The 109,650-nt window shown below is 41.7% G+C and overlaps 3 protein-coding genes and 1 long non-coding RNA gene across 11 annotated transcripts; 3 read left to right on the top strand and 1 right to left on the bottom strand.

The window, feature by feature from the left end:
- Positions 1–7,340: 7,340 nt before the first annotated feature.
- On the top strand, positions 7,341–18,030 carry NUP50 (nucleoporin 50). 4 transcript variants are annotated; one of them, XM_059471606.1, is made up of 8 exons: positions 7,341–7,568; positions 10,322–10,400; positions 10,721–10,804; positions 12,795–12,987; positions 14,403–15,065; positions 16,317–16,395; positions 16,852–16,970; positions 17,649–18,030. In XM_059471606.1, the coding sequence occupies exons 2-8, from the start codon at positions 10,332–10,334 to the stop codon at positions 17,849–17,851; spliced, it is 1,410 nt and encodes a 469-aa protein (XP_059327589.1). In that variant the 5' UTR covers positions 7,341–7,568; positions 10,322–10,331; the 3' UTR covers positions 17,852–18,030. The 4 variants fall into 4 exon arrangements, with proteins under 4 accessions (XP_059327589.1, XP_059327593.1, XP_059327590.1 ...); XM_059471607.1 differs by lacking the exon at positions 7,341–7,568 and adding an exon at positions 7,892–8,016; XM_059471608.1 differs by lacking the exon at positions 7,341–7,568 and adding an exon at positions 8,176–8,213.
- Positions 18,031–22,991: 4,961 nt separating this feature from the next.
- KIAA0930 (KIAA0930 ortholog) lies at positions 22,992–76,382 on the bottom strand. Of its 2 annotated transcripts, none has more exons than XM_059471922.1 (10): positions 76,079–76,382; positions 51,837–51,985; positions 44,055–44,162; positions 42,685–42,762; positions 37,774–37,875; positions 37,209–37,349; positions 34,971–35,165; positions 32,212–32,374; positions 29,441–29,596; positions 22,992–27,823 (listed from the first exon to the last, which is right to left on the bottom strand). In XM_059471922.1, the coding sequence occupies exons 1-10, from the start codon at positions 76,203–76,205 to the stop codon at positions 27,783–27,785; spliced, it is 1,260 nt and encodes a 419-aa protein (XP_059327905.1). In that variant the 5' UTR covers positions 76,206–76,382; the 3' UTR covers positions 22,992–27,782. The 2 variants fall into 2 exon arrangements, with proteins under 2 accessions (XP_059327905.1, XP_059327906.1); XM_059471923.1 differs by having other exon boundaries at positions 44,055–44,159.
- Positions 76,383–78,830: 2,448 nt separating this feature from the next.
- On the top strand, positions 78,831–87,402 carry LOC132073400 (uncharacterized). Of its 2 annotated transcripts, XR_009418500.1 has the most exons (4): positions 78,831–78,896; positions 79,343–79,546; positions 81,411–83,508; positions 84,228–87,402. It is a non-coding gene; the product is annotated as an uncharacterized LOC132073400 (long non-coding RNA). The 2 variants fall into 2 exon arrangements; XR_009418499.1 differs by having other exon boundaries at positions 81,411–87,402.
- A 10,255-nt stretch (positions 87,403–97,657) lies between these two features.
- Positions 97,658–108,592, top strand: FAM118A (family with sequence similarity 118 member A). Of its 3 annotated transcripts, none has more exons than XM_059472361.1 (8): positions 97,658–97,872; positions 100,683–100,738; positions 101,948–102,200; positions 103,422–103,643; positions 104,182–104,310; positions 105,063–105,348; positions 106,960–106,992; positions 108,346–108,592. In XM_059472361.1, exons 1-8 carry the CDS (start codon positions 97,813–97,815, stop codon positions 108,441–108,443), a joined length of 1,137 nt encoding a protein of 378 aa, XP_059328344.1. In that variant the 5' UTR covers positions 97,658–97,812; the 3' UTR covers positions 108,444–108,592. The 3 variants fall into 3 exon arrangements, with proteins under 3 accessions (XP_059328344.1, XP_059328346.1, XP_059328345.1); XM_059472363.1 differs by lacking the exon at positions 97,658–97,872 and adding an exon at positions 98,334–99,288; XM_059472362.1 differs by lacking the exon at positions 97,658–97,872 and adding an exon at positions 98,335–99,311.
- Positions 108,593–109,650: the final 1,058 nt, after the last annotated feature.

Raw genomic sequence — 109,650 nt, 5'->3', positions numbered from 1 at the left:
TTAATGGTTTCATGTTTTTTGTCCTTGGTTTACCTGTCCTGGCTCTGGAGACATGTCCTGGGTGCTGAGAGGTGCCCAAAGGGACACAGAGTGGCACCTGCCAGTGCACCGGGCTCTGGGGGCAGTGAGGGTTCCCTGGGGGGAGCAGGGCAGGCTGGGCATTGCCAGGGACAGCCTGTCTGGACACAGGGTTAAGACAGGTAGCATAAGCTGCTCCTGCCTGCAATCATGTCATACTGAAATCTGTACTATCTACTGACTTTGCTTGGCTTTTTTCACTGAAATATTTTTGTATGCTTTGTGGATTATTCTACATGATGCATTCCACTAGCTTCTTCCTTCTGTAGCACAAAGAAAACTGGAATAAAAGGATTTTAGTAATGCTGAGGGAATTCCAAAGTACCCATTCCTTAATTCATGAATTTCCATAATCCACTTCCTTAATCCATTTCTCTCCACAAATCAGAATTAAAGACAATTTCTGAAATAATGCACACTAACATTACATGTGTTGTGGACAGAATCCAGGTCCATAATTAATTTACATGTACCCTCTGTTACTTGTCCAGCTGAAATCTGTGGATTCATAATTCACATTCTTATATTACTAACCAGGGTGGTCTAAACAAAAATAGCTTAAATTTAGAGCTCTATCCCAGGCTTTGTGATGCCACCCCCCAGAATTGTTTATGCAGCCAGATCAGGAAACTCACCTGAGCAGTAACCATCCTGGCAAAGAAATAAACAGGTTAGTATTAATCCAAACCAGTTCTGCAATGCCAGCTGCAAAAAACATCTCCCAGCACAGAGGAAACAACACTTGAACTGGGAATAGGCAGTAGGACTACCATTTCTCTTCTGGCAGCAGTTGAAGTGTTTATAAAACTCAGCTTTTTTTATTCAAGAAGGCTTACAATGTTAGCTGCACACAGACAAGTGGTTGAATGTCTTCTTGAAGAAGCCCACAGAAAAGAACGCCATCAGAGGAAAATCAGATAAATTATCTTATCTTTTCTCATTAATTTATGATCAAAATTTTGTATTTCTTTTGTTTTGGCTGTTTGGGGATTTTTTAAATAGAAGTTTTTAACTGCTTCCCAGTGATCTATGTGATGCAACATGAGGCTAAACCATGACTTGGCTGAAGGGACTGAAAGGAAAACTGTGTTACAGGGGATACAGCTGACAATAGTAACTTCTGCTAGAAACCTCCTTTCTGAACTCCTCCTTGCCTCCTCAGCCTGAAAGAAGCATGCAAAGAAAAGGACCCTAGCTGTGGAGAGATAAACAGTGAAACCCCACTATTGAGTCATTGAACAAACCTCACAAATACCTACACTTGTTTTAATTTTAAAATGTTCTAAGTTTTCACCAATTTAGAAATACCTCAATACCTCCTTAATGCTCCTTTCAACTTTTCCCCATCCCATCTTAACTACATCTCCTTAAAATCACACCTCTCAGCTAGGTTTGACAACAATCCATAATGCTTAAACAAAACTGTTAAGGGTATTTTGCAGAATTTTTGGAGATTCAGTTCAACTCAGAGTGATACCAGGAAGATCTGTCAGTTTTATCAGTGATTTCTTTTAAAGGAGGATTGTGTGAAACTGCAAGATCCTCAAGTGTAAATGAGGAGCACTTAGAACAATGAGTACTGCAGGGGTGAAGAACAGTCTCTCATCAATATAAAGTAAGATTTGCCCCTAAATGTGTGTAAAGTTGCTCTCCAGGAAGTGCAACAATTTAAACACAAAATGATTGATTTACTTTATGACTAAAGAGGCACATTTTCTCTTGCTCTCTCAGGGAAAAAATAAACAAGTATTTTTCAAAAATTGGCACTTCCAGTTCCACAGCTGAAAGTTTTTTCCACTATTTATTAGGGGGAAATAGTACAGAAATCATATGGGTATCCCAAACACACACAGGGATTTAACAAACACCCAGCACATATCTTCAGTACCATGACACTCTCAGAGAGCTGTAAAACTTTAATATCTTCCTAGGTTGAAGTACATTAAAAGTCCTCTTCCTTTATTAATCTGTTGCTCTGCTCTTCTGCCCTATTCACTGATCTCATAGTATATCATATTATAAATAAGCTACAAAACAGGACTGTATCTCAATAATGATGCTAGAGGTGCAAGCTTCCCAAGCATGGATAAAAATATTTTAAAACATTTTCTGTCCTTTTGAAAATTATTAGAAAGTATTTCCATTACAAACTTATGAATAAAATTAATTTACTCTAAAATGACCCAACAAACAACATATAAAATCTCCCCCAATTGGTAAATGAGATTTCTTCCTCTGAGTTTCCTTCCTAAAAGATGACAAAGCCAAAAAGACATTATTCATTGAAACTAAATCCAGGAAAGTTGTATGTAGTGTGATGCATTTAGATGTACTGAAATTCCTGCCTTTATATAGGTACATCATAAAACAAGTTAATAGCACAAACTTACCTTTTTCAAATGTGACATGTTCTGCCTGGACCTCCCCATCAGTGAATATTCGTACAGCCCCACAATCCAAAGTGCTTTTGAGGAAATCTACTCTGTTTGCTGAGGAAGTTCAACATCTTCCACCTGCCTTTGATCTTCATTAACACCAGCCTGTGCCAGGAACACAGAAGTAATACAGGCTCTGTGATTCACCAGGAATCTTGCTAGGGAAAGCCAAGTTGGTGGCAAGGAACAATGGTGCAGAAGATGAGAGAGCTGAAAAAGAAAACAGGTTGTTGGACTGTTAACTATGCTAAAGGTTTAGAGTTCTTGGAAATAATGGAGAGGAGACAAGATCTGCCAAACCTGTTTATTTTCTTGGGGTGTGAGACTAGCAGTGGTCAGACCTGGAGATTGCTGCGGCCAAAGGACGTTGGGAAAGGAGTGGCTAAGGAAAAGCTGGGTTAGGAACAGGACTAGCTAGGATACATAAAATTCCATTATGATGGATATTCATGGGGAACTGGACTGACAAAAGGAATCCTTGTCCTTCTTCCATCTCAGAGTTTTATGAATATGTCCAAACATGCAGCAATGTTTAATAAAAGACATAATAGTTCAACAACTTTTACTCAACCGATTGCAAAGTATTTGATGCTTCTGGAAGTTTGGACCATGAGAGCCAAGATATTTTTGTGTATTGAGAAGTCTACACTTGATTTACTAAGCATGTCTTCACCTTAATGACTATATAAAGTCTGCTTAATGTAATTTCAAAAAAACCCTTCATGAGTTCTGTGGCTAGTAACTAGGGCACAATAAAAATCACAGAAACAAATGAAGATTCCTAATTAAATGTTCATCTGCCTTGGCCAGCAGGTTAAATCACCAGCTATCCAGAGCACTTAATGCACAGTGGCATGAGTTTTTTGGCTCAGAACTGGCAGCAAACGCTGCCTAGAAAATGGAGGTTTCTGTTGATTTCCCCCCAGCTTCCTTCAGTCAACAGCAGATAGAATTTCAGTTTTCTCAAAAGACTATAGGCTTAGAATAACAACTTTTACATTTCCAAAAGAGATGATAGAAAACAAGAAAAACAATAAAAAAGCCCACACAAACATTCTGGCCATCTGGCCACTGAAAAGCAGAAATGAAGCTCTACTTCACAGAGGCTCTTGTAATGTGCTCACAGTTGTACTGTGGGAGAATCAGGTGCTGTATTTCTACCAAATATCAGCTGTAAATTACAACATAACCTGATATGCATGAAGAAATAGTTTTCTAAGAAATGCTAATAAGCCTGATGGCTTCCTAGGAGTTTATGGAGATACGGGCAAAATGATGGCATCTGTTTCTGCAATGAGAAAAAGCTTACGTGCAAAAAACAGTTCAAGTAATTAGTAGTTTTTAAATTTGCTGGAAGGAGCTGAAAACTGGGTACAAACAAATCTTTTGCTTAAAGTGTGGGAGAGGAGAATTTATATTACAGTCAGAGAATGAGAAAATCTGACAGTCCTGGCCTATTTTGGAACTAGAAAATGATTGGAATAGTACCGTAAGCACTTTTGCACTGCTGAGACACGTTACCATGACAAAATATTCCACTCTTTCAGAACAAGATTCACCTTAAAACTGTATTTGTATGTGTATTGGGTGTATTTGTAAATATTAATTAGTATTTGGTGTATTTTTAAATAAGAATTAGGGCTAACGACCCCAATTTGTAATGAGTAATTACTATTACAATGATGATAAAGTAGAATTCTAATAACATACACAAGAATCTTGAAAATGGCATCAAAGAAACCTCTTTTCACAGACATTTTTCCAACTGAGCTAGCAGAAACCAAACTGAACAGATCTATCCCTGACTTGGAATTTTAACTTGGAAAACTGTGGCTTCTTTGGACAAATCTGTGATCTCTATTTAGTGATTATATATTAGTTGAGGAATGTTTTATTTAAATTTTACCCCTTCCTCAGTGTAAGGAAGAATGCAGAAAAATGCTACATCTTCCTTTCCTTTTCCCAATTTTCTGAAAGAATTAAAACATCCCCCCTGATTATATTAGACAGCCACATTTGGTCATTGTTGTGCTGGAGATGAGCACAACACATCAGAAATGGTTTATGGCAAGGACCAACCTATTAAAAACAACAAAAATGACAGTTGTGCTTGTTCCTTCTATGAGTATTAAAAAATGGGAGTTCTGATACATTTTCCAACATCCTCCTCACCGGGGAGAACAGCTCTGTTCAAGGCATCTTGATTTTAGGAGAATTGGAAAAAAGAAATTGAAAATACAGCAAAGAGGTTTCAGGCCTAACTTTACATAAATTAATTGATTAACAACTGGAGTCAACATATTTTATAGACCACTAGGAGGCATTTTCCCCCTTTTTCACCATATTAATAAAAAGTTTATTTTTAATGCAAACTTTAATCCTTTTGTAAGAACTGCATTTACTGTTATTTCCATCAACTATCAAATTTCTAAGTCAGTTGATATTTCAAAGTGCAGCTTGTGTAAAAGATTGCCCACATGACTTCTGACTTTGCAATTGTGATTTTTGATGTTTAGGATATATTTGGTTTTGTTATTTAAGAAAAAGCTCCATTTCATTTCAACTCATGTTCTTTCCCACTGAGGACCAAGAGACAACATGGTATTTTGAGGGGCTAATTAAGAGATTGGTGATGACATTTTAGCAATTCCAATTCCCTGCTGGGAAATAGTAGCTCTCTCTTTTATTCAATTTTTGGGCAAGACCCAAAAAGCCAAGGAAACAAAGCCTTTTAAATATAGTTATTTTGAGGCTTTTAACAGTTGATAGGTAAATACTGCAAACCAGAGACAATGACAAAAGGAAAACTTCTAACAAAACTCTAACCCTAGATCAGCACTGAGTTTATCATCTGGTGTCTGCCAACAGAAATAGGTGCTGATCCCATATTACCATGCAGAGCTAAATATTTAAAATAATCAAGTTATTTTGCTTAGTGTGGACCAGGAATCCTTATACAACAGAACAGCCACGTTTCCAGTTAAAACACTTGGTAGGAATTCTTAAGAAACCTTCCCAGCAACTGCACAAACATAAAAAATATCAATGGGGAAATGCCTGGAATCCTATTAAGTGACCCTGGAAAACTCCTTATTGAAAGAACATTTTACAAATAGCCTTTCCCTTCAGCACTGGAAGTGCCCTACTTAAAATAAATAAGAGTTGACAGATAAAGCAATTTAAAAAGCTACACTTCTGGAATAACAAAATGTGCAAACAACTGAGAAAATGTTTTATTAATTAATAATGTATTTTAAAAAAGAAGACCTCTTTATTTTCCCGCTTCTTACATTTCAGTATCTGTATTTGACTTTCTTTGGTTCTTTTCAGCAAACCACAGTTAAAATGCCTCACCCTGGTGAAATCAGACAACCTGTCACAGCCTCGTAGCTCCAGCGGCCGTGGTGATGCCATCGTGGGCAGTGACCTTTTCAGCTCAAACCGAGTGTGTCTGGGCAGGACAGCGCTGCTTTCCTCCTTCAGCTGCTCTCTGCTGCTCTCTGACCCCCACTGGGACAAAATCAGCATCTTTATTTGCAGCATTCAGGCCAGAGAGAGGTGGATAGAGCCCCCTTGCGAAAAACGCCAAATCCCTTGGTTTTAGAATTTGAAAAGTTTAATAGTAATAAAGCGGTTATAAAAATAGTAATATAATTAGAGTTATAAAAATTTGGACAATAAGGATTTAGGATAATAAGAGACAATAAAAACAAAGAGTTACAGATGTCCAGGTACCTCTTTCTGGGCAAAATAAGCCCAAAAAAGGACACACGTTAACAGAGGATTAACCCTTAAAAACAACAGCCTGTTGCATATTCATACATCTCATACATGATGCATAAATTCCATTCAAACACAGGATTCTGTCTGGTCATCGTCAATTTCTTCCTCTGAATCCTGACGGCGTCTTCAGAGCTGAGCGAGGCAGGACAAAGTTCGTTTCTTCTGATAAGGGAGCAATGAATTCTTTTTTTCTGAAAGATTTAGGTGTCCTGGGGCTGCTACCTCGGTGTGAGTACCTCATTAGTCTCTTTAAAATAAAAGTATCTTACATAGCATAGCTTCTATTTTAACATTATGTTATAACCTAAAACTATATTTAACACACAGCTTAAGAAAATTAATACAGCATAACTTTCTAAGGCAACACATATAATATCCACTTTAATATTTGCGAAAAACCAATTATAAAATACGCATTTTCCACACCCTGTTCCCGAAATTCAAACAAGTTGACTTTCACCTGGCTGCGAAGGTGTTTCCTTTGATCATCGGAACAAGTCACCATTTAGCATAGGGTTCTATGCTTTCCTACGGGCCTAGCACACTGCTTATAATTAATATCCTGATTAGGATTTTGATTAAATATTAATGAAGAAAACTAAGCAGCGGCAGGGAGGACTAAGCAGGATAGCTCGTGGCAATCCAGGGCACGGCCGCCCCCTCAGCCGCCCTGAGGCGCCTCCCGTGCTGAAAATGATGAATTATATAATTCAGAACCAGGGAACATTAACTTGATTACAATGTATAAACACATGAGAAAGCTTTTTTATCAGCTTCTGTGCGGAGGCCCCAATTTTTGCGGGGCAAGGCCAGTGACCGGCTGGCACTGTCAGGGGACGTTCGGGGTTTGTTTTTCCCGACGAGCTCGGGAGAACTCGCTCAGACCGCGGCTCGCGCCGGAAGTCACGTGACCCGCGGCTTGCCTTGGGCCCGCCTTTCCCTCGCAGCGGCCTTTGGGGCGCCCCCCGCGGCCGCCGGCGGTACTGCAGCCCCGGCCCCGCCCCGCCCCGCTGCCCCCGCCGGGCGCACGCGCGGTGCGGGCGGGCGCGGGACGGCGGCGGCGGCGGGCGCGGCGTTCCCGCTCTGGGCCCCACCGAGCCCCGTCTCCCGGCGGACACCGAGGGGGAGGCCGGGCCGGGCGGCATCGGGGGATTGTGAAGGCACAGCGGGGCGCGCTCAGCCTGCGAGAAGACCAGGAGACCCTGCGCGCCGCCCGCCGCAGCGTCGGCCCCGCAGCGCAGCGCGGCAGGAGAGAATCGCCCGCCCGAGCGAGTGAGTGCCGCGGGTGGGGGGCGCGAGGGGCGGCCGGGCACGAGCGGGACCCGAGCAGGGGAGCGCGGGCTGGGCATGGAGGCAGCGGGGCGGCGGCGGCGCTTTGTGGGGCTCGCACCGTTCGCAGGGTTCGCAACGCGCGGATCGGTCTGTGCGGTGCGCAGGCGACGCGCGGCGTCCCCGGGACGGGGCGAGCGCAGCCGGGAGTCCAAAGCGGAACGGCAGCGCCGCGGCCACGGGGGCGCGGGGTGGCCCCGCCGGCATCCGGCTTCCGCTTCCTCCCGCCGGGAGCCGCGGCGACCGCGCTGCGACACCGCCGGGCCCGGCACCGGCCCCGCTGCCGCCAGCACCGCCGGGCTCCGGCCCTCGGTACCCGGGCGATGCCGCCCGCAGCAAACCTCCAGGGCAGCCTCGGCTGCGCTAAATAGGGCAGCGAAGCGCTCTGTAGGTCAGCAAAGCATCTGCGTTGTGTTGTTTTTAAACAAGAAGTGTTTGTTAATCGAACAAGAGTGAGGCTGCGTATCAGGGAAAGGTTCTTCCCCCAGAGGGTGTCGGGCACTGCCCAGGCTCCCCAGGGAATGGCCACGGCCCCAAGGCTGCCAGAGCTGCGGGAGCGTTTGGACACCGCTCTCAGGGATGCACAGGGTGGGGTTGTTGGGGTGTCTGTGCAGGGATTGTTGGGGTGTCTGTGCAGGGATTGTTGGGGTGTCTGTGCAGGGACTGTCGGGGTGTCTGTGCAGGGACTGTCGGGGTGTCTGTGCAGGGATTGTTGGGGTGTCTGTGCAGGGACTGTCGGGGTGTCTGTGCAGGGATTGTCGGGGTGTCTGTGCAGGGACTGTCGGGGTGTCTGTGCAGGGATTGTTGGGGTGTCTGTGCAGGGACTGTCGGGGTGTCTGTGCAGGGACTGTCGGGGTGTCTGTGCAGGGATTGTTGGGGTGTCTGTGCAGGGACTGTCGGGGTGTCTGTGCAGGGATTGTGGGGGGGTCTCTGCAGGGATTGTCGGGGTGTCTGTGCAGGGATTGTCGGGGTGTTTGTGCAGGGATTGTCGGGGTGTTTGTGCAGGGATTGTTGGGGTGTCTGTGCAGGGATTGTCGGGGTGTCTGTGCAGGGATTGTTGGGGTGTCTGTGCAGGGACTGTCGGGGTGTCTGTGCAGGGCAAGGGTTTGGAATCGATGATCCTATATTCTGCGATTCTTTGATGTGTTTCTCAAAATCATTCTCTCTCTCAGGCTGTTCAGAACATGTGCTCCAAAAACTTAGTGAAGTTTGTGAATACCAACCAGATGCAGGCTTGTGTTCGTTCCCAGGACAGAATACACTTCAGGTTCTCTGTTAGATTCATGTTAGATCCTCTACAATGCTTTTAAAGAGAAACTCTGTAAACACAGAGTACAGAGAACCTGGAGCTTAGGTCAACAAGGTTTCCCCTCTTTTGGTGGGGGACAGGCTCTGTAGTTAAGGTGCTATTTCAGTAAATCAAATATCTAATGTAATAATGAAACTAATACATTTAAATAATACTATAGTATAGTATATACTATATTAAATAATGCTATAGTATATTATATAATATATGTTATTGTATAGTATATGCTATTATATAATATTATAGTATATTATATAAAAATACTATATAGATTATATAATATATATAGCATTGTATATATTATATAATATATATTAAATACACATATATATTATTTTATACATTATTATGTATACATGTGTATATTATATCTATAATGAGTATATATATGCAGAATATATATACAGAACACTTTTATTTATTATAAATAAATATTTAAATGTATTACATAATATAATACATATAATTCTATATTAAAATTATGTAATAAAATAATAATAATTTTTATAAAGGTGACTTTAAAATATCTTCTTATTTAGCTTTTCAATGGGTTAGATTGAAATGATCTCCCAGGGATTATCAAGCAAGGATGTCTACTTCCAGGACAGAGTGGATTAGGGCATTTAAATGTGTATACACAGGCCAATATGTGTCCCTCTATTTCCAGAAGCTCTAATAACTTGACCTAGTAATTTGTGATGTGTGTCAGACAAAATTCAGGACTTGGATGTGTGATCTCCAAGTGTGCTGCTGAATGTACTGTTCTAGAATGTTTCAACATATAAACAAAATATCTTGTAAAAATGTATTGTTACAATGTCTGGCTCTGAAATTCAGCTATTTGAGGATTTTTTAATCTTTTTTCTGGGCAGGTCTTAATCATAAACCCAGAGGGGATTTTGGAAGAGTTTTAGTTGTTGGGCTTGCTTGAGATTTTAATTGCAACAAAACTGCATATTTCCTTTGGAAAGTTTTCATATTTAGTGTCAGAAGATATAACCATAGTTAGTAAAATACTCTTTTTTCACATAAAGTTCCAGTAGTGTGATTGCTTGCCAGGTTTTTTAGATTGACTCCAGCTACCATGTTTTCTTTCTTTGGTTTTGTACACAGCTCATAAGTTGTACTTTAGTAAAATGGGACTCAGAACAGTTACAGACATTCCTTGTGCAAAGCTGATTTTGCTCTACATCACAGAGATAACCAGAAAAATGATGATTGTTTTTGCTACAACATTTAGTTTTCAATTGTCATTCCAATCTTGACCTGCTTCTACATGAACTGCAGTTCCTGTTTTTTTGTTCTAAGAATACAAATTGAAGATCACTGACACTTAGAATTTATTTCTGTGCAATTCTTTCTAAGATTTTTTGTTTCTTCCCCACAGGTGGGGAAAAATGGCCAAGAGAATTGCAGAAAAGGAGCTGACTGACCGAAACTGGGACCAGGAGGATGAAGCTGAAGAGGTAAAATACACATTAGTTCCCCAGAGTGCCTCAAACTGTGGATTACTGACAGATTCCCTTCAGCACAGAGATCTTAGAGCTGCGTTTTTAAAAAGCAAAGGAAAACTTACATTATTTGTTGTAGTAAAATGGAGATAGCACAGAGAGAAATGTAGTGCAGTACCAGAGTTTTCAAAGTATCAGCTTACAACCAGTGGGCTGGTTTTTAACTTCTTCCCTTGTTTGCTTGGTAGCAGTGTTAGAGTTGTGTTCAGAACGTGATCTCAGCCATCCCTTCATGTTGAACATTCCACTAATGATTCCATAACTTCCTCTTCAAGGTGGGAACATTCTCTGTGGCAAGTGAGGAGGTCCTGAAGAACAGAGCTATTAAAAAAGCAAAGCGCCGCAACGTGGGGTCAGAGGTAATGTGGTCACTGAACAGGGGTGCTGGAGTTTTTCTCACTTACAAAACACATCAAACTCAGGTTTTTGCTTCCTTGGGTTTGTAGTGATGCTGAATAAAGTTATCTTTTCAGCTCACTAGGTCTTATGTGCACATGAACTTTGGCTTTACTGTTCCATGCTAAGAATAAGGCTAAGGCAAAAAAAGGGTAATACTAGTTTGACTGGTGAGCAGGGTGTTCTTGCATATTTCAGACACAATGTTGTTTGCAAATGGGTAAAACAGCATTTTTACTGCTTTACTTCCATTTTTTGTAGAGATGGAAGTACGGAAATGCAGTTTTTAGTTATCCATACTGGAGGGCTGGGGGATGTCTCAGAAGCTTTATTAGTAAACACCCAAATACTAAACTGCTCTAAGAATGAGAAGCATGTCTTTTCTTAAGAATGCTGCTACTTTTTTTCCTCCCTCCCTGTCAAGAGCTTTAGTGCCATCTACTCTTGGCACTAACAAATTAAAAATTGAAAGGCAGTTGGCCTTTGTTACAGGTTTAGTTCCTGTGAAAGCATTATCCCAGTGCAGCCAAGTTGTTGTCCTTTCAGAAATCCTTGACAATGCTTTGTTGTATATATTTTTCCCAGACATGTTTGAAGAGGCATGCATCATGTTAGAAATAGGCCTGGAACTTAGTGTTACACAGATTGCTTTAGGACTGGATGGGACTAGGCACAGTTAGGAACTAGACAGCCTTCTCCTATGCTTTTGATTTTCCTTCTTCAGCCCAAGCACTATGAATGAGGAAGCTGTCTTAGCCCACTAAAGCCCTGAGTAGTTTTAGCCACAAATGTGGTAGAGAATACAGCTAAATGAAGGATTGTACTGGAAGGAGGTGATGCAAAACACAAACTACAACTTGATCAGGAGAGATTCAGGGACAAATGGGATAGGAAAAATAGAACAGAATGAGAAAGGAAACCAGATGGGTTGTAGAAGTAGTTAGGAGACTGGGAGCAGCTGTTAGAGCTGGTGGAAGGGCTGGTGACAACTAAGGACCATGCAGCCCCTCACTCTTCCTCCTTGTGGGTTGAGGAGGAGAATCAGAAAAAAGGATAAAAGCCTGGGCTGAGATAAGAACAGTTTAATGATTGAAATACAGTGATCATGATGATAAGGGAACCAAAAAAAGAGAAAGAAACAAACCCCAAGAAAAAGCAGGGATGCACAGAAGGTTGCTCACTACCCACAGACCTCGCTCATCCCATGGCCAAGCAGCAATTAGCTGCTTCCAGCCACCCCCTCCCAGTTCCTGTGCTGGCCATGACACTGAAAGTTCACTTTGAGTAGTGAAAGTTCATTACCTCCAAAGGCCTAAAGATTGCAGTGCTTTATTTGCATGTTAATTGTACCTTGTCTTTTAGAAACACTTAAGAAACTATACCATAAAATAATATGGTTGCAAAGACAGTGATCAGAACTGGGTAATGAAAAGGTTGCAGAGATGGATATTTTGTGGTCAGGTACAGTCTGTCTTTGCATCTTCCATCAGTCACATTGGAATATTTTGGGTAAATCACAAGAGGTTTCATAGATGACTCCAGAGTGATGAGTGGATTAAAGTGTTGAGCTCTTTACTGCCATTGTAAATGGTAAAAGTTGTTGAAAATAAACCTGAAATTACATAATCCTGTGTAGTTATTTAAAGAGAAACCAGATTACAGATTACCAAAATGTCTAATAGATAAACACATCCACAGCTCTGAGCAACTTCCATGTATCCACATCCTAGACCCAGTTTGTTTTCATACCAAACATCTGAGTCTTTTAAAAACAGTAGCAGTGTGTGTCATAAGGAAGTTGTTAATTTTGTTTACATAGCTGACACAGAAATGCATGGAATGACACACTGAACTAGGGAAAAACAAACCAAGGATATCAGGAATATTAAGTGAGGATAGGATTTGTGTGGATAAGATGTTTATAACTGGTTGTCTGTTTTTTTTTCTCCCCAGTCTGAAAGTGGAGGAGCTTTTAAAGGGTTTAAAGGCTTTGTATTGCCTTCTGGAAAAGGAGGAGGTGGCTTCAGTGGATTTGGGAATGGTGCAGGAATAAAGCCTTTGGAAGGGCTGTCTAATGGAAGCAGTGTCTCTGGTACTCCTCCTTTCAGCAGTTTGAAGAGCACCTCTGAAACACAATCAGCATTTGGTAAGTTTTAAATAAGCACACATATTTATCAACACCTTCAGTCACAAAAATTTTTGAGTCATTTTAGTAGTGAAAAAAACAAATTTAGACCGTCTTATAGTTGTGTTTTAAGGTTTTGAGACTTTATACCTCTTTGTAAGATTTCTTATTATTTTAGAGTGCTGGAGGGACAAGTTTTCATCTGCTTGCAATTTAAAGAGGTGGCAACTAAATTTATATTTCTAATACGGAGGTAAAAGTTTTCTAGGCACAGATGGAAATGGAAGGCACTGGCATAAGGCAGTCTGTAAAAAGTATAAAGCATCTGGTGACATGTCCCAATTCTTTGAATTTAAATTAAAAATACATGCTGCATAGCTAAAATCTTCATCTTTTTTCCTTGTACATCTGATGTTGCAGACAGTCTTACTAGAATTTATCTGTTACAGTTATACCTACATTTTAGGACATTTGAAATACTTCAGCATGTTGAGCTGTCATGCTTTGGAATTACCTGAGGAATGTTAGTTCTGTCCCTTTGTGCTGGACATGCAGAAATGTTAACCCTTATTTTGGAGTCACCATGCCATAGAATAGAAATGGTGGAATTTGAACTTTGAAGTAATGTGGATTTCAGTGAGCTTGAATAAATTAAGGGAAACTGAAATATTCAATGAGACTATTTCTAGTTTGCTTCTTAGGGTTTTTTATACAGAAGTGCTCAAAAGCTTGTAAAATTATGGGCTAGTGCACTCAGGGTGGTTTAAAGTACATTTAAAGGACAAATGGCAAGAGATAAGTTGAGTTTTTCGATTTAATAAGCATTACAGCTTGCTGAAGTTGTTAGATTTTTGTAAGATTCTGAAGGTTTTGGCAATATATAAAACATGTATTTTTTTTAATGTTCTGTACAAGATGTCTTTGGATTTTTTTTTTGTACACCAGTGTGCTCCGTCTACTTTGTCTATCCCTAACTTACTTGTCTAAATGAAAACATGGGTCAGCTCACTGGCATGGGAGTACCTGGGGCACAGTGTGGTGACTCAAAAGAAGGAGATCAGCTCAGGAAGGATGACTGATTTGATAAGAAATATTGCACATGTTAGGGTTTTAAGAGAGTTGTGCTTTCTGGGTAGGAAAAAGGGTTCTAAGCCACATTTCTCACTAGGTCAGCAAAGCATCTGTGTTATTTTTTAAACCACAGCTTGTTAAGCAAATGAGTTAAGCTGGAGATCAGGGAAAGGTTCTTCCCCCAGAGGGTGCCGGGCACTGCCCAGGCTCCCCAGGGAACGGTCACGGCCCCAAGGCTGCCAGAGCTCTGGGAGTATTTGGACAATGCCCTCAGGGATGCGCAGGGCCAGGAGCTGGACTGGGTGATCCTGCCGTGTCCCTCCCAGCTCAGGCTATCCTGTAACTCTGTGATTTTCCCGTGACAGGATCCCCGATGTCCAACGGCCCCAGTGCCGCTGTGTTTGCTGAGAAGAAGGCTGCCAGCCCCACAGCCAACGGCGGCAGCAGCCAGCCCTGCTCCTCGGGCAGCACCCTGGGCTCAGCAGCCACCTCTGGCTCCTACCACAAACAGCTGGCTGCCCTCAACTGCTCCGTGCGCGACTGGATCGTGAAACACGTCAACAGCAACCCCCTGTGCGACCTCAGCCCCATCTTCAGGGACTACGAGCGCTACTTGGCCAGCATCGAGCAGCAGCACGGGGGCAGCAGTGACAGCAGCTCCGAGAACGAGGGCAGCAAGACCCCTGCCCCCCAGGCTGCTCCTGTGTTTGGGAGTTCAAAGCTCCAGCAAGGCTCCACCTTTTTGTTTAACAGCAAATCTGAGGATACCTCCGACAAAAAAGCTGAAGCTGCATCAGAAAAAAGAGACCCGTTGTTAGGAGCTACATCAACTGTCTCGTTTAATTTTGGCAAGAGTGTTGACAGTTCTGTTTTGGGTTCCCTCGGTTCAGGAACGCTTAGTAGTTTCTCATTTTCTTCTGGGAATTCAGGTTTGTTTGGAAAAGATGCAAACCAGGCCAAATCTGTCACTACAGCACCCACCAGTTCATTGGAAGCTCAAACAGACAGTGGCAATAATGATGACAAAGGTAAATTCTACGTATTTCTATTTATAGTTATTTTAATGGTCAGCTGTGAGTGTATGTGACTTCAGAATACTAAGAAAATGCAATATTAAGTTCACTGAGATAATGGCATGGTGTAGTGTCCAAGGAGGTTCAGGCTGGATATCAGGGAAAGGTTCTTCCCCCAGAGAGGGCTCAGGCACTGCCCAGGCTCCCCAGGGAATGCCAGAGCTCCCAAAGAGCATTTGGAAAACACTCTCAGGCACAGGGTAGGATGGTTGGGGTGTTCTGGGCAGGACCAGGAGCTGCACTCCATGATCCTGGTGGGTCCTTTCCAGCTCAGGAAATTCTGTATTCTGTGATCATCATCATTCTTCAATTTGAAAGTGCAGAATTATATAACATATATATACACACCTCTATAATATAATACAATATGATATACAATATATAATATGAGATTATGATACAATATAATATCCCCCTTATTGGGAGAACCCAGCCCTTATGTAAGCAACACCAAAAGTATGTGCTTATCAAGACTTACATAATTCTGTCAGAGCTGTACTTTATATAATATACAAAATAATCCCATATCTGAGGGCAGGAATTGATGAAATTTAAAGCAGCTAGTATGTTCACCTTTCAGCCTGCTGGACTTCTCAATCCCACTGCTTTTCTTAGTAGGTTTATCAAGAGATCCCTGCAGTAAAAAGCATGAGATACAGAACAGTTCAGTCCATTTTACTTAATAGATTGTAAGGAGGCCAACAAAGTTGCATAGTACCTGACAGTTTTACTCTGGTCTTTGCCTGTGCTGAATACAATAGGCTGATAGAAATCCCAGCAGCTGAGGGGATGGAAAGGCAAAATCTGCCACTATTATCTGTCATTCTGCAATTCCCCAAATTAAACCTGGCTCTTGGAAGTATTTATTGTGCTTTACTTGAACCCATTTATGGAGCATGCTCTGCAATGTGAAACTGTTTCTGTTCAAACAGAAGCTTTTGACTTACTAAGCTTTTTATTGTTGGTGTTTGATTGTTTGGTATGGATTGGGTATTTTCATCCCATTTAAACTGAAGGTGAGGATGAAGTTGTTTAAGAGGTGAATGAAAAGCAAGTAACCCTTTTTTTGTAGCCGAAGCTGCTACAGAGTACACAGGAACTGAAAGGTGTCACTGACCAGCCACATGTCCACGTTAACCATGGTGGGCATAAGGGTGCCAAAATCTGTGCTCCCAACATTCACATATCAAAACTTTCTATTTAAAGGAGGGGAAGAGGAGGAAGAAGAGCCACCAAAAGTCATCGTCAATGAAATAAAAGAAGATGATGCTTTCTACTCAAAGAAGTAAGTGACTTTAACTTGGAAAATAAAATTAATATCTGTGTATTGCTATTCTTCACCACCTAAAATGGCTTAAAGTTTATTAGAGCCTCACTTAAAAATGTTTATAAATTGTACATTGAAGTCCTATTATAACTTCAGAATGATACAACCAGTTCTTATGGCTTTCTGAGTAGGCCCTGAGTACAAGTTGCTGTGCCTTTTACTTTGCCCTGAAAGTAATCCATTTATCATTTCAATACTGAAAGAAATAGTTCACTTTCTCTTTGATCTTCAAGTGCTGTCCATTAGCACATGAAACAAGGTCAAGAATAATAAAGATTTAGGTTACTCACAGCATGTTAAATCCTGATTACTGTTACTGTGAGTCAGATGGATACATGTACCTGGGAGATACCTTTTTATTTCATCTCTACATGGCTGCACAAACAAGGATTTGTGGTTTTTTTTTCTCCACAGGTGCAAACTGTTCTACAAAAAGGATAATGAATTTAAAGAAAAAGGTGTAGGAACATTACATTTAAAACCAGCAGGAAATGAAAAAACTCAACTCTTAGTACGAGCAGATACCAATTTAGGTAAGTACATTTATCCCAGTAACAAGTCTTAATGTCAGAATTCCTTGCTAAGAATTAGGCATTTTTTGGGTTTTTTTACACAGCATTAACAGATACAATTAGTGAAAACCTACTATTTTTTTCCTAAATCATTTAGAATACTGACAAACACTTGGGTGCCTCTAGTGAGTATTACAAAAGACAGCACATGAAGCAGTGCAAGAAGTAAAAGGCTATGGTGTATGTTTGATAAAAAGTACCAGTTTTACCCTGGTTTGTCCAGATTAACATCTGTCCATATCAGAAGATTTTGCTTCTGTATATGAATTGCATCTAGTGGTCAGAATGAGGAACTTGGTATACACTAAGCACTGTGACTGGATTCCTCATTTGCTGCTTCTCCCTTGTCCCCTTTCTCCTGTGTCCCTCTGCTATCATTTGATATTCAGGTTCCTCCATTTAAAAAAGGAGGATGCAGTATTTGCAGAGATTTTCTCATTTCTAGTGAGGAAAGAAATCTGAGACCAATGGCCATGAATGGATGCTTAGGAAAGAAGAAGACAAACATACACTATGTTTGTGAATTGCCTTCCTTCCAAACACCTCCCTAAATTTCTAGTTACTATCTGTACTAACCCTGTAATGCAGTAAAAGCTAGAAAATGGCTAATGGTAATTTTTTCCCCCTCCTCAAATGCAGGAAATATCCTGTTGAATGTTCTAATTCCACCTAAGATGCCATGCACAAGAACCGGAAAAAACAATGTTCTAATAGTTTGTGTTCCTAACCCACCCATCGATGAGAAGAACCCAGCTGTTCCTGTCACTATGCTAATAAGAGTGAAAACAAGTGAGGATGCAGATGAGTTGCACAAAATCTTACTGGAGAAAAAGGAGGCTTAAATAAGTTGCAGTCCATAATTTGAGGATTTATTGCCAAACTGCTGCTGCTCTTTTTTTCTTCCGTAACTTCATTTGAACATTTAATTCTTTGCTCTGATATTAAGAACTGTTATAGGAATTCTGGAAAAATGATGTGAGGAAAAGCTAAACTAGCTAATAAAAGCTTTAATAGAACACAAGTGTTGGACTGTTCTCCCTCATTTTCAGTACTAAATGCAGGACCTCTTCTGGATAAAGCACATGGATATAATTCCAAGCAAATGTTTTTAGCACCAGTCAACCAAATGGACAGAAAGCTGAGTACAAAACCATGGTACCAGAGCTTCCTTACAGACTGTAATACAATGCAAGCACCTCCTGTTTTGGGAAGGGAGGATGTTCAAGCTTACCTGTTGCAACTGTTTCTAGACTGCAGATTTTTAATTGGTCTGTTGTATTCTGGTGAGACTGACTTCTTAGACTCAGTGACAGAACTGCACCCCACCAGTGATGATCTCCATTGTGCTGGGTCTGTACCCTTGCAGACCTGTGTGCTTTCAGGACTCAGAGACTGCAGATATTTAAAAGAGAATTTGTTTGTGTAGCCTTGTTGGCAGCAGTGGTTCCTCCAGAGGAACTGTCAGTTCTGTTCTTACTGTAGCAACAAGAGAATGATGTGCAATATGGTACAAGCAGACAACTGGAAGACAGTTTTATCTTGGACACACTGGCAGCCCCTGGCTTCTGACAGGTCAGAACAAAGGGTTGCACTTCCACATGATCCTTCCAAGGTGTTTGTCCTTAGTCCCAAAACCCAGCTGAGGCAGAGCTGGATGTGCTGCATTGCTCCTGCTGCTGGTACTTTGCTGAAGAAAGCTCTTCCCACAACAAACTTCAGGACTTTTAAAGACCTTTCTGTTGCCTGTTGCCCTTGCCAGGAGACACATGCACAAGGGTGTGTATCAGTATTTCTCCATGTGATAAAAATGCTGTGCTGCAGTGCATTAAAACAAAGCAGCAGAGGGCAGCTTTGCCAGAAGCTTTCTGTTGCATGTGGGGAGCATGGGGTATTTTGTAAACTTAGTTTTCAGCTGTGATAAAATTAACCAGGTGGCAATAATTTGGGGATCAGAGCAGTCATTCTGGTCTTGGTTTCACTCTCAACTTTGTCAGACTGTGTTTGGTGGTTTAATCCTTTTCTTTTTTCAAATGTTGCTGGAAACCTCTTCCCTGGTAACTTTTTCTACTTTGCTTCCAACTCTGGGACTTCTCCAAGAGCTTGATGATAATATGAAACTTGAACTGCTCTCAGATGTGTCACACTGACCAGCTCTGGCAAGATGGAACAAACATGCTGTTTTGCCTCTGGCTAATGTGACACAAGAGGAAAAACCCCTTTCCTTAAAAAACCTCAGTGTGACACAATTCATACAGGGGACCTGGTGGTCCAGCACAGTGGTATCCTGTGGGCAGGGAACAAGGAATTCCTTAACACCATTTGATGAGGTGCAGCACATCTCACCTGTACCCCTGCTCTGGGGGGGAGCAAATGGCTGCCTGTAGGCCTAATTCACTGCACAATTCAGGTTATGGCTTTTTTTCCCCTCTTCATTAAAAGGAGGAAAATCTTGATTTCATCTATAGCCCTGTTGACCAAAGTTCCAAAATAAAGGCCTTTGCTCACATTTCAGCCACGTTTAGGGTACAAGAATTGCATTTTTAACACTGGAGTGTGAAGGGAGCTTAGATGCCATTTGAGATATTTGAAAAATAAACTGGTGCCTTTGAGGATTCTTTTTGCATCTGGCTAAATACTTAAACCATTAAAAGTCAGTGACATTGCTTTCCTCAAAATAAGATATACTTTTTTTTAATAACAAGTCTTGCTGCTACCTAAATTGGAGGCCCAAAGCTGACAGGGTGTGTCTAAATGTGTATGAATGAAAAACAGAATGCTGCCTAAGAGTTTAGTCCAGGCTCTGGTCCAAGGGCTCAGTTAATTTTGCATTTGTCTTTTGACTGTAGTGTCTTAACCCTGTCTCTGTACAGAAAGGTTTATAGACAGAGCTCTGGTTGTACATCCCATCAAGAACAGCTCTGGCTATAAAAGCTTGGCCTTTTCTTTGCTTACTTCCAAAAGCTCATGGATTTGGAACTGTTCTTTATCCTTAGAAACATGGACCAACAAGCTGAAGTTAACACTTCTTTCCTTATGCCTGCCTCTAAAGAGGGGCAGTTGTTAGGTTTTGCACACATGGATGTGGCCCAATTCTGACAGTACACCTCTGGCCTGTTTACAAGCAGAGGGCACAGAGTGAATGGAAAAATAATAGAGGAATAATAAATTGTGTTGGAAAGAATTAAACCTTACCCTAGTCATCATAGCAAGTAACACCTGAATTCTTCTGTGCTTGTATTTAATCAGTAAAGCCAGGAGAAGGTAAAAAATTGAGATGTCACCTTCATTAGAATGTCAAATATATGCATAAACATACAATTTTGAACATTTTACATGGGGAAAATTGCCTCTGAAAGGACAGGGAAGAATTTCCCTGCAAAGCAGATTTCAATCAACATCAATTCATGGTGTCTGTACCATTATGTGAACTATGAAGCAGGAAAAGATAGTCATACACTGACAAACTTGGTGCTCAGGTATAAAGCACAGCCTTTTCCAGCACTTTAGACATTTTTGATGATGCTTCAGTTTCTATTTAAGGAATACTAAAATACAGAAAGGCTGTAAAAGGCCAGAGATTGTTAAATAGAAATAAAGGCCTTAAATAAAAAAGCAAATTTTACAGAGACCACAGACATCAGTGTACTACTGCCTTCATAACAAACTGGCACATGCTATCCAAGGAAAGAATTTTGGTCAGAATTCCAACTCAAAGAGGCATTCCTGTGTCTTAGTAATGTATTTTAACAGCTGGATATCAGATACCTGATATTAAAGATGCAAGCTTCTGCCCCAATCTGCATTGATGCCTTCGTTTTTCCAGGTGTATGTAGATGTTGGAGTGTCTTATCCATTCCTCCTCCTCTGGTTTTGAAGTTTCAGCTGGAAAATAAACATCTCTGCTTCTTTTAATTATCAGAATAATTTCTAAGGGAGATATTACAGTTGGCTTGAAATTTATTTTAAAATATTAAATTGCAGTATGCAAGGTTTAATTTGGGAGGGCAACACTGTGCTCCTCTAAGCCCTTTTGGCTGATGGATGTGAAAGTTTATATTAAATTTACAGTTCAGATGAACACACTGTAGAACATAAACCAATCAAGGAGGTTTGCTGTGCTATTGAAACTGAAGTTCAGCTCCCTTTGCAGCACTGTAACATTTAAACTGTTGTTAAAGATTGACTTTCTGATGCCTTAACTTATTTGCATTTGATAAAATTTTGTAGCTGGTGCCTGTGTGCAGAATTACCTGACATTAAACAATTTAAAGTGGCATGAGCTAGTCTAAATCCAATGAAGATGCTGAATGTGATGATTTGTTAGTTGTTAGTAGATTTCAAAATGCTCTGAATTTTTCAGTGGGTACTTCAGTTTTACATAACATGTATGTTAATGTTTTCATTAGTTCTGATACACTGAGGTCATGTACAAAAATCCATGGAAAATGTGAATAAATGAATGGAAGGTTCATTTGTCTTGTGTGAATCACTTTCATTTTCAGTGTATAACATGGAGTAATAAAATTAATTGTACAATCAGTGGCTTGCAGGTGAATTCCTGCCTGGATAATTCTGCTACTAAAAGAAGGAATGTCCTGCCCTGCCCATTCCTGACTGGGAAACCTGGAGCCAGATCAGCAAAATGCTTCCTCCTTGTGAGGTCAAGGAGCTGGGGCTGCCTTGGAGGACAGAGGGAACACCTGTGCTCACACAGCAGTAGAGTGACTGACCTCTAAACCCTGCACAGGAATATTAAAGGATTTAGAAACCACATCGTCTAGCTCTACCTGATGACCCTCACTGAATTTACTTCTTGCCTAGAGGCATGAACCTAAAGTCAGGCCAAAGTGATTATTTTTTTCATTGGTTTGTGACAGTTTGCAAACACAAGAAAAACCACCATTTGGATTAAAAACTAAATCCAAAACCAGCAAACCTTTTCCTGTCCAAACTTCCTGAATGACTAACCAAGCAGGGGGAGGTTTATTACCAACACTTGTGAGGTTCTAATGCTCTTTACCTTTTGTAATGATTTAAATAATGTTTCTCCCTTATGGCTGCTTCCAAAACCTTTCAACTTGAAGCATTCAAGGAAAAAAAATCACAGTTTGTTTCAAAGCAATATTTTAGTATTTCCCAGCCAGCTAAGATTCCTGCCCAGTTGCATGAGCAGTCACAAAACAGCACTGCCAACAATCTGCTCAAACATCCATGTAAAGAACTGAGACATCCTGTTATTCTTAAGCTCTGTGTTTTATTTCTCCCTAATATCCCACACATCTCTGAGCTTAGGATAAATGTTGTTACCTACCACATGGATTCATAAAACATCCTGGTCTGGAATTCTTGGAAATGAAATCACCAGCACATCAGCTCATGGACATAGTTGGTAACATTTGTTCAAGGAGTATATACAAAAATCCCCTGAAGGTTTCCAAAATATCAGGTGGAGAGAGAGGATTCAGAGCCTTGCATGTCTTTAAACCAAGGCAGATCCCAGCCAGTACACACAATTCAAAGCAGTGCAGATCTAAATGCAATCTCATTTTTGTGACAGTGCACAAATCTGCATTGAAATTCTTCCTGAATTAATCAGGAAGAAACCATAACAGCCATCAGTCCTCACTATTATTCACTGGACAAATATAAATATGAGTACATAACCAAGTTGAAAACAAACCATAGATCACTTTAAAACCAATTCAGGACTCCACTGACTTTTACCTTCTTCCCCCTTACCCAATGTCAAGCAGTCAGGGACTGATCACTCAGAGGTTCTGTAGCAGAAGCAGCTTTGCTCCAAGTGCAGTCAGAATGAAGAGCAATGAGGCCACTCTGCCACATGAGTTTCCATCTGGCAATGCCTACAGGAGTGCCACAAAGCCTGTCCCACCACTGGTGCCTGCCACCAGGAAGGAACACATCCAAACTCCCAACACCAGCAGGCACAGTAGAAAGAAAACACCACTAACAGACTTCATGGTCATTAAAGAGGTCTGTTTATTTGCTGCAGGGTCCAACACTTTCTTCACTGCTGCCATAAGCACAGCCAACTTTATTTTTGGTGCACAACCTTCTCCTTGCTCTTTGATCAAATGGCTCAGTACAGTGCCTGCACAATTTTCAACCCATCACCTTTTAAGCAACACCAATGATCGATGAGGCAAATAAAACCCGAACCATGCAACATGTGTTAGGCTGATAAAATTAGGCTGAGAATATTTATATATTTACATAGAGAACATTCAACATTGGAACCTGCTTGCAGACTTGTATTATCTTGACCAAGTATCCAAACAGCTACATTCTGGTGTAAAATACTCTTTTGTTTAAGGTTTTGTGTAAAAGCTACTTATTTCACAATGCCTTGAACTGGATAACTGTACCTGGTTCTGACACAGAATTTCTACACACCAGCACCACACATACCTTGCAGAATGTGTAAGGCATTTGCAGACATCTGATTGCTGTGACCACAGGAAATCCACTTTCCAGAGCTTTCAGCCATGACCTTTGGAAACCATGAGAGTCTTTCAAATACAAAGAGTGAATTCATATGAGAGACACTGTTCATCCAAGAACTATAAACTTGTCATTTCTTGACACTGCTACATACAACACAGATAGAATTTAAGACTAATAAATTATTTTCCTAAATAAAAATTTGTTCTTAAACCCCACTGAGTAACAACAGGGCTTAGGCACTTCTGAAGATTTTATCTTACATCTGTCTTTAATATGGAAGCTTTAGACTATAAAATACAGGACAAGGAATCATCTCAAAAAGGAACAATTAGTGACTGGCAAGAAACAGGTCAATAGCCTAAGAGTGTAGTCTATTTCCCTGGATTCCACATCCACACAGAATTTCAGTGATCAGATGGGATTCTGTACATGAGGGTCTGCTGGAAGAAATCTGTCTGCAGAGCCAAGGATTCACTGTCTAAATAATGAACATACTTTGGGGAAAACAAATTTCTGTGAAAAGTCACCTGTGCAAAAAATTCTCTTTTCTGGAAAGCACATCCTGCCCAGAAAAAGAAAACTATAAAAATAGTAACAGCAATCCAGAGCCCAACATACCCAAGCCTTGTAAACAATGAAGGCCAGGAGAATAAAAAGAGAAGGAACAGGGACCAACACAAACTGGATTAGCCAAGACAGCTGAAAGACTCATAGAGTTTCTAAAAGCATCTTCTTTTTAAAAGGAGATTTGGAATCCGCCTTGTCCTGGCTGGCAGGACATAAGAGAACATAATTTCACATACATGGTGGTCTCTAAGGCAGAGCAATAATCTGCTAGCACAAAATAATTGATTTAAGAGCTTTCTTAAAAAGAAAAAACAAACAACAACCCAAAAAAAAACCCAACCAACACAAAACAAAACATCCCAAGCTTTTTATACTGGTTAAATCAATAGCAGTGAAAAACTTGTTATGGATTAAAAGATTCACATCCTTGTATTTCACATCTATCAATATACAACATCTATGAGGAGCTCAAGTGGTAATCCTTGATCTCCAGAGGGAGTGAATGGGCAGAAGGATGGAAGGAGTTAACTGAGCAATGAGGTATGGTGGAATTCCAAAAAGAAAGCTGTTCTGCCAAGTTTCCCAAATGTGTTGACTGAGCTGCATCTTCAAACATCAGCATGACTAATGAAACACACTGTGCTCCAACCATCAAGACAATGACAGCCAAAAGCCTTCATGGCACTGCAGGACACACCAGCTCCATCTGCAGCAATTATTTCAATGCTGAATTATTTCAACAGGGGCTGAATCCAGTTCACTGCTTAGGAGCTACAGAATTAAACCCCTCACCCCTCTCAAATACTGTGAGAGGTTCTTAGCAACCTTCATTTTTCTTTTTTGATGTAGTGCAAGAGCATGCGAAGGGTCCAGCTGTGCCATCCTGACCCAAACAGAATTTTTTGATCAAATTCCCTGTCAATCTGTCCACACAAAAGGACAATTTTCAGGGTTTGTTTAAAAGCAGAACAAAATGTGGAATTTGATAACAAAAAGTGGGAACCACTGGCTATACATAAAAAGTCCAAGACAGTTGTTTAAAGAAGGAATAACTGAGAATCTGGAACATTTTTGCTTCCAAAAAACACTATTGACATTCAGTAGACTTTTTGACCTCTTGTTTTCCATGGATGTCCATGAGGGCATACTTGTGGTCCTTTTCTACTAGAAAAGGTGAGTCATCAATGTACCTACAGCATATCCCACTAGCAAGATACAAGAAATTAATTCACTTTTTTTAGGACATTACAGCCCTTCAAACACTAGACATCAAATCCAACCACATACATGTAACAAAGCAGATGATACCTCCTGAAACACAGATGTAGGATCTAAACTGTACCTTCCATAGCACTGCTTTTACACTGATGCACCAGCTTAGAATCATTCCTCATTTGCTTTGAAATCTTACACAGCAAGATTTTCTCAGTCTTTCAAAATCACACAAAGTTAAGCCACCTAAACATAATACACAACACCAAGGGAGCATTACAAATTCTTGTCCACTGAGAAGCGTTCAGGCACCCACAGCTGAGGGTCCTATGTGGATACACTTCCTTTTTACATTGTTCCTCTGGCTGCCTGCCTGAAGGTATCAATTGTCATGATTAGTACAAATGGGAACCCTCTCTCCCTTCCCTCTGCAATGAAGATTTGAAGGAAAACCAAGCACTGATTTGCCCAGTCCAGCAGTATGAAAGTACAGAGTAAGGAGCACATTGAGAGGCTTGTTTTCTAGCTGTGGTTTAACCCTCAGCATGGGCAAAGTGAGAATATTTTACTGACTGATGCCAGGCACAGTACCTGCAGGGGATATCAGACACCCAACCAGGCTGCCTGGCCAGTTCCTTGAGAGGGCACTTCAGCTGCTGTGTGAGGACTCCACCTCTCCCTGGGCTCGGGGGCAACCAGGTTAGATGGTGGAAACACCCTCACAGACCACAGGCAACATTCCAAGGCTGCAGCATGAAAAGTGGGTGTGCTGGTAGTGACAAAGGGAACATTTTCCTAACATTTTCTTGCAACACATTTGAAGCCAACTGAACAGGGTCAGCTGTCCCTGTCATACACTCATGCTGCCAGTGTAAGAAAGGCCACTGTGCTGTACTAAGGTGACAGCCAGCCTCAAATACAGACAGACCTCCTTACCATGCTGGAGTCATCAGGTTGGGCTCAAGGGCAAATTTGGCCTGCCTTTATGCTGAAGTGGAGCTACTTCCACGGAACCTAGCCTGAGGAAAAAAAGCAGTAAGTCCTATTTGAGAGGTTAAGTCATTAGGTGCTACTGTGAGAGTAACAACAAAGCACTTTGGAAAGACCAGGTACGAGGGAGACAAAGGTCCAGGCTCAGAGCACATGCCACAGCATCAGCTTTAGGTGCTCAGAGTCTGAAAAGTGACAAAAATGGCATCTTCTCTCTCCCTTTGTGCATGTACTGGAGTCTCACATGCCCCAAGGGACATGCCACCCCTCCCACTGCTGTGGGGTCCTAAATGGACCCAAGAATGTACTGGCTCTCATCAAAATAGCCAGCCAGAGCACAGTAATCTCAGTATTCTATAATTTTATTTTCAAATTTCAAGGACAGCAGTTTTGCTGTTTAGAGAGAGCTGGACTTTATGTGTAAACATAAGGCTGTTTTCCTGAGAGCTCCTGACACACCATTTTCAGACCTCCCACTATGCAATTTTTAGTCACTTTTCAGAACAGAATTATGTTTCCATCTTTTGTATTTCAAGAAAGCTCTCTGTGCTTCAGCATGTAACAACCAAAGATGGAAAATTCGGGCAGGCTGCCTCATCATAAAGCAGCTCTCACACCCTCCCTGCCTACAAAGGGTATCCCAAGGATGACTACAAACCCCCAAGTCCAGTGCATGCAGGAGGATGGGTTCCTGGTAAAGTTTTAGGCCTTTGGAGAACAATTAGAGTCTCCTGTTATTTCACTTTAGACTCAAAGTGGAATTAACTCAACTGAGAGGAAGATAAGCAGCATTAGTACTGGAGATGAACCTCAGCTTTACTATAGCAGCACATTTTAGCCTTCTTTTCACTGGCTCATTTTCTCAGCCAGCTCTTGAGGATGAAAATGTTGCTGTTCTTTGGTAGATATGGAAATCTGTCAGCAGAGTTCACCTGTCCTAACACTGACACATGAAAAATGGGAACATTTTCAGCCTCTTTGAAGCTCTGACCTGCTGCACATACCAAAACAGCAATGTATCTTTCTCCTTTTCTTCCCTTAGAAGGAAACTGCTCTCTCCCTGCTCTGATCCACACACACACAGAAGCACACACACACTCACAAATGGCTGATCAGACGAGGAGAGGGTATGGCCAGAGTCTATTAAGGGATGTCCAACAGCACATCATTATGAAATTCTTAGAATGTTTCTCCCAAAGAATATAAAGTTTAGCACATTCTGTACATATTGTTGGCTTCTTAGTTATAAAGTAAACATGGTAGCAAACTGTCCATAAAGTGTTGACTCGGTTTAAACGCAGCCCCTTCTTATTTTGTCTTGCTGAAAGTCCTCTTCCAGCCAGAAACACTCCAGTCATGTGGGCATTCGGTGTGTGACAGCAGAGGAAGGAAGAAAGAGGCACTTTTGATCGGCTGGTATTCCTGGAGTTCCCTTTTTCCTGCGGAGGTCTCTGTTCCTGACACTAGGTGGTAGTGTTAGCACGGAACCGCTGGGATAGGCACTTGGCAACAAGGCTCCAAGGCAGTGCCCGCCCTCTGCTATGTCATCAGGATTGGTTTCTGCCGCACTTCCAGGATATCTGGGCAGGGGAGACAAACAGAGAGACACAGCCGACTGAAAAGGCTCCTCAGAGCAGCCACAATACCTGGAAGCATGAAGAACTGGAGACATGAGCATGGACTGTGGCACAGCTCACCAGGAATCTAAAACGTGACAAGTCCACGGCTTTGCCTGTTAAAATCTGAGTTAACCAGGATGCAACTGGGAGGAATTGAAAGATGAAGAACTGCAAATATATCCCATCATATGGAGAGGAGAGCTGATCCACTTTAATTTATACAGGGATGAAGCAAAATACATTATTCCCTGGCGATATTTTCCAGGGAAACAAGTGTAAGTGCCATTAACAAGAGATGCCAAGGGGTTTCCCATTCTTGAAGGGACAAATGCAACATCCCCAAGTCCATTAGGGAGACTTCTCTGGGTACAAAACATTCAACTCTTTCCTTCATGCTATAGCCCAAAGCCTACATTTCTGCACTCAAAAAGCTGCCATTAAAAAAAAACCAACAAAAACATTCATCTTTTTGGCTCCTTAATTCCATATTGTCAAAGTGGGACAGAATATGAACCTTAAAAGTTCTGTTGTAATCATGGGCATCTTTCTAAATATACACGGTAAAACCAACATGGCAGGGCACTACGCAGAAACATCTGGAATCTGGGCTGTGATGTCCTTTTCTAGGCTACACAAAGAACAAGAAACATGGGAAAAGGGAGCACACAATTAAAAGGCTGATCAAATGCCTCTGCACAAAGAAGATGTGAGCAAAAATGATCCCCAGCTCCAGAAGGCTCCAGCCACACCTCTGTGAAGAATTAACACAGCGGAGGGAATGAAGGGCCACAGAGATGACTAAGGAACTGGATCTTCTGACATATGAGAAGGTGACAGAAGTGTGATTATCCAACATGGACAGAAGGGTCAGAGTGACATCTTATCAATAAACTCAAGACATTTTAAAAAGTACTTTGATCACTATCAAAGTGATAGTGGGATTTTAATATCTTAGTACAGGCTTCCTAACTACCCAAGAGAAAAGAGCACCTTTCCTACTTCACCCTGCCCCACATGTAATGCTCCTGCTACCTGGAAAGCCACTGGCACAAATACACTGATTACAAAAAAGGCCTTGGAAACAGGGCCTACACAACATGTCCATGTGAGTAGGGAAAAACTACAGATGAAAATTCTGCCTTACAGTCCAGAAATTTCATGCCCTATTTCTGTGTATCTCAATATATACTCTAAGTATGTTCAACAAATTAGGTCTCAGAAAGGATGTTCAAGCTCAAAGCCAGTATTTGAGCATAGAAGCATTTGTGCCATTTGAGCAGATATTAAATGCCAGCAGAAACAATACATCTTCTGTGAATTCCAAAACGCCTGTGGTGAGAGAGTGAGTAAGCTTGGTAACTCCAGCTAACTTGCTGTAAGACAATGATCATAAGGAATAATTATATTCTTTGCTGAAACATTGTTCAAAATCCATCCTGAATTACAAATGACCCATTTTTAACTGGAATCTAATTTCTTCTAAATTGAAATCAATTCCTATTTACAACAGCATTACAGAGAAATACTTGTACAAATACAAGTATTTGGTGGGCTGTGCACAATGGATGTCAAAATTACCTGTTAAAATTCGATGCAATGGCAAAGTGATGTATGTTAAGTGTGCATAGAGTAGAAAGTTTTCATCAGTTCTGTTCAGCTTGAGCCACGAGCCCACCAGCGAGCGTCCTGTTCCCGACAGGGAGCGCGAGCGCAGATTGGTCGCGTTGTGCAGATCTGCAAAGGCAGGGAGAGACAGCAAGCCTCAGGGGATTGTACTTCACTGGAACACTTCTGAAACTCAAAAAAAAGAGGAAAGCCTCCCATTTGTTGCTTAGAGACAAATCACATGCAGGACACTATCATAACTGCCTTTTAAAAACCAGGCAGACCTTGCCTAGCAGGGTTCACCATTTATACTGAAGCTGAAAACAACAGAGAGGAGAGGGCTTGTGTTACCACACTGCAACAGCAGAACACTGACTCAGCCTTCCCTCATACACAAAATCATAGAATAACCCTAAAATTAAGTACTTACTCATGCAGAAATTCACCTGGGTAACAAAATGGAAATTGTTTCTTTTGAAGAAAATGGCTATCTAGCAGACATGGGGAGATTCAACATGAACACCTCAGTTTCCTGCATACCTCCATGCACACCCTGAGCCACACCTAGGACCCTTCAGGTGAACCATTGTTCTCAGAATTAGTTTAGATGTCCCCAAGCAACTTTAAAAACAAAAAGATACTGAGTCCCCTGTAGGCCAGAGGAGTTTTTTATAAGTGCAGGTCTCTCTCACAGCCACGTGCTGGATTTTTTGAGTGTTTTTAAATCTTTGTTCTATTTCCTTGTACAACTCAGTTCCACAGGGCTAAAATCAGATAGTCAATAGATTGAATCTGAACCAGAGTGATCCAAGCTCTGGGACTGAAAGCAGATTGTGATCCAAAGAGGAAAATATGTGGTGGCAGCTGCTCTAGAAAGATGCGTAGCAATGTGGGAGGAACAAAACTGTGAAAATCTTTCCCTCCTTCCCTATACATGTGTATAGCCAAGCTGTCTATTACCTCTTCCCATACATGACCACTATGCCAGGAGCTCTGTGGTGATCAAGGCAGAAGGATCTGACTCTGGAAGCTGCAATAAGCACAGCTCTCCTGGTGTACCATGGTTGCACACAGCAAAGCCACTGAAGTGGGCCTTGATGGTTTGTTCCTGCTCACCACAGGTCTGTCTGCACTGGGGCAACTCTGCAGCATCACTGGCTGTACCAGGGACACTGCTGATCTTTACACAATCCACATCTTTTCCTCCACCCACAAAGCCAAGATGCACCCAAATCTCTGCTCCTATCTCTGCATCTTCTGCATCTGCACCTGGCTTCTTCATGCCAAAAGAAGAGTTTCACCACTGCAGCTCCCAAGGAGCACTGGTAGGACACTCAGGTTTCTGAAATTTGTAAAAAAATGGCAATTTTACAAAATTTAGCAATTCTTTTTACTATTTCTCGCAGAAAACTAATTTTTGAATAAATCAATCTTCCTTAGCATAAGCTGTTAAAATATTCCTCTTTTCATTTTTCAGATGAGGATCAATAGAGTCAAAACACTTAGAAACCATTTCTTGGTGTTTTATATGAATGCTATAAAATATCTGAAAAACCTAGAATTTGTTTACTTCCATAAATATATTAGAAGGAAAAGGATATTAAAATAAAAAGAATGTCCATCATTATCATTAAAGACTCTGGGATCAGACCCTGCAAGACAACCCTGAGCAGGCACTGCACAATCCATGAGGGCTGCCAGAGAAACACCTCAAACTCTGCTCTATCCTGGGCAAACTCCAAAATAAAGATACCAGAAACAGGACTACATGTGGGGAAAGCTGCCCTTCTCCCCACACCACTCTGTGTCCAGTAAAATATACTAAAACACATCTCATTTGAAATAACATATGTTTTGATTAGGCAAATTAGGGAAAAAGAGATGAGTGAAGGTTTTTTTGATAGAACCCTGAATTAGCTACCATCAGTTTAAGCTGCCACAGAATTTGCATTGAACACTGTCACTTCAGTTTGCTTTTTAATGTGCAATTCTTTATTAGCTAAGGTGGTCCAGTGCTGCTGATAGGCAATTTCTTTGCTACTTTCTTTGCTACTTGTAATCTGGAAATTACCTTTGGGTTTATCTGTTAGAATGCTAACAGACAGATTTGTTGACTGAAATGTTTTTCAACACTAGGAAAGCAATTTGGACATGGATATTTTTGAGTTTCCTGCCTCACAAGACAGTGATATGACTGGGATTTATGTACTATATTCTGAGTCAGGCTCCACCTTGCCAGTTGTTTCCTGCTGAGTAACTAGGATTTAAAGGCAGAGTTTCACAAGGCACTAAACTATGATGCAGACAAATTCATTATGTTTTCTCTATAAAGTTTACAATTTATTCAAAGCCAGCTGAAGTAAATGCCTTTTCACTAGCTTTAACCAACTCTGGATCAAATTAGAATTCAAAGAATGTGTTCCTCAGAACATGTCCAAACCCACTACACCTGGAGAAGTGCCCCCAGAGACTGTGGCATCTGGGAAAGGGAAGGATTTCAGCTGCTCCACTTTCAAATGGATCCACACAAAATAAATTTTAATATATTCAGGACTTGTGGGCTCCAGCCTTCAAAGAGATGCTTAAGCCTATGAAAAATCTCATTTTCAGAGAGGCATTGGCTGTATGCAGAGCTCATGTTTTTCCACCCTGCAAACCTTCTTGAAAACCCTACACTGGGATCCCTTTCCACAGCTCTGTACCCTCTCCAGACAGGTCTGTTTGGCTGTCAGTACTTCTCTCACCTGCACCATCATCATCTCTGAAGAACTCCTCACTGTCATTTGCTGAATGGGACTTTTTCATCTCAGCAATTCGATTTCGGGGCACTTTTCTCTTGAGGGATGGGGAGAAGAAGGAGGGGCGGTTGTTTCTCTCTGGGGTTGGTGGTGTGCTGAAAGAAGTAACCTGAAAGGGAAATAAAAGAAATGCTGGAGAAAGTCTTGGCTTTCACTCCATGTGCCACGAGACAATCACAGGCATAAAAATCAGAATGATGACTGGTATCTAGCTCTATTTCATCACAGTGGCTACAGAATTTCAACTGAAAAATCACCTCAAGTTGCTCATCAAGGGGAAAATATTTTGATATATCACAACCCTCAACTGTTACATGAATAATGAAAAACCTCTCTCCTCAGATGATCACTTTTAACAAGGATCTACAGTCATAACGGCATAAAATTAGTAATTTAGGCACCAAGAATGTCAATCTTATTTTTGCATGTTGAAATACAGAAGACTTAAGAATATACTGTGTTGGACACACTCAAAATGTGCATCTTCATTTTTTGGCATGCACAAGGCAGCAGCTTCTCTACTGGGAAGGCTGTCCCATGGGATCCTTGTGGAAGGTCAATGTTCCTGGGGAGCAGGGCCACAAATTCCTGAGCCCAGCACACTGAGGCAGAAGTTAAGTCAATGTTCTCATTTATGTGTGTCGTGTTTCAATACTGGAAGGAGAAAGTGGAGCTGTGGTGCCTCAGAAGATTTGGTTGGTCCAAGTGATAACAGGGATGGAACTGTCTGTGGTGAAACTCAAGTTAGGGACAAAACTATGGAGACACCCTTCCTTCAGAGCAGTAGTTGCCACTGAGTAAATTACAATTAAAGCCAAGTACACCTGGTTTGGAGAGAACTGAAATGTATGCTGACGTACTGGTTTTGACTATTTTAATAGTTTTAAAATGAAAATATTTTAATAGTTTCATTTAAAAGGGAAGAAAATAGGGATAACTACTTTGTTAATGGACGTGAGTAATTTTGATCTTGTCCTTCTTTCTCACACACAGAATTTAACTATCCCATAACCTCCCTGAGCTGGTAAATGACACTGCTCATATCTGTCCAAAGAAATGAGAGACAGGTGACATGGAGTGATGATGGCAGCCAAACCAGGTTGAGTGCAAAACACAACTCACTCCATGTTGTACCTCTACCATTAATGCTAAAAAAAAAAGGACATTGTAGCATCCAACTGATCCTCTTCCCAGCACATTTCATTTCTAATTTGTGCTTGTCTCTGTATTTAATTTGGGAGTCATTTCATATCAAACTGCAGGGGGAACCAGAAACAGACACATCAGCATTAAAAACATTAGCAAAAAGCAGCGGTAACACATTATCAAATCTAATTTTACATTTTCCAGCTGACACTGAAAGCCTTGGAGACAAAAAAATCATGTTGTTCCTCCAGGCCTGATGTCTTCTGGCTATGTTTCTGTGGTAAAGAGCAAGAACATCCAGTTAATGAGTTCTGTGCTGGTAGCCCATATTGCCTTTTACCAAGTCAGAAACAAAAACTTCACTGCCTGCATGGAGACCTCTAGAAGCTGTTCTGCAGATCTTTAAATGATACAGGTTAGCTGCACTACACAGAAAACCATGCTAGACTCCATCAGGTACTGACCCAGCCAGGTCTGTGCAGTTATTTTGAAGACATGTCACCTAATCCCCATTAACCAGGTAAAATGTCTCAATGGAAAATAAGGCTCAGGATTGAATAAAGGCCAAATCAGCATCTGTGGTGATGGCATCTGATTCTGTTGGCATTTTACTGCACTTGCATTAAAATTAGGCATATGTATGACATATGATACTGGATCTGGATCCATGATCTTTGCTTTAGCATTATATAGGCTTGGTGTTGGCAGCATTCCTCAGTGGCACAACCTAAAAGCACCACTTAATATGAGGTTTAGCAAGCAACCTACGTAATACATAAATTCCACGTTTCTAGGTAAATCCCACTTTGCACAGAAGTGGAATCTACTTTTTTTTTTTCCTAGAAAACAGGCAGAATCATTGGTTTCCCTGGCATCAAGATTGCTGTTGTTTCAACAAAGCACTCCTCCAGAAGTATGAATCATCCAGTCATCTCTGTATTCAACATTTGCTCAGGAGAAACTGTGTTAAATAATCCATTCCACATAGTGAGCACAACCAAATTACACACAGGCAAACCTAAGTGCAGAACCTGGATGAGAGTTAACCCCAGCTCCAGCCTGCTGTGGCATTCACATTCTCTGAAAAACACCTTCACCCAGGGTTTTTTTCCTGGGAAGCTGAAAGGCAGCAAGAAAAGCCTCAGAGAAAAGGAAAACAATTCTTATCTGATTTGTTTGTCCTGTGTTGTGCTTGTGTGGAATGTGTTTGGAGATTGTTTACCCACAGGTAATTGTTTCATTGGACTCTGCTGTGAGTTGTTTTCACTCATTGGCCAATTGGGGCCAAGCTGTGTTGGGACTCTGGAAAGAGTCACAAGTTTCATTATTATCTTTTTAGCTTTCTATAAGTATCCTATCTGTATTCTTTAGTATAGTATAGTATTCTTTAATATGATATAGTATAATAAAGTAATGAATTAGCCTTCTGATAAGATGGGGTCAGATGCATCATTCTCTCCCCTCGTTGGTGGCCCTGCATTTCCAATAGCCTGCCCTCCTGTCTTTGGAACAAAGCATGTTCATGCTTCACCTTAAGAGTGTTTCTGTTTGCTACTTACTCTCTCATGCACTGGGGAGTCTGGATTTGAATCTTCTTCTGTCCCATATGGTGAAGTGTCACCAGTGGAAACTCTGCTCACTGCCATCTCTGCGTGTCCTTTTCCCTGTGGTCCTTTCATTCGGACAAACTCCATGTTGTTGTATTTATAAAAGCCAAAAGACATTCTCTGAGCCATCTTAGCTGCAACACTCACCTACAGTGCATGGAGACAGGAGAGAAAAACATGTAATAACAGCTCTACCACTTGAAAACAACATCCTCTGAAAGCAGCTATCTAAGAAAAAGGCAGAACCACAGTGAATAATAATTCCTAAGAAACATTTTAAGCCACAATCTGAGGCAATCTCCAAAAATAAAGTAATTTTACAGAGACAAAAACAGGTTCTGAGAAGAAACAACTCCTTCAGCAACCCAAAAGGCACAGCAAGCAGTGGCACAATAAGAGAAAAGGTTTTTATTCAGGTCCACACACTGTGGCACATGAGAGCACAGGCAGGTGTGTGCTCAACTCAATGCAGCCTGTGCTGGGGCAATCATATGAGTCCAAAAAGCAATAGACAGACACACAAGATCCCTCAAACCAGCAAAGCACACCCCACAACGGGGTCACTTCTTTGTCCCAAGTAATTTCTGGCATTTTTATGTTCCCACTGTCACGGCCAAAAAATAAGGAACCAGCCCCATGCACAACTAAGCTGCACTGCATGGCTCACCAGGACACCCTGACAGCTTTAAATCCCTTCAACAGACACAGGGGCTCAATTTCCAGTCGGCACAACTGAACTGAAAATTGAACTGAGAACTGAAAAAAGGAACAGACCAATAAGAAAACAGTCGAGGTTTTGCTAAGTGAAAATGATGCTTTAAGTTTTCAGCTTTTATCCATAAGTGTAAGTGATTTATTGCAATTTTCATTAGTTTATGAAAAGGCCAAGATGCTCATCAGCTTGCAATGTAGTGAGAATTACAGAATCCTAGAATAATTTAGGTTAGGTCATTTAATATCTTCAAGTTCAGTCATCACTGCCAAGCCCACCACTAAATCATGTCCTTAAGTGTCACATCTACACATCTGTTAAATATCTCAGGGGCTGAGACTCCCCCACTTCCCTGGACAGCCTGTTCCAGTGTTTTACAACTCTTCTAGCAAAGGACTTTTTCCTAGTATTCAATCTAAGCCTTCCCTGAAACAACTAATATCAAATAATCTTCAAAAGCATAGAGATTACTCCTGTTCCGTAAAAAAAAAGTAAAATTTCAAGTTTTGCCTCTGCCATGATGAAATATTTGAAGAGTTAACAATTTTACTTCATCTAACAAAATAATGTCAAGTAGCTGTGTGGTCAGTCAGGACATTCCTAGGCTATGGGGTGACTTTACCACATCAAATCTTATCTTTCCACTGCAGGGCTTTCTTTTTATGTTGTCTTCAGTGATTCTGCATTCCCACCTATTTTAATAACCCAGCTGCTGATGGTGTAAGGCCACAAGATGATGAAACAACTTTTGTTCCATGTTCTCTCAGAAACCTGCTGGAAGAGTGTAATGGCTCACATTTAAAACAGGGAGATGGGAAATTATTCAGGAATTCTCCTGACAAGGGTAGAAACAACGAGATTTAGAGACACAGTAGATATTGTGAGCATTTCTTTTGTTTGTTTCTAAAAACCTCTAAGGATTGTCTTCATAATAAACCATTTGAGAAGTTTATTTGCTCTTGATTTCAGCACTAAGTACTGAATTTGAAGGTGAAAAAGTGCTGGTATTTCATGTCAGTAAAAAGGCAAAGAAAGTTTCTCTCAGTGGCAATGAGACTACAGGTTTTTTTTTTTTAATACAGCCAAGTGCAAAATACAATGAAGAAAAATACACTTTATCACAAGGTAGTAATCAGTGTTTAAGATTTCCCATGAAATCATACTTTCTCTAAACACAGAAATATCTATGACTTTTCAAGAAAATGAAGGGGCTCCAAGAACTGTTGTTCAGGTCCATTCCTGTGTCACACTTTTGTTTATGTATCCCTCCCTTCCCTCCTCCTGGCAAACAGCAGAGGAACCCAGTCTGAATATTCAGTTATATGAGGCAAAATCAGCAGCTTTCAGCTAACTTGCAAAGCCAAAAAAGACAGACTGTGATGCAGCTGATCTAACAGGACAAAAAGCTGACAGCCACAAAGAAAATCTAGTCAGAGCACCACTGCTGCAAAGGACACTGTCTTTCAGAAGCTCCTTACCCTGTTGTCATAGACCTTCTTGAGTGCTTCATAGCGGATGGACCCCTGGAAAATCACCCCTTGGAAGGTGTTGCTTTTATCACTGGCCACCAGCTCCACACAGACCATTTCTCCTTCTCCCACAGTCATGTCACTGAAAACCTGCCAAAGATGCAAGATGAAACACTTTGGTGCAAAAGTTGTTCAAATCAAAATACATTCAGATTCCCATGGCTGTCCTGACACCCAAGGAAACTTCAATATAAATTGAAAAGGAGCAGAATGTTCCGTTTTCAAACAACAAGACTCCAGGCAGTGCACACAAGCAAATCACTTGTTGAGATGAGCAGCTCTCACATCTACCTATCATGCTTTAGCCCATCATCAACACCAATGTCAAAATCCAGCTTTAAGATCAGATTTCAAACATTAAAGGGAGAGGAAGGTTAAATAAAAATAAAATAAGATCTAGCAGAAAATAACCCTCAACTGGCAAAAACATTTGATCAAAAGGTACAAGAAAACAGCTAATCGGGACATAAGACTAGAACAGGATAAAACTTTGCTGCTGCAACAAGGAACTCACCTCCTCAAAACTGTCAATCATGAAGAATATATTGGGGTAGCTGATCTTTGACTCCTCTCCTTTACTGTCCATTGGGTGCTTGCTTGGAGAGGCAAACACTTGCTGAGAAAGATGCAGAAGGAGATGTCACTTCTCAGTTAAATGTGCTTGGGAACAGACACACCAAACACAAGGCAAGTAATTACAAAAGTATTTTACAAGGCAAGTAATTACAAAACACTTCAGGCTGGCACTGCTCACTTACACTAGAGATGCTGGGCATCCTGCAAGCACAGCTGAGCTGGTTTCTGACTAAAGCCAGATTTGCAATAATGGAACTTGAGAAATCCTTTCACATACAAGTAATTAAAAACTCATTCCTTCACAGTAAATGTGCCTGTGTGTACCTGACCTCTCACCATACTACAGTAGACCATGGTACTTTTTCATCACCACTTTCAGGTGCCTTTAAGTTGCTGCAATGCACTGCAAAGTAAAATGCCACAGTGCAATAAAGTCATCATGAAGCAGCTGACCCAACACCTTTACATTAATCTGTTGTTGTTTACTTAGTACCACACTAAGATCAACCTCCCTCAGTCAGGGTAGTGTGGCTGTCCTGGGGTGATTCATAATGTTATTTTATTCCACATCTACCTGCACCCCAAAACTGTTACTGTATCTTTCTGACCCTACAGCTGCAGACCTTGTGTGTGGGGTGCTATCATGGGCATTTTTGAAATTGGTGTGGAGGCAGGTTCCAGGCTCTTGGCTATATAGTATTCACATCACAGGCTACTTGGTCTTTGTTCAGGCAAAGACTTTCCATTTTTCATTCTGTCTTCATTTTGATTTGGTTTTTTTTCCTTGTCTAGGGGAGACTGCAGTTAGGATACTGGGCTGTCTGGGAGCAAATTCCACAGGGGCCCAGCTGTAGCAGCCCTCGCTTCAGTCCCAGCCATGCCAGGAGAGAAGACTATGGAGAATCTCTTTGTGGCAGCTTTAGGTTTGCAACTATAGCTACTTGTAGAAATTGCATTTTGCCACAAGAAACTATTTGAAGTGAACTTTGAGAACTCTCCCTGCAGTGACAAAAAAAAGTGAGCGAGTTCAGGGCCCAGGCCATACTGAGCCATGCCTGGAAAGAAGACTATGGAGAATCTAATCTCTCTCTTTGTGGCAGCTTTAGGTTTGCAACTGTAGCTACTCGTAGAAATTGCATTTGCAACAAGAAACTATTTAAAGTGAACTTTGAGAACTCTCCCTGCAGTGCCAAAAAAAGCCAGCGATTTCAGGGGACCCGGCCATGCTGTGCCAGTGCCCACAGGCTGCTCCTTTCCCTCACCCCACAAGCAGCAGGAGGAAGGCAAGGGTTGTCACTGTCAAAAACGGGTTAGAAACTGTTGTAAAATAGTTAATAATTGTTAAGCACGTGCTGTTAAAAAGTTTGGTTGTTATATTGTGAAATGGTAGTTATAAGAAATTTGGTATTCAACATACTGTATTGCACTACTTAAGTAAAGTGCACCACCCCATCAAGGAAAAATGAACCAGCCTGGACAGAACTGTGAAGGACCAATCAAGCACATTAAACCTTCATGCAAATGAAGGATCCAAAAAGAAACCAATCCAAAGGGACAAAAAACAGGATAAAAAGGGGGCATCTGAGTCAGTGAGACTGTGGAACATTGGGAACATCCCTGCTCAAGAAGGGAAGAAGATCCAGCCCTGCTGCTGCAGCATCCTCACCCGTCAGGAATGCTCCTGCTTCACCCACAGGCCCTTCAACCTTTAGGCTTTATAATAAAAGCTGAAATCACTTTAGTTCCAGGAGTGTGTTCCTGTTTGTAACCCACCATCTTGTCACTTTATTCCTGGGACACACAGTCACCTGGGAGGCGCCGTCTTGGAAGGGAACAGTGTGACGCCATCTTCCCTTGGCCACATGGCTGCCTCCTGCAGGCGCCATTTTGGGAACAGGCGTTTCTGGCATTTTGGGGCTCTCTTTGCTCCCACCAGGTTTTGAGTTGCAGCAGTTTGGTATCTAGCAGTTATTTACTTCTTCCCTCTGACTGTTGGTGTCTGTTTCATAATGAAATGCTATTTTTTCACTTAGTATTTCATTCCTTATTGGGGGAAAGGACTAGGTTGGAACCAAGGAGGAGTTTGCTCATTTCAGAGTGCCCACCTCTTTTTAGACTATCTCAAACTGTTGGAAATGATACCAAGTTTAAATTTTTTAAATATAACTTTAGTCAGGGGTTTTGTTTGTCTTTGCCCTGGGGTGAGGGGGAAGAGAATTGATTTCAGGGGACTGCTTCATCACTCAAGGCCTGATGAGCCTAACATCTCAGAGTGGGAAGATACACAAAAGATAACCATTAACCAACAGCAACTCCAAACATCACCCCTGGCAGGAGACACCTGGTCTGGGAAAAGAGAGATAAGAGAATGAAGAATGAGAATCTAACTAATATCTAAGGTGAAGAGATTGATAACCAATAGGGAACCAAATACTATGAATTGTGTAATGTGTAACCAATGAACATTGAACTAATTAATTTCTATGGGTTTTGACTGTATAAGTATGTGAAAAATTGAGTAAAAATTATGTGTGATGGAATGATTTTCTCTGCACAATCCAGGCAATGTGTGAGTGAAATGATTTCTCTTGCACATCCTGGCCAGGACAACATCCTGGCCAGAATCAAGTAATGCTTTGATTCTCTAACACTAAAAAGGTTTTCGAAGAGTTTTTGCTTTTCCTGCAGTTTTGGTGACAAAACCAAGACAATGGCTCACTTGGTTTCTCATCTGCATCTTGTGTTACTATTTATTTCCCTATCACTATGCTTCCTCTCGCATGTTTCTCCCTCCCAAGGAGTTCCTGAACTCCTTTAGTGACTTTGTTTAAACAGATAAAAGCTTTAGGTTTTATCATTCCAAAAAGATTAATGAGTAGGTAAGGAGGGAGAAGGAATACATACCAAGCAGATTTCTTTGCTTTCACAATTGTTTACAAACAAAGCCTTGAATTAAAGAAACCTGTCAAATCTTAGCCCACTGTGAACATGCCAAAAGCTATGGATGTGACCAGGTTGTCAAGTTCATGACATTCTTGCTCAAACCATTCAACACAAAACATAATTAAGGATATTAGATAATTATGAGAGGGTTGCTTTTCCTTATTTGCACTTATGCAGCCTTTATGCATATTGAATAGAATTAAAAACAAAGGTTTCTGGCCTTAAACATCATTAGAAAGCAATCAGACTCCTCAAAAATGCTACCTGCACCAATGCCTGAAACAAGGACCTTTTCCAGGCATTCTTTCCCTCAAATCAGCTAATGAACAACAAAACACCCTCCCAAATTCATCTCCAATCAGGCACACCTGAGGAAAATACAGTTTGTGGAGATATTATTGTTAAGCCAACAGTTTGCAAAATAAATTCAGCCTTTTTCATACTGGCTTCATGCCACAGGCACTCACTTGTGTGAGCAGAGTAAATTTGTCATCGGTCTCAAGTAGGACAGCAAATCTTAGGCCATCAACATCTGGCTGCATATGGGCAGGAGAAACATTTTGTAAAGCAAGAACCATCAGAGCAGAAATGCAGATCCAAACCAGCTGGATTTTCTTTATCCAAAACCAACAGCCTCAATAGTGGATGTGACAATGAAATGCCCAACTGAAAACATGCTTTCACAGCATATGGAATTGCCTTTGCTTCTCTATGTCAACACACTGATGTTGAAATGTTTCTGGTATGTACTGGTAAGTTTATGTGGAAAACGGAAGACAACAATTCCTAAGCAGTCCCACAATAGGAGAGTCCAGAAAGGAGGAACAAAAACCTTCCTCTTCATTCTAAATAATGCTTACATGCAATAAGAGCATATCCCTCATCTTCTCCTTTCTAGTTTTCAAATCTGCAAATAATATTTACAGATTTTTCTCAAAAACATTTGCAGAAGTTCACTTGTGGTGAAATTTGGACTAGCCAACTGAGAAAAAAGCAATGAGAAATAACAGGCTTAAATCAGCAGTGCAAAGTGGCATCTCAAGAGCCTCTAAAGAAAAAGATTATGTGTAATCAATGTAAATCACAAAGACAAAATCAGCATTGCTAGTTCTGTTTGTAGGCAAAGCAAAAGTTCTTTTAAAGTGGTTAAACATAATTAAAAACCAAAGAGCATTGGACTGTTTAAGTAAAGCCACACAAGCAGCTGCATGAACTAAGGGAATGGAAAGCCTGGGAGAAACAGCCATTTAAATGCAACAGGATCCTTTTAAAAGAAGAATTTCTGCTAGCTAGCAGAAGTTGTTGCAAGGTCTACATTGCAAATTGAAATTGAGTGGGGAAGCCTCAGGTTTCTTGTTCTTATCCCCTTTATCCTTGTTATTCAGTCTCTTCCACTATGGATTAACTGCACACAAAAGATAAAAGCCTGTGGAAGGAATGAGCAGTTTGACTTAAAATCTTGTAAAATAATAAAAAACCAAACTGGTAATCAGTAAATTGCCTGCCATTTAGCAGCTCTATATTAGAAACTTACCCTGAAGGCTCCTTATATTCCAGATCTCTCACAATTTCAGATTAAGTCTCAGACTGGGGAACAGTTGGGCATCATATTCCTTCCTCCCCCTGGCACCTTCCCTCACTCTCCTAAATCCAGCAAGCAAAGATACACAGCCTGAAGCATGCAGGGGTCTTCACAATCCTTTGAGAGGGGCTATAAAGGACATTTAGATCTCAAATCTAGACAACTATCAAGAAATATCACTATACAAAGACTTGAGCTGCTTCAGGAGGATGAATCTGTCAGACCACAGCCTGAGAACCACTGCCCCAGTTTTGGAGCAGTTTTTAGGATTAGGTAATACTGGATACCCACCTCTGATCCAAAGCAAGAAAAGGGGAAGCTCACCTGAGATTTCTTTTTGTGAATATGAATATCTCCTCCATCGGAGCGTGTGCACACAGCACAGGTCACCACATAATCCAGCTGGAACAGGGCACCAGACAGAGAAATTAACATTGAGAGTTGGGAAAACAAAACATTCGTGAGCATGAAGCAGAACACATTCTGACTTCTTTTTTAGTTGTCTGTCTAAAAAGTAAGATATTTTGGTGTTGCCATTTTCTTTACTCTCTTTACTATACTGAATCATCTCCAACTTTTTAATATTTTCATAATAAAATTTTTTTTTTCACTTAAACCTATTAGAGTATTTCATTCGTTACTGGGGGAAAGGAATTGGTTGGAACCAAGGGGTTTGGAACCAATTGTTTGGAACCTGTGTTTGTTCATTAACTCAGTGACATCGACATCTCTTGTACAGCTGCTTGTTGAAATGCTCAACTGATGGGTAAGGAAAAGTCCTGCCAATATTGTTTATCACGAGCTTAATTTCAGCTGGGGGAATAAGCAGCACACACACACCCACCCCCACAAACCCCTAAGCACACTTCAGGATAGAAATGGAAAAGATTTCCTCCCTTTGAACAGGAAAAAGAGACACTAATGAACAGCAGTGACATGTTACAGAGGTCAGAAAACACTAGCACAGCCTTCCAAACAACCTGAAAAGACTTATAGGGAGCAAGTACAATAGCTCTGGACAGCAGTACCCAGCTGTAGTAACATCTCTGAATTCTGACTGTGGCAAATGTATCCTGGGTTTATTGAGCATCAAATAAAGGCAAAATCTGCTCTCTGCAGAGTTCTGCAAGGAGACTTCTGGGAGGAAGGAGAGAGAATGAAAACAATTTATTTTCAAGGATGTGTGCCTGAGCCAACAGTTTCCCATTCTGAGATCATAATGAGCAAAACCTTTAAGGGATCTCAAATGATTACAGTCATATTCAGCTCTCCTAAGCCATAATGTAACACACACAATAACCAAACAACCTATAAGTCAATTAAAGAAATAATTAGTTCTAGCTTCATGTTTCTACCCCCAAATATTTTATCAAAGTTATGTTGTGAAGAGCAGTAACCCCTCAGCATAATTTATGACACTACATTTACACTCTTCTCTCTTAGCTGCACCAGTGAACTCTAAAGGAAATGCTGCTTATCTAAGTCTCATTCATTCTCAAAAAACATTAAACTGGATGAAGCTTTCCTTTTGCAAAACATTGTTACAGAGCATAAAACTCAGCCTAGCTTCATTGCATACAGTTAGAAAGCTATTAGGACTCTTGAAAAATAATGAACATCTCAGTTTAGGCTCATTTAGATTCTGAAAGGCCAAACTGCATAAATAGTGCAAATGAGATAAGCATCCCAGTTACCTTCTGCAGGATGAGGTTCAAGTAGACACTCTCTTCCCAGTCAATGTCAGGGTCTCCCAGGCCAGGAAGCTTCTTAGAATCTCTCCTATAAACTTCAACTTCAACCTGCTAAGAAAATACCACATCTCTTTGAAAACTATTACTCAGAGGTACCTATTTCCAAACATCAAACTGGAAGCAGAAGCTGCACATCACGTAGCTTCCTAGTTTTCTGTCAGGATCAGATTTTGCTGATGATGCAAGGCTTTGTGTGGAAATGTACTGGGGGAAATATTTTTTAAAAGGTTTGTAGACATAGTTCTTCTTTTGGTTTGTTTTTAGTTCTTCCAAGGTTCCCATCCATGATTTTTTATTAGCAATAGAATTACACAAACCAATTACAGTTTCTGCAAAAAACTAAAGATGTGAGCAGATGAAGGAAACAATCTTATTTAGATTCATCTCCAAAGAAAGGTAGTATTTGCAGTTTTGTGCCTAAAAGCACAGAAACACGACAAGAACAAAATTCCAGAAATACCTTGTGAAACAACAGCCATCCTGTCTCTGAAGGAAAGAAGTGGTGAGAAAACAGGGTGAAGGCAGGACTGAGCAATGCCAGGGTAAAACCCCAGCTGTAAGTAACACCAGGGAAAGCAAAACCAAGTGCACAGCAGACACTTTTTCAGTCTCTCCTGCCTCTGCATCCACAGAGCCTTTATTTTAAGCCAAGAAGCAATTAATCACCTCATAACACTGAAGTTCAAACCTCCCTCTGCAGAAGTCACCCACTAATTCTTTCTGCTGGTGAAATTCACTCACACATGAACAACTTCTCCCCAGCAATTACAATGCCAGTGCTCAACAACTCTTTCATGGAATGCCTTGCAAGTCCATCACAGATACTAACAGGAAAAAGGCTTTTTTTAACCATTTTTACCCTGTGCACTAATTCAGGGTAGGATTCCTTGGTGTACAACCTGTGGGTCAGGGCAGAGTGGATCTCCATGAATCACAGCTCTCCATGGACTGGAGAATATGCTGGATTTCAAACAGCTGAGTTTGAAAAGACAAAACTGCCCCAGCCAGGCATCCAGGAGACACTGGGCCTTTTCCAGGTCGGCTGCTGACTCACCTGGCCATGCCTTATCTCTGTGCTTTGTGCTTATCTTTGTGTTTACCTGGCTCTACATCAGACATGCACTCCTGCAAGCATGAAAATAGAAATAACTATGTAAATACTAACTATTTATTCCCAGTGAAATCCAAAATCCTTGCTCATTCAAATCAGTGACCCTTCTGGAGCCGAAATCCATTATGTCACCTTTGTATCAAGTTTTCAAGGGTTCCTGAGCTACAGTTGTAAAGGAGAGGGACCTCAGCCAGGCTCACCTCCCACATGCCATGGATATTTTACCAAGTTACTTCCTCAAAAACCCCAGTTAAATGACCTTTGGCTGGACAATACCTGGGAAAACACCTTGCTTTGAGAACTCATTCCAATGATTAAACACCCTTTTGGCTCCAAGTGTGCAACTTCATTTAATTCAGCTGCTTTCCTTTTGCCAGCCTCCGGATCTTGTCATACCAATTTATGTATTATATATATACATGAAGATCTTGAATATTCAGTTTTGGGGTTTTGATTTCATGCTTGGGCTTTTGGGGTTTTTCTATCATGTGTTAATATTTGCTAATCTTTTAAATAAAGCAGACAAAATACTTTTAGGACACCTCTGAGCCTCTCATTAGGCATCACCTCAGAATTTGTGCTCCTTTGCCCCTCACCTCCAGACATGGAGACACTGGTCACTCCTCCATACATGTCAACAGCATGATGCAATTAGGAAAAAAGGCTATCTCAGGAGCTGCCTGGACCCTTTGGCACAGGAAAAAAGCATCTTCTCACACTGAGAAACCCCCACAAACAGCATGTCTAATATCCCAGGACTTGTGATTCCCGTGTTTTAACAAGCTGGGAAGCCCCAGACGTGCAGAACCCCATTTGGTACCCAGCAGTGCTGCACAGCAGATGCTCAACAGGACACAGGCTGGGCTGGCCAGTTGGCCATCAAAACCCATCTGCTCATGGCATCTGTTCTCCAGTGACATCCCTAAATGCTAAATGGGAAGGAAATCAAAGGAGCCTGCTATTTTCTGGAGCCTGCAGAGAAGCCCTGTGGGAAGGGTGCACTCCCAGTCCTGTCACACAGGGAAGCTGATGTTACAAGATCCACTGGAATATTTATATCCGAGACAATATTTCAAAGGGCACAACTGTATTCAACAATGCAACAATGTCCTAAAATGAAAAAGATTCTTTCAGATGTTATATGGAGAAGCTTTCTTAGGATTATGGCTATTGACATTTTCACTGGTGGTAACAGCAGAGCACAGTGTAAAGAATGGCCTCCAAGACAAAATTCCTATTCCCTTTTTCTGGATACTATCAATTATTCAGAAGTTGCACCTGATCCTCCTGGAACACACTCTGGAGCCCACATAAAAGCAGGATAATGCCCAGTAGCTATGGCAACTCGACACCCACCACAGCTATAAAGCTGAAACAAAGCCCACTGCAATAAAGCAACTGCAAACTGTGCAAGAAGCAAAGTTCAGCTGCAGAAAAACCACTCATTTTGAAAAATTTGCTTCTGTGTCAACTGCTTGATTTCTGTGCCCACGACCCCTCTGTACAACCAAATGATCGCAAACTTTGGGAACTTTTCCTTCTGCTAGTGTCTTGGTTTAGAGAAAAGTTTAGGAGAAGAACACTCTGGAATGAGTGTTTCCACTAACAAAAAAAGGGTTCCAACAATCCCCTTCTCCCAGTGAGAGATGAACACCAGTGGATGAAAGGGAAAAAAACCAACTGGCTCTTGACAAACAGAGTGCCAATATGGGATGGGAAAACATCTCCAATTCAATTGCATATTAATTTCAACACTGAACCCAGACCTCCACATACCTCTAATAGGCAAGTTGACCAGCCTGAAACCCACAGATCAAATCCACTAAATGTTCTGATAAACCAGTGGCTTCATGTGGCTTTTGGGGAGCTCCAAGCAGACACTTTTAGCTTTTCCAGGATGCAAGTCTAGCCTAGCAGTGGCCTTCTGTCCCTCAAATCCCCAGTGACTCAGACAGATATGATGCATTTCTGATACTGAATTATTCAGCACATTTCATCAGATTAGGAAAACTGGGTCTGGGCTTCTTCCCTTCCCAGTGAAGTTGCTCTCTGTAGCAGAGAACAGAGCATCTTCTTGGCTGCCACATTTCAGTGCCATTCAAATTAAAATCACATCTGATTCTGGCTTTCTTGTCACCCTATTTGACTGCTTAAGAAGAGTTCTTCAGAGACTGGAAGCAATAGAAAGCAATTCATTAAAAATGCCCTTGCAGCCCACACTCCTTCCTAAGTCTGGAATTTTGTGACTGTGATACTGTGAAAGTATTTCAGCTGTACTTGCTCACACATTTAGACAATCAAAGTAGCACCAGAAAGCTCAGGGATTTCTGGCAAGGGGAACTGCAAAAGAAAGGTCTTTACACTGCAGTTGAGCTCCTTACAAATAAAAAATAATCAGAGTATCAATCTGATAATGCCAGGGTTTCTTTTTCATGTTTCAAAATGAAAGCATTGTGTGGATGTTGAACTCTGCAGGAGCCAGAGAAACACCTCTGCAAGTTCAGCACAATGGAAGAGCTCAGGCACAACAGCTGATTCTGTATCAACTTGGAAGTGTGGGAATAATTGTTCCCTCATACTACCCAGGAACAAGGAGAAAACCTTTTCAACAAAAAAAGATTCAATTTTTGGCTATTTGTTTTTCTCTTCAGCATTTCTTTGAGTGGTGGCATGGGACTGCCATGAAGTGTAGCATAGAGCTCCTCTGGAGACATCCTCTTTGCTTGCAGTGCTGGAAAAAACCTTAGCACTGGAACAGAGCCAGCAATGAAAGATTCTTAAAACTTGTATTTTTATTAGATGCTGAGTTCAGGCTGTTGAATCTTCCAGGCAGGCAGGCAGTGACTTACAGATTTGGTTAGGAAAATCCTGTGATTTTCTGTGCCAGTCACGTGCCTGAAGTAATTTGAGTTTGGAAACTGCCTGGTCACACCACAAGCAGTATTTGTTGAGTCACAGGTCCAGATGCACATAACTCTGCTCAGTTCTGTCTCTGAAGCTGCAGTGTCAACATCAATAGCTTGAGCTTTTTGCAGACTTAACAGGCCTAACGACTGTCTTGTGCATTTGCCAGCAACTCCACTCCTCCACATTCATAAGATGCTGAAGAAAATAGGAACTACTCCAATATCCAGGCAAGCTCAGAACATATGCCCAGGGTATCTTACATTTATATTTTTTATTGCTTTGCCCTATAGATGTGGCACCTTTTCAGGTGACAAGGCACAATGAAAAGCAGAATACAACTTGCTGGTCTGTCTCTGAAGTTTTATCTTTCTTTGCAGTGTAACACTGTATACTTGCATCTTTTGGATTCCCAGGAGAAAGTAAAGCTGCTCTCTACAGAAAGATCAGAGATACTCAATGTTGATCTAACAGCATTTTAAAATCATAATCCTAAGTCCAACCATGTTAACCTTTCAAACCTGCAGTGTCCAAGACCCTCTGGAAGTGAGGATCAGGGCTTACATCTTCCAATAGGTCACACCAGCTGGCATGAGAGGCAGCAGCAAAGCTGTTTTTGAGTCTTGACTTAATATAAAGTGACAAGTCAAAGAGATTCCACTTTACAAAACCCTGCTAAATTCCTTAACCTTGCGAAAAGCTACACTACACAGTGCCTTGGTCTGCAAAGAACCTGACACAAGACACCAAGAGAAGATGTACCTTCAAAACTTGGCAAGAAAAACTGCAAGAGTGTTACTGTGACATGCCAAGGCAAGACAGAATTAAATGTACATAGGAGTCTGTGTAGTGGATATAGCCCAGAATTCAATATGGAAGTTCTGCCCTGGCATTCACATATTAGGAGCTTAATTGCTGTTTCACCCATCTATGCTCAGTTTAGAAATTGGTGGGAAGGAAAAGAGAACCAAATGGAAAGTCACTTAGGCCAGGCAGAGTGCAAAGCAGATAATTTAAAAGGCCTTTTAAAATAAAATTTATGATGGTAGAGAAGTTTACCACCAGCACCTACTGGATATACCAAATGGTAAAATTTATTACTTCAAGCTGTTGTGACTGATCCAAAGCCCTTCTCATTCAGTTTTAAAACTGAGCAGAACATCTAATCTCAATTCTATCAGGTTTTTTTATGCGTTTTCTGTGTTACACTTCAATTGAAAACCAAATGTTATTGCCAACACTCTTCCAGCTCCAGTAAGCACAGAAAAACCCAAACTCACCAGCAGGAGCTACTTTTAATCAGACAGCTCAGGCACCAAAGCCTGGGAACCACTGGATTCATTGACACTTGTTTCCCACTGACACACACCATCACAGCAGGGCATGGAAATGACACAAGCAAAAACCACCATTGTCAGCATTCAGACAAACAGCATGCCCCCACTCAGCCCCTTTTGTTGTTGTCATCAGCATGATGATTACAATCCTCAAAGCTGCACAAATCTTATTTTCATAAACTACAGCTAAGCACAGAGCACATAGGTAGTAGTGTTTGTGGAAGAACTACAATGACCTTGCTTCACTGCACACCCAAACTACAGAGTCATCCTCAATGTGGTCCATGAAGGAATCATCACCAGGCCATTTGGCCCAGCCTGGCATAAAGCAGGAGCCAACAGCACAGCTCCAGTTGTGGTCCTAAATGTCCCCAAACAACTCTGAACTCTCCCCTTCATTTGCCTTTTCAGTCTACCCCTGAGAGCACAGCTTGGAGGGGGGAGGAAAGCTTGCACTTCTATCCAGTTCCTACAGACACCAGTCTCCATCTCCCTCCCCTTTAACAGTATCACTTTGGCATCATTTTTCAAGGAAGAATGTCCAAAACTACAAAGTAAACTAAAAACCCATGTAGTCATAATTTGATGTGTAGGAGTAGTTGTTTGGTGCCTCACTGCACTGGGCAGGCTCAAAAATCAGATAAAAGAGGAGATAGATTTAACTTAACTGCTTTGTAGTTCTAACAGGAGGACAGCTGAACAAGTACCAACGAATCACCAACTATGAAGTTTCACAAAGCAATTGAAGCACTTCAAAGTCACAGGAAAGGTTCAATTCCCAGAAGCCATGGAAAATAGAGCCAGCCACAGGAGAGTTACAAAACGCTGTGTGTGCTATAAAGGCCCACTCCCCATCCCAGCTGTTACCCCACACGATTCACTAACGCTGATTTCGTGGTAACCACCACTTATGCAGCCTCCTCACAAATAAAAATTATTTATGGTGCTTTTAAAAAAGCTTAAATAATGCTCTGAGAGAGAAAATACAAGGGTTTATGTCACTGTCACCTATCCACAAGAGCTTCAGACACTTTAAGCTAATGAATCAGTTAAACAGATTGATCATTGAATGGATTTAAGTAACTAGGCTGTCCCTGAGATTCACTTTCCTTGTTGAGAAGGATAAGAGGTTAAACAGCCCATGCTTTTATCAGGCTGCATAAAGCCATGATATCATTTGATGTGAAACAGAGATGCTTTTATAGCCACTGAAACAACTATCAGGATGGAAGTTTCCCCATAAGTCCTAAACTCCAAATACACAAGCTGAAGACTAAACCACTCATCTGATAGAGAAAGAACCATATTTTTCCATCTTCTCCTTAGTGGTTGTCATGATGGAAGTTGTGCCAGGGAGAAGAGAGAAGAAAAGTCTGTCCATTTTCTGTACTTTCATCAAAAGTGTGGGAAAACCTTCTGGAATCTTTTTCTCAAGGGAGCTGACAACTGTGGCTCTTTACACCAGCACACATGAACCCAGAGAACTCTTGTGCAGCTGGTCACAAACACTTTCACAGACACCTTGCACAAACACCTGTGATTCAACAACAGTGTCAATTATTTACATGTGTCAGGAAATCAATCCCAGTCTTTTCCTTCTCTGTTTACCTTCAATTCCCAGTAACACCATCCTACCTCTTGCTTCTGTTTCCCCCACCTAAGACGAAAACTACCATGGAATCTAAGAAGTTTCTCAGATCTCTCATGGGAAAATATCTGTGCAGCAGCACTAGGATACCTGACTGTTCTTGCAAGGAACAATAGTTCTTTATGAGGGGTACATTGACTTAAAAGTAGACTCAGAGTACAAGAGTTTCCCTGCTGTTTGTCACTGCTGTGTCCCAGCTCCAGGAGGCTGCGTGTGTTCTGCTACTGAGTGCACCCAACCAATGTTCATTCCTGATAACTCTGGTAATCTCAGCCAGTTTTCTTCTAGACATACCAGTGTCACTATCTTCTCCTTTTTTACTCTCTTCCTACAGACTTGTGCTTTGAGTTTATAAAGTATCATCACTGAGAAGCAAAACAAAAGTCAGCTTTCCAAAAAGGCAAGCAAGATTTCTCATTTTCTCAAGTCCATAACAGAGCAGCTCATTTACACTGCTGCTGATGTTACAGAATCATTAGGGTTGGAAGAGACCTCTGGAGATGACCCAGTCCAATCCCCTGCCAAGGCAGGGTCACCTGGCATTCACAACCTTAACCATGGTATTTCCTCACGGACCAATTTTGTATCACATCTTGTGGTGAGCAGAGCTGGCAATTCCTCATCCTTGCTTTGCGGTTCTTCAGATATGTCAGGTACCCCACAACACCACCAAACCCCTAAGGTACTGCCTTAGGCTTCCCAAGTTAAAACACATTGTTACTCACCTTTTTCCCCTCCGTGCTCTCCCCAGTGACGTAGGACAGTTTCCGACGCACGTAGAAGAGCATGTCATCCTGCCGGGGGGCCCACTTCTCCATGAAATAGGTTGAGAACATCCAAGTCCAGAACACAATACGGTCATCTTTGAAACACCCTAGTGGAAAGGAGATATGAGAGTTGTAAATGAGGGTGTCACTTTTGTTGTGCTTAACACACCAGAACTATAGTTATAAATCCTTCTGTGGTGCACATGACAGTAAAAGATTTTAAAACCACAAAATTCAGGGAGCTAGAAAGAAAGTTAGGCTTAGTAGGCCCTCGGAAATGTTACACCTTGTATTTGCTAGATCATGTGAAACTGCACCTGTGTAGTCAGTATACGATAAATGATATAATTGTTAGATGTGATTAGATATAATTATTGTTTAAAGAATCATGAGAAACTATGTAAGAGGTTTGAGGGGATCACAAAAAATCCATGCTTGGATGAAATCAATGTATACAATAGAACAATGCAAGTTTAATAATTAATATGTAAGCTATATAACAATAGAATATAAAAGATGTTTGGTCTGAAAGCATGTCGGAGTCAGGTTTGGGTTTGTCTATCCCTGACACCCAGAGCTCTCAATAAAAGCCCCTACATATAACCATTCCATGATTGTGTTCCTGAATGCTAACACACAGACCCAGGGCTGTCACTTGGCCTGAGCCCACAGGCTGCCTTGGGACATTGTCAAGCACATGCCAGCAACCAATCTGCCCCTCTGCCCCACAAGCAGGGCACAAGGTCAGGGCCCAGGAGCAGCCCCTGGCTTGTGGCATTCACATTCTCTGAAAAATCCCTTCACCCAGGGCTTTTCTCCTGGGAAGCTGAGAAGCCTCAGAGAAAAAGGAAAACAATAATTATCTCATTTGCTTCCCCTCTGTTTTGCTCCTTTGGAATGAGTTTGGAGATTGTTGCATTGGATTCTGCTGTGAGTTGTTTTCACTCTTTGGCCAATCGATGACAGGCTGCGTCAAGACCCTGGAGAGAGTCACGAGTTTTCACTGTTAGGATACTGACAGAGTGCTAAAAAGCTTTCTGTATTCTTTAGTATAATATAGTATAGTATTCTTTAATATATTATAGTATCATAAACTAATAAATTAGCCTTCTGAGAAAATGGAGTCAGATTCACCATTCCTCCCTTCATCGAGGCCCCCCACAAATACAATACCTGGCTCTGCCTGTGCTGTGAAGAAGTGCAGGTCCTATGCCCTGAGGGAGAACACATCACAGCCACACTCAAGCACTTTCAAAGACATGTGGTGACAGCAAATGCTCCAGTTAATGACCTGAAGCCACAAGGTGCCTACAGGTTTCTTATGGAGTCGTGGGGATTACAGCCAGTCCTTCAGGAACTGATGCCTTCCTTAACAATACACAGAAACAAGAATGTACCTGGGACTGTAATTCACCCTCTCTCTGACAAAGGAACAAAATCCAACTCAAGGAAATTATGAGCTCACAAGCCTTGAATCCCAATTACACAAAAAAAGGTGGCAGGAGAAGGACAAAAATGGGAAGAGGAAGATGCCACGAAGTCTCACTCAAGGAGATGAATGACATCAGCAATAGCACTGCAGTTGGCCTCTCCCCAAGAAAAGGAGGCACAGCAGAGGTGACATCTCATTTTGTGAAACTCTCCAAAGCTCTTAGCTGTAATAAAACAGTCAAGGGAGCTGCACCTCTTGTATTGTTAGAGATAAGAAGAGAATGCAGTCCTGTGCCTGGTGATAGAGGAGCTGATTACCACTGTATGGAGTGACTGCGTCCCCTCCCCAAAGCCCCAAGGCTGTTATAACCAAGCTGTTTTAAACATGTGAGGAGAGAAACTCTAAAAGAAATACAAATTATATTGCTGGCAAACAACAAAAACCTGAAATAGATAGTGGGGATAATGTATGGTTATTATGTACAAGATAGCAGGACAGGTGGAGGTGTATGTACAACCCCTCCTCCAGAACATCTACCCTTCACAGGACATCCTCAGCACATTTTCCTACTTCAACCCATGTGCAGCATTTGCCAGACAAATCTTTCTTCCAATCTTTAATTACTGAGGTAGGCAGGAGATTAGACTTTCAAAATTTTAGCAGATAGATGTGTGACTGAAAGAAAAAGATTAAGTGTCCCCAAACTAAATAAAAAAGCAATATTGAAACCACAATAAAAATCCACTGATGGACCATGCACAGAATATGTAAATCAACATCAAGCAGGACAGTGTTTGAAAATATACATATAGCTGATTAAAAAAAAATAATTGAAAGGCTGAGGGAGAACAGAAAAAGGCCAAGGTAGTTAGTTCCCAGTGCAGGCTAATTCCAGGCCACACTGCAATTACTTTATTTGCATGACTGCAGTGAAGTAGCTTCAATTACTTAAGGCAGCATGGAACATAATGTGCAATCTGAATAAAATCTGCACTAAATACTTGAGTACTTAAGGCCTATCCATTTTTTTCCAGTGGACAAATGGAATCAAGTGCTGGAGAGATTAAATACAGAATCCTGAGCATCTTCATCACAGGAATGTCTCCTTAGGGCACAAATGAACAGGACTGTGTACAGGAAATAGTTACACCTGAGAGCATGTAAGAGTGGAGTCCAGTGTGTTCAGACTCACAAAATCAGTCTGAAAAAGGACAGGATTATCACTGGCCTGTATATTCACACAGGAATACCAAGAAGAGAAAAGGAACTCTTCAGGTTTAAGGATAAACCTCACTGACACAAGGCCAAATGTCCCTAAATGAGCCACTGACACACATGCAGGCTGGAAATTCAAAGCTGATTCCTAAGCATCCAAGCCACGAAGCTGAGGAGCAGCACCCTCAGCTGGAATAGTGAAGGCAAAAATCCCTGCAGCTGAGACAAAGTTCAGCTAGGTTAAGAAAGTTCCTGTGGTACCTGTGACAGCTGAGGACACCATGACCCAGTCCTACCTCTATATTTAGCAAAGAGCAGAAAATGGCACACATTTATAGTGACTAACTAATAGCCTCAAAGAAACTCAAAATCTCGTGGGGTTGGAGTACCTGAATTCCCAACCTTAATGAGATAGGGAGGGAGGAGGAAAGAGGATTGCCCTGAGTTCCTCTGAAGTTCTAAGAAAGACAAAGGAAAAGCTAAAAAATGAATGCACATTCTGTAAGAACAACCTATGAAAGTGCTCTAGTGTTCAGAAATACTTTGCTTTGGTTTGCTCCATAAACAAAGTAAGTCTAGGCAAGGCACTCCTAGATTGATAATGCAAAATCAAGTTATCTAAATCCAGCATTATAAAAAAGGGTTTATTGATCACTTCTAGGTTCTTACAGTACATGCAAAACTCTGAGAAACTGTCCATGAGGTGCTGACACCATCAGGTGTGTTTTAGGCTATAAACCACAGGAATTTACTATGCTCAAATAAGTATTCAGGGGTGGTTACAGCATATATATTTAACAAATGCATTATTGGGTGGTTATACCTGCAGGAGAACAAACTGGGTAGAATACTAGGACTCTGTGTGTGCTTTTACCCTTGCTGGGGAACACAGAACAAAGGGATTCCACGGATTCAACCTTAGTCTAAACAGAAAACCTGGGGAGAAAAGTGCTGCAGCACTGAACCTATTTCAGCACTGCAGCACAATGCAGGGGAAAAAACCCTGGAAACCTTTAGAGCCACATTGGATCACTGTCAATTTCAACCCCACCTGAAGCTGATGAGATGTAAAACTCTTTTCCTTGCTTCAGAGATGCTTGCAGATTCTGCTGTAATTAAAACCAGCCTGAGGATGCTGTAACTTGCGGCTGCAGTGGCTACAGGACTCGTCTTGAAGCCAAAAAGAGCCAAACCACAGCAAAAGAGCTGCTTTTTTTCAATTCTAGTAGAAGCAGCGAGGATGTGCAACAGCACACAAGAAGAAATAGCCTTTAAAAGCTACTACTAAATTGCATTACCTTGCAAAGGAGACAAAACATTTTTATTTGTAACCAGAACTTAAAAATTGAGAGGGAGAAAATCTATTACAATTTAAAAGCCTGAAACTGTCAGATCCAGAATGTCCACTGAGGAATGCCTTCCACTATAACATCCCCACATTACAGTAATTTTGGTCATTTACAGCTTCTCACTAGAAGCCTTCCAGCTTTGCCAAGAAGAAAATTAGAAACATCTATAGTTGAGAGCATGCAGTAAGTCAGCTTCCTGAAAATGCTCCTCCCCTAGCAAATCCCACTTCTAAAGGAATAAAATGGAATTAAGAGTTCAGACTATAAATCTTAATAAATCCAAAGTAGGTTATATAATTATGAGACCTTTGTCATGAACAAATCCTAACTACAACAATTACTGTAATTATACATTTACATGTATTTTATCCTCATTAGAAGCAAAATTTATGTCAACTGGTATGCAATAAACGTCTTTCTTCTTACCTATTAGGTTTTTATACTGAGCATTCATTTCAGGGAACTGACTTCATATCCACATAGAAAATAATGAATTTATTTTTTTAATGCCTTCAAAAAAATCATTGGATAAAAGGAAGTGTCAGGTTATTATTTTGTTTCAAAAGAATAGAATAAAAGACTTCTCATTCAGTGGATAGTAATTTTTTTCAGCATGTACCACTCAGAGCTTAGAAGAACAATAATTTCAGCTACACAAGGTTGCTTTCTTGCTATGCTTTTATTCCTTTAGTCTGCCAGGAGATTCTCCTCACTGTGAAACATTATAAAACTCATTTCATCCAACACTGCCACAGTGATCATTCTGTAAAATAATTATCCTTAGATGTTTAGGAGTTAATTAAACACTAATGAAGATCTTTACAACCCCAGTATGGTGACGAAATGAGAGTTCTAAGCAACTCACACTGTATTTAATTTTCTTTCTGAGTTTAGCCAAGTATTTTGCAAGGACAATATAAGAAGTGCTTCACATATATTAAAGCTACCTTTGATGGTATAAGGTTGCAATTATGCAATTATAAAATAAGAATGGATGTTCCCTCTCTAGAGACAGTTGCCAGCTAACCAGATCATCAGAAATCTGAAGTTCAGGTTTCTTCCCAAGACTACCTACAGAGACACCACTTAATCCCTTCAGCTTGACCTTACAAAAATGGGACTCCAGTGAACTTCCAAAGTTCAGTGGCAAGCAATAGTTGGAAGGCAGGTGATACAGAAGGAAAACATTTTACTGGCAGAACTTTGGCTAAAAAAGGAAGGAAACACGGTAACAGAGCAACAGGGGCAAGACAGATGTCACAGACACAACCCTCCTCCTTACCCCTGTGAGAAACAATGCTCACTTCTAAAATCTCAATGGTTTATTAAACCTTAAAATACAACAAAGGGCTGAATAAGGAAAAATTACAGTGCCAGGAGTCTCCATGACCAGCAGCCATGTGCTCTTCTGCAAAATGGGTGCTCTGCCTTCTACAGCTGAGGCCCTCCCAGGGTTTTGTCAGTCAGCTCCTCCTCTGCCATCCAGCAGTGGAGATCACTTTGCTACATCTCAATTGGAGCTCAGGTGTTGTTATGCCACACCTCCTAGTAATGAGCTGACCCTCCCCAAGTGTCCTGACTACCAAGGCAATTACAAGGGGGAGGGGAAAGAGGACTACGGGAAGACATATTACAATAATGTGAAAAATGCATATTTTATGACTGGCTTTTTGCAAATATGAAAATGAATATTATAGGTGTTGTGTTAGAAAGTTATGCTGTATTAGTTTCCTTAAGCAGTGAGTTAAATACAGTTTTAGGTTATAACAATGTTAAAATAGAAACTATGCTATGTAGGATACTTTTTTCCTAAAGAAAGGACTCCAAGATAGCAGCCACAGGACACCTAAATCTTTCAGAGAAAAAGAATTTATTGCTCTCTTGTCACAAGAAACAAACTTCTTCCCGCCTCACTCAGCCAGGACGATGCCATTAGAATTAAGAGGAAGAAGCTGACACTGACCAGACAGAATCCTGTATTTGAATGGAATTTATGCATCATGTATGAGGTGTATGAATATGCAACAGGCTGTTGTTTTTAAGGGTTAATCCTCTGTTCAGGTGTGTCGTTTTTTGGGCTTATTTTGCCCAGAAAAAGGTACCCAGACATCTGTAACTGTCTGTTTTTATTGTCTCATATTATCCTAATCCAAATCGTCCAAATTATTATTACTCTAATTATATTGCTATTTTTACAACCGTTCTATTATTAAACTTTTTAAAATTTTAAAAACAAGTGATTGGCATTTTTCACAAATAACATCACTATATATCCACAAAACTTCTCTTAACATACACATAATATTCATCTCTTAATTGTGAGAGCCAACCACCACATTATTCATCTATAACACCCTAAAGTAAACTGCTTTATTGCACTAAATAGTTATTTAGACACCAAGTTATTACATTAAACTATTCTACCCCACCAAGTGTGGCATGCACACACCCATATATTCCCCACATCCATATGCACCATATATTCCAGGAATTTAAATAGACATAACTCTAGCTAGGTGTAACTACATATTATCCTGACTTCTAAAGCATGTTTTTTAATTTTTCATAATTATTCTATTTAAAAATTTATCACTAGAGAAGTATTTCCTATATCTCATGCATCTGGTGGTGTCTTTTGAGCTGCTTTGCTTTTTCCATTTAAATCATGCTTTTACCAAACTCAGCAAAATTGGTCTTGCTATCCTACACCAATCTCGGAAACCTACAATCTGTTTCCCAACCTTTTCCTGCAGCTCCTACTGTTTTAACCACTCTCCCTCCTGACAGAAACTGCCTCTTCTCCATTAATCTACCCAGAATTAAAGTCAGAACACAGCAAGATTAATGAATATAATACCATGAAATCCTTTTAGGTACTGGTCATTACTGCTGTGCCTAAGAGCACAGACAGCCCTGCCAGTCAAAGTTACAAACACTTAATGCATGTCTCATGTATTTAAGGACTTTGCTTGGCCCCTGGGGTATTTATAGACTTCTGGAATGGGGAGAGCAGGCCTCAAACACAACCAGCAATTCTACAATCTACAGGAAAAGTTTAAGAAAAGGAAGGTCTCAGCTGGTTTTCAAAAGAAAATACAGGACTGGGATAAAAAAAAAAAAAGGTGTGAGAGATGGCTCTAGCTCACCTAGGAAAGGGCTTAAGGAAGAAAAAGGCAGCCAGAAGAGGCTCTGGCCTTGCAAACCTGCCCAGCTGGAGAACACAAAGTAGAGGGCAAAGCACAGAGAGTGGGGCTTAACAACTCATCACCTGAAGGGTCTTTTTCAACATTTATTTCAGGGCCCAAAGGTTTAATTACTTCCTCAGCAACAAAGGGGAGTTGGAGGGGGTGCAAGGGGTGTGAGGCACAACAATTCTGCACACTGAAATCATCAGAGAAAGATGCACAATTCTGCACACTGAAATCAGAGAAAGGAGTCTAATCAGGAGATAAAACAGTGAGAGCAGCCAGACAGCTCTAACCACAGCACCTGCCCATTCTGAACAAACTCTTTCACATAGTTAGACACTGAATTCAAAAAGAAGCATTCACAAATGATCCAGATTGTACAGAAGTCATGAAAGCTCAAGCCAAAAAACCACCAGAAGAGGATTGTCTGCCCCCATCACCAGCTCTTTAACTCTTTTGGTTTGAGTTAGTCACTCAGCAGCCCTGCCTGACTATTCCATGTGTCAGGATAACGCAATATTGTCATCCTGCCACAGAGAAAGATCAGTTAAATAAATAAATACCTTCCAAATATTTCACTTGTACTTAATGAGAAACATGCTTTAAGCCATTCTTTTTCAAAAATGCTCTCTGATGTGTAGATTACTCTAGCATAAGCAGTGATGAGCCAAAGAGCACCCATGGAAACACAGGAAAGATACCAAGGAGCTATTTAGACACCAATTATCAATAGAAGTATCATCAAGTGTTCTGGAGTGTCCTGACAGGACACCACAGAACTGCAGTTTAACCTCTTGCTACACCATCCGCCTGCCAGCACTTTGATCTGCCTTGGTTCATTAAACAGTGACACAAAGAGCTTATTTTTCTTGTCTCTTAGGAGTTTTTTGGGATTAACACTGGGGTATTATTCTACAGCACAATGAAGTTTAATGATCAAAGTTATATATCCAGTAATTCCACAGAGTTACTAAAAGATCAGCACACATATACCACAAAGTAGCTAAATTCAGATAATCCAAAACTGCATAGCATGAAATTAAAGAAGAAATTTTTCAAATTCTCTCTGTATTACATCTCATAGAGAAACACTACTACTGGGCATCATCTCCTTGGACACACCTAGACTTTCACAACCTACAATTGTTTGTGACCATGAAAACCACAGCTTTTATCATACAGGAGCTGGTTTGGTTTGGGAGTTTTTTAGGGGCTTGGGGGTTTGTTGAGATATTGGGACACAGGAAAGATGATGGATTTTGGACCTGGTTAGCATAAGAGGTTTGATAACAAGATGCCTTGGCAAGAGCAAACAGAACTTTGAGGATTAAAAGAAGATTCAATCAGACTGGTTTACCAGAACAGTAAAATTTCATTAAACTCTGCAAGCCAGAGATGTTGTAATATGCATAAGTTTGTGTATGTGATTTTAACATAATCATTGCAGTAAACATTACCAGCCTTCCTAAAACAGTGTATTAGCATTGGTAGTCCACAGTAAATTCAGATTCTGATCACTGAACCAGTTTTCCCAGTCTCTCTTTTTCACTAACAGGGGTTTTCTTTCCTACCAATTTCCAACTTTAAGCAATGGTTTTATTCACAGAGAGGCACAGTGAGTGATTCCTGCCTACACACTGTATTCACACCAACTACTTCACAAATATCTTGTGGCACACAGGACCTGGAGCATCCCTTTGCCAGGCTGACAAGTCCTACCCTGCTAGTGAAGTATCCCGTGTACAAAAGTCATCCCCATAGCACCTCTACTGCCATTCTCTGAACCTTTTCAAGTCTACAATATTAAAAATGACCCAATGCCACAGAAACTTTCTGCACTTTTGATTGCACTGAACACAGGAACAATTACAGGTCCCAGAGTAGGTAATACCAGCTTGCTCTGTGAAGATGATGTTTGCTGATCGGCTAAACCCAGCCACAAAACTATCTCCTCTTTTTCCCTGCTCTTCAGACCTCATTGCAGAGCTGTAGCACAACTAAAAGGAAGAAGCCTTATGCACAGGCAGAAGAACAGTGCAGATTTCCAGTGTGCTTGTGCACAAGTGGACACATTACAGACCTAAAGGAGAGAACATGAGAGCTTTCACAACCACATGTGAAACTGCACAGCTTTGCATTAAGAAAATTCATCCCAGAGCTCCTAACTTTTAATACATCTTTATCAACAATACCTCACACAGCAAAGTTCAATATTTCATGTGCTTTAATTTTCCAAGATTAAATTTGTAAAAACCCACTGCATCAACAACAGAAACAATTCCACCCACCTGAGGAATGCTCTTAGCACTGAAGAGCAATTGACCAACACAAGTTTCTCACTTTCCTCCCTTGCCCTTAAGATCTTGTACAGATGTTTCTCAAGCCAAACAATTCGTTTCTGCTATTTTTTTTAAACTGAATTTCACCCAAGAGAGAAGGGATTCACAGAAGTAAACTTGAGTGTGGCTTTAGGCACATCTGCAATGCACAACCAAAGGAGAGCAATACACAACACAAAGGGGTTCTGTTAAGGACCAAATTGGTTTTTCAGTGGTGAATTGAGCACCTCCTTAAATAGAATACAGCTAAAGGCCAGTAGGACAACTCCCACAGAGAGCTGTTACCTTAGGAGAGAAGGTACACCATGGGTTAACAAGCATTCTCTCAGCTTTGGGGTTTTATTTTGGTTTTGGGGTTTTTCTACCTATTTTCTCACCAAACTAAGATTTTCTGCCCAGTACTCATCTCACCATTCTAGATATCTTATCTAGATAACCTATCTAGATAAGATAAGATAAGATAATAACATATCTTATCTGCATCCCCAACTGCTTTCTAAAGTACTTGTGGTCACTTTAGAAAACTTCAGTTTCTGGAACACTTTTAATTCCACTTTCTGAACTTCACCTATAATCTGCCACTTTGATTACATTTACCATGTTTGCTTTCCCTTTGTTTTCTCCCATGCAGAGGAGCACAGGATGACCTTGTGGAAGTCCAACACAAGTTCATGGATTATTTAAATTGAAGACACATTATTATTAAGTTGAAGACACATGAAGAGAACAACTCAGTTGATCCTGCAGCTCATGCTAAGGTTGACACCACAGCCATGCAGTGTCAAATATTACAGCACTGGAATGCACTTGATGCTGGCCACCAAAATGCAAAGGACACACAAATTTTTGTGTAGTACTTTGAAAGTCCACTAAAAGAGACAAAGGAAAGCATAACTGAACATGACTGAAGTTAAACACTGGTCACAAAGTCTACCTGGGGTTTCAGAGCTTCCTCAAATTTGGACTTCGATTCCTCACATCCTGGAAAAAAACCCCAGTATTGCTTATTTGTCACTTCATTTCATGCAAGTAGTGAGAATATTGAAGGGAAATAAGTGCTCACTTGCACAAAAGCATCAAAAAATCTCAGAGTTTGGACTCTGGGCATTGCAGTTTTCTGCTTTACTCTCCTTGGGATGGTTTCTGTGTTACTCAGAAGTGGAAGGTGGGAAAGAGATTACTTTCTTTCATCCACATTTGTTTCAATTCTCCATTTCCATTTTTACCAGCACTTCTTCTACCACAGAAAATTGCTTCATAGCACCATTGCTGACAAGACAAACACAATCTCCTCTAGAAAAAAGATTTGTAAAATGTATTCCTAAAGCTCATACATCTTCCTACAGGTCTCTTCTTTACTATTACACCATATGCTGAGGAAACCATCTTTTCAGTTAATACTCAAAAGCCAATCAAAGCCTGCATAATTAAAAAGCATAAACAACTGTGCACCATCTACAGATTTGCACTTTGAAAAGGTAAAATTCAAATGGAACCATACTAACATGAGAAATATTTTCCAACAAGAGTAAGCCTAGAAGATAAATTTAGAGAAAAAATCATCAAATATGACAGGTCAGTACGAAAGACCAAAAATAAAGACAGCATTTTACAGACATCTGACAGTTTACTTTGAGTACTAATTCTGGGAAGGGTCAACACAATTGAAAGGATTTGGTTACCTGCTACTGAACTGCAGTGCACAGCAATAATAAATCCATTCTCATCCAACAGTTGTCAGCTCCTTTGCTGTACCTCAGCCTCTCAAAGCATGTGGTAGTTCACTTCTCTGGAAATGGCACCCAAACTCTCAAACTATGTGCAATTCCCAAAGGGCTGCAGCATCCCTTAAATCCACAGATTTAAATTACTCAGGAGGGAAGCACCAGAGGAATCACCTTGTTATGCCTTTCCTAGAAACTGCAGAGAAGCTGCTGTGCTTCAGAGCTGGTTTAATTGGGGATTTAGTGCAGGTGTACACATTCTCCTTCAACAGAGGCAACCCCACTGGATGCAGACACTAAATCCAGTGAAAGAGGGACAAATGGTTACACATTTCCTACTGCTGCTTTCAGGATTACCCAGCAACAGTCCCAAACTTTCCAAGACCTAGATCCAAGCTGGAAAGGTCACTTGGCAACTTAAAAAGTGTGCTGGCCCTGCTGGAGTGCACAAACTTGTCTATAATAGCACAAATATGTGTTTTCACTGCTAAAATATATCCTATTTTTGTTCTCTGCCAAAGCAAAAGCAACCCCCCTGATCACAGACTGCTGCTTCTGTAAATTTATGACATCCAAGATCCCCATTTTCACACTTAATAAACACCACTGTCAAAGTCCTATCTGAGAGACTACTGTGGTAGGTCAGGTAAAACCAGCAAATTGTATTTTTAAAGTATTCCAGCCTTACAAAACTACCCAGACTGTGGTTGTTACTGATAATTTCATGTGGGTACCTCCCCCAGCACCTTATCTTTGCCCAGGCTGCAGCTTGCTGTCAAGGCAGAAGGAAGGAGCAGCTATCACACAGCAGCTGGCAGAGAAGCAGAGTTATTTCCCGGCCATACTTGCTCTCACAGACTGGCATTTTCCAAATTCAGTTTCTCTTCTGGTTGGAAACATCAGCAGCATCTTTCTGAGTGAGCACTTGGCAACCTTACAGTGGAAGCCATAATTCTCACTTACCTTCTACACCACAAACCCACTCACTTCTAGAAGCTGACAACCAACACTTTCACCTATCTTGCAGCCAAGATTTAAAAAAAAAAACTTGTTTGACACTGCCATCTCTTAGCTGAGTGCCCAACCTGATATGCACACATAAGACAACCAGTCTAAAGAAGGATGTATTTCTTAAAAAAAAAAAAGCACTTTAAAAATCCCACTTAGGGTTGTTCAGGGTTGGGTTGTCCAACAAACTGAGTGTCTTTGCCAGTGCCTGGATATTTCAGCTATTTAGACAGCACTCCCTTTAGCATTGATATTACTGTTAATGCAGGTTTCTAAGACAACAAATACAAATATCTGTTTAGATAGAAATAACAGTGAACTGCCTGCCCACTCACCTCCACCCCAGTGAAATCTCCTCTTATGGCACATGCAGGCCACTCTCTTCAAACAAATCACAGCTGTGCATGGAAGAAAAATGTTTCCTCTAACAGCTGCTCACTTTGCTGTGAAACCATCAAATTGTCAGGGAAGCACAGCCAGGCTGTCCTGCAGGGCTGGAGAGCATCAATGTCCTCATCAGCACCCCAGGTTTGCATGCTGCAGGCACCTCATACACGTGAGGAAAGGGACAGTTCTTGACAGTCCCAAGCAAGGCACAAGAATTTCATTTAGTCCACAACCAAACAACTGGAAACGAGAAAAAAACTGGCTCTCTGTGGAAATGGTTATTATTGTGAGAGGAAAGGGGAGGGAATTTTATTAACAGATGTGACATACCACCTTCAGTCAGACAGAACCCAAAAATTGCCCTAAAGCCAGCACCCTGCTCCTTAAGGGAGAGAGCAGCTACTGCAAAGCTGCTGTTCTAGTTCATAAACAGAGGTTTAGTCTTGCATTAATATTTCAGCTACTGAAAACATGCCATCCCTTTCCATTGGTAACCAGCATCACTGCTCCAGTTCCTCATCCAAAGGGGAGACTTGCACGGCTGCAAATCCCTGCAGAACTGGAAGGTTTTGTTCATGGGGGTATTGCAGCAACCTGGCCAAGGGAATGGAATCCTGACTGAAGAGTTAAGAGACTTTGAAGCTTTTTGCCTCCAACTACAACATGTCTATTGTTCAGCACTTCTGCTCTGCTGTTTCCGACCTCCTTCCCCTCCCACCCACCACATCACCCTCAACAGGCTAAAAAGAGTTACAAAAATGGCTTATAAACAACCAGAGAAAGTCACAACCTTTATCTCCTGAGAAATCACTTCTCCTGCCTCATGACAGTGACAAGGTCTCAAGGCAGGAACATGTGAGCTGAAGAAGAAAAGTCTTCCTTAGAAAATTCCACACACAAGCACCACAAGGTCTTTTACTGCCTCTGCCCACCACTGGGCTTGCAAACATCCTCCCCTGAGATTTTGATCACACAGTTTATTGCCTTTTGATGTTGCAACTACTTTTTCAGAAGTAAAGAATATAAATCTTAACATTCTTCTATTCAATCATTACAGCACTAAAGCACAGATCCTGTATTTGAAGACACACCAAGGCTTTAGATATAACCACTGTAACTCCAAATTCTCCCTATCCTTTCATTTTCTGTAAATTTTAGGAAATGCCCTCAACCTCAGGTTGCACAGACAGTGACAAGCAATTACAAGGTAAGCATTACATTTTTACTTGCTGCATTCTTCACAGCCTTTTGCTGAAGAAACATTTGTGATTTCATTCAAAGTTTCTTACCAGAAAAGAAGACAGAGGAAGGACATGTCTACACTTTATTTTCCCTTTTTGACCCATTCAGGACAATATAAGCTAAAAAATTCAAACCTGGAGTTTTCTTCATTTCTGGCAGTTGTAGAAAATAATTCAAATTTGAAAGGAACTCAGAGAATTCAAGTTTTGCTGCAAAAAAAAATCACAGACAACTCCATGTATATGTTTTTTGTTAATAAAGCAGAATTTATGTTATTTACAGGCCAGGTGGAGCTCCTGGCCATGTCACAGGAGGGAAGAGAAGACAGCACAGTCTCCAGGAACAGGACACTGAGTGCAACTCTGCTGGCACCAGCTACAGCAGCCTCAGAGCAAAACATCAGAGTGAGCTGCAACACAGCAAGTCTAAACTTTTTGTCTCTTTATTTTGAAGATACCTAGAAATGTTACTTTAGAAATTAATTCAAGACAGCAAGATTGTAAAGGTGGCAAACAGAGTACTTGGGATCTCACACTTTGCCTGCCTTTCCACTTTTCCATTTGAGACTCACAACCACATTTTCCTTATTGGCTTCTAGGAGCAACTAGGACTTCTAGGATGCTACTCAAGCGTAGAACAAGTGCAAAAGGATCATTCTTCCATTCAGAAATACTTCTGTTGTGTCACAGGATTAATGCATCCTATTAAATATACACACACATATGACTACTTAGATATCTATCACCAAATGGGTTAGACTGACAGCTGTTGAACAGAAGAAAGGGAAAAATCTCATAGTTCTATTCTGGTCATTTTTAAAGCACCTAATGCAAACATTTAAATTGTTGTTCCTTTGAAAGAAAAGCCACTGATTAAGAACAATCTAGAATGAATCTGAAGAGTCAGAGCAAAGAACTCAGCATAATGTAATCTATGATTTTATTTTCAAAGATCAAAGAGGATGAAATCAGTTTCTCTTTAATCACATAAAACATGGGCTACTAACAATTGAAATGATGTTTTGAGTAGAGTTTAGTCACCCTTGTTATGAAAAACAAGGGTCATCTGTTCAGACCTTCATTATTTAGGCAGAATTAAACTGCTCATTAGAAACAAACAAACAAAAAAGGTACCTCAACATTCCTACAAAGTATATAAAAAGCTGGATCATCATGATTCAGAAAGACACCAGGGTTTACAGAGCTTTATCTCCAGGTTGTACTGCCATGAACTTGCTGCTTTCCTTCTGAGAGGATGAGATGAGGCAATCACTAAGCAGGAGTGACTCCCTGAGGCAATAAACTCATCCCAAGACTGATTATTTCTCTCATACTGCACACCCTGTGTGTTGTTATTTTATTATTTTATATTACAGAGCACTGAGTTTTATGGAAATTTGAAACCCACCTCTCAGGGTCCTTTAAGGCAGGTAAGTAAAAAAATCTCTTATTGGAAATGTCACACTGCTAGACATCCAACATCTCCTGGATCTGCTCTCCAACAACATAGGGGAATAAATTTCCAGTGAAATCCTTCACAGCTCTTAGCAGAATGTTATAAATGCATTTCAAAACACTTCCCTCATTTTGTTTCAACATCTCCAGGCAATCAAATCAAGCTCTTCATAGCGCAAAGACAGCCAAAGCTTCACTGGCATTTTAATCCATTTCTCAAGATCCTGCTGACCACACCAAGCCCTGCAAGGTAGGACCAAGAACTCCCAACACACTTCTGCCTTTTATCCAAGCTTGAGTTAAGACATGCAAACAGAGTTTGGAGCTAAAACTCCCTATGTTACTGCCAGACACAGCAAATCAGAAAAAATCTACCTTCCACCTCCATGTGCTCAAAGGAAACCCCACCTCAGTGCTCACCCATATTCCTACAGAACACCTGACACAATGCAGCACCAACAGATTGATAAAAATGGGAGCAACACTTAAAACAATATTCCTGACACTTGAAATCACTCTGGGTGTGGTGACAGGGCAATTCCTGCCATGGGAGCTCATGAAAAGCTGGGTCACTGTTGAGCCACAAAGATTTTCAGCAAAACCAGGGGCAGCCTCAGCCTGACTCACTGAGCACATCTTGCCCAAAAAGGAGGAACAAAAAGCCCAGTGATGTCATTTTCCACAGGGAAACACCACAAAGTTCAAGAGATCAGGCCACCTCAAATGCACTTCTGCACATCCAGCACACTGCTGTACCTGGAAACAACCCAGAATACTTCAAATATGGAAGGACTGATGATTGCCTGACATCTGCTCTGCCTTCTGAGATAAGAAAGAAAATTATGCAAAAAAATACTCTGAAACACCAAATGCAGCCTCAATACCAGCAGCAGTTTCCTTACTGCTGTGGCAGGACAGAGATGGCTCCAAAATGAACTTCACATCACATTACATCACCTGCCTGCAAAATACACATTCACCTAAAGGGACTTAACTTGTGGCCCCTAAGAAAACATGTCTAGGGAACTCCCAGAGGAGGAAGATAAAGAATATTACTGTTTTCAGGGTTTAATTTCTGCATAGTACTAGCACTGTCTATCCTAGAGACCAGGTAAACCAAAACAACAAAATCTTCAGTTTTAAAGCCCTGAGATTGCAGAAAACCCTATAAATCTTCACATAAATAATATAATCCACATATCTTTTGTCCCTTATAATTTGTGCCTTCACATAATATAATTTGCACCTTAAACAGTAAGAATTCAGGGGGAAAAAATTCCTTAGGAGTGTTGGTGCATCTGATTAACTTCAGCCAACAGAACTAGTGCTGCAGTGTGCCCAGGTGACCACAACTCCACAGCAGCAGCAGGATGCTGTATCTGCTGCTCCTGTATCCTGACTGCATTTTATTTCCTGCACAGAGAAAGGCAATCAAAGCCTTCTTTATGAGCACACACCCCCAAAAAGAGCAACCTTGCTTCCCTGAAATTCACCCTGCTTAACCCAAGGGACTGGGTTAACAAAAAAAACCAGCTTGTTTCACACACACTTTTAAAGGCTCTCTGTAAAAAGCAGCTTCACTATTCAGTGGGCTCCTGACACCATGAATTGATTTCATACAAACTTTCTCTTTCCATTTTATTGTTCACTTCCAGGTAATACTTTAAACATCAGTGAGCTGCTACGTGATCCTACTGAGCCAGTTTACAGGGATAAGCAGATGCAACAATCATCAGTCACTGTTTATCTGCAGGGGTTTGGTTTTCCAGAAATGCAGCTGGACAGGACACACTGTATTTTTCAGCTACTGACATTGTGTATTTCAGCTGTTTCAGGTGTTGACATTGTATATTTCAGCTATTGAAAAACCTGCATCCTCTGAGCTTTCTCTGTTGATCAGCACCCTGAACTAACACTTAGAGGGGAGATCAGCACACTTCATTCTTCAGGAAATTCCAGTTTTCTTTCCTTGGAAAGAATCCAAACAGACGGAATGTTAAATCTTTGAAAGGTCCATCCTGAAACTTACAGGTAAGATGTGTCCTAATCCCTCAGACAAACCTCCCATCCACCTTAAATTCCAAAACAGAACTCAAGACTCCCAAATGGATTTAAAATTTACTAAAGATTTAGAGCACATTAACAGGACAACAAAACTAAGCAGTTAATGTTGCTAGAGCTACAGTATTACATAAATAAGAGATGGGTGATCTTATTTACCTAAAAAGATGTCTTATTTATATAAAAAGGAGAAAACGAAACAAAAACCAAGGAGGAAACGAAACAAACACCAAGGAGGAAACGAAACAAACACCAAGGAGGAAACAAAACAAACACCAAGGAGGAAACAAAACAAACACCAAGGAGGAAACAAAACAAACACCAAGGAGGAAACAAAACAAACACCAAGGAGGAAACAAAACAAACACCAAGGAGGAAACAAAACAAACACCAAGGAGGAAACAAAACAAACACCAAGGAGGAAACAAAACAAACACCAAGGAGGAAACAAAACAAACACCAAGGAGGAAACAAAACAAACACCAAGGAGGAAACAAAACAAACACCAAGGAGGAAACAAAACAAACACCAAGGAGGAAACAAAACAAACACCAAGGAGGAAACAAAACAAACACCAAGGAGGAAACAAAACAAACACCAAGGAGGAAACGCAACAAACACCAAGGAGGAAACAAAACAAACACCAAGGAGGAAACAAAACAAACACCAAGGAGGAAACAAAACAAACACCAAGGAGGAAACAAAACAAACACCAAGGAGGAAACAAAACAAACACCAAGGAGGAAACAAAACAAACACCAAGGAGGAAACAAAACAAACACCAAGGAGGAAACAAAACAAACACCAAGGAGGAAACAAAACAAACACCAAGGAGGAAACAAAACAAACACCAAGGAGGAAACAAAACAAACACCAAGGAGGAAACAAAACAAACACCAAGGAGGAAACAAAACAAACACCAAGGAGGAAACAAAACAAACACCAAGGAGGAAACAAAACAAACACCAAGGAGGAAACAAAACAAACACCAAGGAGGAAACAAAACAAACACCAAGGAGGAAACAAAACAAACACCAAGGAGGAAACAAAACAAACACCAAGGAGGAAACAAAACAAACACCAAGGAGGAAACAAAACAAACACCAAGGAGGAAACAAAACAAACACCAAGGAGGAAACAAAACAAACACCAAGGAGGAAACAAAACAAACACCAAGGAGGAAACAAAACAAACACCAAGGAGGAAACAAAACAAACACCAAGGAGGAAACAAAACAAACACCAAGGAGGAAACAAAACAAACACCAAGGAGGAAACAAAACAAACACCAAGGAGGAAACAAAACAAACACCAAGGAGGAAACAAAACAAACACCAAGGAGGAAACAAAACAAACACCAAGGAGGAAACAAAACAAACACCAAGGAGGAAACAAAACAAACACCAAGGAGGAAACAAAACAAACACCAAGGAGGAAACAAAACAAACACCAAGGAGGAAACAAAACAAACACCAAGGAGGAAACAAAACAAACACCAAGGAGGAAACAAAACAAACACCAAGGAGGAAACAAAACAAACACCAAGGAGGAAACAAAACAAACACCAAGGAGGAAACAAAACAAACACCAAGGAGGAAACAAAACAAACACCAAGGAGGAAACAAAACAAACACCAAGGAGGAAACAAAACAAACACCAAGGAGGAAACAAAACAAAAAGGAGGAGATCCAGCAACTTCTGCTAGCATCCACAAATGAACAGCAGCAACATGCCATGCTCTAGAAACTTAACTGCTCATTTTGGTAAGGCAACAATGTTCTAGAAGGTATTTTGTGGGATTTTTTTTTTTTTTTTGGGTGGTGGTGTTGGATTTTTCCTAGTTTTTAGAAAAATCTTGCCTCTCTACTTCAGCATCTCCAGTCTGAGTTTGATAATTTGAGCGTGTACACTCCTGAGCAGGACATGAGAAATCCCACAAGGTTTCATCTCTGTTAAAATGAAAGAACAAACTAATAACCCAACTGGTATAAAAAGGTGTGAAAGCTGTAATAAAAGAGAATTTGGTATATTATCCATGTGGCACGGAGTATCTGTCACACTCCAGACAGAAGCCAACCTTCAGCAGCCACATGACAAATCCCTGAATACACCAGTGGGTGATGGAAACCTGACAGGTTATTAGTGACAGCAGCATGAACAAGGCTCTAAGGAACAATCAGAACAGAATTTTAAACAAATCCCCTTCAAAAGACAAAACCAAACAAACAACAAAAAAATAAAACCTCACAGAAACAGGTGAGCTGCAGCCCTAGAGTTCGGCCCCAGATTGCTGCTCTGCATGGCCTGAATTCCCTACAGGGAATTCCTAAACTTGGCTGTAGAAGTGACAGGATGGGATCCCAGGACACAAAACCCTTGGAAAAGCAGAAATGCATTCCCATCCCCTGGACAAAGCCACTGGATCCAAGTTTGCTCCACCTGTGGTTTCTCCCACACAACCCCATCCAATGCTCATACACATCAAATGTCCTCTTGTATCGGATTGCAGAAATGTTTTCCAGACATTTTTCAATGCCAGGAAAAAAAAGAAAAAAGCAGTTTAAAAATAATCTATCTTTCACACTGGAATTTCTTGGCTATTTGCTCATCTTTATCCAACTACAAATCTGAGGTTCAATACCTCAGGGTATTTACCTAAGGGTAAACTGGTTGAATCACTTTGAAATCAAAGTATCTACTTTGACTCTGATTTAAATAACCTGTTCTGATCTTGCATTGTATTTGCACTTTCTAGAACTCTTCCTGAAAAGAAATACAGATTCCTCTTGGTTGAATGTTGTGGGGGGGCATTTTTGGTTTTGACTGATAAGGAAGCTCCACTATAAGAACTTTTTTATTTTACTATTTGTAAGTTTCTTACATTAGTATCTTCTTTTTCTCCTCAGTATTTGACTATGCATTTTTTAGTGAACACTCCATATTCATTAGCTGCAAAGCACTTTATAAATAGGGCAAAAGGAATTGTGTAAATAATAAATTAAAAATAATAAAAAATGTCTTTTTAAGGTGAAAAAATTGTTCTAAATAAAACACCCTCATTGGTGAATTGGGTTGTATAGGTGCCTCAAGTTTTTTTAGGACAGATGTGATTTTCATTGACAGATCAAAAGAAGAAAAAGCTTTGCAGCTTTTGTAGTTTCTCACCTTTGACTCCACAACTCCCAGAACCACAAATGCAGAATGTTTTGTGTCTGCTGGAAAGTGACTCCTGTCAAACCAGTTCTGTGCTGCAGTGAATCCTCTGCAGGCACTTCCACCTACTCTGTGGATACACTTTCTTCAAAGTTACAGACAATTACATCCTTCTGGAATATTATAATTTAATTAAAAGTTACTACACTATGAAAGAATTAAGGCCTGAATATTTCAAATCCAAATTAATTCTCCTTCTAATTTTTCATTTTAACCTCTTTTTGTTTTCCAAAAAAATTTCTTCCCCTGTTCTTCATCCTTTTCCCCTCACTGTTTCCCACCACAGGGACCAGCATTTGCTGTGTGCCACCTCACCTTCCCTTCTCTCAGGAAGGATAAAGAATTCTTTCCAGGTCTTACTCATCGATGTGGCCCATGAATCACAGCACAGTTTTCTCTCACATGATGAGCCCTGAGGTTTGTGCACTGCGGCACAAACAAGCCCAGGCAACCTCTGGCTCTGAGGATGAGCCTTCCTGTTCCTGCTGCCCCTGTGCCAAGCACACTCTGCTCTGCTCCAGTCCCAGAACATCCGCAGGAAAGCAAGCAGAAGGAATTCTTCATGACAGGGAACACCACTGGGCCTCTCTGCTGGCACCTGGAACAGGTTCCTGTTGCACACCTCAGTTTTCAGCTGCTTGTTAAAGCCCCATGGGCTGCACTCACCTTCTTTCCACACTCTTTAGGACTTCTCAATTTTTCACCCACTCCATGTCCCCATTACAGACTAGCCACAGTTCAAGAGATTGTTCAGATCTACCCATTTATTTTTTCTTACTCATCCCAAATTCCAGCAGGAATAAAGCCACACTCCACCCAAACCCACTCTCCTACTCCAAAAGCAGGGCAACTTGTCGCTGAATTAAAGGAAATTAAGTATCTGGAAATATTACACATTAGTATCAGGAACCACCAAAATTAAAACACTCCCCAGTTCAGGGATTTGGCCAATAGGAAACTTCAGACCCTTAAGAAGTTAAAAAAAAAACTTTAGAGCCAGGAGCGTGTCTCCTGCAGCCTGGCTGAGGACACACAGAGCACATCCATCCTTCCCTCAGGAGGAGAAGTGTTTTGCCACAGAAGTGTTGCAACCAGCAGCATTTCAGAGGGGCCTCAGTGCACAACAAACACCAGAGCTGTCCAACTGGGTGACACCAGCAGCCAGCCAAGAGCTCCTGGAGAGACATCACCCTCCCCAGCCTGGTAAATAATGACATGAGTCATTATTTTGAAGTGCTACATTGTTTACATAAACAGGACATTACAGAAAATCCCATCACATGAGGGGATTTACCTTTCTAAACAAAGCCTGTCCAAATGTTTATGTGACATTCTTGAAACAAAGCAATTCCTCCCGCCAAACCTCAGTGTCAGCAAAAATGGCAATTTCCTCCTCATCAGCCTCACTTCCAGAAAACACAGAAAATGGGACCCAGTGAGTCCCATTTTATTGTTGGGGGAGTAGCAGCACTCAGGGAAAAGCCACTGTTGGAGTCTTTGCCAACTGATTTGAAGGGAACTGAAAACAACAGGTTTCACCTGCTGATACAGCTCAGAAGGACACGGCCACCACAAAAAACCCCACCACAAATATAAAACCAGCTGTGGGTGTGCAGCTCCCAAAGCCCCACAGGTGATGTGCTACCCAGGCACAAAAGGCAGACAGAACCTCTGTGCTGAACCCAGACAGGACTGTGACTGCTTCCATGACTTCTGAAATTGAGGAAAATCTGCTGTGCTGCCAGAGCCCAGCACAGCCCAGGCTATTCCAGCTGTGCCTTGCAACAGCTTTCATTAGTACAAGGCAGACACACACAAGTTTAAGCTCAAAATCACACCTTGGCTTCATCTACAGTTTCTCCTAAAGGTGTTTTTCCTAAAGGAGGTATTTAAACAGTTTACTGACCTGGCAGCAAATCACAGCTGAGGGGAAAGAGCTCTCATCAGCTGAGACTGATGATGTTGAGGATCAGGGAGCACACTGCAAAATGCAAATCTCCACAGCCAGGAGCAGCCCCTCAGTGCCACGAGCTAAGCAGCTCTCCTGAGGTTCTATTCTTCACCTGGTAGAAAGGAGTTCCACTGTGCTGCTCCCTGTGTGACCGTCCCCAAGCCACTCAGCATGATGGGCTGCTGTGGATGTGTGCTCAAACACAAGCAGAGAAGAAGTACCTGCATGGTCCTACCAGCTGCCACAGTTTTTCCCTTTCCTAATTTCAGCAGAAGAAAGTGATGCTGATATTTCTCTTTATCACACATTCAAACATGAGATGGCCAAACAGGACCTGACAGAAGCTTTCCAATGAATGCTATCTCACAGGCATTTAATTATCATTTACAATTTCTTTGCCACAACATTTTACTTGCTTTATTAGGCCCTGTAACATTTCAACACTATATTACATCCCAGAGAGCCAATTCTATCAGAAAAAAAGGCATAAAGAACCAAGAATCATTTCTCTTTGTTCATACAAGAGTCCACTCTGTGGCAAAGCAAAAGGGAAGAACAGAGAGCCCATTCCTTCCAAAGGAGACCACAGCACGCACTGACAGACAAACTGATGCACAAAGGCAGAGAACCAGAGATTCCCCATGTTCATCCAAACCTCAGAGCCTGTAAAACCTGAATAAGAACTTATTCTAAGCTTTTAACAAAGACTCAGAAATGGCTGAGACTTTTGGGGCCATATAAACAAGCTGAGGAGGGAGGAGTCATTAATGAAGGCACCATGGGAGAAACAAGTGTTGTACATCACTTTTCATCATTTGAAGCACTGCCCCTGCAAGAACTTCTGGATATTCACCCCCTTAGAACAGAGGTCCAGTTCTGGCTTTACAAAAGCTTTGAATAAGGTAGACAGAAATTTTGGATGTGGAGAACAATTTCCATGATCTCTACTGCTGCATATAAAAATAAGTAATTTATATTCATTAGCCTGTCCAGAAGAGTTTCCTGATGTGAACAATTTTGGTTAATGAGCTGCCACACCATTCTGTTGCCTAAAGTCGACCGAATTTCCACCTGAAACTTCTGTTTTGCAGCGCATAAGCTTCGCCAAAACCTAAAGACACGCTGGGTGAAATTTACATCAGTCGAGATGGAAACAAACAAGACAGAAAGCTCAAGAAATCCTCCACGGTTTAAGAAATTACCCGACCTGCAAGAGCCACAACATCCTGTGCTTACTAGAGCGCGGCGAGCAGAGTGAAGTCATTTAAACAGAGCAGGGAGGCGCCAGCCTCGCAATCTCCAGAGAGCCGCACAACAGCGAGCGCTGCCCAGAGGCGCCCAAAATCGCTTGTTTCCATCCCAAAACACACGATACGCTTAAGAAATACAACACGGCGTGATGTGCGCGGTGCTGCCTGAGCGTTTTTCCCCACAAGGGCATTTCAGACAATGGAGCGGGGATGATCCCCAGGGCTGGGGCGGGCAGCAGGGGCCGTGCCCGTGGAACACAACAGGTGCTGCTGCTGCTGTGGGCGTTGTTGTGAGGCGGGCGCGGTGCCGGCCCGGGGCTGAGGGTGCTGCTGCTGCCTCCGGGCTCTCCCGGCCCGGCTCGGTTCCCGCCCGCCCCGCCCGACTCACCGAGGCCGCCGAGGCCGTCGTGCCGGAGCCCGGCGCGGCTCCGCTCCTCCGCTATGGCCCGCAGCATGTGCCGCAGGGAGCGGTCGGGCTCGCCGTCCGCCTCGCCGTCCCTCCGGGCACAGGCCATGCTGCCGGCGCCGAGCTCATGTCAGGCCGCCGGCAGGCGGCACCGGGGCCCGGCACGGCAGGAGCAGGCGCCTCCCGGCCCCGCTGCCCGGCCGGTTCCCCCGGGATGGTCCCGCCGGCCCTCAGGGGACACGGCGGCCGCTGCTGCCCCCGATCGCTGCCCGGCCGCGCTCGCCGCTTCCTCCTCCTCCCGCTGCTGCTGCGGCCGGGCGGCACCGGCAGGGCCGGCACCAGCCCCGGCACGCCCACGGGGCGGGCCCGCCGCGACCGTCATCCCCGGCAAGCCATCCTGAGTCCCCGACAGCGACCGGCTTCCTGGGAAACCCGTCCTGTGTCCCTGACAATCCATCCTGCATCCTGGGAAAGCCATCCTGCATCCCCGACAGCGACCGGCATCCTGGGAAAGCCATCCTGCGTCCTGGGAAACCCGTCCTGCCTCCCTGACAATTCATCCAGCATCCTAGGAAAGCCGTCCTGCATCCCTGACAGCAACCGGCATTCTGGGATCAGCCAGCATCCTAGGAAACCCATCCTGCATCCCTGACAATCTATCCTGCATCCCGGGAAACCCCTCCTGCATCCCTGACAGTCCATCCTGCGAAACCCATCCTGCATCCCTGACAGCAACCAGCATCCTGGGAAGCCCATCCTGCATCCTGGGAAGCCCATCCTGCATGCCTGACATCAGCTAATATCCAGGACTACTCACATAGTCCTGTGTTGTCATTACAGTGCAACAGTTCTATTGTTGTTATGTTGCAAGGGTTCCATATTGCCAGAGTTTCATACCTCCTTGATGTTTCTTGTAGGCAGCTCCTCCAGGCACTGACTCTTCCTTGTCCTCACAGCAGCCAACTGACTCCAGTTCCCACCAATCCACTCTTTTATAACATTCTTCTTATTGGCTACATGTGTGGCCTGTTAACATCAGGCCTGCTCCTAATCCTTAATAATTAACCCAGCTACAACTCTTTAAGGGCTAAGATTACTTTCTATACTACCTTTATTTACTTATGTTCTATCCCCCTACAGCTTCCTTCTTGCTCTCCTGTTCCTCTGTGGGGACAACACCCAACCAAAGGTGTCTGCTGAAGTCTCTGCCAAGATCTGTCACCTCTTCCTGAGCATTAGCACCTCTTGTGAAAATCACTAATTGATCTCAGGGAATAACCCAGCTTGTGCTGCGGAGATTGGATCCCACGTCCTCCTGCAGCTGGGGGTGCTTGTCCACAGCAGATTCCAACAATGGCCAAAACTTCCTCAGAAATTTACCATTTTCTAAGCCACCATTGGAGAGCAATATCACCACCTTCTCAGTTCTTCTGCTGTTGAACAATTTGTTCAACATTTTCTATTTACAATATTTCTTTAGCCTCTCCTTAGTTCCTAAAAATACTGTAAAGGCTTAGGCAGAATGTTCTTCTCTCTGAGTCCTATTTGAAATTTGGCAGGCCTTGCAAGTGGTGGTGGGGCGAAGCAAATGGATCAGAGGACTTCAAGCCTGAGTTGACAGCATTTGAGAGTTGGGCTTTTTGCCACAGCACAATAAGAAAGAAAAATTATCAAATACTGCATGTCCATTCTCTGCCATGACATACATTTAGCCCATTCACTTTCATGTCAGCTTTTGACACCAGTAAGTTAACAATCAGACACCTGATGAATGCATGTCTTGGTTTGAAAAACAGGTGTCTGCTAAGGAAGGCAGGAGCCTCCCTTGAAATAGAGAATGTAAACCCTCTCCTTCTGAATTATTATTATTTTGAAATTAAGGGGCTCCCAGGCAAAGATATGGGAGCAGGAATAGCAATTGCTTTTTAGGGAAAAAATAAAAATAAAATAAAAATGCAGTTATACAAAGCAACAGTGACAGAATATGACCTGACACCCTGTGGGTCAGGGTGGTTGCACAGTCCCATTAAATGGTGGCTCAGCCCTCCTGCAGTGATAGAGGTGGTTCTGGTGGAGCAGGGATCCTGTAGAAGGGTGGAGTTTTCCTCTGAAGATCTGGTAGTGCTGTAGATGGGCCTGGTCTTTTGGAAATCTAGTGGAAAAGAAAGCTGTTCCTCTAGGAATCCAGTGGGAAAGGCTGTTACTGGTGTTTCAAATCTCTGATTATATCCAGGTAGGGATGTTTTGGGTCCTCCCCCTGGGCGGAGCATCTCACAATGGGATGATGGAATTTTATCAGCCATGCAGTGACACTCACTGGCCCATTAACAAAAGATAGATATCTCCTGGAGGGGGGATTGGTTGTGGAAGAGATAAAGAAAGCTGCCCCACCTGGTTTTAACAGGCAGACAGGTGGTCTAATTAACAGCAGATAACTGCCCCATGTCCAACAGATGGCAATAGAACACACACCCCCAGTCACATCTTGCATTTCCAGCCTAAGACAATGCAACTTACAGTCATGAACTCATTTCCCATGACACCAACATGTAGTGGGATAGAATATAAGAAAATAAAGGTAGGGTAGAAAGTAATGTTACCCCTAAGGAGTTGCAGCTGGGCCAATTATCAAAGATTAGGAACAGGCCTGAGTTTAACAGGCCACAGCTGTAAGCAATGAGAAGAAGATGCTATAAAAGAGTGGGGTGGCCCTTTGGGAAAGCAACTGGAGTCAGTGGCTGCTGTGTGAAGAAGAAACAGGCTGTGCCCTGAGGACCTGCCCATGAGGAACACCAAGAAGGTATGGAACTCTTGTGGTAAGGAGACAACAGTATGGAACCCCTGCAATAAGATGACAACACCAACACAGATGAGTATTTTCTGTGGAAGGAAGGCCCTTCTGCTGAATCAGATAGATGGAGGGAAATTTGAAGTTGATGTAGCAATTTTCTAGTAAAATATCTAGTTCTTTTATAAAGCAATAGAAAATGGGGACATACAGTCTCAGGATTTAAGCACCTCTTTCCTGGTTAAATCTGATAGCTCTTTTCCTTGGAGAGAATGAAGTTTGCAGTTACATGTTAGCCCTGTAAATGAGTTATTAGAGTTATTTATCCCATGGGGAAGAGCAGCAGAAGACTGTCCTGTACTGTTACCCTCCAAGCTGCTTCTGACATTGCCAGAAGGAAAGACTCTCTCCGCTGTTGGAGGAGCGACAGGATTGGCTTGGATATCTTTTTCCTGCAGATTGCTTCTGGATCCTAACAGCAGTGTCATGTTGGGGGCACACAGGAACACTTGTGTTACCAGCCTTACAGCAGTGTCACTCCAGGAGTTCAGCCCCTCTGCTGTGCTCTGAAAGCTATCTGTAAAGTTCCAGCCACCTTGGTTTAAAGAAACAGTCAAGAAAACCTGCTGCTGCCCTGTCCAGGCCTTTTATAAAATGAAAAGGTATTCCTGCCCCTTCTCAGCTTCCCACCCTACCTTCTACTTTCTCTGGTTTCTATCAAAACACATCCATGGCAAAAGGTGCAGCTGTTTTCCTTCCTTTAGGATTCCATAGCCAAATATACCTCCTAGCAGATCACAGCACTTGATCAGAAAACACAGGAATAAAGTTTGTTTTCTTAAAGGGACTATTAATTAAGTACCCTTAAGATAAGTTAGAAACCTGTTAGAATGCTAATTGCTTTTGGCTTTTAAAGATCTCACGGTACACTGTAAAACAAGAAACCACTCTGTCTACCCAAAATCTTTACAGAGAGGGGGCTTTGTATCTAATCTTTATATTTTGGTCCTAAAGATCTTCTTCATCAACACTTAACACTATATCACTATAATAACTATATAATTGTATAGTGATAACTATAGTTATCACTGTAATGGGCACCAGGAGCACTGTCTGACCATACAGGCTCTCACCCAACTCAATTATACACAAAACTCACTGCCTTACAAAGGGGTAATGATTGTTATAGCCCTAATCACTCTTACCTGGGCTCCCCTTCCCCAGCTGGGTTCTCTATTTAACAATGGATTCCTGTGCTTTCTTATGTAATAGTGCACTTCATTTCCTGATGTAAAATATGTATATTGATCAACAAGATGGATAGGCTTTGGGGCAGAGTCTGGGCTGAATTATTTTTTGTACCTTAGAATGCATGTTCTATACAGGAGAAAGGTAAATACAAAGGCTTTAGGTTTATTAAAAATATCTATATAATAAAATAATGTTGTGTGGTGTGCCTTTGGCACCAGTCAATAGCAGTCACCTTTGCTATGTGAAAGTCATGCAAGTTATTTGTATGAGGCTGTATTTTTTTTTCTATATTTATTTTAGTAGTAGCTGATAGAGGTAGCCTGCAGTGTGAGCTAATAGGACCACATGGGGTGTGAATATCTAATGGTGAAAATGAGTTTGCAAGTTGGAAAATATGAGCTTACTGAATGCATTTGAGTTTAATGGCTGAGTCCTAGATTACACACACCTGACAGTCCTGACCCTGGCAAACCTGTGTGGCCTCTTCCAGCCTGTCAGAGCACTTGAGCTCTGCATTTCTTGAGCACTTCAAGCTCTCTGTGTGCATAAACTATTGCAGGAGCAGACTTTGTAACTCTGAAGCTTTGGAAGTTCTATTCAACCAACTATAAACATGTAAAGTACCTCCGTTTTTCTCATGTGCTCTTTACTGATAATAAGAAACTGAGATCAATAGCAGCTGTATGTAGCAAATTAATGTTACATCTAGCTTGAAGACATGGGGCATGAAATGCTTTTTTTTTGAGGAAGAGATTAGGCAATTTAAAAATTGAAATCCTATTTTAATCTCAAATTGGAGTATTGCCATCTTTGGTAGTCTGCTGCTCTGCTGAGGGCTTGCCTATGGGTCAGTGGCCATCCAGGCAGTTTATATGCAAAGAAGAATTCTCAATCTCTACTTAATTGCTTTTCTAACTGCATCAAAGCATTCTGACTTAGGACGTGGCAGTTTGGGGCCTCCTATTATAAACTGTGTTAAGTTGGCCAGCTTGAAAGATAACTTGAAAGAAGAGTTACTTCTAGAACTTCAGCACAGGCCTGACTTTGCTTCCAAGATTAAATATACAAGTTACTGAAAGTTTTATGTACAGAATGTTACATGATCTTTTTCAGCTAAAATAACTCTTTGAAGGTAATCTCTGAATGCACAGCAGAATACTTAAGGTCATGCAATTTTGAAGTTAAAGGTGTTCTATGTTTTTAGTTTTCTTTTGCTCTTCCCCCTTTCTTTGTCTTGTTACCTCTGCTCCCACTTTAATCTGTTAATTGCTGCAGGTTATACTGAATGGAGGCCAGAAAGGCTCAGCCCAGCACTGCAGGAGTAGGAACACATCTGAACTTGTATGTAGAGCTTTGAGCCCAGACTGATCCCTCTTCTCTTCAGCCAAAACCACTGAGCCTTCTGCATCTGAGCCTTTTATCCCAAGTTGTTCCTGAAAGGATAATTATCTCAACAGGAGTGACATATGAACCACGGCTTTTGTGATAACAGACTTCTGAGATTAATAAGCCACTTACACAGAATCCATGTCTCATTGTTTTATTTGAGCTATACTTTTACCCAGAAATCTTTCATCACTTGTGAACCAACCTCAAGCTCTTGACCAGCCCACCAAGTCTGGAATCCATGTAGGAACTATTTTTTCACACTGCTAAGCTCTTGGATAAGAGGAAGTGGGGAAGTCCCTGGACAAATTCAATTTCCTTTCAGGAAAGGAGCCCCTGCCAGGCTAGGTAGGGCTTTTCATTCAGGGCATGGGATTCTGCTGAAAAAACTGAACTGGCTGGAAGCCACCTCAGAGAGCAGAGGTAATCAGGACTCAGGTAATCAGCACAGGCCAGGTATCTGCTGACAGGTCTGTCCCAGAGAGTGACACAGCATTTCTTTCCACAGGACTCTTACTTGCTGCCAGTCTATTGCTAAATTCCTTGTGATGTTACCTTACCTGTGTCTCACCTTTACATGCCTGTGCTCTTGAGCCTCTGTGTGTTACAGGCTTTGAGTTCATGGGCAGCAGCTGATAAATAAGTGTTCAGCACCTCTTGGACACAGGATTTCAGAAGTGTGAATGTGTAACTCTGGCTAAGTGTTGCCTGTGTCCTTTGAGAGGACAAAACACAGGTGGGTGCTGGGGCCACAGGGGCTCAGTGAGGTGAGCCAGGGCTGCCCTTGTGTCACACTGAGCTGTGGCTGCCAGGAAAGCACAGGAAAGTGTTTGCCATCCACTTCAGGAGGTGCTCAAGGCTTGTGCAAGACCTGTTTGTAACCACACAGAACAGGTTTCAGCCTGCTTTAAAGAGAAAATTCCCCAAATGGTGCTTTAGGTGAACTGTGTGTGTCAGAAGTAAGTTTCTGTACTGCTTACAGAGAAGCTTACTCTGTGCTGTAAGGCATTTTTGTCTCACCAGGAGGAAAAAGTAAGACATTTGAAGGCTTGAGGTGTTCAGTGCTCCTCCTGTCAGTGGCAGGCATTTCCCTGGCCAGTTGCACCCTCCCACACTGTCCTGGGGAATGTTGATCACACTGGTGCAGGCAGAGCAGGAGGAGATGGAGTCGAGCCAGCCAGCGTCTGGGTGTCCCCAAGCACAGCACTCCTTCATGTAGTGCTGTTCTTCCTTAGCCAAATATTTTATAGATTATAAAAAGTGCTCCCCAGATGAGCCTAAAAAGTATCTGTTAGATTTAGGGAGCTTATGAAGTGCTTGTTTCAGGCAGGAGGCTGTGAGATTTCCTTTCCTCAAGCAATTTGATGAAGAAGAGGCAGCTAAGGAGCAGCTAAGGAGGTGGGATGTGTCTTTCCACTGAAGAAAGGCTGTTTTTAGCATGTTTGAGAAAAATAAGCTGAAGAACATAAATTTGAATTTCACAGCTCTAATGGCTTAGAGAACACAGAGGATTACTTGATTTCATGAATTTAGGCAGAAACTCTTCACTCTTGAAACACAAATTTGGTTGCTAAGGCCAAACGAAATGCTGTATGGCAAAAATCTCTTCTGTCTTCACACCTGTCTCTGTCAGCACACCCGAAGCGTGGCTGTCAGGAAAATCCTTTCTCTGTCAGTGTTGCATGTCAGGAGGGCAGGGGGTGCTGCATTGCCTGCTCTGAGCCGAACTGCACCCCAACACACACACAATCCTGCCTGCTTACAACTACTGGGGAAGCTTTATGCACATCGGGTGCCAAATTCTCAGAATTATTTCCTGCATCTTACCAACTCTTTGTGGAAACATTAAGGGAGAAAAGCCATCTCCTGTCAGGAAGATCTAAAGTCTCTACATGCAAGCACCAAGTCCCTGCAGAGCAGGGGTTTCACACGCTGCATCTCTGGGCCTGGCACAATCAAGAAAATGGGAAGATTTGGGAATTAATTGGTGAGTGCAACCCTGTCTGTCCATGGATGTCTGGCTGTGTGCTAGCCCTGACAAGTGTTTTCATTCAATTTGCAAATATTAACCTTATTTTTTTTCATACTGCCCAAAAAAGAATATGGTTTTCTGAGCATATGACACTGCTGACAGTGTCATGAACAGCTGCCAATTTCCCTTGATGAGCCAGGTTGATGTCATGCTTTGTTTCAAAAGCCTTCATGTCCAGGGGAAATACACCTGTAAGGCTTTGCAGAGGGTGGAAAGGGACAACTCCACTTGTGAAAATCATATTCTTTTGTTGGGCAGTATGAAAAAAGACAAGGCTAATGTTTTCAAATTAAACTCAAGGAAAATGTCATGCATTTAGTTCTGAATGCTACAGTATCACACACATGCAATATCTAGAGGCTCTAAATTATGCTAGGTCTAATTACTGTGCAGGGACAAAAGAAGAGATTAAACACACAAGTTATTGCTTATGAACAAAGGGTGAGAAATTAGATGTCAGAAGTCTTTCAAAAATCACATATGGCAGCAGTCAGATAAGAAATTATTATAACAAAGGCATCCTGAACTGTCAGGTCTTTTCTTTAACTTGGATGTCACCCAACATTTCATCATCATAAAAATCTGCTTTCTCTTTAGCTGGTTGCAAGTCTCCTTCCTTATTTTGTTTATTTTTTCTCTTTTTTCCCCATCCTCCAACCTTTCTTCAAACCTAGATGATGGGAATGCCAGCTCTTCCTTGCTCTCCAGCTTCCAGATGTGGCTGCCTTCCAGGGATGGCTCAGCACTTGCCTCACATCTCTGCAGGGTGTTCTGAGCCTGTGGGCAGCACAGGAAATGCCTTTTCCTGCTCTGCTATTCCTCTTATGATAAGCAGCAGCAGCAGTGTGCCTCCTGACAGGCACAGGGCACTCCAAGCATGGCTGGAAAGGAATTTCAGCATAGGGCTCTGCAGCAGCTCAGCTGCCACAATTAAGGCAGAAAACCAGTCCTGATGGCCTTTCGGTTTGTGTTGTTTCTTTTAATTTCTGTGTGTGCAACAAAATGAGCCTTAACAAACAAGCCAGAGCTTTTAATTTTAGAGGTATTACACTTTTTCAGTGGTGAGACCTTCTTGTTATTGATGTTTGGTTTAAGTCAGCTTCTTAGCTGGGCAGCAAAAAATGCAATGCTACCATGTATTTGAAATTATTTCTTCAAAGTTATAATGTACTTGTAGAGTGACTGGTGTTTAGGAAAAGTCAGTGAAAAGATACAAAAATCTTCTAAACTTTCAGACATATGCATGCACACTCATGCCTTATTATTCAGGTGATTTAGGATTGTGTAGAGAACTAAATTGAAAGAATATCTCTAGTTTAGAAACTAGATGTCCCTGGTTTAGACACCTCTTCCAGGAGAAAAACTCAGCTGAAACAACTCTCAATATTTTGTCTGCCTGGACAAATGACAGAAAATACAATAGATGTGAAAAATACATAGTTCTTGCTTTATTACACAGATATTCCAGAGGACTGTAATTTTTTTGTGAGACCTTCTGTGCCTCAGCCTTTCAACAATCAAATGAGTAAAGGTTTCGAAGGCTGCGTTCCCAGCTGGGGTGTATTGGCTATGTACCAGTGGAGCTGTGCAAGCCTAAAGCTGTGCAAGCTAAGGATATGGCCATGTTTTAGTAAATATCATAAATCTTTAATATAACTACCTTGTACAGATATATCAGAGTCATACACTACCTGCTTTTCATGGCATGCAGTGCACTTGGGTTTTGGCTGTTAATGAAGGTGGAGTGAAATTTCACAGCTGAATTTCTAAGAGGCTTATGAAAGTGAAACCTGAAAGGACAGCTATTTCACATTATTTCTGAAATGAAATCCACATTCTACTGTAATCGCAGTTTTCATTCTGTGGTTCTCTGATTTATGTCAATCCTAGCGAGACCCACTACACTGTAACACAGACAGGTCTGTCTGTACCACAGTAAAACTCAGCAAATACGTTAATAAATCAAAATAACATCAGCTGTGGGCTTCGCATCTGTGCACACACACAGAGGTTTCAAAAAACAGGTGAGCTCATTTCTCCCAGCTACTTCCATGCTTTACATTTTCCCTAAAAGATGCTGCAGGACTTGGCACTTTCCCAGGTGTGTGTGATTCTGCCTCCCCACAGGCTGCTGCACTCTGTGTGGGATGCTCTCAGCTCCATGCTGAGCAGAGGGCCAGGACAGCCAGGTCTCCAGGGCAGCTTGTCCCTGGTTATTCATTCCCAGGGCACAGCTGAATGGACACAGGAATGGGGCCCATAGGCAGGGAGAAGTTTGGGCCTGAAATGAATAATGACCAGGGAGCTGCACAGATTCCTTCTGGTCCGTGTGAGGTCCTAGCACACATCCTGGTGCTGTGCTCTCTTGTTGTTACAGCCCTGGCTCATTAATGGCCAAGCTTCCTTATAGTTGTCACCCTAAGTGGCTCTTTGTGGCTCAGGGAACCTGTGACAAAGACTCCACAGCAGTGCTTCATCTTCTCACCCTTTACTCCATGAGTAAAAACTTTCAGGGCTTCAACACACCTCACTCCTCACCCCCCTTCAGTCCTGCTTACACCAAGTGTTAAAATTCTCTTTGAACCCTGATCTTTGAACTGGCATGGGGAGCACAAGGCTCCAGTGAACAGACTGCTGACCTGAACTCTGGCCAGCACTGAAGGAACGTGGTCAAATAATTTCACCCTCTCTGAGTTTCTCCTCTGCTAGACAAAGCTACAGTGTGTGAAACCAGTCAAACTTCAAAACATATCCAGTGCTTGCATGAAACTACTAAGCCTTTTCTAAAACTGGGAAACACAAGGAGAGCTGATTTTAGTGAGACTTATGTAAGCAGAGCAAGGTACAGAACAGTCAGAACAAAGTGATGTTCACTCAGTTTGCACAATGTGTGGTTAAATGTAGGCACTGCATTGATTTATGGGTGTACCTGCTGGACTCTAAATTTAGAGTATGTTCTTGGGGTTTTATAGGGGGCAAACCATGGCTGCAGACATGTCCTGTGATGGTGTCATCACTCCTGCAGGAATCCTGGTCTGGCCTCTGTTCAACCCAGGAATGATTCAGTCTGCATGTCTGTCTCTCTGTCTGTGTGTGCAGGAGTTTGTGTGTGCTAGCATGGGGGCAAGGTCTATTTTATGAACATGTACACTCCTTCTCTTCAGTGCCTCTATGATACTGCACAGTATTAGGACAGGATGTTTTTTTTTTTAATGTGAGATTTATTGCTTTATCTTTAAAAATATTGATTGCTCTATCACTGCATCAGCTTGCTCCTGTCTAGATGAGATTCAAAGTGCTACAATGATTTCTCATCACATCCAGTGGAAAATGAATGATCTGGTTTTCACTTTCACAACTGTAAAGATGGATTTAAATGGCTGGAGAAGTAATAACATAAAGCCAGTCAAATCCCCCAGTTCTCCCCAAGAAATGAAAGCAGTGTCTAAGAGTCATATTTTGAGATAAGAGCTGGCTGAGTATGTGCTCCCTTTTTATTTGGAAAGAAATTCCCAGATAGTGCTGTTTTTATGCAGCTTGGGAAACGTGCTCAGCCTACTGCTGTGCAGCTCTCGGATGACTTCAGTTTCTATAAAAAGGAGGTGATCTCATCTTCACTGCTTAAAGATGCATCACCCTATCTTTTCCCCTTTGCCCAGCACAAAGGGGAATTTGAATTTATGAAGCCTAAAGTGGCTATTAAAGGATTGACCTGACTGACAAAGGCATTAGTATTAACCCCTTCAGTTCCAGGCTGTCCAGGCTTGTGCCCTGGCACGGACAGCAGCTGGGAATTGAGATCCATGCAGGGAATGTGTGGTGCATTCCCTGTGAGCTCAGGAATCACTACCTGGGGGCAGACAGTGTGTGCATGCTCAGCTCCAGGAAAAGAGATGGGGACAGACCACCCCATGCATTCCCTGGCTAGACTGGGAGAGAACTGGCAGCCCCACAGAAGGGAGAAATGCTATATTACAGGCATTTACCAGCATATTTGCCATTAGCAAAGTAGGGTTTGAGCCCTGAAGTTACATTTTGGCATGTCCACTAGGATTTGATTTTCAATGACATGTTTAAGTCTGTGAGAAATGCTTCAGGTCAAGCTATATATTTGAGGCCAAATACAAAAATCTAGTTAGGCTTCAGAAAATTCTTGTAGCTAAATTTAATTTGAGGATTTCAGAATTAAACCCAAAGCATTTGTCCTGAGGTTCTTTTGCTTTGTCTATGTCTATGTAACAAGGCAGATTGGTGATAATCTGTTTCACCTTAGCTACTGCTTGCATTTTCATAACACAACAGTGCTTTTTTGCAAAGTCATTTAGTAAACCTAGTCTAATCCCAAAGAAATTTTTTAAAACTGTAGAAGGGACACATACTGTGTTGAGAAAAAAAATTTGTGCAGAATGCTGCATTTGATGTATTGGTCTTTGTGTATTCTACAGAGATTTTTCATTAAACCAAAGCCTAAGAGGAGGTGGACTGGAATGCAGAAATGGTCAACAGTGCTGTACTTAGAGCATTTCATAGCAAAATATGCAGCTCTTTCTATCTTACCACTACTTTGTTCCAGACAGCACACACCTCAATGCAATCCAGTCCTGTATTTACATTTCAATCCCTTCTATTGCATTTCTTCTTAAGAAACTCCTTAAATTCATCCAGTGGTTTTAAAATAGGCTATAACAGATGACAAGTTACTGAACACAATAGGTGTCCTAACAAGAAAGGAAGGTTTCAAAATCCTTCCAGTGCCTTGTAGAATGGTATTACAGAATTGCTTGCATTGGAAGGGACCTTAAAGTTCATCTAGTTTCAAACCTCAGTCATGGCAGGGGGCAGGGACAGTCTTCTTTTTTTTTTTTCCTTTGGTTTTGTTGGTTTTGTTTTGTTGGGGTTTTTTTTTAAGCATGAATCTTTCAGACTGATTCTTGGAGAAAAAAAGTGGAAAAAACTGTTTATTTAACAGGTAAAGCACTCACCAGCACAAAAAAAAAAAAGAGAACAATATTGAACAATAAACTCTTGCCAATCTGAAGAGATGCCAAACTCAGGAAGCCCCTCCATGGGCTGCAGCTCAGCTCACTCAGTCTCTGTCAGCCCCTCCAGGGCTGGAAATGCCCCGGCCCAGGCCCGGCCCGGTGCCCACAGCTGGAGCTGCCGGTGCTCTGCTGGGTGTTCTGTGCAGAGCAGGGTTAAACAGGCCCAAGGAAAAGAAAAACCACAGTCCAGGGAACTTCTCTGCCTCAGGCAGCCAAAAACTAACTAAAGGCAAAGGAGAGCCCTGTCCTGCTGTCTGTCCGTGCTGCTCAGTGCCCAGCAGAGGCCAGGGGCCCACTCTGAAATACAAGAGGGTCCCTCTGAACATTAGGAAATGCTTTTCTGCTCTGTGGGTGGCTGAGCAGTGGGCACAGGTTGCCCAGAGGAGCTGTGGAATCTCCATCCTGGGAGACATTAAAAAAACCCCAAATGGGTACAGTCCTGGGTAACCAGCTCCAGGTGAGCAGAGGGACTGGAAAAGATGATTTCCAGAGGTCCCTGCCACTTCAACCATATTCTGAGTCTGGTTTAGTGTTGAAGATAAAGCTTTAAAATGTATACTTCTGGATTTCCAGCTCCCTGACTGATAGTGATTGATCAGTTCCATGGATCCCACAAAACTGATTCCCTCTTCATGACCTGGCTGGCTTCATCTTGGATGGCAAGCAGGATTAGAAGAAGTCATTCTGAGTTTGTATTCCAGGGAGAAACAAGGGGTTAACCCTTATTGAGAGATGAAATCAAGTCTTTTGCTTACTTTCTACCACTGCAAAACTGAAGTCTACACTCATCACGTAGTGATGCTGACCTAAAAAAAATACTAATCCACATTCATTGTGTGTTAAAATCAGAAGTGGGGAGTACCATGAGTCTGACACTTAAATGTGAGGCCCAAAGCTGTACTTAATCCAACTCTCCTGTCACCCATACTGTTTGCAAGGAGGAGTCCAAGGATGTTTAGCTCCTCCTGGGGGTTTAGTCTCTCCTCATAGTCTCAACAGTTGTGTTTGTAAGTACATGGAAATATCAAGGGAACAGCTAACATCTTGTTTATAATGTACATTGTAGACTTACCTATGGCAGTGTGTATAGAAGGCATTATTAAGCAAGAAAATAATATTTGCTCACCAAATTAAAGGACATTCCTAAGGTAATCAGGTGCAAAAACTACCTTGCTGCCCAGGTCTTCCTCTAGCCCTTTCTCAGTTACATTTAACTCAGATTATTTAATCAGAAATGGAATGTGTTTCTCAAGCCTGTAATAATTATTTCTCTATGATGAATATAAAATACAAGTTCATCACTCAGGACACAATGTACATATCCCAAGTGTTGCCCAGGGATTAACAGGGTTTATGAGCAGATAGAGCTCTGACTGGATGCAGCCTTTAATACGCCTGCAAGTCCAAGCAGTGATAAACTGCAAGTGTTTAAGCTGGGGAAAGCTCTTGTTGGGCTGCCTAATTAAACCTCTTCTGGTATCACCTTTTTTACTCTTGATATCTTGTAGACAATTAGAACTGCAAATTGGAGAGTTCTGCCTTGATTTTGGTAATTGCTAACTATTAAAGCTTTTTTGGTTCATATTGGAGAAGGTGTTTGAGTATCATCAGCAAAATACAAATCATTCTTGCTGTTGTTAAGCTATCTGGTGCTACATAAGCCAAATGATAAATACTTTCTCATATAATTCTCATTATCCCCTCTCATAATGAAGCAGGCAGTGACATAAAGGTGAAAAAAGACTTTTTCATTTGACACTCAGTTCTGTTAAAATGTTCCTTGAAGCTATGCTTACCTAAAATATGAAACTATGCCTTGCTAGAAGAGTTTTCATGTCTATTATTTTTCTTGGATTTAATAAAACTTCAGGATGACATTGATACTAAAGCCTGTCAAAAACTTTCTTTAAATATGAGAAGTTTGGTGGCTTTTGCTATTCAATTATCTCTTTGATGACTATTCTTAGGATAAAAATCGGGTGGGGCCTTCGTTTTCTGGAAAGGACCATATCTTGATCTTTCTTTACTTTCATCTTAATTCATTAATCCTTTTAAAGTAATTTCTGTCTTTGGAGAAGACTGAAGGAACCCCAAAGCCTTCACAGTTTGTGCAAATGCTTAGGTCATCCTTAGCATTTTGAATGAAGTGCTGCTTTCAGGCTGATGAGAAACCTTCCCTGTCTCATAGAGTTTTCAACCTCACGGGGTTGGTGATTTTAGTGATAACCTCGCCAATTCCAGCTTTTTCTGACTGCTTTTTTTTTTTTTTTTAGAGATTTTCCTCTTTGCCTGAAACTACAGTGGTTTTGCATTGTATAAAGCTGTTTCACAGCTGTTTGTGATGTGAAATGATTTGGGCTTTGACTACAACTGCTGACTGACAGCAATCACTGCTTTTCCATGCTGCTTGCCACTGCTCCATCTCTTAGGCATGATTTGTCCATAGATTTTTTTTCCCTATTTCTAAATTTTTCTTCTGTTTATTTTTAACAGGTTATCAAGTTGATATAAACTTGTCACTCAGAATTTTGCTTTTCTCAATTAAGTGATTTTCATTGTGGCTTTCAGCAGCCATTTCAGTTTCTGTGATAGTGCGGATTCATGTATTTGCTTTTTTCTCTCAATTTTTTCCCCAATATGGAAAATGAATCCCCTGCTTGGCTTTGCTTGTGTGCATGGCTTTTGCTTTTCAAATGCAAACAAAAGTTACCTTTTAACTACAAAACTACATTTGCCACACTATTAAAATGTTAATACAGCACTAGTGATCAATACAACATAATACAAATAGTAAATATCTGCATAGAGGCGTATAATATGCACTTTTCACAAAACTCATCATTGCTCTTGTCCTTGCATGTGAGAATCAAGTGAGGAGGGCAGAGTCTGTGTCAGGAACACCTCCCAGCAATGACAGAAATCTTCATCACCCACTTCAGAGAGGATAGGACAGAAACAGCCTGGCAAGGCACACACACAGAACAGCTACCAAATGCTGACTCAGGCATGAAAACAAGGCCAAAAAAAAAATCCCTGAATTATTTCAGAGAAGCTGACAGAAAGTGGCTTTTTAAAGCAACAGCTCAGTCATCCAGCTGTGCCAGAAATGCGTGTCTCCACAACAAGACACTGAAGGGCTGGGATATTCCATTACTGGAGATTCCAATTAGCTGAAACGGGGACAAAATTGGTTAATACTTAAGCTGATTCAATCAACAGTCTTTAAATTTAAATGCCACACTAGTAATCATTTCAAGCATGTTCTCAGCTATGCACTTGTGACAGCCTGAGGATGAGCCAATTCAGAAGATGCATCCAGTGAAGATCTGGTTGACACACATAATTTAATTTCTATTTTTGCTTCTCTCTTTTTTTGTCAATCACTCATGTGTTGAGAATTCACAGCAATTTACCCATCAATGCCAAGACTAACTACAGTTAACACACATAAAGATATTCCTTACATACCAGTGGCAAAATCTTTCCATTTACATTTTTCTAGAAATCTAGGCATGTGACCTCTCTGCTAGTTTTTGTAGCTAGCTAACTGTGGTTATGAACTCACATAGCTGGAATTGTCCACTCAGTTCACTCCATGAGTCACCTTAGTTATTTAGTCTGGCTTTACTGGATGAGCCTGAAAGAACTGGGAAAAAATTACATTGAAAAAATTACAAAAAAATCTGTCAACTGTAAGACTTTCTCTAAGTACATGTTCTCATGTTTTGGGGAATATTTGAACCTCAAGATTTGTTAATCCACAGACAGCTCACTTGCTCCTCTGTGATTAAAGCGGATTGTAACAGCTGGGAACAAATTCTTCACTAAACCCTTGATTTGTTTCCCAAACATGAAATGTTCTCTTCTGTCAGTTTTACTCATGCCTTGCCTTCTTTGCCCACAGCCAGAGAAAACTCTGCAGCTGCCACCTCAGCTCCTCTGTCATCCCCTCTTCTGCACAGTCATGCTTTACACATCACTTGCTATTACCACATCCTCCTCCTTCAGCACAGCAACAGATCTGATTTCATAATCATATGAAATCCTGAGTGAGCTCCAAAACTAAGCTCAGGGAGGAACCTTTTCCATCTGCTGTGGCAAACATAAATAAAACAAAAACATCCCAAAACATTGCTTGTAGCAACATAAAATTTATATACATACGGAGAAGACATTAAAATGCAATAATCGCTATTAATAAAACTTGACATTATTTAACATCTTAACAATACTGATGAAGATTCTTAACATCATGCTGACAAACTTAAGTTAGAGTACACAGCCATCCCTCTGAGACCTTCTCAGTATTGGAAAAATAATTCTTGCTTTAGAAAAAGTAACATTTCATTTACATAAATATGCAGTAACATTTCCTTTACAAGAAATATGGTGGTAGCAAATAAAAGTGCCATTTCTATCCATTTTATTAAAGAAATAATCTCTACTATTCAGACTTTACCACCAAAACAAGTTTAATGCTTGTCAAGTATCAGTGGTTAAATAAAATAATATTAGGAACAGCTACTAATTTCTGAAGCAGAATTTTCTTGTTGTAGTCACAGACCTTTGAGATTGTACAAACACAGCAGAATAAGACATCTACAAAATTCACCTTTAACTTAGCAAGAGCCTTACTATGAATTGCAAAAGAAGTTGGAAGTGTTTCAGGCCAGGCTGGACAGGGTTGGAGCAATCTGATCTAGCTGGTGTCCCTGCCCATGGCTGTAGGTGGGCTGGATGAGCTTTACATTTCTTTCAACCCAAACCATTCTGGGATTCTACACCACAGAAAATTTTCAATCAGCAATTGCCATCTTTTGCAGAATCCACTCCTAAATGTTGCACTAGAAATGTGGACGTTGTGGAGTCGTCAGTGCCCTGATCAGAAGCAGAAAGTGGTACCAGGAGTTAAAATGGTAAATGTTCTTTGCAACCTTTGTTTAAACTCACAGAAGCTGGAAATGGTCAGGGCCTGAGAATGTCCTTGTTCTTCCTAGTTTTCCTAGTGGAGACTTCTATCACTTTCTGTGCTGTGTTCCTGTAGTGTTCAGGTAGCCTGTGCTTTCCCTCAGAATTTAATTCCATTACCAGCACTAACATACTAACACCAATTTTTAATATTACAACATGGATTACCACAGTACTGCACTGATGAAATTCAAAGAAGTGGGATCTGAAATGACCTATGGTTCTTATTATATAAGGCAACAAAGATGAGCACCTAAATTCTCATAGCCTGCTTTAGACCTCCATCAGAGTCACTTTTATAATGCTTATCTTTAAGCATTTTTTTTTAAGTTAAAAAATTGGCATATGAACTTCTTTTCTACTTGGGGACAGATCCTGCTAGATAATAGCGGAATCAGATTGTTTTTAATATCTGCTTTCCCCAGTTACACAGCACTTCTTCCTGCATGACACACTGCTTCAGCATTTGAAACAGAAAACAGTGTCTGCTTTTATGATTACTGTTTTCAGATCTAATTTCGGTTGATCATTAAATCTGTTATAATTTATCTCCACTTGTTCACATTGCTCTTTCTTCCTGTTCTTAAAAACCCACAAGAATTAGTTTTGACTCTACCACATATAGTCTCAATTTTCAGTTCCTTTTTTTCTTTTTCCATCCAAGAGAGGATAATGTGTAGGCATGATTCTGGGATTTGACATTTGTGGCCACCCTAGCAATGTTTTTCAGATTATACATTAAAACTGACTCTCCATTTTAGCTTGTATGACTGAGAGAAATAGGTAAAATACCATTGTGAATGTCAAATGGCATTATCTCACCATTCAATTTTTATATCCCACTTTCCATTTAAAACTGATATAAAACCAAGGTACCAGAATAGCCATCATTATAAATTTTACTTATCAACATGACCTGTAAAACTGATAATAATGGAAAAATTCTATTTTGAAACCTGTGATATCAGAATGAAATATTTTTCCAGGTGACTGCAAGCATGTATAAAAAATTCTTGTTATTTCACACCACCAAGATTCTTTCATGTGAGTGTCAGATGGCAAAAAATAAAAACTTTAGTACTGGTATGTGCTTGACCTTCATATTAATAAAACCTAATTTCCTTTCGTAAAATTCCACTGACAAAGGCAGAAGACTATATCAATCCAACATAACCATTGCAAAAAATTCCAGTATTCATTAAAGAGTGTGTTAAATACCATCCAAGCCCATAGGATATAGAGGCAACTATCAGAGCTAGTTAGATATGCTTCTTTTAAAATAATAAAGGATGACAGCAGAGTAGAGCCTTCCACTGTGGAAGGACTTGCTCAGTATCTCCACCATAACACACAATGTTTAGATTTTCTTTGTGCAAGAAATGCCTGAAGGATCTAAGGGAATGTGTAAAATCAATGTTCCACCATGAATGCTTCTCTCCCAACCATTAAATTTCCACAAATTATACTATATAACCCATCAAACATCAGATTTGTTTAAACACCTTCTGCAATTCTTTGATGCTGTATATAATGAATTTGCAGAATATCAGTGCAGTTACTCATGTTTGTGTTTTCAGGCTACTTGGAATGCAAAAGATCTATGTAAATCTCTCCTCCAGCTGCACCAGATGTAAAAAAAGAAAAAAATTATAAGGAAGATAAGAAACTTGGCTTTGATGATTTCTCATTAGAAGTTTTGCTTACTAAATGGGCATGTCTCACCATCCTCCTGGTCTTGTTGGTGGTGTGGGATACAGAATGCTGACTCAGGTGGATGTGCCCCAGATTCTCATGGCACTCCTTACTGCCTTTTTCCTTCCATCTCATTCTTGCTTTGCTGCCATCCCAGAGCTCCCAGTGTTACTCAGCACCTCTCTCACGGTGTGACAAAAATGCTGAAGCAATATGAAGAACAGGAATTCACAGCACAGCAAGCCCTTAGGTGCACTAGGCTGAGCAAGGCAGAGCCAGCACCACTCCTCATCCCTGCTGCTCTGGTGCCCTCTGCTGAAGTGTCCACCTGCCTGGATTCTGAGTCACTGGGCAGGGACAGGAGCCTCTGCCAAGTGCCAGATGCTGCCACCTCTTTATCTTGATATATTTCCATTTCTGTTCTGTCTCAACAGAAAAGCAGAGTATGACTCTTCACTTCCTTTCTTTCCTGCGGTGGTATTTAGGCTTTGTTATTTTTGAAATTTGTTCTTTTCCTTCCTCACATTTTATAACAGCCTTTTATTGAGCTTTGGAAGATTACATGTGAGTTGAGGTGATAACAACAGTAAGAACTATATTTTGTAAGAACTCCTGTTTGTGTGTGTGTATAAAAGCATTAATCACTTAAATTAACAATGTCATTTTTGTTCCTTCCTGGAAGATTTTCTCATGTGCTCTAAAAATGGGGGAAAACAAGACACAGGTAAGTCCTATCACTCAGCACAGCTTTTCTGCAGTAAATCAGTACTTTTGTTTGGCTGCACATAAACAGCCTTACTCTCACTCGGCAGGGATACCTAAATTGTAAAGGCTGTAAAAACAACTTCTCAGGTTCACATAACAAGCAAGATGAGGAACTGTCTGGTCTCCTGTTCCAACCACCAGACCTTGTACATCCTCCATGCTCATGCAAGTTACAGTGATTACATGAGGACCAAGGAAGGAATCAGTAAGTTGAGTGAAAATTAATAACTAGTGCTGGAATTAGCTCTTATTACCAGGCAGAAAGAAATAGTGCTTGTGGCTTGACTGTTTAATTATTTTTTGATCTTATTTTCTACATAAGCTAATGACATAATTGCTAAATAAACAAAAGGGAAAGGATCAGAACATCCTGTGAGCACAGATGGAGCATACAATGTTCACACATTTTAAGATATTAAATTAATTTAATTTTAGCAAGAGTGTCATCAATCTCTGAGATGAATAGGTATTTTTTGCATGCTCATTGAGGCACATGGAAAGCTGTGGTATGAGTACAAGTTTTGGTCTGTTAACAAACTTCAGCCACATTGAGAGGCAAACTTTCTTGTGTAAAGTGCATGTATTTTATGGTTGGTTTTTCTCAAATATTAAAATGAATATTATATGTGTTGTGTTAGAAAGTAATGCTGTATTAATTCTCTTAAGCGCTGTATTAAATATTGTTTTAAGTTATAAAAAATGTTAAAATAGAAACTATGCTATGTTAGGATACTTTTTTAAAAGAGGACTCGCAGCAAGATAGTAGCCTCAGGACACCTAAATCTTTCAGAGAAAAAGAATTTATTGCCCTCTTTTCAGAAGAAACAAACTTCTTCCTGTCTCGAAGGTGCTGTTAGGATTCAGAGGAAGAAGTTCATGATGACCAGACAGAATCCTGTATTTGAATGGAATTTATGCATCATGTATGAATATGCAACAGGCTGTTGTTTTTAAGGGTTAATCCTCTGTTAACAGGGGTCCTTTTTCAGGCTCATGCTGCCCAGAAAAAGGTACCCGGACGTCCGTAACTCTTTGTCTCTATTGTCTCATATTGTCCTAATTCAATTTGTCCAAATTATTATTGCTCTAATTGTATTACTATTTTTATAACAATTTTTATTAATATTAAACTTTTAAAATTTTAAAAACAAGTGACTGGCGTTTTTCACATTTCTGCTCTGTTAGGGAAATTTCTTATTCTGACAGGGCCACACCACCCTCACAGCAAAGAATTCCTTCTGCACATAGCCTTGAAAACCCCAGTTATGGAATTAAAACCAGAGAATTAGGCATTTTCAACAGAGTTTTGCAACAGGAATTTGGGGGTACAGGTCTGTTACAGCCTCCTTGGGCACAATTAGAGCCTTTAGTTATCTGACTGTAAGATTTAAAGCGAGGCGCTTCAAAGGGAGGGGGAACTGCTGATGGGAAAAAAGCTGCAACTGAGCTAAATATTGTTACCAAACACCAGAATAAACCATGCTGAAGGACCTGGAAGTTTTTACACTTCGGCTTTAAGATATTAAAAGCTGGGGAAAAAAAAAAAAAAAGAAAAAAAAAGAAAAAGAGAGAGAAGGATTGGAAGTGGAAGAGGAGGAGGGAGGCGCTGTGGGTGCTGCGCTGTGACTCGCTGAGGGGAGCCGGCTGTGTGCAGCGCCGGGCTGCGCTGCCCTGCTCTCCGGGCAGGTTAACGTGCCCAGGTGGCCTGTGCCACTGCTGTCACTGCTGTCCCAGGTGGCCTGTGCCACCTGCTGTCTGTCACTGCTGTCACGGCCTCACAGCACCGCGCCTCATGCACGATGCCCCGGCCACCCCCGCCAGCCCCACCGTGCCGTCAGTAGAGCCGCACAAGGTAACGCCGCCGTCTATGCCTGCTTTTATTTATTTATTTATTTATTTTAATTTTTCCTCACTGTAGTGTTTTTCATTTCTAACATCTCTATCGCCAATACGTTTTCAGAGCACCAAATGCTTAATACGCGGGTTAGCCAGGTCGCTTTCTGCTGCTGTGCTTGACGCAGACCCGCAGCTGGGCGCTCTTGCCTCTCAGGGGTTTCCAGTGAGAGGAGCCGCTCCCGTGCCCGATCCCAGACCGGGACCTAGCGGACAGACCCGCCGCCCACCCTGCTGGGGGTTTGAGCGGAACGGCCGCGATTTGGGAGCAGATTCTGATCGCAATCTGCATTTCCGAGCTGTGCGGAACCTCGGCGGCGGGGTGGCTGTTTCCCGGGCGGCGGGAGGCTCGGCTCCGCAGTGCGTCCGGGGCGCTCCCGGAAGCCGGCCGGGAATTGAGAGCGGCGGGAGCGGCTTTCCCGTCCTGGCAGCCGGCAAGGAATTGGGAGCGGCAGGAGCGGCTGGCCCGGCCCGGCAGCCGGCAGGGAGTTGGGAGCAGCTGCCCCGGCCTGGCTCTGAACCCAGCAGCCGGCAGGGAATTGGGAGCGGTTTTCCCGGCCCAGCTCCTGCTCCTGGCAGCAGACAGGGAATTGGGAGCGGCTCTACCGGCCCGGCAGCCGGCAGGGAATTGGGGGCGGCTGTCCCGGCCCTGCTCAGAACCCAGCAGCCCCCAGGGAATTGGGAGCAGCTGTCCTGCCCCGGCCCGGCTCCTGAACCCAGCAGCCGGCCGGGAATTGGGAGCGGCTGTCCTGCCCCGGCTCCTGACCCCAGCAGCCCTCAAGGAATTAGGAGCGGCTGGCCCGGCCCGGTTCCTGAACCCAGCAGCCCTCAGGGAATTGGGAGCGGCTGGCCCGGCTTGGCTCCTGCTCCCGGCGTTGTTCGTGGTTCTTCTCAGCGGGAACTGGCGGGCTCGGGACCGGGCATTCCTTTAGGGTTGAACGTTTTAGGCTGTTTTCAGCTATCAGAGTGTCTGGGAACACTCGCTTTGTTGAGTCAGCGCGGTGACCCGGAGCTGCAGCCGGTGAACGGAGCTGTTATTTCACCGATAAGCCCGGAGTGTGCAGGGCAGGAAAGATGCGAGGTTAGAGTTGATCCGATGTCCCCTCGTTGTGCTGGGAGTAAGGAGCCAGCTCCCATCCCGGCTGCCGGGCATCCCACAGTGAGCTCCCAGTTGCAGGGGAAGCCAGGTTGGCAAGCGGCTGTCCCCACCTGCGGTCAGGCCCGGAGCTTGTCCCGGAGCGGCTGGCAGCGCTCGGAGCACCGGCAGATGTGACCTGCATCCCCCATCGCAGCCATTCCTCGCTGGGATCGCTGCTCCCGCTGCGCCTTCCAGGAATAACTTTGGGAGCTAAAAGGAAGCAGCAAGGCCTGAAATGTTGGTATTGACAGCAGCCCGTGGTGAGATGTTCTTATTAAATGTGGGGATTTTAATAAAATTATAATAATATTAATAAAGCTTTTTTGAATGGGGTTATAAAATAAGAACTGTTTTTTCCACAAAAATAAGTTGCGCTCTCTTGCTGTCTTGCTTTTGCATTGCGCGTTTTTTGTTTTTGCGTTTGTTTTGTACATTGTTTTTGTATTTTGCCTTTTGCACTCGTAATGTTCCCATGTATGAAGGGGACGTGTTTTAGAGGTGATTATGGTGACACTGGGATGGTGGCCTTGGTGATCCAGAAGGTTTCTGCCAGCCTGTGTGATTTTGAAGTGCTTTGCCTTAAACAGATTATTGTCCTGATTTTTGGATGTGCTAATGACAACAGTGGGGGCACCTCCATAGGGTACAGTTGGTCAGGGAAGGGAGTACAGAGAAAATAAATATTACAACAAGAAAAGATTTTTCTGCCTTAAAAGACACCCTGGGTGCATTTGCTGAAGACATCTGTGGGGTTTTTTGTTTGGGTTTGTTTTGGTTTTTTTTGTGGGTTTTAAATTTTTTTGGAGGGGGGCTTGTGATGGTTTTTTGTTTGTATTTTTTGGTTTGGTTTGGGGTTTTTTTGTTAGTCAAATCATCTCCAAACTTGGAGCTTCTTGCTTCCAAATTAGTTTCCAGCACATGAATGAGAGAGCTGGCAGCTATCTTAGGAGACCTAGGCTCTGGCACAATGTTTATTTAGGGGATTAGGGACTGCAATTTGCCATCACCATCACCAAAAACTGTGTCTCAAAGCCAACCAAAAATTACATTCTCATAAAAAAATAAACCCCTGTAATGAAATTTGGGGGTTTCTAAGTAATGACCCCATAGCCAGTTCTCCTGCCAAGACAAAGTCTTTCCTGTACTTCAGGCATAAGGCATAATAGGTGATACAGAAATAAGTTATTTTTTTCTCAGCACGTATTTTAAATAAAATCTCTCATACCTTGCAGTCTGGTCCTGTAGCCAGAGGGCTTTTTGTGAGCAGGAAATAAAACCAAGAAACTCATTAATTGACTTGTAATGACTTGTAGTTTTAGTGGGAGTGACAAATTTTATCCTGAATTTAGACACAAGAATTTTTTAGCTGCATGAATAGCTGCATCTCTGTTACCCAGTCCTGTGGCATTTGGAAGCTCAACTGGAGTGTGCTGGGTTTGACACTTGTCCTTTGGCAGGTTTGTTTCCATCAGTGCCTGGCTTCACTGGGACGTGACACATGGAGCCTTGATATTCAAACACTTGTTTAAGGAATAAAGAGAAAGAAAATCAACAGTAATTAATCTGATTTTCGTTTTGGCTTTTTCTAAGGTAGAAGCATTAAGAACTCTTTTGCTTTTTGTTTTATTCAGGGCTCAGAGATGGATTCACCAGAAGGGGCCTCCATTAGAAGTGAGCAGAAATACAGGTAACTTTTATTAGAGTTGATACAAAACCATCTCTTAATGAACATCTGAAACCACAGTGGGAATAAACTTCCGAATATTGAATACAAGAACAACATCATGCCAGAAAACTTGAAATTATCCCCGGAGCTAGTTCCTTCACTGACCAAGTACTTCTCTCACTCAAGTTATTTAGTGAGGAGTAAACAATGAGAGGAAAAAATTTGGGCTAAATGCAGCAGGAAGGCATGGGGGTATCAAACATATTTTATTTGTAGGCCCTAGCTGGCAACCATACCTGCATGTTTATTGCTTTGCCTGAGGCCATTTCAAGTTGACCATTATAGTTTGACCTGCATAGTTTCAGATGATTGTGAAATAAAATGTGTAATCATCTTTATTACCATGTTGCCAGGAACTGAAAATCTGTAAAGGCTGTTTGGAAAGTCAAGGGAGTTCTGGGTTTCTGTCCTGCTGAAATCCTTGTTTGTACAGAGTGATTTTGCTGTATGCATTTTCACTTATTTGCTGAGTAATCATGAAAGGCAGATTTTCCTCACATTCCTCTCTGCTGGTTTTTGCAGAGACTGTGGATGTAACACCAACACTCCTCTGAGAGGGATCTGTGGGTAGTAATGTCAAAACAGTGAGTTGGATGAACCCTTGATCTGCACCAGCATGGCTGCTATGTTCACATATCCTACAGTGTTCAGAAATGAGAATAAAATAGTCAGCTTTTTCTCTGAAAAAATCTGAAAGTTTGTTTTCTTGGAATAGTGTGGCTTGTCCCTTTGAAATAGTTGTACTTCCTCTCTATCACATATGTAGTAGTTCAGTCATTGGACAATCTTTTGCCTACTTTTTTCAAAATTTCATTGGAAATGGTGTTTGGCTTGCCCTGGAAATTGGCAATTATCAATTTGGATCTCAGAGATAGCGGTGGTTTGAAGTTGTTGCCTTTTTTTGGCTGGCATTAACCATTTACCACATTTATTTGTCTGAAATGGCAAAAAGGCATCAAGGCTATTTGTTGGTTTGGGGGAGGCCATGAGCTTCTGTGGCTGGAATAGAGGAGAATGTGTAGGAGTGGAGAGCTGTGTTCCTGCAGGTTTGTTGGTGTTTTGGAGACACTTTCATGGCTCAGGTGAACTTGTGGAGTCGGTCCCTGAGCTCTTCATGCAAGCCAGGAAACGCGCTGTGAGCAATGAACGCTTTTGTTTTCTGTGTTTAAGGAAATTCCTAAAAAGTCTGATAAGAAAGCAGCCTCGGGACCTTCTGCTGGTGATTGGGACGGGGGTGAGTGCTGCAGTGGCCCCAGGAATCCCAGCACTGTGCTCCTGGAGGAGCTGCATCGAGGCTGTGCTTGGAGCAGCTGAGCAGCTGGAGGTGCTGCACCCCGGGGATGTCGCTGAATTCCGCAAGAAGGTGGCCAAAGAGAGGGACCTGCTTGTGGTGGCACATGATCTCATCAGGAAGATGTCACCAGTGAGTATGTTTGTTACCTCTGTTCATTTCTAAGCCTACTATGTGGTTATGTTCTAAGGGAACATTTCTTCCAAAAGTTGATTTTTTTTTTTAATGGTGAAAATAGAAATTTTGTGAGTAATCATATTGCTGTAAATGCAGGGCCACTGATGAAGGAAGAAATGATGAGAAGGACTACATCTTATCAGAAGGCTAATTTATTACTTTACTATATTATATTAAAGAATACTAAACTACACTAAAGAATACAGAAAAGATACTTACTGAATGCTAAAAGGATAATAATGAAAACTCGTGACTCTTTCCAGAGTCCCGACACAGCTTGGCCCTAATGAGTCAAAACAACTCACACCAGAATCCAATGAAACAATCACCTGTGGGTGAACAATCTCCAAGCACATTCCACATCTGAGCACAACACAGGAGAAGCAAATGAGCTAAGATTTGTTTTTCTTTTCTCTGAGGTTTCTCACTGCCTTTCAGCTTCCCAGGAGAAAAACCCTGGGCAAAGGAATTATATTCAGGGAATGTGAATGCCACAATCACACAGCACATTGTACATGTTGGGGAGACTAAAAAAATCCCTGGGTTTTAGTATAAGTTAGCATTCATCAGAATTAATGCAAACAGGAGTCCTGACTATTAAATATTTGCTGTAATGTTTTTGAGATTGAAAGAGGAATTTCTAGATCTGTGGCTATAACTGGAGAGACCCTGTAAGTACAGCTAGGCCTTGATCCTGCTGATGGCCTTGGGCCAAACATTGTGAACAACAAGAGTGCAGATCACTCTTCCCTGAGGACAGCCTGTGCATGCCCAGTCTCACTCATCCATCTGAGTTTCCAGAGCTTTTCAGTGTTAAGACCTTTGCCAAAGTATTCCTTCTAGTTTAAATAATCTGGATGACAGACATAGTGCTAAATGTAGGCTGGGGTGAGCCTCTCAACAGCTCTAGTGTGACAATAAGTCTGCATGTGTTCATAGCAGATTTAATCATATAAAGTTTTATCAGCCAGGAATGAAAACACAGAAATTGCTGTCCTCCCCCAATCCCTCTTTGTACTATATCCCAGGGATATTCAGGATATACTGAATAGCTGAATACTGATAAGATACTGGTGTGTGAATCCAGGGTGAGTTAATTTCAGTGTTGTTCTATTGCACTTGTATTACAAGCTCTCTTGAGAAACCCAGACAACTGTTCCTCTCCTCTTTCCTCAGCGTACCGGGGACACCAAGCCCAACTTCTTCCAGGATTGCCTAATGGAGGTGTTTGATAATTTAGAGCAGCACATTCAGAACCCTGTGGTTCTGCAGTCCATCCTGAGGCTCATGGAGAGAGGCACGATGGTTCTGACTACAAACTATGATAACCTGCTTGAAATATTTGGTCAGCAGCAGGGTAAACCCATGGAATCTTTAGACCTTAAAGATAAGGATAAGGTATGATGAGAGCTGTAAAATTATTAGACTTAATTTATGACAAGTTGGCACATAAGCTGCACTGAAAGATGTTTTCCTGTTTAATGCCCAGACATTTCTTTTACATATCTCTTTATTCTGAATAATCTGGTAACAGTTACCAAGGAGAATTTCAGTGACATGTTTGTCAACTGGAAAAACCCACAAATTATTTAACTTGTGTAAAGTCATTGTTAAAATGCCAAATAGAATTTCACCTGGCTGGTTGTTAATTTGCTGTTCATACCTTTCTGTCAGTGCTGCTGGAACTTGCTCCTTGGTTGACTGGCTGTTTAACCCAAAAAGCCAGAGACAGCTGCAGTGTCAGCCATCACCTCTTTGTAATTACTAATTACACAGCTCACTTTAAATCATAACAATCTCTTGCTGTAGGAAAGTGCTAAAGGAGTTGTTTCTGCTTTAAGTGGTTTTTAAGTCAGTTCAGCTGTATAGTTTTGCAGATTCATGGTGAGTGTGGTGTATAATAATAAAAGGATGTATCTTGCATGATGTGCTTTAGGTTCTTCAGTGGGCAAGGGGCCATGTAAAATATGGAGTTCTTCATATTCATGGCTTATATACAGATCCCTGTGGAATGGTGCTGGATCCCTCAGGATATAAAGATGTTACTCAAGATCCTGAAGTCATGGTTTGTATGACCTTTAAAATTTTGACTATGTTTTGCCAAACAGTTTTCTTGTAATCACTGCAGACAAGATAACTAAGGTTCTGTGGGATCATATAAATGAAATACTTGGGGACCAGAGGAACTATTCAGAATTATTCAGGAAGATGCCTCTGTTGCAAGGGCAGTCTGTGCCCTTGGCCGTGTAAATCACAACCAAACCCCTCAGCTGGAGGTCACAGTTTGTGTTTATCTCTGGAAAGAACAGGAGCCTCAAAATACTGGACACCAGGACAAGGATGCATCATCATATGATTGCTAGGTTTCTTAGGGGTTTAAACCAGTACCAGGATCCTGGATTAATGTCATGTTAGCTGTCATAGGAAGTCAAACATTTGGTCAGGAATACTCATTTTCCATATTTAGAGGTTGATTTACAATATTCTGTCACCCCAGTTCTTTCAATTTAAATTCCCTTGCTGGCAGCACTTACATGCCTATTTAAATTAAATGGAATGGCTTGGGCTGGAAGGGACCTTAAAGATCATCTTGTTCCTACTCCCATATTTGTATTATAAATTTGTCCTTTTTTATGTGTAGGAACAATGGCTTTGAAATGTCAGTTTGGCCTGGTCCTAAAACATTTGCTTTTTTCAAGTCACAAGTGAGGTTCTGCTCTGCTGAACCTTTTCTGGCTGATGTATTTTAAAAGTTCTGACCTTGGCTTTTGCCTGCTGAAGTAAATGTGGCTCTTCTTTCTTTCTGTTCCTTCACAGGAGGTTCTCCAGAACTTGTACAGAACCAAATCCTTTTTGTTTTTGGGCTGTGGAGAGACTCTGCGTGACCAGATATTCCAGGCTCTTTTTCTTTACACAGTAAAGAACAAAGTGGATCTAGAACATTACATGTTGGTGCTTAAAGAAAATGAAGACCACTTTTTTAAGCTGCAGGCAGATATGCTGCTGCATGGAATAAAAGTGGTGTCCTATGGGGACTGCTTCCAACAATTCCCAGAGTATGTCCAGGATCTGACTGCTCAAATCTGCAAACAGAGAAGTCCAGGTAACATGGCCTCTTCAACAGCACAATCTGCAGCAGGTCCTGGGCAGTTTGCCCTGCCTGAACTCTGCAGCTGATGCAAGGCACTGACCTCGTGTGCAGCTTTGTTGCTTGTGAGGGACATGTGGCCAAACTGTAACTAGATGTTTTTTATTTAAATCTGTGGATTTCAGGGGTCTGTGGATTCTTGCAAATTTAATCTTGAATTCTGGATTTGTGTCTTTGTTAGTATTTGGTAAAGATGTTCACTTAATATGTATTTATGATGTGAACTACTTGAGCTTATTGAGTATTACATTGTCAGAAATCTGACTTGTCAGGAAAAGAGATTAAGAGAATTGAGGGGATTAGCTGGTGGGATAAGCTGGTTGAGCCACAATATCTGACTGAGCATAGAATGGGAAATTTAATCACTGCATCCAGTAAGTGTTTGGCTTAGTACCCTTAGGGTTGTGAAGAGAATGAAGAGAAACAACAACTGTATGTCTAAGGAGAGAGATTTCTTTAATGTTTTCCAAACAAGGACAGTTCAGTTTTGGTTTATCCAGAGAAGAGAGGAAAATAACTAAATGACCTTGGGAAGAATCACTGTTTGACAGCTCTTCTATTTATCATTTCAGTGAAACTGTTTTGTCTAAAATTATTCCCAGTTGCTGCATAGGAGGAACCTTTCCCTGAAAAGTGTGTGTCCAAATTAATATCCTGGGTTTTGTGACTTGGTGAATATTCCAATTAGACTGCATTGTGTTTTTCTTTCCATGAAGGGTAGGAAAAATATTTATCACACCACTGAGGTTTCAGGAAGTTTGTCTGATTTGCAGCAGACTTGTAAGAAGAGGGACCTTACTCAGATTTGAAAACCTTGTGATCTCATTTACAAGTCAAGATCCCAAACAAACCCATTTTCAGGTGTGCAGAAGTGCTCTGTACATCACCCAGCTGTCAGGATTTGGTTTTTTTGTGCCTATTTACAAACTCTATTCTAAGATGTAGCAGGGGGAGTTGTTAAGAGGGTTATATCAAAGAAATGAGAAATGCAAAACCAAGATAAGCCTGATGCAGACCGGGGACTACAGGAAAAGGAACACAGCAAACCACAGGCAGCCCAGGAATCCTGGAATGCCTTGAGGACCAGTTCCTAGGAGAGGTGAAAGAGCCCAACAGAGGAGAGGCTCAGCTGCACCTGGGAACAGGGTTGGTAGTAACCTGGACTGGAGTAATCCTGTCCTGGTGGAATTCTCAATCTGTTAAACCATGAATGAAGTTGCTTAGCCATATGATTTGAAAAACTCTGTCAACTGGGGAAGTTCCCACTGACTGGAAGAGGAAACACAACCCCTACTTTTAAAAAGGGAAAAATTGCAAACTTGGGGGATGTGGGTAAAAAAATGGGCTGGATGGTCACCAGGCTGGACAGGTTTAGAGCAGCCTGGGATAGTGGGAGGTGTCCCAGCCCTTGGCAGGAGGGTGGAACTGGATGAGTTTTAACATCCCTTCCAACCCAGACCATTCTGGGATTCTAAATACAACCTTGCTGTTTTGGGATGGTGCATAAAAGTGTAAAAACTTCCTGGATGCTCATGTGTGTTGCTGATGTCTCTTACACTTCTCTAGATGCTGACCGGGTGGACAGCACAACGCTCTTGGGTAAGTAATGTTTTTATTTTTACAGAAAGTTCCATTATCCTACCCACACAAGAAAATTATTTCCAAAGTAATTAAGTGATTACTGTGCATTTAGCTCTGAAAGTTTGCTGAATACTCTCTGGTTTTCTTTCTGCTTAGCAGCAGGTAACTAATGGCCTTTTCAGGTCTATCAAATGACAAATTATTACCTCAGAGTACTCTGGTGAATGCTAGTAACTTTTTATTTACATTTTCTGGAGCTTTAACATGCTAACATCAATGAGATTTTTGCCTTAGATTTCCAAATACATGTTTCTGTTCCAAAAGCCTCCCTTAAGGGGGTCAGGAAGAGTGAATCTCAAGGGTGTGATACCGAAGGTGATTTTACAGCTGAGCTGTTCAGGTTGCTCTGTGCTATTTCTGTGAATAACCCAAGCAATAATACATTCCAATTGATGGAGAAGATCTAGTGAAACCACTTTAAAAGATTCCACTCCTGAGAGCTCTGTGCTGCTGCAGCCAACATCAGAGTTGTATAGAAGTATCATTTGGTACTGCATGTAAGGGCCTTGGGCAGTGCAGGAGGTGCAAACCCTGCTCCTGACCAGTCAAAAAGCACACAAGCTCCAAGACACTTTTGTGCAGGTGTAAAGGCAGAGATTAATTCTGTAATTCCAATGAGATTTTAAACTTACCTGTCTCTCAACTAAGTTCATAAATCCCAACTTCAATAAGTACAGTTAGGCAGTACAGAAACCAAGAGTACAATTTATTCCAGTCCCTCTTAACATTGCTTTCAAGTCCTCCTTTACTAACTTGTTTGCATCATCTTTAGGTAGTTTTACCACCTCTTTACTTGTAGCTCAGACTACAGACCAGGTAAAAAACCCAAGAGGATTATTGCATGTAAAACCCCACAACCTTCTGCTTTTGAAGGAATTTCTATTCCATTCACTTTACTCTCCAGTTATGCTGTTTATGTACTTCCAACAGCAGCTTACACTGAGGATTTTTGCTGCAGACTTCAGGGATGGCTTAAGTTAGGACCACTGGGGTAATCTATTTCAGCCCTCCACCTCAAGCTGGGGCCTCTGAATAAGGGATCCAGACTCAGGTGTGAACTTCACAGGTGTTAAATTAGCTGTGGCAAAAGGCAGCTGAATCCTGAGCTGAGTCCCTGTTGTTTGTGTCAGTACTAGAGATCAGTTTTGGGGGAGAGCTTGAGCCCAGACATTTAGCAGAATCCAAAGATGAGAACCTTGGGGGCAACCAGGATTGTGTTTATCTTGCTAGCTGGTGCTTAGAATAAAAAGTACACCAAGCACATGGATATGGCAATATTAATGTGTTTCCTTTCCCCCTCTCTCACCCCAGGAACATCATGTGTGGACTGTGCTAAAAGGAAGTTAGGAGAAAGTGGCACTGATTCTCCTAAGAGGATCAAAGAGTCAGATATGCCCACTCTTGAATGAAAAAACTCCAGACACCAAAGGCCCACCCCAGAAGCTTTTTAACAGTAGGTGTTTAACATCTGCTGCATGGAAAGTTTTGAGATGGTATTTTCATGATTTTAAATTGAATAAAATTGTACATGCTAGCTTTCTCTCTTCTAAAGCCATAACTGTGTCATGTGTAAAGCTTGAGAGTAAAATGAGTCCCTCCCCTGGCACTGCCAGACCACTCAGGCAGGACCTGCAGGGGCAGACAGAAGCAGATGCAACTTCTCTTTGCCTCTATGTGAAGCACTGAACCAAGCTCCTCCTCAGGTGAAGGTACCCAACATTTGAATCTGTCAAAAGTGCCTTTGAAATAGAGGGGTTTCAGTTCTCCCATCAGCTGAACTGCAGGTGGGTTTCTGGATTCTTGCAGGCTTCAGTCTCTGATCCCCAGGTCCTGAAGAACAGTGCTGTTCCACATTTATGGAACCACAGCACAGTGACCCACCTGCTTTCCACTTTTGGCATGAGGATTTGTTTTTTCCTGGGGAGGAAAGACTGGAACACTGCTGCATCTGCAGGAACAAGACTGCAGGGCTGGCACTTCCTGACCCGTGCAAATGTTTTAAATATTGCAACATCACAGGTGGTGCTGCCTTTGGTTCAGCAGGTCTTTACCCTCCTGTCACACAGCCACCTCCTGCAGCTGCTGGGAAGTGCTGCTTTGGGAAGTGCCCATTCAGACTTTTGTGGATCCTGGTGATCAGCTCAGAACCTGTGCACCTGTTGTTTCAAGCCAAGCAAAATCCATCACTTGCACTGAGGTATTTATGACCCTTATTAGGGTTTAAATAATGGTAGTAAAGTCTTGCAAATCCTTATCACAAGGATTTGATTTGGGTCCACAATAGGAAATGCCATCCCTCCCCTTGGTAAGGATGAGCTTACACCCAGCACTGGTGACTTTTCACTTGTAGACACTGCTGAACTGGAGCTTGTCCAGCAGCCTCCTGAGGGCCATCTGTTGTATCCTCAAAAGTGAGGGGTTGTTTTATCTCCTAATGCATCTGTTACCAGGTCTGAAATAAGGCACTGATGCTGGCTCATGCCTCAGAGTAAATTATTTTATTCAGTGAACTGTGGCAACAACACAAGTGTTTGATGAACATGTGTATCCTGTGAAACATGTTACACTCCTGCTCAGACCATCTTCCTCCCTGAGGCAGGATCCTCACAGGCCCAG

Source organism: Ammospiza nelsoni, chromosome 5 (assembly GCF_027579445.1).
Source record: "Ammospiza nelsoni isolate bAmmNel1 chromosome 5, bAmmNel1.pri, whole genome shotgun sequence".
Lineage (NCBI taxonomy): Eukaryota > Metazoa > Chordata > Aves > Passeriformes > Passerellidae > Ammospiza > Ammospiza nelsoni.
This window is presented reverse-complemented; position numbering and strand designations above follow the sequence as displayed.

What these genes read in the sequence shown, in the direction of transcription:
- NUP50 (XM_059471606.1), top strand. Translation starts at nt 10,332, where the DNA reads ATGGCCAAGAGAATTGCAGAAAAGGAGCTGACTGACCGAAACTGGGAC. An exon ending in GATGCTTTCTACTCAAAGAA is followed by an intron (nt 16,396 to 16,851) that starts GTAAGTGACTTT and finishes TTTTCTCCACAG; the next exon opens with GTGCAAACTGTTCTACAAAA. An exon ending in ACGAGCAGATACCAATTTAG is followed by an intron (nt 16,971 to 17,648) that starts GTAAGTACATTT and finishes CCTCAAATGCAG; the next exon opens with GAAATATCCTGTTGAATGTT.
- FAM118A (XM_059472361.1), top strand. Translation starts at nt 97,813, where the DNA reads ATGCACGATGCCCCGGCCACCCCCGCCAGCCCCACCGTGCCGTCAGTA. An exon ending in CTCAAGATCCTGAAGTCATG is followed by an intron (nt 104,311 to 105,062) that starts GTTTGTATGACC and finishes GTTCCTTCACAG; the next exon opens with GAGGTTCTCCAGAACTTGTA. An exon ending in GGACAGCACAACGCTCTTGG is followed by an intron (nt 106,993 to 108,345) that starts GTAAGTAATGTT and finishes CTCTCACCCCAG; the next exon opens with GAACATCATGTGTGGACTGT.
- KIAA0930 (XM_059471922.1), bottom strand. Translation starts at nt 76,205, where the DNA reads ATGGCCTGTGCCCGGAGGGACGGCGAGGCGGACGGCGAGCCCGACCGC. An exon ending in AGAGCACGGAGGGGAAAAAG is followed by an intron (nt 44,163 to 51,836) that starts GTGAGTAACAAT and finishes GTATTTTCTTAG; the next exon opens with CAGGTTGAAGTTGAAGTTTA. An exon ending in CAGAGATGATGATGGTGCAG is followed by an intron (nt 29,597 to 32,211) that starts GTGAGAGAAGTA and finishes CTGCCTTTGCAG; the next exon opens with ATCTGCACAACGCGACCAAT.